Source organism: Coloeus monedula (assembly GCF_965178545.1).
Source record: "Coloeus monedula genome assembly, chromosome: 16".
Lineage (NCBI taxonomy): Eukaryota > Metazoa > Chordata > Aves > Passeriformes > Corvidae > Coloeus > Coloeus monedula.
In genome coordinates, this window is record NC_138796.1 from 9,052,291 (window position 1) to 9,191,952 (window position 139,662).

General features: G+C 53.1%; 5 protein-coding genes across 18 annotated transcripts in view; 2 read left to right on the forward strand and 3 right to left on the reverse strand.

Moving 5' to 3' along the window:
* COG7 (component of oligomeric golgi complex 7) overlaps positions 1 to 2,643 on the forward strand; it is a 14,852-nt gene extending 12,209 nt beyond the window's left edge. Inside the window, exons 14-17 of the mRNA XM_082291800.1 lie at positions 381 to 464; positions 785 to 899; positions 1,863 to 2,006; positions 2,228 to 2,643. Coding sequence (XP_082147926.1) covers positions 381 to 464; positions 785 to 899; positions 1,863 to 2,006; positions 2,228 to 2,394 — 510 coding nt within the window. The 3' untranslated portion in view covers positions 2,395 to 2,643. The remainder of the gene's footprint in view (positions 1 to 380; positions 465 to 784; positions 900 to 1,862; positions 2,007 to 2,227) is intronic.
* A 2,821-nt stretch (positions 2,644 to 5,464) lies between these two features.
* On the reverse strand, positions 5,465 to 16,027 carry SCNN1B (sodium channel epithelial 1 subunit beta; the record flags this gene model as incomplete). The annotated part of the gene is made up of 13 exons (XM_082291876.1): positions 15,937 to 16,027; positions 14,327 to 14,645; positions 12,820 to 13,201; positions 11,938 to 12,131; positions 11,009 to 11,112; positions 10,403 to 10,566; positions 9,854 to 9,961; positions 8,012 to 8,129; positions 7,382 to 7,457; positions 7,139 to 7,196; positions 6,619 to 6,680; positions 6,161 to 6,236; positions 5,465 to 5,830 (listed from the first exon to the last, which is right to left on the reverse strand). The coding sequence occupies exons 2-13, from the start codon at positions 14,635 to 14,637 to the stop codon at positions 5,465 to 5,467; spliced, it is 2,019 nt and encodes a 672-aa protein (XP_082148002.1). The 5' UTR covers positions 14,638 to 14,645; positions 15,937 to 16,027.
* Positions 16,028 to 26,800: 10,773 nt separating this feature from the next.
* SCNN1G (sodium channel epithelial 1 subunit gamma) lies at positions 26,801 to 37,879 on the reverse strand. Its single transcript, XM_082292498.1, has 13 exons — positions 37,779 to 37,879; positions 37,259 to 37,583; positions 36,192 to 36,486; positions 35,574 to 35,767; positions 35,088 to 35,191; positions 34,445 to 34,608; positions 31,617 to 31,715; positions 30,327 to 30,444; positions 29,724 to 29,802; positions 29,588 to 29,645; positions 29,181 to 29,242; positions 28,910 to 28,985; positions 26,801 to 28,502 (listed from the first exon to the last, which is right to left on the reverse strand). The coding sequence occupies exons 1-13, from the start codon at positions 37,807 to 37,809 to the stop codon at positions 28,113 to 28,115; spliced, it is 1,995 nt and encodes a 664-aa protein (XP_082148624.1). The 5' UTR covers positions 37,810 to 37,879; the 3' UTR covers positions 26,801 to 28,112.
* A 385-nt stretch (positions 37,880 to 38,264) lies between these two features.
* USP31 (ubiquitin specific peptidase 31) lies at positions 38,265 to 70,271 on the forward strand. Of its 14 annotated transcripts, none has more exons than XM_082292256.1 (20): positions 38,265 to 38,970; positions 50,308 to 50,445; positions 50,926 to 51,014; positions 51,893 to 51,985; positions 53,110 to 53,245; positions 53,750 to 53,894; positions 54,658 to 54,841; positions 55,359 to 55,470; positions 55,709 to 55,803; positions 56,339 to 56,416; positions 56,607 to 56,736; positions 58,003 to 58,122; positions 58,279 to 58,504; positions 58,879 to 59,037; positions 59,748 to 59,900; positions 60,882 to 62,937; positions 65,622 to 66,125; positions 66,876 to 67,102; positions 68,709 to 68,786; positions 69,260 to 70,271. In XM_082292256.1, the coding sequence occupies exons 1-16, from the start codon at positions 38,389 to 38,391 to the stop codon at positions 62,420 to 62,422; spliced, it is 3,981 nt and encodes a 1,326-aa protein (XP_082148382.1). In that variant the 5' UTR covers positions 38,265 to 38,388; the 3' UTR covers positions 62,423 to 62,937; positions 65,622 to 66,125; positions 66,876 to 67,102; positions 68,709 to 68,786; positions 69,260 to 70,271. The 14 variants fall into 14 exon arrangements, with proteins under 14 accessions (XP_082148382.1, XP_082148381.1, XP_082148384.1 ...); XM_082292255.1 differs by having other exon boundaries at positions 66,876 to 66,913; XM_082292258.1 differs by having other exon boundaries at positions 66,876 to 66,913; positions 69,263 to 70,271.
* Positions 70,272 to 86,704: 16,433 nt separating this feature from the next.
* On the reverse strand, positions 86,705 to 97,194 carry HS3ST2 (heparan sulfate-glucosamine 3-sulfotransferase 2; the record flags this gene model as incomplete). Its single annotated transcript, XM_082291961.1, has 2 exons — positions 86,705 to 87,770; positions 96,761 to 97,194. The coding sequence occupies 2 exons, from the start codon at positions 97,192 to 97,194 to the stop codon at positions 87,152 to 87,154; spliced, it is 1,053 nt and encodes a 350-aa protein (XP_082148087.1). The 3' UTR covers positions 86,705 to 87,151.
* Positions 97,195 to 139,662: the final 42,468 nt, after the last annotated feature.

A 139,662-nucleotide genomic window follows, 5' to 3' on the forward strand; every position in this document is an offset into this window, starting at 1 on the left:
AGTGCTGCTTACCTTTCTCCTGTTCAGAATGGTTCTCACTGGTGCCACATTTCTCCCACAAGCTGCAGACAGTGGAAGAGTTTCCCTTCCTTCACCCACAGCCTTTGCAGCACACAGGTGTTTGAAGGCTCTGGTGTTTGTCTGAGGTGTTGCTTTTCTAATCCTTGTGAGCATGTTTCCCACAGGGAGCTGGGTGGAAAGAGGGTGGGTGTTTTGGGCCTGAGGGACAACATGGGAAAGTTTTCTCACCATCTGTGTTCTGCTTTCTAGAATCCCTTGGGTAATCACAGTTCTTGTTGTTGGGTTGCCCCTTTCTAAAATACTGACAGGCTTCATGCTCTGGGAAGTCATCGATTCATCCTGCACTTTGTGCCTTACAGGGCTGGAGTTCTGGTGGCATTGGTGAGACCCTGACAGATGACCTGCCAAACTTCAGCCTGACTCCTCTGGAATATATCAGCAATGTAAGAAAACAGAACTGTCTTTCTGCTCTAGAAAACAAACTGCTGGGAACACTCCAGAGAGCAAAGATTTGCTTGGAGTAGCAGTTCTCTGTACAGGTCTTTCTTACCATGAGTGTTTCAGTGACTGCTTCTCTGACCTTGTGAAAAACTATTTCTTGTACCAAGTGTAATGATGCATGAGAGCCAATTTGTAGGTGAGTGAGTGGCTGTCAGGCTCAGCTCTCTGCTTTCAGGTGTATTTACTGCAGGTGAGTTTTTCTCTAGTAAAGGACTTGCCTCACATTTGTTCAGTGACTCAGCGTTTGGTGCTTTTATTCTAGATTGGGCAATACATTATGTCGCTTCCTCTGCACCTTGAGCCATTTGTCACTCAAGAGGATTCTGCTTTGGAACTGGCATTACATGCTGGAAAACTGCCGTACCCCCCAGAGCAAGGTAGGGTAAGACCAAAGGCTTGGAGTGTCTGGGGAAAGCTTTCCCATCCTGCATTACACAGGTGGGATGTGTTACAGTGACAAAACTGTTGGAGATCCCTTTCTTATCACCCTTTTTTTCCCAAGAATCCTTTGGTAAAACCCAGAAGGAGCCTCTAAATAATGAGTAAAACTTTTTTTGGTTTCATTCAAACTAGAAGCTTTGGGTTGATCTGTGTGAGTTTGGTGTTCATTAAAACAGTGGTTTGGGTTCTGAAGAGTTCTGTTGGGTTTTGGCTCCTGTTCATGCTCCAAGGGGCTGGTTTTACCTGCTGTGTCACTAATCCTGCTGCAGGTAACAGCAGTAGCCACCTAATGCCTTTCCCTGCAAGTTGGCAGCGTACCTGATGTGCTGGGCTTGGTCTCTTCATGGTGTTATTATTTCCACAGACAGTGAAGAAAGCGTAGGGCTTAGTATTTACAGTCTTCCTGGAACCTTCCAAAAACATGCTCTTCAGTTCAGGGTTTTGCATTACTGTTATGTCCCTTAAAGCATTTATGTGTTTTAATGGCTTGTTAATTTTCAAAACAGTGATGAACAGAGAATGCCTTTAGGGCTGGAAAAAAACTCCTGTGAATCCTTGTCACTGTCATGGTTTGCAAACTGCTCCTGGAACAGGATCCTGTAGGAGGTGCCAGGCAGTGCTTCATCCCAGCTGGTTGCCCACCAGCCGTCTGGAAGTCACTTACCTGGAGAGTAATCCAGGGGAGTGTTTTGGGTCTGGAGCTCATGTCAGTGCTGTACAGTACAGGGAGAGAACATGACTGCTTTGATTACTCCAAAACCAGCTGATGGACTTTGACTACCTCAATGTCCTGTGAAAGCAACAGTTCAAACATTATTAACCAGTTAGGATTATGTGTGGTACAAACTCAGCAAAGGTGGGGTCGGTGTGCTGGCAGCTAACGGGGATTGTCTGTGCAGGAGATGAGCTGCCTGAGCTGGACAACGTGGCTGATTACTGGCTGGGCTCCATTGCCAGAGCCACGATGCAGACGTACTGCGAGGTCATCCTGCAGATCCCGCAGCTCACGCCACACTCCACCAAGCAGCTGGCCACAGACATTGGTGAGCGTGGGCACGGGGTCCTGGGCATGGCTCACGTCACACACGGGCTGCTCTGTCACCATGTAGGGTTCCTGCCTGTGTGGTAGATTCCTGCCACACTGCTGGTGCCTGTGGGTGGGAGCTCTTGGTGACAGAATTCCCTCTGTCATCAAGAACAAGGGTATCTTTCATTTCACAGTGTCTATTGCCAGTTAAATACAAATTTTTCCTTGATTTTGCAGATTACCTCATAAACGTGATGGATGCCCTGGGCCTCCAGCCCTCGCGGATGCTGCAGAACATTGTAACTCTGCTGAAGGCCAAGCCGGAGGAGTTTCGCCAGGCTGCCAAGAGCCTGCCCCGCCGGATGGCTGCTGGCATTGCGGCCATGAGGGGCCTGGAGGGTTAGCTGTGCCCTCTCTGCCTCCAGCATCACTGCCAGGAGGGGCCTGGAGTGCCAGCTGTGCCCTCCCTGCTGCTGGCATTGTGGGGATGAGGGGCCTGGAGGGTCAGCTGTGCCCTCCATGCCACTGGCCCCTGCTCAAGGACTCACCTCCTCAGACTGGTTTTCATTTCTGCAAGGACAGTGAAAAGATCTCTGGGGACTAGGGGAATTTATTTCAGACTAACTTTTAATAAATATCTTTGTCTAGGAGAAGCTTGTTCCATTTTTCCATCTTTAGAAATAAGGAAAGATGCCTGACAGCCAAATTTACCAAAAACCCTCTGGATGACCCTGAGGAGTGCTGGAAATGTTCTGCCAGGTGCTGTAGAGTTCATGCTTTGTGGCAGCTTTTTCAAAAAATTTAATCTACTGTATGCGAGATGATGGGGTAGCCCCCACAGAGGGGGTGGCCTTTAGGCAATGGCCACTTTTTAGGGCTGTCATAAATACAGTCAAGAAGGGTCCCTTCAGTTGGCAGTTGAGGCTTGATCAAGCTCAACCCTGAGAATAAAACCAGCTCTGTAGGTTGTTCCTGGTGCAATTTCACTATTCTGCTGAAAGCCATGAAGTTTGTAAGGCATTTAAGGAAAGTGGTGCTTTCTTGTAGAATTTATTACCATTTGTTATATAGATTTTTGTGAAACAACTGGTCTAGCCTTAGTGTGGTCTCCTGAGAGACAATGGGGTGGAATACAGGGAGGTTCCTAAGTTGGAAGGCCAGCTAAGTCTCCAGCACCTGCACTGCTGCTGCAGCAGGAAACCTCTTTGCTCAGCTGGGTTTGGGTCTGCTGTGGCTCCGGCTGGGGAGACCCTGGCTGGGACAGAGCTGGAGCCAAGCACCTGAGACACTTCCCACTTTTATGAGTTCCATAAGCCAGCTGTGACTGGAATGGTGAGCTGTCCCTGTCCTGCAGAGAACACTCTGTTCCCTTCACTCTTGATGTAAGGAGGGTGAATCTCACCAGCCGTGCCTCTCCCACCCTTCCTCTGCCCCGACACTGCTGGGGAGGGTTTTGGGGCTGTTCCTTGTTTGCTGCTGTTGGCCTGGGCAGGCACCCAGCTGAGGTTGAAGGCATGACGACAGGGGGAGCAGCCTGGGACCTGCTGCCCATCCCAGGGAGGTGGTGTCTGTTGGTGAAAATGTGAGGGGAGATGCCCAGGTTCTTGCTCTCAGCATTCCTCATCATTTAAGCAATGTGCTCTGTGTGTTCCGTTTTTTCACTGTTGAATCCTTTGGAGGCCTTTGCCGAGGGTGACACTGCATACACTGAGCATTGATTCAGGAAGGGAGGGTGTCAGGTCCTTGTTTCCCACTCAGCTGTAACATGGGATCAAGTGCCATCACTTTATGAGAGCTCTCCTGTGGAAAAGGAGGCTGTGCTTGTGGGTTTGTGGTGCTCAGAGAGGGAAATGTTCCTTTAGGGAGATAGCAAGTGAGGAGACAGGAAAAGTCTAGGACAGCTTGTAAGAGCTGGTTTCCTCTGTTTCTACAAGTGTCTTTGCTGCCTGTCGTGTGCCTTGTTGCCACCCAGGTGGGTTTAGGTGCTTGCTGAGCTCAGGCTGTACCTGGGTGAGGTGGTTCTGTACAGAGCTGTGTGTTTGGGGACTGTTCATCCTTCTCCCTTCAAACAAGGACCAGCTGAGGGAGAAAGAGCTGGGGCAGAGTGAACGTGTTAAGGAGGTGCTCCCTGAATCTTGATTCAGTGAATTTTGAACACAGAATTCCCTTGTGCGGGGTAGAATCAGCCATGCTGGTGGCACCTCAGCTGTCAGATTGTCCCCCAGTTCTTCTGTCCTGCTGCTGGTGGTCATCAGCAACTGGATCCACAATTTCCACCACTGCTGAGGGGCTGGAGGGACCCTGGGTACGCTCTGCCCAACAGTTCTGCACCAGAGCACCCTGTGCTTGGGCAGCTTCCCATGCAGAAGGATCCTGGACTCCCCTCTCTGTGGCCGCCCTGCACTGGGCGCCGTGCCCAGAACATCGTGTTCCTGGGTATGTGATTTAACCACACGACTGTGCTTCCTCTTGAACTTTTGCAAATGTACTTCACTAAGGCCAGTCCTGGTGGGTTGTGATGGGCTCCTGGGAAAGCTTCTGGGGGCCAGAGCTGGCTGGGGGCCAGGTGCATGCACTGCCCCACTCAGCTCAGCCCCACACAGATCCCCAAAGGCCCCGGCTGCCCTCATGTCAGGGTGAGCACAGCATGTTCTCCTCCTTGCAAGCCACTGCCATCAACCTCTTGGCAGCACTGGACTGCCCCCGCTGCCAGCAGGGAAGATAAAGACAACTTTTAAATCAATTTTTTTATTATTGCAAGAATGATAGTTAAACAGGCTGGTGCTTCCTCCCACCCCCGAGTCTCTGTGGAGTCTTAGGCTTGGCACACACCAACACCACCTGCACCATGAGTGGTACAAACCCTGGGCAGCAGCACAACAGGGCACACAGGGGCTCCAGCAGTGAAGGGAGAGTTCAGTTTTTGCTGTTTCCACTGTAGTTTGGGAATGGAAATTCTGCAGCCTCAGAGGTCAGAAGTAGCTTTGGTCCCATCTCAAGGCTCTGATCCCTGGTATGGCACAGCTGCAGCACACGCTGTGCCCCATCTCTGCAGCCAAGAGTGCTGGAGAAGGGGATAGAATGAGAGAGTCTTTAAGGTCCCTTCCAACACAAACTCTTCTAGGGTTCTGTGGTCTACCAGGCCATGACCTTGCATCCACTGTCAGAATATCCTATCCTCTCCCTGCCACCACCTTGCTCTGCTCACTGGGAATTGCTTCCCACCCACCTGGTAATGAGACATGGTGACATGATTTTACAGCAATACTGATATACACAAGCTCTACACACTAAAGCCAAAGCCTGACTCTGTGAGGTTTATTGCAGGGTTTATTAGGCAGAGCTCCCTCCCAGCAATCAGTCATAGGAGAGGACAGCTTGGGCTTTTAATTCCCTACTAATTTTGACAGATGGTTGCCCAGCAAGTGCCACACAGCACAGCGGTGGCCAGCGGGAGCTGACAGGGCACTCTGCTCACTCGGTCTCCGTGTCGCTGTCGGGACTGAGGACGTCGAGGGGCTGCACACGCAGAGAGTCATAGTTGGGTGGGGGGGTGCCAGGCTCTGGGGGCAGCGCCTCGTCCCTGGGCAGAGCCCCCGTGGCCTCGTGCTGGAAGCCCAGGTTGGTGTGAGCCTCCACCAGCTCTGACACCGTCGGGGGAGCATCCGGGTACTGCGCCCGTGCCCGCCTCTGCTTCAGGCCTTTGCACCAGCCGATGACGTTGATGATGGTGATCCACAGCGAGTCGATGATGATCTCCCCAAACTCAATGAGGCACAGCACTGAGCCTCCCATCCAGAACCCAAACTGGCCTCCCAGGCTCGACAGCAGCCACACGATCTGCAGGAGGAGAGCGGAGTGAGCTGAGGAAGTGGAGCCCCTCAGATGTGCCCCACCCTGATCCATCATCCCCTGTGCCAGTGCTGACGTGGGTGATGCCCCTGCACCTGGGACCTGCCCACTGGGTCCCCTCCTGTGCCAGTGCTGGCCTGCAGGGCTGGAACATGGAGTGGGGGAAGGAACTGAGGGCTGTGAGCCAGTAGGCAGAGGTGGCTTCATTACAGCAAATGTTCGAAATAGCAGCCTCGAGAGATGTGACAGACTGTCCTCTCCTCCCAGCTGAGTGGCCCCTGTGCCTGCCCTGCCAGACAGGCTGGGATGGGCACTCACCGTAGTGGCAGCTGACTCCGAGATGGTGCGGTAGTTGTACTCCTGGAAGTAAATGTTCAGCTTGATGATCCCATTCCTGTAAAGAACAAAACCCACCTCAGTGAGCAGCTGGGCTGTCGATGTCCTGCACCTTTGCTCCAGCCTGACCATGGGATGGAGAGACAGCAAGATGTGAGTATGAAGTGACAAACATAATAAAGTGGGAACTGTCCTTAATGCTGATTTTACTTTAACTGCATGTTTGAGTTTGCCTGACCCAGTTTGCAGCTCTGGAGAGCAGAGGACATGCATGAAGTGCCTGTTGGATCTGCTTTCTGTACATCCCAGGCGAAGCCGCCGCAAACCTCGTCCTCCCTGCACATTCGCGCACGCTTGCGCTGGCCTGGTGCCAAGGCTCGTGTCAGGCTGATGTTAACAGGCTCAGCAGAGAAGATAAAGTGGTTGTTCCTTTCACTCACCTGTCCAGAGTCACATTTGTTGACATATCTCTTTCATAAGACAGAATATGGAAAATCCAGTCCTAGGAAAACAAAATCTGTTCAGAAAGAGTAGAGGCATCCTGTGCTCCCAAAGAGCACAAGCCTGCGGGTGCCGTGCCCCATCCCAGGCAGCCCTGGCCCCATGTGCAGGTGGAGGGGGATGCTGTGGACCTGAGCAGGGCAGCTCTGCCTCAGCAGGGCCAGTGGATGCTCCTTCCCTGTCCTGTGGGAAGCCCCCCTGCCCTTTTGGGGTGTGGAAGGTGGACTCAGCCTTGGGCTGACAGTGACACTCAGACAGAACCCCAGGAGGGAGGAGCCACTGTGGAGGGGTCCCTCCTCCTGCCTCATGCCCTGGTGCTGCTGCTGGTTTGTGTGTGGAAAACATGGACTTTAGCAAAGGTGCTTTGACCTGGACACCAGCTCTGACAATAGTGAGTGTCCGTGTGCCTGGGAACAGGGAACCATCAATGTCTGTTACACACCAAGGAATCAGGGTTACCTCAGAGGCTTCCGATGGCCAGTCTGCCATGGAGATGGTCATTTTGTACTGCGTGTCACTGGAAGGAAGAGGAAGAGCATTAGTATGGAGATTTCCCTTCCTCTGAAGTCTCTGGAACTTCAGTTCTCACACAGCAAACCAGCCCTGCATGGTTTGCTGCCCTTTTAGGTCAGGATGGCTGGGAGCCAAAATGCAGGATTCCTCTACACCTCCACAGCAACCAGATCAGGCTCAGGTACTCACTTGCATGTTTCTTTACAGGAGTCAATGCAGATCTGTCGCTGTTTTATGCTGGATCTCAGTGAGGAATAGCAATATGCTGTTTGGTGAAAACAAAATTAAAGTATCTGTTTAGATAAGGACCCACTTACTGGGTTATATCAGTTTCATTTATCAAAATAAATATTAGGTATGACCCTCCTGCATAGATCTGCTGTCTTCCCTTTCAACTTCCCCTTCCTTGAGAAACTTGGGCAAAACACTCAGACAATTTAATAATAAATTAAAAATAAACTGTAACTTTCTGAAGACAGTTTTTATAGAGCCAGCTTGCCCAGGGTGGTATTTTTGGCACAGCCCTGGCCTCTGCCAGCACAGAGCTGTCCCACCCCAGAGGAGCACTGGACCCTCCATTGCCCCTGCTAGGGGACCCAAAATTTTGGGTGCAGAGGCCTGGCGTGATACCCTGTGTTCTTTCTCTTTGGTGCCCAAGGGTTCACCCAGCCCACAGCCAAGACCAAGGTGTGGCCCCTTCTCCCCAGCACTGGCCCGAGTAGCCACGTCCTGTAGGGAACAGCTGTGCATGAGCTGCAGGGACAGGGCAGACCCCACTCCCATCCCGGCCTGGCCCCAGAGGCCGCCGCGAGCTCTTACCCCAGCCCGGGTTGTCCTCGTTATTGCAGTAGCTCACCCCTTCAGGTAAAGGGAACATGTAGTGCCCACATCCACAGATCTCAACCATGTGGTTTTGGAAACAGGAGCGCAGGCAGGCCTGGAGAGGGAAGAGGGATGCTTAGACTCGGGCTGAGGCCTCGGGCAACTCCACACTGCTGGCATGGCAGTGGCTCGCAGGAATTCCCTCCCTTTTGCACTGAACAGAAGATTTTGGGGCTGCAGATGCAGAGAGATGAAGGTGCAGGGGAAGTGGGGTCTGCCAGAGCCTGTCCCTGCCCAGAACCTCTTGCAGCCTTGCTGGGCACTGGAGTTTTTAAGGCCACTCACAGGAGCTGCCCATGGGTGAGACCTCATGGGAAATGGAGGGAGCTCAGCGCCCACTGCCACTCCCACAAGAAACTGCTCATTTCTCAATTATTTTAGGGCTTCATAGAAGTAATATCAAGCTTCCAAAAGGGAACACAAATGTTCTGTTCCACCACAGACATGGCTGTGCTCTCCAGGCTTTACACAACACTGACAAAGGGCTGGTTTTACACTTAAAGACCAGGAATTTCCAAATCCTTCAACATAAAGAGCAGACATATGGATGATCTTCTCTGTGCAGCTGCTGCTCTTCCTGGGAGGATTGTGGCTGCAGCTCCAGCTGCAGCACTGCCATTAGCTTGGTGAGGCATGAAGTTCATCATCTGAGATTGGAGTGGGATTCTGCATGAGGCAGCACAAAGCAATAGCAAAGTCTGTGAGGAGATAATTAGATTTAACAGTTGTGGGTAGAACAAGCAGAGAATTTCTGTGTGATAGGAAAGGTCCACAGAGTGCACAGAGCAGCCAGGGAGTGATGGAAGAGCCTGGTTTTGCTGAGAGGGCTCTGAAGTGGCGTTATGTGGACACACAACTCCGTCAGCGTTTGCACTTCTAGGGAATAATGCAATCCTCCCGAGTGTTTGCTTAAACCTAATACAAACATCTTCAAAAGTTGGGTAAAGTGATCCAGTTGTTATTTTTTATATAAAGGTAGAAATATAAAACCGCTGCCAGCCCAAAGCCCTCCCGATCTCTGGGTGCATCTGTGAATCACCCCAAATGGTTTGGGTGTTTCCCTTATTATTGGATCGCACCCTCAAGAGCTGCTTCTCTCTCTAGTACAGCCTGTTACAAATTAACCTGTGCTTAGTGTTTGCACTCTAATTTTCTACAGATTCAAGGTTTACAAACACTCAACTTTCTCATCCCATTTTCAGAGTGATGAAGAAGTAAAGGGCTGTTTTGCTTCCTGTACAAACCAGCTGCATTTTCAGGGTGAAAAGTTACTTAATCCCCCCAAAGAGAAAAAAGTTAAAGATCGTAGGAGTGTTAAGAGGGAGAATCTCTCCTTTGTATTCCTCTCCTGTCAGGGGTAAATATCACTTGTGTACACAAAACATGAGTTCCTGAGAAGTGTCACTTAGACATTGTCTCAGCAGAAGTTTCCCAGCACTTCAGTGACCGATCCTACAGAACCATGTGTGGCTTAGATCAGATACTAGGAAATACTTGTCATGGAAAGGGTCGTAAAGCATTTGAACAGGGCAGTGGTGGAGACAACAGCCCTGGAAGTGTTCAAAAACCACGTGGATGTGGCACTTGAGGACATGGTTTATCAGCGAGCACGGTGGTGGTGCTGTGTTGATACTTGGATTTGATGATCTTGAAGGTCTTTTCCAACAATAAGGATTTTATGATTTTATGATTCCCTCGTACCCTGCATGATGGCCAAAGATTTAACTGCTTTGATGATTTTTCCTGAAGAGTTTTGTTTGATTTAAAAGGGTGTTTTACCTGTATGGAGTAGGAGGTGTTATATTGGCTGTAGAGGTTTTTGACAGGGACATCGGAGCCGTTCATGGTGCAGTCGCTGTAGGGATAACCCATCCGCTCCAGCTCATCCTGGAAAGAAACCCAAACACCAAACTGCGGTTATCACTTCTCCACAGGTCCCTGTGCCAGTTTTCCAGAGGCTCTGTAATTCCTGTGCTCCCCACTAGCTTTGCCAAAAATGAAAGTCAGTGATGACAGAGCTGAAGAGGCTGCAGCCCCTTCCCTGGGTGGATCCATGCAGGTGAGGGTGTTCAGGGGTTGGCAAAGCAGCTTCTGAAATGCTGGAGAAAGAGGCAACCATGGCCTGAGCCAAAAATTCTGGCCTCAATAAAGCACTTTGCCAGGACAGTTACATAAAATCCTCCATAAACTGCTCCAGCCCCTGGCAGGTGTGTACCTTGTCTCCTTTGGTTTGAGCCAGTTCAGCCAAGACTTAAAGCAAACTTGGTTTTGGTCCCATCAGATAACATTATTCTCAGAGAATCTGCTCCCGAGGAATGCCACACATACCACCAGCACTCCAATGGAGGTTTCTGTCCCAGCCATGGCGTAGATGCCCTGATCCTTGAGGAAGGGGAAGCTCTTCTGTTGATGCAGCATGAGCCTGGCCCCAGCGGCAGAGGACAGGTAGGGAATGTAGTCCTGCTGGCTGATGTCCAGAATCAGCTTCAGCCCTGGGACACCAGACAAAACACTCAAACAGGAACAGTATTGGAAAGTAAGACTTTGGGAAAAAAAGGGAGTCTGTTTTCTTCTCCCTGTTCCTTGGGAAGAGCCACAGTCTGGCTGCCATGGCAGCCTGACCTATGCAGGAACACTTCTGGTGGTGAATGCCCAGAATGGCAATAACTGGGAATAGTCAGGTGCTGTCTCAGATATTTCAAATATCCAGAGGATGCCCTCATGCTACGTGTAACATCTGTAGTCACTTTTCTCCTGTGTGGCACATTTTCCTTTTGGGGGTCATCCCCTTCTGCAAAGCCTCTGTTCCATGGTGCAGTGCTCCAGTGACAGAGGAATCATAAATCTGTCCCGAGTCACAGAAATGGGCACTACGAGGCAGACCCCTCATGTCTGCCCCTCCAGCCCCCTCCTCCACCACAGAGTGATCCTTACCAAACTCGGCCCCAGGGTTGGAAGAATTCAAAGCCTCTTCATCCATGCCCCAGTTAAAGATGTAGCAGTTACCATGGTCTGGGTGGTAGATTTGGGTGAAATTCCTGGAAGAATCATACACATAAAACTGTGACTCTCGGGAGGACTAAAGGGGTGTGACATAAAGCAGATGGTGGGCCCAGCTCAGCAGCTGTGCTGGGGCTCACCTCCCATTGCTTCATTTGCTGAACACTTGTACAGGGACTACAGCTGATACCACTTCAATCCATCTGTTTTTGAAAAAAAAGTCAAGGCAAGGTACAGGTGTCTGTTGGGACATGGCCCTGGGGAAAGCACTCAGTTGGGATGGAGAGGAACACTCGTCACACAGGTGAGAGGAACAATTGCTCAGCCTGAGCTATGGTTACAGGTTTGGGCTGGCATTATAGCTCGTGCTTTGACAGCAGTTCTCTGTCATCCTTGTTGTAGAAGGGACATTGCAGAAGGACAGGGCTCCCCACACGCCGGGGTGCTGCTGTGTGCTCCCCTTTCTCAACACTGGAGATAGGAACTTGGGATTCATAGGAAACAAAGTTGGCTAAAATGCATTTCTCAGAGCCTTGTGCAGAAAGGGAGGGGAGCTGTAACTGGGGGTCTTGCTGCTGACTCAGCACGTGGTTATCCTGGGTGCTGCTACTCTTGATATGTCATGAGCAAAACAGCCCATCCAAAACCCTAACTCAGCCAGCACTGTTCCAAAATAATGCATTTCAGTCAGGATCACATCCAGAAAACCTCTGGGAAGTGTTGTTAGAGCTGAGAATCAGCAGCAATCTCATTATTAGCTGATACATACCTTAAAAAGAGAAAAAAACCTGCCCTGCCATGCCATTAGCATGCTGTTCATTCCTGCTGGGACGGAAAGGAACAGGGAGCTCATGTGCACCTACTTGTAGTTGCAGGGTTCAGCCCCATAGAGACACGCCAGGATCATGTCCTCTGCCTGGTAGCCCATCCTGATCCTCTCATGCAGCGGGACCTTGGAGAGGATGGAGGTGGACTGCAGGATGTACCACTCGGTCACTGCCTGCGCCGCGCTGGTGAAGTTCCTGTACGTGCAGTTGTCAGAGCCCTGATGGCTGCACTGGGGACACAAAGCAGGCAGGTCTGAGCCCCCAGGAGGATGGCAGGGGCTGTGGTGTGACCCCCCTCCCCACATGCTCGTCTGGATGCCAGCCCTGCCTGCAGCTCCCAGGAACAGAGAGGTTCATCCTGGCAGAGCCACGAGCCAGCTGTCACATTGAGCTGGCTGTCACACTGCATTACAGGGTCCTTCCCCAGGGACATTTCCCAGCTGGGCAGGTTATACATCAGCCCCAGGGTGACCTCCACAAGCTAACAGAAAATAACACTTTTGGGCCAATTCTTTAAGGCTGGAGTTGCCCCAACTTTTGAGGTCTGCTCATGCAGGGTCCTTGGAGCCTCCATGGGAGCAGGGATGAGGGGTTGCAAGAACACCATGTGCCTCTGCACTGTGGACTGCAGCAGGAAAGGGATGGGGGCAGCCACAGCCTCTCCCTGGCATTTTGGGAGCCTGACCCAAGGAAGGGGTGAACATGTCTGGGAGCCTTCATGGAACACCCCTGCCCTGGCTCTGCCATGGGCTCAGCCTGCAGCAGGGCCTGGGGCTGGGCACAGCCAGACCAGAGCCCCAAGGCAGAGTGGCCATGGGCAGTGGGGAAGTGGGGAAGAGACACAGATCTCCCCGCTGCATCCTTGCCAAGGCACTCATCCCTCATCCCTGCCCGCTGCCACTGTGGGACCCCTCTCACCAGCTTCACTGCCAGCTTGTACTTTTTCTCTTCTGATGTCGTGTTGGCTGGGGTGGGTGGAGCAGTGGTTTCATTGCCTGTGGTTTTGTTATCCACAGAGCTCTGGTAGCCCCAAGCAGTGTCATTGCTCACACTGGTTTCCTTGCCCATGGCAGTTTCATTGCCCCCAGCAGTCTGGTTGGTCTCAAAGATGTCCAGGATGATGGGATTGTCTTTGTCGTGCTCGTCAATGAGGACCAGGGGGATCTGGTTCCAGAGCTCCAAGTCGAGTGGCGGGGACACATTCTCGCTGCCGTTCCCTGGCGTGGGCTGCAGGATCCTCTCCAGCGCCGCCTCAATGAGCCTGTCCAGCTCTTTCAGCAGGTGCTTCACCTCTGAGTACCTGAGGGACAGGGAGCTGTGACCAGGCAGTGTCATGGTGCTGGGGATACCTGGCAGCTCACCTGCCACTGGCTTGGACCTTCCTGGGGACCTCAGACTGCTGCCTAGGATTTTCTGGAGGACAACAGGAGTTTCCATGCAAAGCACGGCCAGCTTGGACACTGGCATCCCAGCAGGCTGCAGCTGGGCAGAAGGGCAGTGGGAGGATAAACAGCGAGTGCTGCAGGGGTGAACGTGCCAGCATGGGGCCACAGTTCAGTAATTGGTTCTAGTTCAGTAATTCACTACAGTTTACACAAAACATCTCTAGCAAGTGGAGGAAAAACTACCCCTAAGCAATTGTGTTGGCTGAGAGCGTCTTGCCTTGGGCTACACTATCGCACAGATACGAATTTAAAGCAACTATAAATTTAAAGCAACTCTAATGAAAATCAGTGACTCCTTTGAAATCACACTTCAGTTCTATCTCTGTGGTTCCTGGCAGACAGGACTGTGGAACCAGATCTTAGTGACTGGAGTGTGAGCATTGAGAAGAATGCTCACAGCGAGGAAGGGTATGGGAAAGAATTGTGGAGAAAGATGGAAAGACTGATTCTGGCTGAGAAAGGTGAGCTGAATTTGGCTTTTTTATGAGCTGAGGAAAGTTTGCAGGAAGGCAAAAACCTTCATTAGATTGACTGATATGGTGCAGAAACTGTGTTAGGAAGAAACTCTTCCCTGTGAGGGCGGGGAGGCCCTGGCACAGGGTGCCCAGAGAAGCTGTGGCTGCCCCATCCCTGGAAGTGTCCAAGGCCAGGTTGGATGGGGCTTGGAGTCAACCTGGGATAGTGAAAAGTGTCCCTGACCGTGGCAGGGGGTGAAATGAGATGAACTGGAAGGTCCCTTCCCAACCCAAACTGTTCTGGGATTCCACAAAGCCCAGGAGAACTTGCAGGCAGATGAACCCTCCTTCGGCCCTGAGCCATTCATCTTCATACTGTTCTTTATTTAGTTTTTAGTACTACTTGGTGATTCCACTGATGCTCCTAACATGATGTCTGAGGCAGGAACGGGCCCTCAGTACCTCACTCTGGCAATCTTTCTGAGGGGTTAGAGCACAGATGGGGAAACTGGGAGAAGAACTTACTTGAAAGGGTTGGCGTTGCAGACGGTGACTGCAGGGAACTTCATGGTCTTAAAGCCAATGGAGAGAGATGAGGTGACATTGTAGGAGAGGTAGGTGTTGATGAGGATCCCCCACTGCCAGAACACCAGGGACGCAAAGAGCAACGTTAGGAAGAACCAGATTAATTTCTTCTTTGGCCCCTCCTTGATGATGCGCTTGGGGCCGTGGGTGTTGGTGTTGTCGCAGTACCAGACCAGCAGCTCCTTGTAGGTGTAACCAGGGCCCTTCTGCAGGCGATGCAGCGCCCGGACCAGGTACTTCTTCAGGTTCATGCTGCTGCCTGTGAGCAGGAGAAAAGACATCAAACCAGCTCTGAGGAGGAGCACGGGCTGTGCCATACCAGGTGCACCTGTACTGTCAGCACAGCAGGAGTGGGACAGTCACTGCGATGGCATGGCTGTGGTTTACAACCCAGGAAAAACTCAGCACAGACGTTCTGCAGGGTCATGCCATGGCAGCAACATGTCACCCAGCCTCCTGGGAGGACACAGGAGAAGTTTGGGATTGGCAGTTGCAAAGGCGGTGAGTGCTTTGGTCACCTTTTGGGGTTTTTTCTGGCCCCACCAGAGCTGAGCGACCGGGACCTGCAGGACGCGGCTGTGCCTGGTGTCTCCCAAGCACGGCCACGGGCCCTGCAGTGTGGCAGTGCCTGAGCAGGTGCTGCTCAGGGACTGGGAATGCTGTGTGCACACTGGTACAGCTGGAATGCCGTCCCAACCTCAGCCAACACTAGATGGACCAAGCAGTACATGCAGGAGCTGGCTTGGGTAGAGCTCAGGCTCACAGCGCTCAGGGTTCAACCTCACATGGAGCCTAATACAATCTTTCTTAGAGCTAAGAAGTATTAGAGAACATCCAGCTTTCAGAGGGACAGGAGAAGGGGAGCTGGAAGCAGTAGCACCTTTCCCAGGACCAGGAATGCTGTCCAGGGATTTGCTGCCCGCTGGAGGAAGGACAACAGATTGTTTTTTTTCCACCAAATTCCTTTGTCTGTCAGATACTATCAGTACGGCCCCCCCACTCCCCTGCTCTGCTGAGGGATGCTGCATACTTGGCATTCATTTTGTGAGTAAATAGAACATTTTGTGCTGCTATTTTAAGGTTAGAATCTGTGTTACTAAATCTTAACATCCCGAGGCAGGATTTCGAAAAGAACCTGAAGCAGCCACTCAGAACATTTTTCAGATTTAAGCTGCAGGAGAGCAGAGTTAAAGATTAATGCTGGGAATAGGCCCCATCCTGGGAGGAAGAGTGCCGGAATAATGCAGCAATAACCCACTAAGGAGCAGCACTCAGCAGGGCAGGAATGAGAGTGACACAGCATTACTTGGAGGTGAGCAAAGAAGGCAGTAAAGGTGTGCACGGCCCTGGGGAGTAGAAGCAGGTGGGTTCTTCATACTTTTCTTATACAAAAATAAAAAGGTGATACTGATTCCTTGATCTTCTGGCCAGATCTGCAAGTTCTCTTGAGTAGCACACAGAGAGTCTGATAACAGTATAAACCCAACAGATTTTGGAGTCTCGCTCCACGACGCAGAAAGAGATGATGTTTTTCACTGCATGACTATTACCTGTGATGTTAGACGTAGGTGATCCTCTCTGGGAGAGGACTTTGGAAAGAACAAACCCCAGCTGCTTCCTCTAAGATCCGAAGGCAGGCTCTACTCCTATAGAAAAAGATTTTATTCTCCAAGGAAGTCGTGTCCTGGGACTTGGACCCCCTGCACTCCCAATATCATCATCTCATCCTTCATGACCTTGTGGCACAGAGGTTCCTCCTGCCGTTGCCTGGGGGTGGTTCACTCATGGAAGGAGCTGACATTGCACCAGACCCTGGCTGGGTTTTGGGCAGAGATACAAGGAGAATGGGAGGAATGACCTCAGCCTCTGCTGAACTGCCCACAGCTGTGGGAGGACATGAGGGCCATCCTGCCCCAGCCCCACGGTGGGAGCTCAGCCCCTTCCCAAGGGCTCAGCCTTGGCTTAACAGAACTGAATCCTCAGAGCTCATTTAAATCTGGGGAGCCCAGTGAGGCAGATGAGGAAGTATTTTCTGCCTTTTAAGAAATCCAATAAAAGATTTAGATTAGATTGAAATTTCAACCCCCTGCCCAGTGCGGGGCAGGATCCTGCCTGGCTGGTGCTGGCTGGCTGCGTACCCTCGGCTGTCCCTGCTGTCACCGACCGCTGGCTCCTGCCACAGGGACACCCCACTTGTGCACAGGTCTCTGTGGGTCACTCATCAACCTGCCAGTGCTGGGAGAAATTATTTCTTTTCATATGGGATAATAGAAATGGCATGAGGCAAAAGCTGCATTTGACTATACCTGGATGACTTTTTTGCAACGTATATTCTCATTTTAACAGTTTTCTTCTTACCTTTATTTCCAGAATGTTTCCAAACAGGCTTCTTCCTTGCTGGCAGCTGGAAGCTGCCCTGGGTGAGCTGTTCAGGCCCCTGTTATGGGGGCTCTTCCCTGGCACAGCACTCAGTGCTTGGGGGCCAGAGCTGCTCAGGGCAGGGTTGGTGCCAGGTTTGGTGCCAGCCTGGAGTGGGTCCTGCTCTGCCCCATCAGTGGGCTTCACCTGAGCAGAGAAGTGATAAGTGAGGGATGTAAACACCCATTCTCCATCAGTGCACAGACAACTGTGCCCCCTTCCCAAAGCCACTCCAGAGTGAGGAAGTGGAGCAGTGATGGAGCAGGAGCCAAGCAGGGCTGGGGGCACTGGAGGTGCCACCCCCTTGATAGACATGCAGCCCTGAATCCTTTGTAGGTGGCTCCAGGAGCCAGCACTGCTTTACATCTGTGCCCTGCTCTGGGCTGCTCTGGTCACAGCTGGAGCGTCTGAACTGTGTGGAGCTGACCCCAGGGACACGAGACCCTGTGGTGCACAGGGTGCCATGGCCCCACTCCTGGCAGCACGTGCATCTCTGTGATGACCGAAGCCATCCTAAGAGAAACCTGCTCCTGGTTCCAGTGGGGTTTCTCTGTGCTGTGGACATGTCCTCCCTGTCCCCAGCAGCTGAGTCCAGCCCTGCCTCATCCCAGCATCACCCTGGGTGAAACTCCTCCACCTCGCAGTGACATCAGACTCCCACATTACGAAATGACTGTGTTGACTCTGTCGAATCTCCTCTGGGATTTTCGTAGGGCAACTGCCACTTGAAGGAAATAAAGTCATGAGCAAAACTTGGCCCACTCCTGGAAGATCCAGGGTGGGACATGGGCTGCAAAACCACCCTGACGCTACCAGCCTGGTGACACTGGGAGTGCTCAGCACTTTCTCTACTGGGACACATCAGTCACTCCTCTTTGATGAGCAGCTGCTCATCTGCCATCTCCCCGGAACCCTGAGGGAAAGGCCTCGTTTTCCTAGACAAGACATCTATACTCTCTAGTGGTATTTTTGCAAATTAGAGGAATTTCTTTTATTACCTCACAAGTTTACAGGTTGGCAGTTTGAAAAGTGGAGCAGCAACATGTCAGTGAGCAATGAAAGCCTGTCTCAAGGTGGGGTCAGGGCTCCCAGCAGATGCTCTGTGTTGCTGCTGGTGTGCAGGGAGAGTGGCCAGGGCACACAGTGCCAGCTCCAACGCCCACAGCTCCAATCCACACAGGCGCCTCCAGGTCTCCAACTCCAGCAGGCAGGGGTGCAGCACTCCAGGAGTATTTACAGTCTGGGAGCTTAGATAGCGCTTGCCTGACTCTGTGCTCTGTGTCACTCCCCACTTCCCTGCCTAACCCTGAGGTCCCCTCTGCTCTGGAGCCAGGCTGGGAGAGCTGAGGCTGTTCATCCTGGAGAAGAGAAGGCTCCAGAGAGACCTTAGAGCCCCTTCCCGTGCCTAAAGCGGCTCCAGGAGAGCTGCAGAGGGACTGGGGACGAGGGATGGAGGGACAGGACACAGGGAATGGCTTCCCATTGCCAGAGGGCAGGGATGGATGGGATACTGGGAAGGAATTGCTCCCTGTGAGGGTGGGCAGGCCCTGGCACAGGGTGCCCAGAGCAGCTGTGGCTGCCCCTGGATCCCTGGCAGTGCCCAAGGCCAGGTTGGACAGGGCTTGGGGCAGCCTGGGATAGTGGAAGGTGTCCCTGCCCATGGCAGGGGCAGAATGAGATGAACTTGAAGGTCCCTTCCAACTCAAGGCAATCCATGATTCCATGGTTCCCGAGATGTCCCTCTTGTAGGACAATCACAAGCCGTGCTCCTCACGTGCCAATACGGTCACATTACTGAGAGTTAACTGCTACTTGGGCAAGGAATGACGGGAATCCTGGATAGTAAGAGGAGCAAACCCCCAACTCCAGCATTTCCACGCCCCTGGGATGCTGCGAGCGTACTCTGCCTCATTGGGAGACACCATCCTGGGGGAGATGGCACATTTCCAATACCAAACCAAGCACTGAACTATTCCATAAAGCTGCGGTTTGCTCCCATTCTCTTTTATCAGTGAGATTAAAGGAAGCCCCTGTGTAAATACAGGTTAAATCCGAATGACTACCCCTGGCTGCACGCCGGGTACATCCCAAATACCTGCTCAGCATGAAAACCTGCCCCGCTGCTGCAAAACCAAGCAGAGATCGGGTGACTTCAGGTCTGTATCAGTGTAAAAGACACTGTGACCAGCCCCGTCGAGCCGGTCCCTTCGGCCCCGAGACGCCGCCGAGGGATGCCCGAGGGCGCTGAGAGATGCCCGCGGGCATCCCTCGGCAGCGTCTCGGGGCCGAAGGGACCGGCCAGCATCGACCCCGCACACACTTTCCCGATCCCCCCCGCCCTCCCGGTCCCCCCGTACCTGCCGCCCGTGTGGCTCCGGCAGCGCTCCCCGCTGAGACCGGGACCGGCCCCGCCGCCTCCCCTGTCCCGCCCCGTCCCGCCCCGACGGGACGGCTAAACCCGCCCTCCTGCTGGCTGGAGTCGCTCCCAGGTTGCTGCTGGGTCCTTGAAACGTTACTTTGATTTTCTCCTAACGCATCCCACGGAATGGCACCTGATTCTGCTGCTCCTACTCCCGTCACGTCAAGAGCATCTGACACAACGTGGGATCAGTAGCACAAACCTCACAGAATCACAGACTTACAGAATTATTTGGTTTGGAAGGAACCTTAGGAACATAGAATCCTGGCATGGCTTGGGTTGGAAAGGACCTTAAAGCTCATCCAGTTCTAACCCCCTGCCCTGAGCAGGGACACCTTCCACTATCCCAGGTGGCTCCAAGCCCTGTCCAGCCTGGCCTTGGACACTGCCAGGGATGGAGCAGCCACAGCTTCTCTGGGCACCCTGTGCCAGGGCCTGCCCACCCTCACAGGGAAGTGACCGTATCTGACCCTGCCCTCTGGCAGTGGGATGCCATTCCCCCTTGCCCTGTCACTCCAGGTCCTTGTCCAATTCTCTCTCCATTAGGCACTGGAAGGGGCTCTCAGGCCTGGTGGCTGTTGCCCTGCAGCAGGTCACAGTGTGTTTCTTAGGCTGGTTTGAGATGCCACAGGTGCCAGGACATCACCTTGCTGCTGTACCTTCCCTGGTGCCAACTGTCCCTGGTGCCAGCCTTTTGATATGGGTGAAATAAATGCAAGTGAAGTGCATTAGTATTCTGAAACAGTTTTATAAGTTGTTTTAGAAAGATCCTATAATCTTTTTTCTATTTTAAAAGAAGTATAAGATCTTACAACCTTGGCAAAGGCTGCCTCGGATAGTAGTGGAATCACCATCCCTGGAGGGATTTAAAAGCCATGTGGATGTGGCACCTGGGGACATGGGTTAGTGGTGGCCTTGGCAGTGCTGGGGAAATGGTTGGACTTTATGATCTTGGAGGGCATTTCCGACCTGAATGATTCTTTGATTCTTTGTTAATTGGTTTTTTTTCCATAAAAAGCCGCTCTTCGCAGCTGTTTGCTCCCTTGCCTGCTGCTGGACACACTCCTAGCAGGAGTTTGAGCACCCTGCACCTGTCAAGTGTGGACTAGACAAGATGCTGATGTTCAAAAAGAAGGGGCAGAGCTCTGCCTCAGTGGCACCAGTGGACTGATCTGGAACTTGACGATCTTTCCAGGAGAAATGAGCACTGTTTCCATAAAATGACAGTGGAACTAAATGAGAAAGCAGCTTTTCTGTTTCCTTCGGGGCTGGGAGGCAGCAGCTCAGACAGGCCGGGGCCCTCCCAGCCCAGCTGTCGGTGATTTTCACTGTGATTAGCATGTGCTTTGGGATTTCATGACTTAATCTCAATATTATGTGTCTTGCACGCTGACTCCTGTTGATCCCATAATTAATCCCTCAGGGGGGATGGAGAGACATGCCCCCCCTGTTTTCTGTATTTTCCTAGCCCAGGGTCAGCCCAATGTGTGCCATGGGCTGGGATCCCTCAGCCCAGCACTGCTGAACAAACACGTTTGGAGGTAAAATCTTGAGCACCTTGAGCGATGTGGGAGACGTCAACTCCTCACAACAGAACAGTGAACATGTACAGCCCTCCTCGGAACCATAAATCACTGCTGAGAGCAGAGCATTGTACATGGGAGTGATTGCCTCTTGCTAGGAGAGGTAATGGCAGATTCTTGTTCAATCAGGACTTGGTCAGACTTTCCCAAATGTCCCCGTGTTCTGTCATTTGGGAACAAAAAGGATTTTTATTTTTAACTGGCACAAGTGTACCTCATGTCATTATGTCAGGGGTGGAATGTGGGACTGTGTTTGAGAAGTATCTCCAAGGGAGGCTGGAATGAACAGGTTTGATGGACCAGGACCTACCGGGTTCCTCTGTCCTGTCACAGTAATTGCCCTCCTATCGCCACTGCTTTCCCAGAGAACAATGTCTGTTGCCAGTTCTGGCAGCTCTAGCACTGGAAATAGAGTGGGTGGCGTTTGTTCCAGGGTTCGGAACATCCGATGCACAGCCAGCAAAGCCAAATGACCTTGAGTTGGCTTGACTTTCCATCATCTCTCACTTGTTTATGAGAAAGTTTATTCCATAAGCAAAAACCTCCTGCTGAAAATACAGCTGAAACACCACAGGAAGCTCCCCTGCATCGCAAGCATTGTGTTCCCAGCAGTGTGTTGTGCTGGCATGATGCACTGCTGACAGCTGCTAAATACAGCTGGGACACCAGATCCATGGGGAAAATCAGCCCTGAAAGTGACTCTATCTTCCTGATCCACTGTGTTTCAAACATATCAACTGCTCCTAAATTTGTCTGATGGAAGGCAAATGTTTTGATGGAGGCTGTGGCTGCAGTGGGTACAAAGGCAGCAGGAATTTTGCTGGATGCTGTTAGGTCTGGATGTACAGATGAAGAAGAGCAGAGGTGCTTGTTCCTATCAGTTCCCACCAGTCCCCATCGGTCCCTGTCACTGTCACCCACCCAACGCTGGTGCAGTCGGCACAGGCTTACCCAGTGCGATAACTGCCAGGTTTGTCGTGTGCACTTCCAGGGACACGCTGTCACTAAATGAAATCAAGTCATTAGTTGTGACCAGTAAAATCCCAGTGAAATGACAGCGAGCATCCCAACCACCCTGTGCCGGGAGCCGCTGTGTAAAACCTGTTAACTGGCCTGTGTTTGCGTTACAAAGATCAGGCAGTAAAACCCAGACTGGTTTTGTTTTACAAGCCACAGAAGAGGGGAGGGACGGGGCCCCGCGGCCGGCTCCTGCTCGCCTGGCACAGCCGGTGGCCACGGTGAGGGGTTGCTCCATGACAGAGCCGGGTGCTGGGCTGTGACACCACCACGTTTGTGGCTCTGCCAGCCAAGCTGTGGCTACAGGGAGGGAGGGATGGGGCAAACTCCACTGGGGTCCATTCCTCAGCCTCAGCATGGTGACATTGGGCACTGAGTCCCGGTTCACCTGCGGATGACAGAACTATGCAGGTTCTCAGTGCAGCACTGTTATGGGTTGTCACTGGTGGGATTTCCCCTGACCAGCTCTGTAACTAATTGTCACAGAGAATTAGTTACACTCATCTGCCTTTTCCACTGTAGAAGTTTACGGGAAAAAATATCCCGCCTGCTGTGACTCCAGCATCCTGGGATGTGGCAGCTCAGGTGAAGTCCAGTCCCCTGGATGCCTCCCAGATGCCCTGGGGCAGGCCAGAGAGTGCCAACGTGGCTCCAGCAGGATGCAGCAATGCAAAGGTACCCTGGGCTGGTGTTTTATGGTCCTCTCCCATGTTCTGGGGCAAATGTGAACTATTTTGAGACTGATGACATTTTATAACAAGACCAGAACTGATTTATAACAAGACCAGGAGTGATTACCTGTGTGTACCCAGGGGAACAGCTTGTACCGTTCAGGACTCGTTATGTAAACTTGGGTGAGAAGGTCTTAAAACCCAGAAGGAAGGTACTGGAGTGATAGGCATTGTGACAACAGGGTGATTCACCCCGGCTCCAGCCGGCTCCCACCTCCGCTGTGTTCTGGGTGATCACATCCTGCCAGGACTGCAGTGTGCTCTGCTGCAGGTGAATAAATATAGGGAACACGTTTTAATCCATAGAAACGCATTTAGACAAAGCACATGAGTGGAAGAGAGATGTGACCCTGTATCCCATACCCCATACCTGGTGCTGGATGGGGCTGGGCTGCCCAGGTTTACGGGTTGGGTTTTTCTCACTTGGCCCCACAGAGTGTCCTCTCCTGTACTTCGTATCTCACTGCTTTGGGAACACTGTCAATGGCAAGGCTGCCAGGGTCTCAGTGCCACCATGGTCCTGGGGGGATCACATGGAGAGCTATGCAGGGCTGGCAGCCCACCTGCATGCCCAACATTGTGGGGGGCTCAGGTCCTGACAGGGTACAGCTCCCACTCAGCTCCTTCTGGAAGGGAAACTGAGGTAGAAGTGTAAGACTGGGAGGGACAAGGCAGTGTTACAGGAAAGTGCCAAGGCTTGGGTGAAGATTCCAGAGGACAGAGAGGCAGGAACACTATGTCCACAGCCCTGGGGCCAGGTGTGTTTCCCGGTTGACACCTCAGGCTGTGTTACAACCAGGCCAGGGAGCAGGTACGGCTGCAGGTCAGCATCCTGATCCCATAGCTGTCTGTGCCGGGGCCGAAGGGGAGAGCCCTGGTGCAGTGTGGCCGCAGGGACAAGGACAGGAAGAGCCCCTGCCCTTCACCACCACTGCCCCCAGTGCCTCCACTGCCAACCCCAGTTCCCCAGGGCCAGGTCATCCTGAGTCCACACTGCTCTGGAGAGCAATGGACAGCTAAGTGGGATGAGTGAAAGCCAGGCCCAGCGCTGCCCACAGCTGGAGTGGCACAGCAGGTTTCAGTCCAGTGTCTTGGATGGGAATGCCCAGGCTGGCCTGGGGTTTCTGTTCCCCCTCATCACCTTGGGCACCGGTCTCACTCAGTCTCATTCCAGTGTGTGCCGTGCCCAGCGCTGTTGCAGCGTGTGCCAGCGGCAGTGTGGGCAGCTGGCGAGGGCTCCGCATGTCCCGGCCCGTCCTGTTCGCAGGGAGACGCCGGCATCGGGATTAGTGCTGGGGCCGTGTCAGGCACGTCACTGTGCGGGCAACTGTGGGTCAGACTGTGACTCACGCTGCCTGCAACTGCTTCGGTGCTGCCACGGCTCCCCTGCCACAGCTTGGCCTTGGCAGGGGATGCTCCAGCTGCTGGAAAATGCTTCCAAAGTGCTGAGCACAGGCCAGGCTGGTGGGGATGGCTCAGACCAGCTGTCTGGTGTGAGGAACTGCTCCGGGGCTGCCCAATTCCGGTGCCGGCTCACCCTGTCCTGAAGGGGAAGGGGTAAAACTGAACCGTCCACACTGTCCAGTCACGTTTGGTCTCCCCAGAGCTGGGCTTGAGCACAAGAGGCTCAGGGCCTGGACGGATTTTCCATAGGCATGTGCTGGAGATGCCTTTCCCCAGCCCAGCCCCATTTACATTAATGAGGCATTTAACTCCCAAACCTGTTTGTGGACCACTGGATGTCACCTCTCTGGAAGGGGCCTGGGCAGTTTTTAACCCTGTCGGTGCTGCCTGGCTGCATCTACTGGGAGCAGCTTTGGGCAGCTGCCCCTTCCCTCCACTCTGAGGGAGGCTGGGGTCACCCCTCCAGGCTGACACCCCCACGCCGGCAGGTTTCTGCCATCCAGAAAATCTCTGTGCAGCGGGATTTTCCTCCTCTTCAGCCACTTTCCCCCACAGCTCCTCCATCACCTCCGGCTTTCTCCCCTCTGGCAGTGGCTGCTGCAGGAGCTGCGGAGGAGCAGAGCGAGGTTCTCCTGCTGTGCCTCCTCTCCTCGAAGGGCCGGTCCCGGTGTGCCGGCAGCCTTTCCCCTGAGTCACCAGCACCTGCTGCCTCAGGTTTGTTTCAACACCTCTCCCCAGCCTGTCCCTTGCCAAGGCAGTGCCGTGCCTGCGATGCTGCCTGCACCTTCACTGTGTTTTTGGGTACTGCAGCTGCTCCCTGCAACTGTGGGGTGCCATGAAGCTGAAGCTGTGGGTCTGTGGGTCTGGGGTCATTGTCATCCCTGCCCAAGAGCTGAGCACTGTGGCTGCAGCTGTATCCCGGGGTTGGGAGGCAAGCGAGGACTGCTGGTGGGTGAGGGGCTGCCTGACCAGGGCTGGCTGGGCTCCCACCACTTGCCACGGGCTCCTGGGAACACTGTCCCATGACAGGAGAGTGGACTTCCCACCTGACCCTGGAGCCACAGTGGTGGAAGAGGCGATGTTGCTGAACCATGATTTTACAGCCTGTTGTTCCCATAAACTCCGAGCTGAGTTTCTCAGACACTTCGGGTTTATGATGTTTAGTGTGTGCCAGTCCTGATTCTCAGACTGTCCCCAGTGGTTTTCTGTGTTTGAGGTGACTCAGGAGTTCAGCACAGTTCAGTGTTTAACTCACAATGAAGTAAAGCATTTCTGTAGCTCCGTGGCTCTCTGCCTTCTGAGGATTATTCATACACGGAGAAAAGGTGCTGCACCTGCCCCGAGAGTAACTGCAAACAGCACCTGTGGAGCACCTGTGCTTTTCCAAAGAATTTAAAGCAAGTGTTCTCCCAAAAAAGCACCTGTCAGGACACATATCCTGGGTCTTCAGTGGGAGAGCCATGACATTCCTGCTGCTGTGGTCTGCTACAGGTCAGCAGCCTTGTTCTCCATCAAAGGATATTCCCCTTATTGGAACTGCCGTTCTTGGTATAAAGTCTGCTTTTGCGCAAGGTTGGCCCCACTCTGTTTATTTTCCAAGGTTTTGTTTTGCTCTGGAGAGGCTTTAGAAACATAAATCCCTCACCCATCCCAATCTGTGTCAGCCGCCAGTGTCTTCCCTGGCCATGGAGCCAGGTGTGGGGGGTTCCCTCCTGTCAGGGGGCTGATTGCATGATTAGTGCTTGTTGATTTAACCCACTCTGAGGGCTGTAGTGGGTGGGTAGAGGTGTTTGGGCATCCTGAGGGGAGTAGGAAATCTAGTGGGCAGCTCAGCAGTGTGGAAGGAGCTGTACCAGCACTAAACTGAGATTTGGCAGCCTCTCCTTAGTACTGCCTGTGGCAGCTGTGAGCAAACCCTGTGGAGAGCTGTGGTCTCTTAGGTGCTGCTGCACACATGGGTACAGATGTGGAGTGGAAGAACTGTGGCATGACCACTTTGTGATGTTTGCTTACTTTCCCGGGGAGGTGAGCCCTCCAGTATGTTCCCTGTGGGAGCTGGAGTCATCTGACCCCTCTCTGTTGGAAGGTAGGTCCTCAGTCAGGTGTAGTGGAGCCAAACCAGCTCCTGTACCAGCACCACCAAGCTGGCAAGGAAGGGGTTTGTGGTGAGGCGCTCCTTAGCTCTGGACTTTGCTGTTACTCCTGCCCCTGCTGTAGTGGGGACAGCTGTAAGACTGAGGGGAGGTGGGGCTCCCTGGGGTGCTCTGTTCTGCTGTAGGTCTGTTCTGCCACTGCTGTCCATGGGGCAGGATTGTCATGATGAGTGTTGACGCTGTTAGAGGTGATGGGGATGAGCTGTGGCTCGTCCAGAGCACTTCTCTCACTGCTGGAGCAGGGGCTGAGCCAGATGTGGTTCTCACTTTTCCTGTGGCCTCCAAGGGACCACTCAGGTGTGCAGCTGTCTGGGGGACACCTGAAGTTCCAGTGGTTTTGGTCCCTTGCTGGTTAACATTACTTTCTGAAAGGTCTGTTCACTGTGTTTCTGCTTGCACCCCATGTTCCTCCTGCCTGCCCCTGAGCTCGGTCCCACAGCACACCTCTGCTCCATCTCTGCTGAGGGGCTTGGGGCACCTGGCTGGGGGGCTTGGCCCTGCTGAGAACCCACAGCCCCTGGGCAGGCAGGGACAAGTTCCCTCAGCTCTCAGGATACCTGCAGGGAACTAACTCATATAGAGCTGATTTAAAAATGAAAAAGGGCAAAGCAGTTACTCAAAAATATATCTTTATTTTTTCAGTTTATCATCTATTTAAATAATTCAGTTAAAATATGTTTTATTGCACATTAAAGAACCTTCCTGGATTCTTGCTGTTCTATATAAAATAAGCTCATAGAGAAAGGAAAGGAGTCTTCTACTCAGACACCCCTCACATGCTCTGAATCTCTCTGGCTCTATAGGCCGCAACAGCTGGTGTGGAGTGGGCTCTGCTCATCATCTACACTGGGTGTTGAAGGCAGCAGAGAACGGGCTGTGGCAGGAGGGAGCTGGGTGCAGGACAGGGAGCCCAGGGAAGGGCACGGCCGGGTGCCCCCACGAGCACTCACGGCTCTGTGGGCACAGGCAGCAGCCTTTGGCCCATGGTGGGGGTCAGGGCAGTGGAAGCACACAGGAGGTAAAACGTGGATGCTGACACTGCTCTGTGGATTGGAGAGGTTGGGGGCAAGCTGGATGAGGTACAGGTGGGGTGAGACATCTTCCAGGCCTTGCCAGCTCCAGGGCAGGCAGGTGGGGAACTGGGTGGCTACAGGAGGAAGTCTTTGCCTGGGGTTGAACAGGAGAAGGGCAGCCACCCAGCTCTCTGTGAGGGTTCTGGGAAGTCATTTAACAAGCTCCTTGGAAGTTATGTTTAAGGGCTGGCTGAGTGATGTGGAATGCAACAAGCTTGCAGAGGATGCACTTCATTACTGTGCTCCAAATTCGATTTCATGCCCTTTCAGATGATTCTTTGGGGATGACTTGGGCTTTCCTACCCCAGCTGTGTAGTAACTTGCTCTAGAAGCACATTTCTGGTTGTCCTGGTTTTTCATCTCACAAGAAAGAGCTCCTCAGGCCACCACTGGAATCGGGTTTCTAATGAAAATTCAAGTGAGAGCTTTCCCTTTATGCTCTTTTGTGCTTTACCCAAGCCTCTGTCATGCCCTTCCTACAAATGCCATGCTAGATTCCTGACAGCCTGGGTTTTCTCCCCCGCAAGTCCAGCCACACAGCAGAGAGTAATTAGTGTTAATGCTCAATGTGGCATCAATCTGCTGCTGTGGAGCAATTCCTGCCCACATGCAATGGGGTGTGTGCAGCTGGTGGCTAATGCGTGCCTTTGCCTGGTGAGACATCCCAGCTTAGTACCACATCCTGTTCCAGCCATCTCCTGCCATCATTAACTCGAGAATTGATGTTGCTTGAAGCTCCTAATGTCTCTGAGCCCTTGACTTTTGTGTCTGAGCTTTGCTCAGGGCAGCTTTGACTGCCAGTTCAATCCCTGAGTAAGGGTCTGACCTGACAGCCCTTCAGTGCTTGTCTGGATCTGTGCCTTTCACCCCTGGACACGTGGGTCCAGCACCCACCTCTTTGGGCACATGGGTGGGTGGGGGACAAGTGTCAGTGCTGGCCAAGCTCCAGCGTGTCAGGCAGCTGCTCCGTGAAGGCAGTCTCAAGGCGCAAAGTGCTGTAATTGGGGGGGGGAGTCCTGGGCAGGGGGCTGTCCTGGGGCAGTGGCAGGCGCAGGGCAGTGGTGAAGGTGGGCAGGTCCTCGTCGATGCACACGGGGTTGTCGTGGCCCTGCCTCTCCACGTCGCTGGCCTGCGGAGCCTTCCCCGAGCTGCCCCGCTTGCGGTCGTTCCACCACTTCTTTGCCTTTTGCCACTGGCGCCGCATGACGATGGAGAGCGAGTCGATGAAGAAGACCTCAACGATCTCAATGACACAGACGACTGAGCAGCTCATCCAGAGGCCCAGCTGGCCCCCAAAGTTGGACAGAAGAATGACAAGCTGGAAGAGCAGAGCGCACAAGGTTATGGTCTGTAATGGGCACGTGTCCATGGTGCTGTTACAGCAGGTAGGGAGACTGAGCCAGGGCACCCAGGGCTTGCTGAGCACTCCCAAATGCAGTGGGCCTATCTCTGCTGTTCTCTCTGGCTCTGCTTCAGGAGGAGCTTGGAGCTGAGCTTGCTGCGGGCAGCCTGCAGGCTGCCCCTGCACGGAGCTCGGGGCTGGACAGGCAGAGACGTGACCCCAGATAAGGGCTGGAAAGGGCAGGACCAGCCCAGAGGTGCATATCTGAGATCAGCTTCCTGCCCATGTGGGATTGCTCCCCTGGGCAGGTGAAAGCTTCCAGCCTGTGTGGGAGGAAGCGCTGCATCTCCCGGGGTTGAGCAGGGACCAGCATGCTCACTCACCGTGTTGGCAGGATTCTCCGAAATGAATCTCTCGTTCAGGTCCTTGTAAAACACCATGAGGTTGGCAAGGTCTGTCCTGGGGAAGCAGGAGGCATGCAGAGGGTTTAGTAAAACAATAACATGAAACATACTGAAAAACTATGCAAATAACCAGTTGGACCAGTAGGGCTGGGCTGCTCCAAGGGAGCTTTTTCCCCAATTGCCATCATTAGGGCTGCTGAGATCGTATCAGAGCTGAAGGTGCAGGGCAGGAACACACAGGGGGACTTACTTGTTCAGCTTCTTGTTGAGTTTTTGCCCTTTGTCCCAAGAGAGAACTCGGAGCATCCAGTCCTGGAGAAATGAGAGACAGAAAATGCTACTCTAGCTGCAGGTACTTGTGCAGAGATCCTTGGGAAGGGACTCATGCTCCACACCTCCTTGGGCTAGTATGGGTACCAGAACAGAGTGTGTGACAGGCCAGCTGATCCTAAGGGGATCTCCCAAAATAAATTTCAGTTTAATTATGAACTCCTGGAGGGGAAGCCCTGAGCTGGAAACTACAGACCGGTCTCTGGGAGCAGCATCACTGAACACCACTGACTACCCCAGGGCCTCCTGCTTTTGTGCTGAGCCTCTGGGGTTACTCAGTGCCTTGTGCTAGGCTGCTGTTCTGGTGGAGTGCAATTGGGGACTGACCTCTGACACGGTGGATGGCCACTGGGCAATGCTGGTGGTGAGCGCCCACTCCTTGAAGCTGCAGAGAGAGGCAGGATGTCACTTGTGAGCTCCGACTCCCACGCACACTTTACCTCTGGCTGTGGCAAGGACTCACCTGCAGGCGTCTTTGCAGATCTGCTGGCAGCCCAGCTGCTCCTTCACGAACTTTTCATGCAGTCTGTAGTAGCAGTACACTGCAGGGGAGGAGCAGGATGTGTGTGAGAAGCCAGAAAGAAAACCTGCTACCTGGGCTGCAGTGGGGCATCTGGGGTGTAGGTGGCCTTTGTGGCCATTGCCTACATGGTGGGGATAAAAAGATTTACCCTATAAATATTGCAAAAGACTCTTGAGAAGTGGCTGTCACTTGATATAGGCATGAAAACTGCCACACCTGGTCAAGCCCTCCACTCGACTGTTCTGTGGTGGGCACAGGCGACAAGCCATCAGGGCAAGTTTCACAAACCAGTCAGTGTGAGCAAGGGAAGCACTTTTGGCTCTGGGTGTGGGGGCTTAAGTGGGTTAGGGCAGATTTGCTTCATCCCAGCATGCTGGGGGTGCAGCAGCTGTGACAGGGACACTGGGGTTGCTGGGTACAGGGGGCTGTGTGACAGGGACACTGGGGGTGCTGGGTACAGGGGGCTGTGGGACAGGTTGGCACTGCAGGGGACAGGGCTGGCAGCTGAGGTGTGTGCAGTGCCAGAGGTGTTTCAATACTCACTCCAGTTTGGGTTCTTCTTGTAGTTGCAGTACTCGGCCCCAGCGGGCAAGGGCTGCGCGTACTGGGCGCAGCCGCATGACTGCACCATGGCCTTCTGGAAGCAGGAGTGCAGGCAGATCTAGGGAGAAAAAACAGAGCTGGGGGCTAAGAGGCAGCACCAAGGCCCAGGCTCCTGTGCACCTAAAAAAATCCTGCTTATGGCAACAGCAGTGGGATGGGAACCCTGTTTCCTTGGGCCTTCAGGCTCTGCTGTGAGTGAATACACTCACAGAAGTGTCAGAAAGTGCCGTGGAGGGTTGAGGCTCTAGTGCAAGAAATAAGAATATAATCATCTCTGAGGATTACATATATGGGGGTTCTATGAATGCCCCCACTTCCCCTACAGCCACCAAAAGCTTCAGTGTTGCAGTTGCTCTTTACAGAGTCAAGGAGAGGTTTTTAGGCCTGCCATGGCACGTGGCCCATGAATCACTAACTAGGTGTGGGAAGTGACTCACAGCAGCAAACCTTCACAGCTTCCACCAAACCCTGCTGGTGCCTACTGGGAGAGGTGAAGCTGTGAGGATTAACAAGGCAGCAGAGCTGTGGTTTGTGCTAAAATACTGGGACATGCAGGAACTGAACTCCTCTTTGAAATCCCAGTCAAGCCTCTTGGTCCCAGTCCTCCTGAGCACTGAGTTTCGGTGAAGTACTGTTATTAAAAACGTGAGATAATGTCTGGGTGATCCTACCTGGCACTACATCACAGCAGATTTCATATTCCCCATAAAATACAAATTCAGCCTAGACCTGGGTTCTGCAGCAGGCAGCAGCTGATGTAAGTACAATTCTTCAAGCAGAGAGTGCCAGAACAACTGACACTCTCCAAGAGGACCCAATTACAGAAACCATGCAAAATTAGTGGAAACTTACTCTGTAAACAAACATCCTGCTATCTGGATACTGATTAGATGGTTTCTGTTATTCTTGGAGTCCTAAAGGTCACAATTTCTGGCTTCAAGGGTTACTAAGCTGCAACCTTTACTTGGCCAATATTTTCCAGTCTCCCATTGCTTGAAAATTGCCTAATGAGCTCATGTTCTTTCTTTATCTAACAGGGTGCCTGAGGGAACTTCAAACAGCAACCACTTAGGAATAAAAGTTGGATCTTAAGAAGCGCCATGGCATTTTACATCAGCGGTTAAAGCAACAACCCTGTGCCCAGACTGTTCCCAGTCTTGGGTCCTGTTATAAAGCTTTTTATACAGGTAGTTTTCAAGCAACTGATAAACCCAAGTGTAACGGCTTTACCTGGAGTGAGTAGCTCTTATTATAGAGATTTTCCACAGGTATGTCAGCTCCTGTCTCTGTGCAGTCACTGTAGGGTTTGCTCAGCTTGCGAGACCGAGTCTGAGAACCAGAAAAGAACAAAACTTGGTTTTTCGGAGTTCACAGAAAAACCAAAGGATTCAGCGACACTTTATCCCAACTCTGAAACTGTAAGTGATAAGGCAGCTTTGAATATAATGTTTACCTTTTGCTATCTAAAATTATTTGTCAATCCCTTGTCAAAACAAGGGGTTTTTTGTGTATAATATCCATTTCCCAAAAAACTCTTCTGGTGGCATTCTTTACAGTCTTCCTTGAAACCTTCTGCAGGACTGTAAGATGGTATAATCATAGCAGTGAAGATTTTTCAAAGCAGAGTAATCCATATGCATGTTCTCTCCTGGTCTTAGAGGCTGTGCATCGTTTACCCTGAATGTTTGTGTTCTGAGGGACAGCAGTTGTTGGATGGGGTTTTAGGTTATTATCTGTGAGGATTCCCACCTGCCTGAGCTGTTGTTGCACTGCCTGCTCCTGTGCCATGGGTAAACAACACTTGAGGCTCCACTAGTGCTCAACAGCACCTTTCTGAATCCACTCTAAATCAGATGTTTGTGTCTCCCTCAAACCTTTTTTCAGGTGCTGCTTTGACCCTTCCTCTCAAATGCTAATGACTTTTCCTGTTCTGCAATCTCTGCCCAGAGCAAAGAGCTCTGACATGCCAAGTCTGTGCCTGCAAGCTCTGTGAAACCAGGGCTGGGAGCCCTCAAATTCCTGAGATCTGATTCCAGCTCCATTGCCCACTTCCTGCAGACTGCCTTACCTCCCTCAGCCCTTGCTATCTTCCCGCAGTAATTATCCACCTTACAATAGAGTAGCCTGAAACCACAAGAAACATCCATTTAAGAATCCATTCATCTGTTTTTTCTCTACAGAGTTTAAAATTAGAATAAAAAATTCTGTACAAAGGATCAATTTAGCAGGAACTTAACCTCTAAGGCACCGAATGTAGCTCCTGAGGCCACACCTGACAGGAGCATACCTCACCACTTTGTCTGCAGCAAGAGAAGGCTCTGGGCCAGCATGGTGCAAGTCAGCACTTTTAGAGATGCTCAAATCTGTCTTTGGAAGGAAAGATGGGATTTAAGTACTAGAGATGCATTACTTCTGAAAACTGACTGAAACCAGCTTTTAAATTCCACATACAATGTAGTGCCAAAACACTGCCTCAGTCTGCTCCTGGGGCTCCAACAGATGATTGATCCTTTGTATAGAATTATTTTGTTGTGCCTTATGCTCCTACAAAAGCTTACTTGTTCCTTCAGGTAGTGAAATAATTTCCAAACTAAATATTTAACTAAAGCACTGTAACTCTGACCAAGCAATGCCTTGTTTGCATTCCAAACATCTTGGAATATTTTTGGAGGTGGGGGGCAGTCCTAGTACCCAGCAGAAAGCCATAAGCAATAATCAGATATTGATGCTGTGTTCAGAGCCCATCGAGCAGCACCGTGTGGGACACACCTGCTGTGTCCTCCTCTGTGACCTTGGATGTGGGACAAGGACTGATCTGGCACCTCGGTGCTGCAGCCCTGTCCTGATCATCCTGAACCCCCACCACTCAGCAGGCTCTCTGGAGTTGTCCTTTCTCAGCAGGACAGTGACCCCCAGCTTTTGTTCTGAGACCAAAAATTGTGTCCAGCTTCTATTTTGGCTGCCTCATTAGGATGCAATTGGATCTCTTCCTCATGACAAATCTCTCAAATACAGACACTAAGATGTGCCAAATCTTGGTTTTTTATACTATAGCAACAGTCCAAACCGATTGTGCTAGAAACATATTACATTAAATATTGAGACTGCCTTCAGTGACTGTCTCTGTACGGTGTGACAGCCTTGTGAGACTCTTCATACTCACACCATCCTGGTTTCCAAAACCTCTCAGTCACGTTTGACTAAGGAGTTGTTGCCACGGTTTTCCAGACAGCTGGAAGACAGTTAACTATTTGCATTTTGTAAAGCATCAGCCCTCTTTTAATGTCTTTTCTAATGCAGGGCCTATCACAAGGCCGGCACACCCAGATAAGCAGGATGGCTGATGCTCTGACCAGACCACCAGGAAGAAAGGCAGAGCTGAAGTGCTCACTTAACAGCCCATCCAGATGAAAGGGGACCTGGCACAGCTTTCGCTGCTGTGACGAACCCCCTTGGGCCATACACTAAATGGGGAAATCGGGAGCTGCAGCTCTCCTTGCCCTTGCTCACAGCTGGCAAAAGCAAACCCGCTGCCCACGAGGGTGTTTTTACTGCTGGGATAGAGAGAACACCAGCAAACTGAGGCTTACATTCACACAACAGTTCAAAGGGTTGTGCTACTGCCTTGCCTAAGGACCCGACCCCAAACACGGGGACCCACAGCTCCAGCTCTGGCTCCTCTGCCCCAGGGACCCTCATGGGATGAAACTCACTGCTCACTGCTAAAGCCAAACGAGGCACTTGACAATGCATTTCTGTGGTTGTGGATTTTGCTGTGAAAACAAAACCAAAAATCCCCTGGAAAGCCAAGGGGTGGAAGAAAAGGGAGAACAAACAAGATCCCAGGCCAGTTGGATTTATAAAGACCTGATTTTCCCACAGCCTCTTTTGTTCAGAAAAGTGCTATCACAGGATTTCCCTCAGGGCACTTCAGCTGCTAAGTGGGGGGTATTTAAAGGCCTTCCAGCTGCTGGCTCTCTGAAACCACCACATCAAGTTCCTATTTACAGATGTACCAAGGCAAAAGTGCACCTGAAAAGCAGATTGTTGCCACTCACAAAGTGCATTCCTATGGAGGTGGCCGCTGCAGTCTCAATTTCCGTGCCGATGTCTTCAATGAAGGGATATTCGTTTTGATCGTGGACGATGATCTTGGCTCCTGTGGACGTCACCAGGAAGGGGTTGTAGTCTGCTTCGTCGATGTACAGAACCACCTGCAATCCTGAACCACAGAGACAAGGCAGGAAGTTACACCAGGAGCCAGAACCACATTTTCTGGTCAGGGAGGGCAGCACGGTTTATTTAATGTTATCTGGACTTAAGCAGAACTGTAACAGCTGAGCATAGCCTCTGCCCAGCCAGAGCAAGACACCTGCAGCCAGTAACATCCCTTGGCGGTACTGAGTACAGCAAACAAATAATATCTGCTGAGAACGTGGCTGGAACTCATTTTAAAAAGTTATATAACTGGGCAGCAGTAATTTCAGCTGGAAAACATTAGTGATGCAATGATACTATCTGTATTCTCAGGCAAGAGTTTGTACTAGTTCAAACAGGCATTTCCCCAATCAGCCTGTACATCTACAGCCAACACATTGCTCACGCTCCAGCAGGATCCAGTTTGCTGAACCACTTGTTATCAAACAGTTCCTCTGCAAATCGCCCCGGAACACCACACGTGTGCAAACCACCCCCACTCACCGTACTCGCTGCCACCCGTGGAGGTGCTCAGGACGGTCCCGTTCTCGCCGCTGTTGAAGGTGTAGCAGTTGCCATGGAGGGGGTGATGGAAACGACTGAAGTGCCTGGAAGAAATCGAGTATCGTGACATTGTTCCCTGTGGTTCTGTCTGTGGGAGAAAGGCGGCACATTTGGGCTTTGGTTTTGACAGAGACAGACCAGGACTGCATGGGGGGTTTATTACTTCTTTTCAAGAAGTTTATTTTGCTGAAAAGTGTGGGTCTCTGAGTAACTTCAAACTACGTGGCAGTATGATCTAGTTTAATATATCAGGAGATGGAAACTTGAGGAAGTTTTAATGTGGGAATGGGAGTTGACAGCGTGGGGAAGGCAGATTCACTAGCAGTGGCTCCTGCTGGAATTCAGCAAATACCAAATACTCCATTCCTACATACTATGGACTTGGAAACAAGCTGTTAAGATGGCAGGAATTTTCTGTGCACTGACCTTTTGTCACAAGATAGGCCATCAAAGAAACATGTCAGTAGAAGGTCATCAGCAGAATAACTCAATTTTTCTTTAGTCTCCAGGGGAATTTGTGCCATGATGTTCATGTAATGCAGCTTGTACCACTCCTGGATAGCGTTAACACCCGAACTGAATGTGTACAGGGCACAGTCACTGCTGTTGTTTGCGTCACACTGACAAGCACAAAGGGGAAAAAACATTTCAGATGGACTGATATCATGGATTCTACAAGGTATATCTGACAGTGTTTCTCTTCCACAGAAATAACCATGTATGAAGTTACAGTGGGCATCTAAGACCTTTTATTCAGGCCTAAGTGATATGACCACATATTTCAGGATCAAAAAAAAAAAAGGTCATGGATGACACTGACTCTATTTGGGACCACTTCAGGAAGGTACTTCTCTTCCAGAGAGCTGGAGATGAATCTGCAGCAGCCATGGAGGCTTGGGCAGAAGAGCAAACGGGGTGCTATTCCCTGCTGTGCACCACAAAGCCACCTGAGTGGGCAATAAAACCTGCTGGAGGGACACTGACCCCATACAGCCCTTTGCTGCCCCACAGGAAACTTCCTAGCCAGGGCACAGTGACACTCACCAGCTGAAAACCAATGATGTCATTGGAATCGCCTGAGTTCACGATGGACGAGTCCTTGTGAAAGACACTTCCCTCTATTTTCCTCTTCTGCCCACTGTGCAGGTCAGTCGCCATCCTTGGGAAGTCCTCGACCTTCAACAGAGGAATCTGTTGGAAGAACTCACTCCCTGTGCTGTTCCACTCGTCCACCGACCGGCGCACCTTGGACTTGCCCTCAGAAAATCCATAGAAAGTTTCCAAAGCTTTTTTTGTCTCTTTGTCCAATTCAGATAAATATTCTTTCATGGCACTGTACCTGCATGGGAGACAACGTGACAGTGACATCCCATCCCACCTCACTGCCCAGCTGCATTGCTCTGCCTGCTGCACTGTGGATCCCATGGCTTGGGACAGAACTCCCAGTGGAGGTCTCACACCAATTTCTCATATCGATGAGGGGAGACACAGCTATGACCGTGGAGAGATCTTGGAGCAAAGCAGAGCACACTGAACTACAGAGAAAGTTCTTCCAAGACTCTCAAGCTCCTCATGTTAGGAAGTCTGAAGAGACAGAGTATGTGGAAATAAGAGTTCTGTATCTGTGAAGAGGTATCAAAGAGCTGTATCCCTGCGGGGAGTGGGGTGGGAATCTGGCAGCAGAACAGAGAGCAATGTAAAGCATGATTTGACAGGAGAAAAAGTATTGTTGATGGATCACGTCAAAATCTCCCATAAGGAAAGAAAGAAGCGAGAGGAGTAACAGATGTCCCGTTTCCATTCTTCAGGAGATGACGCTGTTTGTAGTCCTGGAACTCTGGTGCTGGGAAGAAGGGAATTTGAAGAGAGTCAAAGAGCTGACAGGGACTGTCTGGAGCAGAAAACAGCATGAACCGAGCTGAAGTCAGCAGGCAGTAATGAGGGGGGGAGAGTGTAACCCACACAACGCACGGGTAGATGTGGCACGCCAGGCGCCATACAGGGAAAACACATGTTAGAGAAAATGCTGACAAGCAGCACCGGGACGAGCTCGGGAAGGAGTCTGGTGCTGTGTTGACCTCCCATCCTCCCCCCAGACCCCCGGGTCTTACTTGTAGGGGTTGATGTTGCAGATGGTGACAGCGGGGAACGGCAGCTTCTGGAACTGGACGGTGACGGAGACCGAGGCGCTGTAGTAGTTCATGAGGAGCTCAGCACACTGCCAGAGGATGAGCCCCACGGCGCTGAGGGTCAGCAGGATCCAGAGCAGGCGGCGCAGGCGGCCGCGGGACACCACGATGCGGCGGCAGCCGTGGGTGTTGGTGTTGAGGCAGTACCAGCGCATCAGCTCGCTCAGCGTCGGCGCCTGCGGGCCGCGCACCGGCAGCGTCCGCTTCAGCCGCGCCGTGATCTTCTTACCGGGAGCCGTGGCGGCCGCTACGGGCGAACCGGGCACTGAGGGGGAGGCTGGGGGACGGGCGTCCGCCCACCGCCCTGTACCCCGCAACACCGCGACCGCAGGGTCCTGTCCCGCCCGGCCCCGTGGAGCCGGCACCCGGCATCCCACCCTTTTCCCGGCGTCTGATCCCCGGAACGGCCGTCTTGGGGGGGATCGCGCTTTCCGTGCCTCACCTCGACCGCCCTCCGGGCCCGGCGGCGCCATGCTGCGCTCCCAGCCCCGGCGCCACTGCCGATGGGGCGGCGGGCGGCCGCCCCGGTACCTACTCCGCCACCGCCCCGCCCCGGACCGCCCCGCCCCACCCCGCTCCACGGCCACGCAGCGCCGCCCCACGGCAGCCGCCGGGGCTGCGCGGGGCTGGCCGGAGTAACGGGCCCGATCGGGGCGGGCACGGCCGGGCGGGGCCCTCGGGAAGCGGCGGCGGCGCCCCCGGTGCCCCGCGCGGGGCCCGCGGAGGGGCGGGGCCGGGGGTGGACCCAGCGCGTGGGCCCGGCAAGGCGCGGCCTCGGGGCGGGGTCCGGCCCCGCCCTCCCGTGCCCGCGCCGCGCCAGCACCAAAGATGGCGGCGCTGCGGCAGTGCCCGCCCGTCGCTAAGGTGGTGGCGCGGTCACGTGGCGGCGCGCCCCGCCCCGCCCGCTGCATGGCGGCGCCGTGAGCCGGCGGAGCCCCGGCCCGACCCGGCCCGGCGGGATGCGGCGGCCGCCGGGCTGAGCTCCGGGCCGAGCGCCGGGCGGGCTGAACGGGCCGAGCGCCGGGCGGGGATGCGCGCTGCGCCGCGCCGCCATGTCGCGGGTGAGCGGCCCCGGGCCGGCCGGCAGCGCCAAGGAGAAGCGCTCCTTCAGCAAGCGGCTTTTCCGCGGGCGGGCGGCGGGCGGCGGCGCGGGCTCGGCCCCGACCGCCACCCCGGCCCCAGCGCCGTCCGGGCGGTCGCTCGGCGGGTTCATGAGCCGCGTGCTGAAGACCCTCTCCACGCTCTCGCACTACAGCAGCGAGCCCGAGCCCCGCGGCGCGCTCGCCCCGCGCCTGCCCCCGCCGCAGGCGACAGGCGGCCTGGGCAGCTGCTTCCCGCCGGGCCCGCCGCGCAGCCCCGAGCCCCCGCCGCGCCCCGCCGGCAGCTCCGAGGCCGTGCCCGGCGTGGCGGGGCTACGCAACCACGGCAACACCTGCTTCATGAACGCCATCCTGCAGTGCCTCAGCAACACCGAGCTCTTCGCCGAGTTCCTGGCGCTGGAGCAGTTCCGCGGCGGGCCGCCCCCCGCCGACGGGCCGCCGCCCGCGCCCGGCGAGGTCACGGAGCAGCTGGCGCAGCTGGTGCGGGCGCTCTGGACGCTCGAGTACACCCCGCAGCACAGCCGCGACTTCAAGGTGAGCAGGGGCCTCGTCCCGTCGAGGCGGGAGGAGCGAGCGTAAGGCTGCCGGGAGCAGCCTGGAGGGCTGGTGCCCGCGTCGCGGGGGTGGCGGGGCTCGGGGCCGGGCTCACCTGGTGGTGCCGTGGCTCACAACAGGTCCAGGTGTGACACAACGTGTCCCCATCGCACGGGCACCGCAGGTTGCTCCGGTTAGCAGCTATGCTGCGTGCCTTGCCGCTGGTCCGAGCACCCACGCGGTGGGAAGAACCATCTGGCCTTGCCAGCTGCGTGCCAGTAACTGTGGAGTGCTGTTCCTGCTCCCAGCATCTCCTAGAGCATCAGACCCTGGTCAGGTGACAGCGCTGGGCACCCACGGCAGCGCCCTGGGAATGGGACAGGTGCTGCCACTGTGCTCTTTGCTCACGGTGTTTGACGCTGGCTGATGGCTCTGGATGGTGTTTATGGGTGAAAATATCCATTTTACTGTTTCATTCTTCTACCGTGCTGCCATTAGGGAAGTTGCAACTAATTGTTGTTTGGGAGTTGTGAGCGTACATGGAAGAAAGCTGTTGAGAGCTGTGCCTTGTAGTCTAACCAGGAACTTGTGAGTCCGGGCTGATTTGGGGAGTGTGTTTCAGGAGTACCTGCTTGTCCTCTCTTGCTTGGACTCGCTCGTGTTTAGCACCGTGATGTTCTCCTGCCGCAGCCCTTGGGCTGCGGTTCCGTCCGACGGCGCCGTGCCCTGCCCGGGCCTCGCACCTGCCCCAGGAGCTGTTGTAGCAGAGGGTTGGTCCTTGCGCTGTGGCTTAAAGACACCCTGCCATGGCTTTGGATGAGATCGGACACAACTGTTTTAAAAGTGCTCTAGGCCAACCTTGCCTCTTGGAACAGGGAGAAGTATTATTCCTGGCACATAAGACTCTCTGGCTGTGTGAGAGAATGAGAGGGTGGGTGGTAGCTTCCACATCATGAACTTAGAGGCACTTAAGGGAAATTTTAGGGGAATTTTTCTTGCAGAGTGAGTTGCAGAGATGTTTAAATGCATGAAAACACAGCAAGAACATAATTGACACAGTCTTGGGCTCTCTGCCTGCAGTTCAGCTGGGGTACATAGCAGGTAGAGACTGGGTCCCAGAGTCGGCTCTCCCTTGGTGTCTGCTGGATGGTGGGGTGTCCTAGAGGGTCCTCTGAGGTGGCAGTGGCCTTTGGCACCCTCAGTCGTTTGGATGGATGCATGGCCAGCACCTCTTCCCTTTGCCTCTCCTATGCCTTTTGAGGCAGCTGCACCCACCTGTCCCACAGCCATGCTGGGGCATTCCCTGCAGACCCTGACTGTTTGCCTTTGAGTGAAGGCACTTGCCTTCTCTCAGGATGCCTGCCACGAGGACCACATGTGGCTCTGGTGTTTTTGAGAGAGGTTTTTATGGGGGAGTGCTTGGAAAGCCGATCTCTCGGTGAGTCTGGTCTTGGTGGCACCATGGGGCACTCACCTGGACCTGTCACTGCTCCTGAGGTGGTGTGGCAGGAGAAGAAATTGTGGATTTCTCCTGAGTAATAGCAGGAAAAAAGGTTGTAAAAGCAGAATTGTCTTCTGCCAGTGGAACTGATAGAATGGAGAGCAGCCCTCTTTCTAGGCCAGGCTCCGCTGTTCACACAGGCTGTGGGAGTAGGGCTGGGATATGAGTGACGGCAGGAGGAAGAGCATCAGGGCCAGGGATTGAAGTAAGGCCATGTTCCGCGGGTGTTGATAGCAGAACTTTGCTGTTTGCAGGTAAGAGAGTGCTGTTCTGCTTGTGGATGGAGCTGGAGCCCATCCATCTCCTACCTGCCAGGTCCCTGGGGGTTGTAAAACCCTCTTGCTGGAGGGAATCTGGTCCCAGTTGATCCAGTTTAGCACTGCACGGTGCCAGCAGCCTGGGCCCTGCTGCAGGACTGTGTCATTATGTCAAGTGCTGCTCCCTTATAGGGGTCAATTACTTCTAATATGAAATTAATGTTTCTAAAGACAGTTAAGTCTCCTGAACCAGCTATTAAATTCAGTTCTTAATTAAACTTTTTCTCAGCAGCAGATTTGCACAGTTCATTTGCAAATGTAAACAACAGGCTTAGATTGGAGAAAGGCAAAGATCTGCATTTTCATTCTGGAAACTGCTGCTTCTCTCCGAAACAAGGAAAACATCCCCCCAGCTTGTTCTGCTTAGAGGGTGGAACATTCCCAATTTGCCTTGATGTAATTGTTTGTAAGGGTGTACAGTGTTTTCACAGAGTAATTTTGGGCTTTCCCTCCAGCAGTAGTAGCCACTGACAGTAATATTTATTTGATAGGCAAATGGCTCTTTATCCAGCATGCTTTGAAATCCATGTGTTGGGTTTTTTTGCTATTTTTCCTCTTTTGGCACCAAATACAACTGGGCAAAGGCACTTCCTAATTCCTAAATACTTTTCTGTAGGTGCTAAATGTATTTTAGGATAAAGGATAATACTTATTTTCTTGCTCAGTCTTATATCTGTAGGTTTCTGTCTTGGAAGAGAGGAAATTATTTTCAAGGGAGTGTGTCTTGGAGTCCTTGTGGACAGGGGCCTTTGAAGGGGTGATTTTTGGAATGCTCTTTACCCTCAGCTGGTTTTCCTTGGTAGTGCTTTCTCCCTTTTTAAGTTGGTCTTCAGGAAATAACCCATCTCATGGGTCTCTGAATCATGTAGATGCTGAAGCCAAGGAAAATGCAGTTCAAACAACTGGTTTGTGTTAAATGGTTCATTTTGTAGTTGCAGGATGAGGGGGAGAGCCTTGTGCACAGAGAGGGGAGGTTGGGAGTGCTGGCAGAGCAGGGGAAAGCGGGGGTGTAAAAGGATGAGGTAGTAGGAAAAGGTCCCTAAGGACTGGACTGAGAGGTGGAAGCAGAAAGGTTTGGTTTCTGGGTTGAGAGCCTGGGCAGCCCTTCCTGGGAATGGAACAGGAGCACCATGGCAGAGCTGGTAGTTCCTGGATTTCTCTGCTGTGGATGACTTTCCCATTGGTCCTGTGCTCCTTTGCTGTTTGCTTTAACAATCCTTCTCTTCCGATTGCTCAGTGGGTTTTGTTTTCCTGCCCAAACAAAGCTGTTGCTTTCATAACAGGGGGCCAATATTTCAGCTTGTGCTTCCTCTTTCCCCTTTGTGATGGTGTGACAATGGTGACAAACATCTATTGTATAAGCAGGGCTTTGGGCTTGTTTTTTTCCAGGGAGCTGTCCCGTGCTGCCTGCAAAGTTCCTGGGAGTGTCAGACAGGGAGGACAGAGTGCCCTTTGTATTGGGAATCGGTCTGCAACACTCGGAGGTGATGGTGGGGGTCGTCAGCAAGAAGGATTTTGATTTAAACTAATTTGGCTTGAAAAATTACATTCTTATGCAAATCCTCTGCCTTTGCCTTCTGTGGAGTTTGGGTCTTCTATGAATGATGAGGCTCTTTCTGTTTTGAGACTTTCTTTGGGGCTCTAAGGCAGTTGTACACTGAAGCGTGTCAATGTTTAACAAGACCCTTTGCATGCCAGAGCTGGGATTGCATTTTTTGTCCTACAAGAAGATGGCCTTGGCTGTGACCTGCAGCATGTTCAGCAAATACAGCACAGTCACCATAACTCAGTTGGGTTGGATTGTCAGAATTGGATCTGAACTCAGAATGAATCCTTGTTGGCAGAGCAGAGATTATTGTGCCAGGTTAAAAGTGCTGCTTCCTTTCTTATTTATTTTTAAACTTATGTTTGGTGTAAGATTTGTTTCAAGGTGTTTTGGGAATGCATTTGGTGCAAATACCTCACTTTGGGACAAGCAATCTGCCAGCTGTGTTGGGCACTTCTTTGGGAGTTAATCACTAACTCCTGAGTTATGAAGGAGCTCCTGGAAAGTGTTGACATGCTCAGATCTTTGCCTCCTGTTGAAGCTGCAGTGAGAGCAGTTCTCAGCGGGGGCTGCTGGGGCAGCGTGGGTGTCAGGAGCCTTTGGTCCTGCTCACAGAAATGTCAGCCCCGGGCCCTTCTGCCCACCAGAGCCCTTGTGCATTGCTAATGGGGCCAGTGATGTGTGAAATGTGATCTCCTGGATTGTATTTAATTATCTTGCTCTCTGCCTAGCACAGGATAAGTTATTTTATTCTGGATATGGTCCACTGCTTATTCCTAAAATATTTCCACAGAGAGCAAACTGTCCTCCCTCTGAACAGAGGGATGGAAGAAAGGGACATGAAAGAAGTGTGGGACTCTTCACCCTTCCCTTCTGGTCCCTTGGCTTTTGGTTCCTGGTGCTTCAGCTTCTGTGTTGATCTAAAGAGGCTTTGAGTGGGTTAGGTGATAGGGGATCTTGAAGTGCTTGTTGCAGTTCAGTCCAGGTGCTTCCAGTGGTGGCATCATACTGAGGAAGCTTGTCCTAGGGCTGCTCTGGGAATTGGAGTTGACACACTTTCCTTGAAACAAAAAGCAAGTTACAAATTTTCTACATAATTTTGATGATGGTTCTTGACATTATGGAAATGTGGTTCACTGGGATCACAAAGGTCTAGCAGTCTTGCCACGTTACACCCTTTTTTTTTAATGTTAATTATCAATGAGATGTAAGTCCATTACTGTATGTGTGGTTTGTTTTGTTTTGCTTATTTTCTTGCATATTTTTCCTTACAATTGCTTTACTCGCTTTCTACACACATCTCTAAACCCCCTGGGAAGGGTTTCCTGCAGCAGATCTGGCTGCCTTAAGGCAGTGGTCTGACTTACCTATGAAATCCAAATGCTTTTCTGGGGATTTCTGTGTTATGCTTCAAACTTTGATCTGAGTGGGTGCAGCACAAGGCTGGGGAGCCAAGGCTGAGAGGCAGAGTCTGGAGGTCGGATGTGCTTTGCTGAGGGGGTTCTGTTGGAAGGGGCAGCAGAAGTGTGGTGTGGGTGCTCCCCTCTGGAGCAGAGGGTTGGGCGAGGCAGGAGAAGAGATCCCAGTGTGGAACAGCACTGCCAGGTGGCCCTGGAGGTTGGCAGGACCCTCTGTGAGGCTGGAAGGGCATTGTACATCATTGCCAAAATGTGCTTTCTGTCTTCTGAGCTTCCAGGTTCTTATTTCCATGCTGCCTGTGCAAAATGACACATGGTGAAAGTATGAGAACTGTGTCGTGCCTGGCAGCCCATGGAAGCGGTGAGGGGGATGTGTGTTCCCAGGCAGCTTAATTGGATCTGTGTTGCTCTGTGCTTTGTACATGGCCACACTTGATTGGAGTGAGCCCATTCTTGCTGCCATTTGAGCAAAGCACTGCTTAATGAACTTGTTTGCATATGATTGTCAGTGAAGTGAATGTTTGTTGTAAAGTGCAAGGGGAGGCTTCTCAGAGTGGTAATGATGGGATCTCCTCATCTCAGTTTCTGTGTCCAACTTGGGACCTGAAGCAAAGCCTGGAGAGAGCAGGAGAGGCATAGGTGTGCAGCTGGAGCACTCCTTGGGCTGCTGAGCCCAGCCTTCACATCCATCCTCTGTGTCAGCATTTACTGATAGTTCTTTACCGAACTGCTTCACATTCGTGGTGTTCTCCTGCTCCTCAATCCCTTATTCCTTTGAATCCCACCAGTTGCTCTACCAGTGTAGCAGGAAAACAAGTTCCTGCTGAATAATACGGGATTTCTGCTCTTTCTAAGGGTGAATTCTCCCAGCAGCCAGCAACCGACTCCTGGCAGTGCCTTTAGCAGGCAAGACCTGCGCCCCTGGGAAAGGCCTGGAAAGGAGTGTGCCAGCTGGGGAATGCAGCACCCACAGCCCACCTTCATGTCCGTGCGCACACACAGCAGCCCTGGACAGCATCATCTGGACAAACTTCACTCTCTCCTTATGCATTGAAGGAAGGTGGTTAATGAGGATTAACAGGCTCCAGCCAGGAAGGGTGAGAGTAGCTGCTGGCATGAGACAGGTGTTAGGCAGGGGCTGGTGGGATGATGCTTCTTGTTTGGGCTTGTTAAATGTGGTGGAGAATCCTTCTGGTGCTGGTGTGCTGCTCCGTGTAGTGCTCCTCTTGGCTTTGCTTCCTGAAGTATTCTCATAAGTGGCTGTGCTTATTCCCCTCTGCATTGCAGAGGGCAGGACTGTGTGGGGGCACGGGCTGCCCACAGAGCTGCCATGTCCCATGGGGTGCTGCCTCCTGAGCCCTGGTGCCTCTGGATGCCCACAGGGCAAGGGAGGAGTATTTTGTCCTGCCCTGGCTGCTGTGGTAGACCTCCTGCCATCGAAGCTCACTTCCCTGTTTGGTGCCTGTGGTAAGGCTGAGTCCACAGCGATCTCTTCTGCCCCTGGACTGGAGGAGCTCCCTTCCTGAGCCCTGGGGTCTGAATCACGCTGCTGGCTGGGTACTGGTCTCCCCAGAAAAGAACATCTCCAGAGGGGAGGAAAGTGCTCTCTATGTGTGAGCAGAGTGATTCAGGTAAGTGGTTGTCTGCTGTAGAACTTACCCAAATGCAAACCTGTGGTTGTGGTTTAAAAAAGAGGAATAGTGTGGTTGAGCATAACTCACTGTTCAACAGAAGATAAAGAATAGCCTTTCTCTCCTGTGCACGTGTGTCATTGGGTCAGGTCTCTAATGAGCTGACTTTGTCTGTTCATGTGCAAAATCCTTCCACAGCTGCTTCCTACCAGGGCCACACTGGAAAATAGCAGACTGGCATTTTTCCTGTAGTTGTCTTTGTGATCTGGAACAATAATAGCAGCAAAGAAGAGGCCAGTAGTTCAGCCCTTTTTGATCTATTTATTGCATCCCTTTAGAGCAGTAGATGAATTATTATTAAACTTTCAGTGGCCTGATAAAAGTGATAATGTATCTTTGCTGTAAATCTGCTTTATGGACAGGCAGGCACTGCAGGGTGCTTGCAATAGGGGTACGTGAGTGGGATTGATAGGAAATTTTGATTTTCCCCCCTACGTCTTTGGATGGAGCCATTTCATTCAGGGTGTCTGTGTACCACTGCAGGCACATCTGGTGGAATGGAGGATCCATCCACCTCGTGCCAAGCTTGCAAGGGTTGAGCTGAGGAAAGGGCTGGATGTGCTGTGCATTGTGGAAGGTGCTGGGAGGCAGCGTCAGAGTCCATTCCCACTCCTGGTGCCTCACAGCTCAAACAGCTGCACTGGAATCGTTCTGGAGTCTTTCTTAATACCCTGCAATGCTGGACAGAGGCTGGTCAGATGTGCCAACTATACTTACAGGAGAACCAGATTAGGGGCAGAGGATTAACAGCTCTTGGGGGTTGGTAAATGTGGTGTTTTTCATGCGTTTTTAAAGCATTTGCTTCATAACTCTGTATCTGCATCCAGTTACAGTTGCTGTTGCATTACTGCAGGACCAGCAAAATGAGGTGTTGTCTTCTCTTAAGTGATGAGCAAAGAGGAGTGAAAGTTTAGGGCTATGGCAAAGGCAAGAAACCCTCTGGTGGGCTGGAAGGGCAGACTTGGAAAGTAAATGTGGAGAGGTGCTGGGTGGCCAGTGCTCAGTGATGAGGTTCTTGCTCATTTGTCTACTTTGCCTGTCAAATGTTCCTGGAGCTGTTCAGGAATGGCCAGTCTGGCTGCTGAGAGGCTGCAGTCCCCCATCCACAGCACAGGGTTGTGGGGACCTCCAGCTTCTGTACAGCCCTGTCTATGGCTGAGGGCTGTGGGGATCCCCCCATGCTGTTCTGCCCACTGCCCTGAGCCCAGCAGGGACTTGGCATGGGGATAGGGAGGTGTGTGGGGCTGTGTTTGGTGCTGACCCACATCAGGCTGGGGGGCTGCACTTTAGGAGTTCCTGGTATTTGTCTCAGTTGTTAAATTGTTTATTTGAGTCGGCACCTCTATCTCTTTCAGATTTAATCTTGTCCCTCAGCACTGCCTGTTCTGTGTGTCCATTGTTCCCCTCCACACCCGGCACGTCTGGGGTTGCTGCTGCAGCCCCCTGGAGCGGGTTGGGAGGAGGGCACACAGCATTCCCGGGAGGAGCAGCCGCAGAGGTTTAAGCAGTAATGGACCCACTTGTAGCAGCGCTGGCAGGAAGCGTGCGTGATGCTGGGAACACGCTGCTGTTGCTGGAGTGTTTGTTTAGCGGAGTCTCTTGTGAGGAAGTTGCATCTGATATTTTGTAGTGCTTCCTGAATCACTTCCAACATCTTGTGATGTGTCTCCACAGGCAGCTCTTTATCCTTAGTCCACTCAGGCTGCAAGAGTGTTGAGAAAACCAGAGCAATTATGGAGATGCTTCTGAGACAAGCAGTGACAAAGATACAGAGCAAGGCACATGACTGCTGTGCATCCATGGGTTCGCTGTGCTTGGGATTGGTACAGACAATTGGCTGCTGCCTGTGGGACACTGCATCTCCTGGGACACACATCAGTAAAAGCTGGGGAGGATCTGGACTGGAGTGATGTGCTGGGGAAGAGGCAATAAGAAATACTAGCCTGGATTCCCAAAGTCCTTATGTTTCTATCCCCTTTTCACTTGAAATACTGGATATGCTTCCTTGCAGCAATGCCAAGAGCCTTTTATCATCAGCTCTGTCTAGACGGGCCCTTGAAGTGCAGTGACAGTGCCTGTTGGTTGAGCTCACTGGGACAAAGGACACCAGATAAGGCTGCTGGCTCTGGCTGATGGGAGTGCGGGCCTGCTCCCATCACACCTGTTGGTATCTTGATGCAGAGGGACCACACACTGCTGGGGACGTGGCGGGTGTTTCAGCAGTTCTTTCCCTTGGCTCTCTGTGGTCAACTCACTGAGAAGAATGAGCTTGGCTTTGTTGTGACCTGCAGTGCTGTTGGAGCCTTCCTCCCTCAGTGAGAGTAAGGGACATCATCGCCTTGGTGCTGAGCTGGGCACAGTGGGTTGGGAAGGATGGGTACAGCTGTTAAAACTCAAGTGTGTTACTATAGGAGCATGGGTAACAGTTCTGGAGAGATGTAGTGAGGTAGCCACCTAAGACTGGACTACAATCTCTGCTTCATGTGTTAATGATTGATTTTCAGTTTGAAACTTGACACAGTAATTTAAGGGCTAAATTTAATTTTCAGTGTAGGTTTTTTTGAACTAAGTTAATGTTTGCAAAGCAAGTCTTCACATGTATGTCTTACATTGTTCCCTGCATCATTGTCTGGGTGCATTCAGCTGAGCTTTCTTCTGAAGAAGGGCAAGAGGTATCAGGCTGGTACCTGAAGAGACTTTTTTGGATTCATTATTTTGATTATGTTTTATCATTTTATTTCTGCCCGTGGATCTTGCTTTGCTTAATGGAAACTAGGAGCAGAGAAGGCTGTTTGGTCTCCATTAATCTTCAAGTGCTTCAGATTTCTCTCCCCCATAAAAAGGTTTGCAGCAGCATCCCAAGCTGAGGTTACACTGTGCACCAAGCAGAGGTGCTGGGGTCACACCAGTGTGGCACAGAGAGTGTTGGCTGGGGACCACTCCCATGGTTCAGGCTGTGTGCACATACTTTATGTGGGAGGCTGCTGGTTCCTGCACAGCAAGGGCAGTAAATCTGCTGTCAGAAGGGCTGCACATATGTAATGAGAGCAGATTATTTCTGTTTTCCATCATTTTGCTGCCTTGAGACAGGTGGACAGATTATAGAGCATAGAGAGTATATGTTTATCAGTCCTTTCCTGCCTCTTTCATCACCAGCCCCCTCCCCGGTGACCCCATTTTCAGAGGGATAAAGCGAGCAACCCAACCTCATTTCTCAAATCTGTTGCAAAGTCTGATTAGGGGAGTGGAGGAGCTCTGGCATGAGGCGCATGTGCAGCCTGCTGGGCCTGGGCTCCGCAGCCTTCCCAGCCATTCCTGCCTGCAGGTACTGTCTGGCCTCTGCTCGTGCCACTGTCCCTCTTGGGGATCCTGCTCAATAGGTCTGAGTCCTGTGTGAACAGTTTTTCTCTCCACAGGTGTGCCAGGGGATGTAGGTGCCGCACTGTAGCGGGGCACATGCTGGGCAGGATTCCCTTCCTGGGAGCCTGAAGCACAGGAAGGCTGGGGAGATGCTGAGTGACTGATGTGAGCTTTGCTGTGAGCCTAGTTCTTAGAGAGAAGCTTGGTATTGACTTTGGGGACAGAATTACTGGAGTGGGTGTGTGGGAGCGGCTGTCCCATGTTTGGTAGGAGCAGGCTGGCTCTCCTGGCTGCAGCTGGTGCCTCCTTGGAGCAGCAGAATGTGCTGGCTTTTCCGTAGCAGTGGTGTTGTCTGCTTTCAGGAAGGAACCCTGGCTCAGCTGCTGAGGTCAGCCCACCCTGGCATGCTACTCCAGAGGCAATTCCAGCCGAATGCAGGTGCTGGTGCCTGGCTACCATTCTTCAGAACCTGTGCTGTGTTGCCCAGCGAGCAGTAAGGAGAACTGGCTGGCCATTTGGGATGGGTTTTGGAGGTAAAAGTGGAATCAGAGTGCTGGAGCAGAGAAAGTGTTTTCTGATGTTGGTGGGTAATGGCATTCCTTACTAAATCCTGTGTGGGCTTGTGGCGGCTTTTCAAGGAGGAGATGTCCTGAGGAAAGGGTGCGTGTGGCCTGATTGGAGGGGTCAGAGCAAACTTCTGCATTATGAAAGGTGTCTCCAAAGCTGCAGGGCAAGGATAAATCTGCAAAGACTAGATTTTGGCTGCTGATGAGCTTCAAGCTCTTCCTGTTCGTGTCTAGAAGAAAAACAGGTCTGAACTAATCCCTTGGTTGTGCTGGTGTCCTGAGACGGTGTTTCCAGAAATTCAAGAGTAAATTAGGTGGTTCTTCAGGCTCTCAGTGTGTATCCACAGCAGTGCCAGCTGTCCCTGTTGCAGCTGTGGCCAAGTCCCCCTGGTTCGTAATCCATCAGTCCAGCAGCCCCCATCCCATGCTGTGCTGCTCCAGCATTGGTTACTCTGGGACAGTGTGGTTCCTTGTGTGCAGGGAAAGCTGCATCTCCCTGGCTGATGATAGAAGATAGTGTTTGGGATGAGCCAGTTCTGCATAGTGGATTCTTGATACCCAGTGGAAAAAAATTCCATGGTGGCCTGTACTTGAGAGGGTGCTGATGGGAAGTAATTTTGCTCTACCTGCATGGTGATCACAGACTCTAAAGGCATCGGTGATTTAGGTGTCCTGATCCTGGCTGAGTCCTGGAATTGTAGACCTCGATTATCATTGAGCACCTGCATCAATGTTTTGGGAAATGTGTGACCTCACCAAAGCTGCAATGAACTAGACAGAGTGTGTGGGCATTAGGAGACAAAATTCTTGTTTTGCTTCAGCTTGAACAGAAGATTTCATGCGGGCAGCAGTGTCAGATGCTGTGGGGCAGGGGTAGGTGTGATGGCACGGCTTTGGGTCTGTATCAGCTGTTGCTGCACTGCCTCTCCTCTCTGCAGAACATCGTGTCCAAGAACGCGATGCAGTACCGCGGGAACGCCCAGCACGATGCCCAGGAGTTCCTGCTTTGGCTCCTCGACAGAGTCCACGAGGATCTGAACAACGTGGTGAATTCCAGCGGCGTGCCTCCGCTCAAGGTAAGGGATTCTGCTAGGACACAATGTGGGAGTCTAACTTTGCACACAGGCTTTCCTTTTAAAGTAGTTCTCCCCATTGGCTTCTCAACTTCAGTAGTTCAGATGGAACAAAAACTTGGGTTAAAATACTGTTTGTTTCTGCCCTGGAAATGTAACCAGCTGTTCCACTAATCCCTGGCAAGTGCTCCCTGACACAGTTGTGTTTGAGTGGCCCTGCAATACCCAGGAGATGTTACCAGGGGGCTGCTGGGCCTTGTCAGGTGTGAGGCCCATGCCCTTCCCTGGGTTGCCATGCCCACCTTGCCTTCCCGCATGCCCACCCCTTGGAGCAGAGTGTGCTTGGTAGTTAAAAATGCTTGTGGCATTTTTCTGGTGGTTTTGGCTAAGGAGGGTGCAAATTCAACTGGCATTCTGGAGCCACCTGCTTGGTGCATCCCCCCACACCTCAGTGTGCCTCAAGGGTTTGTTCCTCTCTTTCAGCCGCCGCTGGAGGATGATGTGCTGCTTGAGGGCCCAGCCTTTCCCATCAGTAGCACTTTTGTGCAGGAACTCTTTCAAGCCCAGTACAGGTATTTTGTACATTTGTTGAATGTATGGGTGACCCCAGTATAACTCTAAATTGACGCTAGCTCCCAGTACAGTTGGGACTGGTGTCACTGTGTTAACAGCTGTTTCTGAATTCCTGCTGAAGGGAATCTGAACTAAGACCTTGCTCTAGAGGAAAGAGAGAATTTCACTGCTTCAAATTTGTTATATTCTGTGTAAATCTGCAGTATGTACCACTGCACCTGTTCTTGTGCATCCTGAAAGTGAGTCAGTGCTTCATGAGCAAAGGTTCAAGAAAGCCCAGTGCTATGGGGCTCACCCTGACTGTCAGAGGGAAGAGCCCTTGGCAGGATCTGGAGGTGCCTGGGAGTTAGGGATCCTCAGTGTGTGCAGAGTGCTTGTCATCTGGCACTTGGGAATTCCGAGCTGAAGTTATCACTGTCCCTTCAGGGCTTTCCCTTGTGTTTCCCTACATTCTGGGAAGAGAACTTTCTAATTTCAGAGCTATTGGAAGAGAACAGCTGAATCACCAGTGTTACTTGATGGCTTGTGCCTGTACTGCTGTAAGAATTATAATTGCAGGGCTTTCTCCCCAGTATTTGCCAGCTTTTCCTTTGCAAAGGAGAAACTTAAGCCTGGTCTAAGACACAAAGCCATTGTAAGGTGCAGGTTGATTCTGAATGAGAGAGAATTCTTGTCTGGAGTTTATCCTGAGTAAGAGCTGTGTGCACCCTAGTGCTGGCTGTCTCTGTCCCTGTCCTGTCACTTCACCTCTCTCCAAAGACAAAACCCTTCCAGGGCTTCCCGTTGGATCTGCTGTTGGTGAATGTGGGATGTGATGGTTGATACGTTCCCGATGAAGTGGGGTGTAACTCTGCCCTGTTATCCACGTTTGTCCCAGGTCCTCCCTGACGTGCCCTCATTGCCAGAAGCAGAGCAACACCTTCGACCCTTTTCTCTGCATCTCGCTGCCGATCCCTCTGCCCCACACTCGGTATGGAACTGTCCTGAATGTAATGTTGGCTCTTTCCCATGCATGTGGTGGTGTTTAATTTACTACAGCAGGAAGACAGATATCAGCAAAATTTCTGATAAGTCTTTTATAAAGATAGATAGGACCATATGGGGATTTTATGTTTTGCTTTGCAGGTAAAATGGAAAATTGAGCCTTTTACTTTTTTCAGAAAGGCCTATCCTTCCTATAGAATTAATTTTGGGGGAAAAAGTCTTTGATTCACATAACCAAAATATTTTTCTTTTCACTTAATTTATAGCATTTTACAATTAAAAAAGGGAAAAGGATGAAATGCACTTTTTTTTTTTAGAACAGCCTCACTGGTCACTTCAACTTCAAAAAGTAAAGTTAAAATCTTTCCTGCAAAATGTTTTGCTTTTTTGAAAGACAGCTGATGCAAATGAAGCAAAATGCTTCAGGGGAGGAAAAAAATCCAGATAAAGTATTCAAAGTGAAGATAGAGATGCACAGCAAAACTACTTGTGGTATAAACAAACTCCTTCACCTGGTGTTTGGATCCAGAAGACTTGTGTAGGTTCCAGAAGCAATGGAACAGAGTGATGATAGGGCAGATTAAACATTGCTCTGTCACACTTGCTTTGGAAATCCCTGCTTCACCACCGGATGGAGGCTGAGTGGGCTCTCCAGGGAAGGTGTCCCTGCCCTGTTCTCTCCCCAGGCAATGCGGCTGGCTGCTGTTGGAAGCAGGACTGAGGACTGAGAGGCAGCCTGTTCCCAGTAGCAGCTCTCCAAGTACTTCAAGGTGCTCTCTTACACTGTCCCAAACTTTCTTACAGGATCCTTATTGGAAAACTGATTGCCTTCTCATACACCATTTGGTTTTAACTCTGTGGGCCTTTTCTGAGATGTTTTACTTGTGGGAGCAAGTAACACCAGGCCATGTAGTAAGAAAGGAGTCTGTAAATCAAACACGCTTGTCTGGCTGCAGCTGAGCGCAGCTCCAGTGTCAGGTGGATCCAGACAGTCAGGAGGGCCCTGTACCTGGTGGGCAGCCTGGATGTGCCCAGGTTGGGCTGAGGCTGCTCCAGGCAGTGCCCAGAGGTGCTCAGCCCAGCCTAGCAGTGCTCCCATGCTCTCCACAGGCCACTCTACGTCACCGTGGTGTACCAGGGCAAATGCTCACACTGCATGCGCATTGGGGTGGCCGTGCCCATCTCTGGAACAGTGGCCAGGCTGCGGGAGGCTGTCTCCTCGGAAACCAAGATACCCACGGAGCAGGTAATGGGCTGGGCTGCTCACCTGTTTGCCCTCCCTGGAGTGGGAGGGAGAGGGGAGGCTTTTGTCCCTTGTTGGATACGTAGGAATCGAATTCAGTATCCATGGTTGAACAGGGAAGCAAGGCAGTGGTGGAAATCTGGATCATGCTTTTCCCTGTGCATTGGCTGTTTGAATCCTAGTGATGTTGGAATAGCCCTCAGTGGAGTGTGTGGACCTGCCTGACCCTATGGTGACCTGCGCATGCTGGCAGTGAGGGAACCACTGGGCTCTGTAGGAAGAGCTTCTGGAAAGCTGTTGAATTCCACCAAAACCTCTCCATATGTTGCTTTTACCCCAGCTTCTCGTTCATGGCTGTTTTTTCCCTGTTCCTTGCTCCTGGCTGATGCCAGGATGTTTTGAGGAGTGCCATCCCTTAGCAGGAAAATCCCAGCTGAAGGACGGGGCACTGAGCTGAGCCAGGCGTGGGTGGTTTGATGGGTTCTGGTTTGCTTCTGCTGCCTGCAGATCGTGCTGACAGAGATGTACTACGATGGGTTCCATCGCTCCTTCTGCGACACCGACGACTTGGACACCATCCATGAGAGTGACTGCATTTTTGCCTTTGAGACCCCAGAGATCTTCAGGCCTGAGGGCATCCTCAGTCAGAGAGGTGAGTCAATAACTCTGCTTAATGCCCACCTCAGGTGACTAGCAAGGGAGGTTTGTGTGGGAAAAGAATGAGTCCCACAAGCTGTTGATGTTCTCGTGTATTGATTTCAGCTCTGACTTTGTCCAGGCTCACTCCAGAAGATTTAATAGTGTTGTCAGCTGGGAGGTTATCAAGCAGTGTTGTACACTCCTTTCTGCCTCTTCTCGGGGCTGATGCTGCAGGCCAGGCTAGCTTAATGTGAAATCTCTTGTCAGGCTTAATTTAAAGACCTGCTAGGGACCAGATGAAGCCACTGAAATTGTGTTATTTAAAATCAGATTGCTAGTGATGAATAAACAGTCTCAGGAATGAACAAACACTTTCTCTTTCCAAGCTCAAACCACTTGGCCTCTGCATGTCCCCTCACTGAAAGGGAGCTGTGATGTCCTGGGCAAATGAAGTGTGATCAAAGGCAAATTTTATTATTGAAAGTAACAAGTTGGGTTCCTGGCACTTTAGTTTTTCTTGTGGGCAGTAAAAGCTGAGAGTGCTTGTACAACCCACTGTGAAAAATCAGAGGAGGAGCACTTGCATATTATGTCCTCTAAAGAAACAGTCACTGCAAAAGGTAATTGCTCTTTGAAGCCTTCGTACAAGTGATGAAAATGCTCCTGATTCCATACTGACCCACTCCTCTGCAGCCCAAGGAGGGTTTCTTGAGGGAGCATCAGGGCACTAAAGGCAAATGACATAATAAAATCTTTCCTTTCTCCTAATTTTTCAGGAATACATGTGAACAATAACCTGAATAACTTGAAATGTGGCACTGAGCACTCCCGAACAATAGCTTACTCTCAAGGAACAGTGAAGTCTGGAAAACTGGAACAGTCCTGTCCTAAACTAGCAGCAAATGACAAGATTGTCTTGCTGGTGTGTAACAGAGCATGCACTGGACAGCAGAGCAAAAGGTGACTGGCAGCAGTATGGTTGGAGTTACTCTTCTGGCTGCTTCCTAAACTGACCTGGATTTTACTCTCCTGTAGTATAGGCTCCAGGTGAAGGAACAGCAGCTTGCATCTCTAGCTCACATCAGGTGCTAAAGAACATGTTGATCAAAAAGCATTAATGGGTGCAGCAAAATATTCCTAATTTTGGTGAACTTCAAGTATTGCATTACTGTAAAGGAGCTAATGCAGCCAAGTTGGGAGGATACACCACCTCTGTAGAGCTGTCTGGTTTGAGAGCAGCACATTTGACCAGATCCTGTTATGGGTGGGAATTTTAAATTAGAGTGAAAATGGGAGGAGGGGGAGAAGTGAGAAACAACCATGGCAAAAGCATTTGTATCAGCTGGAGCCTGAGAACTGCCTCAGCCTCTGAAGCTTCACAAAACTTCACGTGAAGTTCTCCCAGGTAGTTTGGGGTTCCGATTGCTGAACGGGATAATCTTTTAATTGTTCCCTCAAATGCTTCTCCTTCCCATAGGTTTGGCTTGCCCTTTGTGTTGCACTTGGAAAAAACAATTGCTTGGGATATTCTGCAGAAGGAAATTCTGGAGAAGATGCAGTATTTCCTGCGGCCTGCAGCCTGCTTGCAGGTGAGACAAATGTCCTCTGTGGTCACCACAGAGGAGCTACTGGATGCGCAGGCTCCATTGCTGTACCTCGGCCCTCTGTCAGCTCATTGGTGCAGGCATATTTGAGACCTTGTACATTTGCTTTCTCATGTCAAACATGTTCTAGGGTAAAGTCTTTGTCAGCCAGCGCTGAGAGCAATTTGCATGTGGGCAGGTTGGGTTGGAGCCCCTGAGGTGGTCTCTGCTTTCCCTATTGCAGGTTTGCCCGTTCAGCTTGCGAGTGGTCAGTGTTGTGGGCATAACATACTTGCTACCTCAGGAGGAGCGACCCCTCTGCCACCCAACAGTGGAAAGGTGAGCTGGCCCTTGGGTGCTGAGACCTCCCCAGGAGTGGAGAGAGGTGTGTTAGCTGGGAACTCCGTGTTAACCATGCAGTCCAGAACAGTCCTGGTGTGGATGTGTGGAATGGATTGCAGAGGCCTGAGGAGCAGGGAAATGATGGAGCATCCTCAGGAAGCTGTGTGAGAATACCTCAGTTGTGTGTCATGCCGTCTGGAGTCTGTCCTCCCTGGAAATGGAGAACAGAATGAAAATATTACTCCCACTATTTTTCATTTTTTTCTTGCGCCTGTTATTCTTCAGCCATGTTGGTAGATGCCTGTTCTGTAGCAGGTGTATGTTGCCTTGCAGAACTTGCATACTTGGATGAAGGCATTAGCCAGCTTTGCCAAGTTTTTTGCTGTATGAATTCCATTTACTCCATTGCAAACTTGAGCTGTGGGAGTGGAGGAAGGATGAAGGGCTTGTGGAGAGAAATTATGTGCATGTAGAAGATAATGTAGACTTTGGATTGAAAGATGATCTGACTTCTGTCTGCTCCTCTCTGCAGGGCATTGAAGTCATGCGGACAGGGGGGAACTGCTCATGTGAAATTAGTGGTAGAATGGGACAAAGAAACTAAAGATTAGTAAGTATGAAGTAAAAAACCTCAAAGTGTGTTCACCTCACAATTGCTGCTTGCAGCTTGCTTGTGTGAACTGTGCATCCTTCAGCAAACGTGAGACCACTCAAATTCCACCTGTGCCCAGCCCCTGTCTGCAGGGACAGCCTGGGGAGCAAGGGGATGTGCTGGTAAATGTGGTGTCTCCCTGATGCAGCTTGTTTGTGAATACAGAAGAGGAGTATATTCCAGACTCTGAAAGCGTCCGCCAGCAGAGAGAGCTTCATCATCAACCTCAGATCTGCACTTTATCTCAGTGTTTCCAACTGTACACCAAAGAGGAACAGGTAGATACAGACTGTGTACTCTGGCTTGTTCACATGCTGCAGGAACTCCCTCACTCCAGAGCAGGTCATTTTTGCAAACATTGATTCCTTGTGACAAGAGAATAGATTTGTAACACAAGACTGTGCTGCTGACGGAGCTCCTCTGTAGTGAGAAGCTTGTGGGAGGTCCTGCTGCTGGGTTCTTTGCTGCCCAGATGTTGATACAAGAACTTGGTCCTCTCTTTGGCAATTTCCTCCCTGTGAAATATTATAAATATTATAAAGGATTAGAACAATGTGGCTTCATGGGAATGTCCTGGAGCAATTGTGTGTTCCCAAGCTTGAGCAGGGCTGGGGTGGGCTCTGGCAGCCCCCTCTGAGTGGGGCCCTCCCCAAACAGTAGCCCAGTGACCACTGAGCTCAGTTCTGCAGGAATATGGCTGCTCCCCTGCTCTGGCTCTGCTTGTGGTGTATGAGGCTGAAGAGGGTGACTGATGGTGTGCCACAGGCAGGCTAGAGAGGGCTCTGACCTTGCCCCTGCCTGGCACATGGAAGCCATCTGAATTCCTTTGGCAGTCTCTAATCTGCTGTACAAAGGGCTGGTCTGGAGGTAGCCTTTGCACCCAGGACTGAGCTGTAATAATTTCGGAGCCTCTCTTGGTTGCTTCTTTCAGAGGTGAGGGAAGAATTGTTTGACAGCTTAAATCTCTGCGGCTGCTGAGTTATCTTAGCACTGGGCTGTGGAGGGAGGCTTGGGGGACAGGGAGAGCCTTCAGTGTGTAACTCTGTGCTGTTGGGACTACAGAGGAAGACGATTCCCAGAGGGCAGTGAGGTGTCAGAGGTGACATCCAAAGTACACCTTTCTTCTTTCTGTTCTGATGTTTTTCTGCTTTTTTTTTCCTGCTTTTTTTTTTTTCTACTGCTGGTTTTCTTGTGAGAATACTTTTCAGGCTGCCAAGCCTGCCTGCTTTTTGCCTTGGTTTTTCCTTCTCCCCTTCCAAGGCATTGGCATTTATAAGGTGCAAAAAAGCCCTCTGCACAGCACTGGCTGGATTCTGCCTTGCAGTAGGAAGTGCCTCCTGAATGAGGCACCAATGTCTCTGCTTGTCACTTTGAAAAGCATTATTGGGAACGCTGCATTTCCAGCGAGCTTGATAAATGCTGGAGGGAGATGAGGCAGAGAGATCATTGTCTGCACTGGGCTTGGGGCAGCAGAGGATCAGTGGTGTGGTGCAAGCTGCCTTGGAATTTGAAAACCAATACCCACTCCTGCCCATTCCTTGTAGCTTGCCCCAGATGATGCATGGCGATGCCCACACTGTAAGCAGCTGCAGCAGGGTAGCATCACACTGAGCCTCTGGACCTTACCTGATGTTCTCATCATACATCTGAAAAGGTTTAGACAGGTAAGGATGCCTGTAGTGTTCCTGGAGGACTGCTGAGTGATGTGAGTAGACCCCCCTCATTAGAAGCAGCCATTCTGCCCTATGTGTTTCTCAGCTGGGATTTTCCAGGCATCGTGGCCTTGGGCCTCTGCAGCTTGTGCTATTCTCTGTACACAGGAAGGAGACCGAAGGATGAAACTTCAGAACATGGTTAAATTTCCCTTGAGTGGCTTGGACATGACTCCTCACGTTGTGAAACGCAGCCAGAGCAGCTGGAGCCTGCCATCGCACTGGTCACCTTGGAGGAAACCTTATGGCCTCGGCAGAGATCCTGAGGACTATATCTATGACCTGTATGCTGTCTGCAACCACCATGGCACCATGCAAGGGGGACACTACACAGGCAAGTGTCCTGCTATGCTATCTATGGTGGAGCCATTCACAGAGAAACTGGTTATATTTCTATGGAGTCAGACTGATGGAAGCAGAGCGCCATAAGTTACGGAAGGTGAAGTGAATGGAGTCACCCCAAATGATGTTCTGTTCTGAGCGGTAATGTTGGACAAAGAAAAGTCCTGAAATGTAAGCTGTTTATTATGTTCTGTCAGCCTCAAGCTTCCATCTTGCCAGTCAGACTGGAAGATGATGCAAGAATAAATCTGTTCCTCGTATTCTCCTCTGAGTCCATTATAGCAGATAAGGTTATGTTAAATATCATAGAGCAAACCTGAGAGTAGTAGGAGTGAGGGAGTCTTACAGTAATGTATTATTTCGTAGCATATTGCAAGAATTCTGTTGATGGCCAGTGGTACTGCTTCGATGACAGTGAAGTTCAGCAACTTTCTGAAAGCGAAGTCTGCAAACAGACAGCTTACATCTTGTTCTACCAGCGACGCACAGCGATCCCCTCATGGTCTGCCAACAGCTCAGTGGCAGGTAAGCCCTGCTGGCACTGTCTAGGGGTGGCTATAAGTTGTCTTTCATGGATAGTTTGTCCTTCTGAAGAATTTTCTACCCAGCTCTGCTTAAGCCCCCACTCTGTGTCCCAGAACTCGGCAAGGCTTGTCCGAGTCTGTGGGTGTGTGTCAGGGGCCATGGGAACCTTCCACCTCTTCTGCTAAGGCAGTTTTGGCAGGGAGGCTATGGAGATGGGGGTAGCCCCTATGCCCCTACAGGTGATTGCTCAGAGCTGCCGTTGTCAAAACCAGGACATCAAATCGTGGCTCGCTCCTTCCCTGTGGCAGCACTCTGAGTCCCAAGGAGGCACTGGTAGCGCACGTGTTGGTGGAATCCAGGATGAGCTGTGGGCAGGTGCAAGGCTTGGTGACCTGCCTTCGGGGAAAAAAGAGATTTTCGTGGTGCTAGGGTGGCAGCTGAAACGCCGCCACTGCCTGCATGCTGGTATTCACAGCACACTGGGACAAGTGCAGTTCTGTCTTCCTATTCTGACCATAACTGCTCCCTGAGAGGAAAGCCCCATTCCCTTGGCAGTGTCTGGATGCTGGGGCCATGAGGGCCGGCTCCAGGTGTTTGCCAAAGCCAGAGCAGTGCAGTGTGTGCCCAATGTACCTGACTCCCTGGCCTGCCAGGGTTCTGTGTGTGTGCAGCTGTGCGCTGCTGACCTGTCCCGTGCCCGGTCCTTGCAGGCTCCACGAGCTCGTCGCTGTGCGAGCACTGGGTCAGCCGGCTCCCGGGCAGCAAGCAGCCCAGCATCGCCTCCGCCGCCTCCTCGCGCCGCACCTCCCTCGCCTCGCTCTCTGAGTCGGTGGAGCTGACTGGGGAACGGAGTGAAGATGATGGTGTGTATCATTATTGGGGGGAAAACGGGGCCACTTGTCTTCGTGTTGCAAGATCCTTACTAAAATAGCTGCAAAATCTGTGGTTGCACGGGACAGTTATTCCAGCAACTGAGACAGGCAGACGCTGTCTCGGTAAGAGCACAGGTGGGCTTTTGTCTCATATGAAAAGTTGAGGAGGACAGGGCAGGAATCTTAAGGAGCCTTTCAAAGAAAGCGAGTGCCATCAGCAAAACCTCTCAGTCAGGAACTTCTGTACTTGTGTTCTCTCTGGGTCTCGCTGCATCACCTTTGCAGAGTGGTTGACACAGTGCTGACAGATTTAGCATAGGCACTAATTGCCTGTTGCTGTGCTGCTGGATGGTCCCAGGGAGTGGGGGGAGATGCAAATTCACTCATGCACACTCCACACACTGCCTTGTAACTTCTGACAGTGTGGAGCTTCATGGGTCAGTCAGAGCATTTGGAAGCTGGTGGGGAGATGTCCCTGCAGCAGTGCTGTGACATCTGTCAGGTCTGGCCGTGGAAGTTGCACTTCTAAAATACTTATATTTTGTGTTTCTAAATACAATTACATCACTTGATCTAGAGGTGGGAATCCTACTTTGCCTTTCACAAATTGCTCTGGGAAATATTCTTTAATACAGAATCATAATCCTAGCTGGTGATCTCCTTGCCAGTTTCAAGGACTTTAGAGGTACAAACCCTGTGTTTTATCTCCTGCTGCTCAGGCATGAGAGAAGAATCTGGGTTATCAGTTTTAGAGGCTTCAGAGAGTTACTCCTGGGTGACCACTAGAAAATAACAGTTGTTGGATTCCTCATTCAGCTTTTGAGCAAGAAACTGTGCCTGCAGCCTGCATGGAGAGACACATAGTGTGGTGTGGGGAGGCTGCTTGGCCCTTGTGGGGAAATGCAGATGGGTGAGGTAAACCATCTGCAGCCTTGGCTTTCCCACTGAGTCTGTCACTTGCTTTCTCTGCAGGAGGATTTTCAACTCGACCATTTGTAAGGAGTGTCCAACGTCAGAGCTTGTCATCCAGATCCTCTGTCACCAGCCCACTGGCAGTGAGTGAAAATGGTGTCAGGCCATCGTGGTCACTCTCCGCAAAACTGCAGTTCCGCTCCAACTCCCCGTCACGCTTCTCTGGAGATTCCCCAGTACATACCTCTGCTTCCACCCTGGAGAAGATCGGGGAAGCTGCTGATGATAAAGTCTCCACCTCATGCTTTGGCAGCCTGAGGAATCTCTCTAGCAGCTACTTGGAGCCCTGTGACAGCAGTCGGCGAGAGCACAGGACGGCTCGCAGAGCCCCTTTGGCTGTCATGGAAGGGGCGTTCAGGGAAGAGTCCGTTGTAAGGACATCTAGCTCAGACCTTTCAGATGGGTATGGTAAAAGCTCCGTGCAGCCGGATAGGAATCACCCTGCTCTGGACCCTTTTGATAACAACAATCAAATCGCCTTTGTTGACCAGAGTGATTCTGTGGACAGCTCCCCAGTGAAGGAGGTGAAAGCCCCAAGTGGGACAGGGTTGGCTGCAGAGAAGGCACATGACACCCCTAAGAAGGGTCACAGCTCCAAAGGAGCTTCTGAGCCAGACAAAAGTTTGAGGAAGGGAAGGACAGTCTTAGCTACCCAAGAGACCAAAGTCTCTCACTCTTCCCCTCCACTGAAGAGTTCTCAGAAAGCTTCCCGGTCTAGAAGTAAGACTGACTCTTCTAGGGTCAGTGGGCGACACGGGTCTCCTGCTCCCACTCAGGCTAGGAAGGATCACAGCACGAAGCCGTTGGAGGCATCTGTCCCATCAGCTCAACAGAAGCAGAAGTCAGGTTCTTCTCCATCCTCCACAGCTGCCAAGAAAACCCCATCAGGCTCATTGACTAAGGGCTCTTCGTCTGGGAAGAGCCGGACTTCCGACCGCAGCCTCAGCAGGGAGGGCTCCAAGATCAGCCTGGGGTCGGATAAAACGAGCATTACCAGCAGCTCAAGAACGAGCTCCCCACGGATCAGCCACTCCAGGAGTGACAGCAGGGCAGTGGACAGCAAGCACGTGCGCAGCTCCTCCATGGCCAACCTGCGGTCTCCAAATGTTGGCGTGCGTTCTGGGTTGAAGAGGGACAGCAAGTCGGAAGAGAAGGGTTTGTCTTTCTTTAAATCAGCCTTAAGGCAGAAGGAGACACGGAGGTCAGCAGACCTGGGGAAGACGACAATGCTTTCAAAAAAGACAGGGAGTGTCAGTTCCAAGTCAGGCAGTAAAAATGTGCTGGAGGACAAACCAGAGAAAGGTGGTGTTCCACCAGCCTCTCAAACCAATGCCAACATTACTACAAAAGAAAAACTTGTCTCAAAAGATGCCACATCTAACAAACATTCTCTGCTATCCAGTCGCAAGTCCAAGTCTTCCCAGCTAGATCCCGGAGTCCAGTCTCCTCCTTCCAGTGGCAAGCAGTCAGCTGACAAGCCACTGAAAAAATTACCTTCCAGCATGCAGGTGTCCGTACGGCCTTCTCTGGAACCTCAGTGAAATGCTGCAATCCAGGTGTCTTTTCTTCTGCTGAGAAGCTAATTTATTCTGAGCTCTTGTTTTTTGTTCATGTGCCTAATGTATGTTTTGAGGAGAAGTTAACTGCAAGTTGTTAAAGCGCCTTTGATTCTGCCATCAAACCAAATAGCCACAGGCAGCCAGCACTGGTGCAAGTAGCCTAGCTGGAGTCATTGTTGAACATGAATGCAGCTGTCCCATAGCACTTGTACAGGAGTCTCTGTTGAAAGTGCAACAACTTTCTCCAGATTGGAGGGTTGGAATCTGACCCCCAGTTGTACTGACACTGGTGTGCTTTGTAGAGCTGTGAACTGATATTCCTTTGGTCTTGTTCCGAGTGGGCTGTGTCCACACTGGTGTATGGCCTTGAGCTGTGGAGGATGCAAAGGAAACTGGAGAGACTGTCGCTTCTTTCTGCTCTCAACTCTCTCTCCCTGCTCCCCTCCATTTCCAAGCTTTCTAAAGGGCAATATTTCAACACTAATGTTGTTTCTCAGGTATATACTCAGCCAGTATAGGAGGGACTAGCATTAGTGACGGACAGAAAGTGTCTCTGCGCACGTCTGTGTAATAGATTTAATTTTTGCATTCCAACAGCAGGAGGTTTGAAATGTAACCTGCAGTTTTTGTTGCTATGTGTATGAAGAGTTTTGCTTTGTCCATACCTAAGGCAACCTCTACCCTGTCCTGTTTAACTACTTTCTTCTGAAATGCTCTGCTAAACAACAGAAGAAATCCCTGGGCAGCAGCTGGTGGCTGACTCGTCCTGTGAAAGCAGTGCCATAGGAGAGTTGTGTCCACGTATACCTGGATGGCCGTGATGCTGTCAGGATGCCCCTATTCAAACTCCTGGGAAGCATTTCCTAATGTGCTCAGACCCTTATCATAGTGGTATAACTAAGCCTCCATTATCTCTAGGGGTGATGTTTAGATCAAGTGTCATCCTGCCCTCTCTGAGCATGTTTTGGCAGGCCCCTTTGTGTGGGTTGGCAGGGCTGTATTCAAAACCCCCAGAGCAGTTTTCCTGTTCTCCAGAGTGCTGTATCCCTCTGGCATGCTCGTCCCCTTCCCATGGGTCTGGCTGCCACGTGTCCCTCAGTGGAAGGTTCCCCTTCTTGTTTGGATGACAGCCTCCATCAGGGTCAAAACACTACATCTACTGATGTCTTTGTTTACATGCGCTTCTTACAGGGGAGATTCCTCAAGTTCTGTAAGGTTCCTCTTAAGGTAGATTTCTTAAGTCCTTTTACATATATGTGGTGTAATTTTTTTTTAAATTCCACGAGTTTTTATTGATGTGCTGCTTATCCTTTATGTCCGCAGCCTGTCGTGTAGGTTGTGACAAGGTGGGCAATGTGCTGGACACGCTCTCTGCTGAGCGAGGTCTGTGCCTGTCCAGTCCAGTGGCAGAGCTTCTCTGGGCATAGCTTTGGGCCAGGCACATGTATGCTCTGTACCATCAGCATAACAAACTGGCTTGTGCCACCTCCCTTGCTGAGGTGCTGCTCACTGTGCAGGCAGTCTTGCCCCCAGGTCTGCTGGGCACCTTGCTGCTCTGTGATCTCTTTTCTGCTCACCACACCTGCAGCAAGCTTGGGAGGGAAGGGCTGGGGGTAACTGGCTCCTCAGAGTGTCTGTGGGGCTGAGCTGGGAGTGCCATCAAGTTGGGGTCAGTGTGTGAGGGGTGATGTTTCTGCAATGTAACCCTTGCAGCATCCCGGTTATGTCCTGCTGCATCCCCTTCACATGCCCCAGCAGTCCCCACAGCCTGCACATGTAATGCCCTGACTGTTCCAACCCGAACGTGACCATCCCCTCAGTGCAGTCCTTCACCCGGGCATTGTTTCAGTCTCATTTATTGCAGCAACAAGAAGCAAAGATTGCATTGCTTGCTTCTGAAATGTATGACTTGGATTATTCTTGGATTATTTTCTGTTACATCCAGCAGAGCAGATAAGACTTGCTTGACATTGCAGTACTTAAATTACTCCCTGAAATGTTGATGTTGAAGTATTTGTTTAAGGTTTTATCTGTATTAAGGTCTTACACTGTCTTGGCTCTTCTCTTGTAACAACTCTTCTAGCAAGAATGTAAATCCAGTGGCTCATGCTGGCTTGGCTTGGGATCTTTAATAGACAGAACTACTCTCTGTGCATTTTACCATGGACATTTGTGAAAGGTTATTTTTATCAAATGACATTTTCTTTTCATGCCATCACTCACTGAAGGAGTTTAAACTGGAAGCTGGTGTGTGGGTTTTGAGGTGGTTTTGCTCCTGTGCTGCATGCCTGAAGGGAATTTGAAGCCATGTCCAAATCTGTGTTTTAGCTGAACATCAGTTCAATGTTTTTATCTGGAGCAAGTGAATGGTCCTTGGAGTTCCCATCTGGGCAGAAGGGAGATGGAGGTCATGGTATTCCAGCAGCTGATAAAAGTAGTTGAACCTCTGCAATCCCATGAGATGCAATCTCACTCTTTCTGCACATTTTCTGTAATTCCTGATGCTAATTGCTGCCAGCTCCAGCACTATCTGCTCTCTTTATGCTGCCAGACTGGATTTCTCTGTCCCTCTGGAACAGCAGCTCTGGTACACAGGCTCCTTGCTCTGCAGGGGAGTGTGGTAGGCAGAAGGGGCTGCACTGACAGTACCCTCTTCTCTGAGCGGGTGGGATGCTGCTCCTCTCTGGTGGGTTTTCTGCTTGGGAGGGCTTTGCTTAGGATGTCCTCAGGCAAACCCCATGGTTTGACTTACAAGGGCGCACCAGAGTTCATGTGGAACATAAGACACACACCAGGCAAAATGTCGAAGTGCAGTCTCTGGGAAGCGCGGTCCCTGCTCGGTGTCTGTGTCCGCTCTGTGTCAGGGCGCCTGGGAACACAGCCACTCGCGTCACTCCACACCTCTGCTCGTTGGTGTCCACATCTTTTGTAGTAAATGAGCTTCCTTGCGCAGGAGAGGGTTGAAGGGTGTGGGTCCAGGAAGCACTGTTCACTGGGAGTGTTAATCAAAGCCTTGTTGTTGTTACAGTTATGACTCCATCAATGAAGTAGGAGAAATGTTTCTGAAACTGAATGTAGGTTATTACAGGCCCTACTTAAAGGGATTTGGGGAAAAAACATCAGTCTTCTGCAAGTCTCCTTGCTTTAAAGCAGACTTATCTCTTGTCCCTTTCATGTGTAGGAACTCCTGTCCATGGTATTGTGTTGTCCAGCTGCCAGGATGTGGCATGGTACCAGGGAACACTGGAGAGAGGGATCTGCCAAGTCCTAGATGCCAACACCACCGTGGCTTTGCATATGGATCCTTCAAGCGGCAGTGGCTTGAGGCTATTCTGGAGCAGCTGCATGTACATGGTCATCTTGTAAAGTTCCTTTTAGCCATCAGAAGCACTCGTGGCTGTGGGGGAGGTGGGCTCTGCCATCTCCCAGAGGCTGCTGCTGCCCAGGGACCTCCACCTCCCCTGGGTGGTGACGTGTGGGGCCTGTAGGTCTCACGGGCATCTGAGTGGGATGGGAGCAGCTGCTGCCAGGTCTGCCCTGCCAGTCCTGCCCAGCCTGTCTGGGGATGGCGGGGTCTGGGATCCTCCTGCCAAGGACTTGGAAACAAAGATGTACAGGGTGGCCTCACGGTGATGGGAAATGCCTGGCAAGGGGGAGGCCCAGCAGTGTCCCTGCTCCCAAACAGGTGAGATCCAAGGCAAAGCAGGCTTTCAGGGAGTGTGTTTCCAATCGGCTTTGGGTTGGAGTCACCTGTGCCAGCATGTGACTTGTGTTTCACCCCACCTCCGTAGTCTGCCACTTACTCCTGCTCCTGGAATTGGCCCTCTGGGTGCAGGAGAGCAGCGCCTTCATTCCAGTGCTCGATTCCTACAGGAGTCACCTAGAGACTTCTTTTTTTTACCCTTTTTGGGCTGTGTCTTTTGGATAGTGTTTAGTAGTATTCAAGTTATAAGCACATTTTCAATGACATGTATTGAAGAGGCACCTTTTATTTGTATTAATCACATTTGATAGACAATTTGGTGCCTACGGTTCTCTGTAACTTGTGTCTCACTTTGCGTGTGTAAATTGTTAACCCTTTCAGACTTATCAAATATGGATTAATAAACACAAGATGCTTAGGATAGAAAGCTAGCAGCTTAATTGCACTTCTCCCACTGCAAGTGCCCTCATCCGCTGTCGCTGCAGGGGTTTTGCTTTCTGAAGCTGAAACTTGAGCATGATCAACCATTTTTCTCGGTGCGAGGCAGCTTGCATGGCCGTGCTGTCCCCGATGCATGTCCCTACTAACTATGCAAGCCTCTAGCCCAGCCATGGCTCCGGAGCACTGCCTGGAGTCTGTGCTGCTGCCTCGTGGTGCAGCTGCTGCTGGCACACAGGAGCATGTCCCTGGGTTCCTGCTTCCTTTGCACATCTTTGACTCTTTCCTTTGCAGGATTCTGCGTTACTGACAAGGCTGGAGCGTAACGTAAGGTTAGAGGGATCGGAGCAGGGAAATGAGAACAAACTGATTTCTATTTTGTGTTGTTTTTCCTTTTGTTAGCAGGGTGACCTGCTCAGGGTTCTGTGTGTAGCCTGCCATTCTGTGTCATGTAAGGGCATGCCTGTGCTGTGAGGAGGGGCAGGCAGGCGCCCGGAGCCGTGCGGGCACTCAGAGCTGCTGTGAGTGTCCGTGTGAGGGGAGCGGTTCCCAGTTGTCCTTGTGCTGCCCATGCTGGTCTTGGGCCTTTGCCTGCCTTTCTGGGGGAGCCCTGGCTGCCCATGGGGGTAGCTGGTCTGCCTGTCCATGCTCCAGAACCCTGTGGTGTCGGGGTTTGAGCCATGTCCTGCTGGACAGCAGGTCCCCTGGGGCACCCGTGTGTGCCACATGGCCAGGGCAGCTGGTGAGGGCTGGCCTGGGCTTTGTGCAGGTTCCAGGACTCCTCCTGGTTCTTGGCCCTGCAGCTTCAGTGCCCTCCCCTTGGTCAGCCAGCATGGAGAGCATTTGGAAACAACATTCCAAATAATTTTACTGTTGGGTGTTGTTTTTTTTATTTTGGTTTGGTTTGGGTTTTTTTGGATCTTTGTTATTTGCCTACTAATCCAAAAGAATTTGGCAGTATCTAATGATACCTGTGGAGGGAACTGAAATTTAGTTTTAATCTGTGGTGAGATGAAAGTTCTACGTGGTTTTCTCAACAAAAGCACCGTAAAGCAGTTACTATTAAGAGCTTTATTTTTAAAAGCAAAGCACCTGAAGACTTGTACAATGTCTGTGTTAGGTCTAAAGGCTTAGGGACTCTTCTATTTTTTTAAAGGTGATAGCACTCAATTTATCTGCAAATAATGTTTTTTAAAAGACACAGATTAAAACTAAGTGTGACCACCAGTCCTGGCTCACTCAGCCCTGCAGCGCACACGCGCCGGCCTCAGGCTATTGTGGCATTTGTGAGTGCAATAAACCCCTTTGGAGGTGCTACATTGCCTTGGGTAGGGTAACACAAGGGAATCCAGGCCACAAGTGGCTCCATTATTGTCCTGTGGCCTTCCAAGTATGAATTTGTACAGATTTGCTCACCACCTGTGCCTCACCATTGGTTAAAATTGAATTTTAAGTCCTGTTGCAAATGCAGTTTCTCTTCTGGACACAATGTCAGATTTTACACTGGAATATCTACAGTTCTCAAACTGCATGTCACATCACTGTACCTGGTACAGGGACGTGGGGCTTTCCCACACCTTTGATATTCTCCTCTGTATTTTAATGTTTTTGACCTGTACAGTAATTGGAAAGCAGGCTGTCTTTACTTGGGGTTGAACATTGTACCATAAATTTTAAATTATTTGAGGACAACTGCATGAGACTGTGTCAATGCCTTTTATTATTTATTTGTATGTTTTATTATTCGAGGTGTATGCACTTTTAATATGCAGAATTTATATTTTTATGTTACAAATCATTTTCTTTCAGAAAGAAGAGTTTGAATATGAGGAATTGGAATTAAGTGCAAAAAGGGGAATATGTAATGAAATACAATAAATTTATTACTAGGCATCCTGCCTGAGTGAGCGTTTTTCCAGGCTGCAGGCTTCAGCTTGCTGTGTTCCTGCCCTGCCTGCTCTGGGCCCGGGATGGGGGCACGGGCTTGGGAACTTCCCGTGTGCCCCAGGGCTCCTTTGGGGAAACCAAACCCAGAGGCCTGGGTTTGGGCACAGACCTGTGTGCTGGGGAGGGGAGACACAGGCTCCTGCTTCCCCTGTGTTGTTCCTGATGCTTCTCTCTCCACAGACCATCAGTCCAGGTCCTGCAGTGCTCGGCCACGGTCCCGAGAGTGGGTGTGGGACCTGCACCAGAGTCCTTGTGCTGGTGAGTCTGGTCTGTGAGCCCCAGAGCAGGGGGGTGTGATCTGGTTCCTCTTTGGAGTTCAAGGGCTCATACCTGCTCAGGCAGAGGTGGGAGTCTTCCCTGTCCACCCATCCATGCCTCGTGTTGGGACTCAGCCCCCCACGTGAAGGAGCTTGTGGGCTTCTCAGCACAAGAGCAGTCCCCTGCCACCCCCAGCCCCATCTATGCCCGCTGCCACACAGGAGTGAGACCAAACTCCGAACAGGAGGGACACATGGACCCAGGTCCTATGGCATTTGGGGCCAGGAGACCCCCAGCCAGATCCCCACACCTCCAGGAGACCCTCAGGCCACCCCTGCCTACAACATGGCCAAAGGTATTGAGGGCAGGGGTGGCCTGAGGGGCTTCTGCCTGTTCCCTTCTTACCATCACCAGAAGCTGGAGGCTGGAAGCTCCTCCAGCTCTGTCCTAATTAAAGACTGTTTTTCCTTTAGCAGGGTGTGCAACGGTGACTCCAGACTTGGAGGAGAGTGTGGCTGCCAGATGGGAATGTGGATGGGCTGCTCCTGCTGCCACCCACCTCAGCCCAGCGAGGATGAGGATGGAGCAAGGCAGAAGGAGGACAGGCTGCTGCTCCTGGGTGCTGAACGGAAAACCTCTGACCTTGGTGGATTGTTTCCAAGTGCGCCAGCCCCTGGGCTGAGAGAGCTGCTCCAGCTGCCACGCTGCAGGCACCAGCCCCTGCTGGGCTGCCCAGTCTCAGGGCAAACAGGCACAAAAGGCTTTAGCGATGCCATGTGTCCTCGGGGCGGAAGAATGGAAAGTGGCGTGCCCTCCCTGTGCCTGGGGGCCTTTCCACTGCGGACTATGATCCTCCTGCTCCAGTGAGCCCTCGGATCAGTGCATCAGGGGCTGGGTTGGGCTTCACAAACTCACTTTTCAACACAATTTTTGATACTCATGGGTTCTTTTTCTCTTTCCTCCTCCATGCATATTTTTGCAGGAGGGGACTCTTGCAACAGGTGAGCAGCACTGTCAGTGTATGCCCCATGCCCCTTTGGTGCTCACCAAAGTGGAAGCTGTCAGTGAATCCCTCTTGTTCCCCAAATCTCCAGATTGGTTGTCCTGATCTCCCCTTGCCTGGCAGTGGTTACAGAAATGGTGATGTTGGTGGGTTTATCAACAGCTGTGCTGTATCGCCCCTTGCCTGCATGGGTCCCTGGGCATTGGGGGACACATGGCCCCTGCCAGGCCCTGCCATGCAGCCTTGGTCTGTGTTTCCATCCATCCTGCTGGGAATGGTGAGCTGGAGCTGAGCCCCTGGGTGCTGGGCCAAGGAGCTGGTTGCTGCCGTGGCCAGTCACGTACATGAGTCCCACCCCTACCATGTACCAGAGCACTGCTTCACATCTTGTGTAGAAATGGGGATGGCAGATGTTGTATTAAATCATGGGGTCATCATTTATTTATAGGTGATTACATTAAAGAGAGATTAATATAGCCAAAGGCTTTGCAGAATTAGAGTTAATGTACTTGTGTTTATTATATTTGCCAACATTTCTCCAATCCAGCTGGGGTTTTCTGGTCACAGGATTTAACAGAGAGCCCACTGCCATCCTCCAGCCTACCTGGGAGGGAGGTGAGAGGTCCATGGAAAACACTTGAGAACTTTGATCTTCGAGTGATCAATTCTGTTGCCTCCCATTTTCTGAGGGTCCGTGGCAGACGCTTGGTGCGTGGGCAGGGCAGGACTTGGCAATGCTTAGAGTGGGGTTGGGAGGGGAGCCTGGGGTTGGGGCTCCCAGATGTCTCTCCTGGGGTGGGATTATGCTGTGCTTAACTGGGATTAGATTACTGCAGAGCTGGGCACGGATTTCTGACACCCTGGGGAGGTGGGTGTGTCCCTGAGGAGCACCGGCGGGGTGGGGGGTGTGTGTGCCTGGTGTTCCCTTGGTCCCTGTGCCCCCGGAACCTGGTGTGGGGCTGGCAGTCCCCTGTGCCATGGGCTGTAGGTTGCCTGCTGCCAGCTCAGGGGGCACCAGTGGAGCTCCCCTGCTGATGGATGAACCAAAGGAGCCAAGAACACCCTGTGTTTGGCTGGAGGAGCCAAACCACATGGGCTTGGGAAAACCACCATGGGAATGGTTACTGGTTATGCTAGTCAGGACTGAGGGTGCACAGGGTGGATGTGCGAATCCCTGCTGTTGCCTGGCGGAACACCTGCCTGCCTCTGAGAGCCTGAAAAAACCCAAGCTTTGGGAGGCCATCAATAAATTGTAACACATTAGGCACTGTCACCCCTACCCCTGGACTCTTAAATTTTGCTCTAATTGGAGTATTGCTTTTCCTTCCTCAGCACTTTTTCCCCTCGGCCAGGTATCGATCCTGGCTCTGTGGGGATCTGGCTAACAGTTGGCAATTTATGGGAACATAAAACTAGTCCATCGTAGAGCAAAAACCCAACTTTTGATAAGAAATTGTGACATCAGCCTCTGGCTGATTCCAAGATGGATTTACCATTTTACAGTGGGTCCCCAGGGTGGGGGTGCAGGGGCTATTAGAAAAGGGAAAGGGACCCATTTGGGGAAAGGGACCATTAGAAGCCTCTTGGGCTGGGCCACCTTGTGGGCAGGGGTGGCCTGAAGGGCTTTTGAAGATGTGGGGGTCTCTTTTCTGGTCTCCTGTGCCCCTTCTCATGGTGGTTGAGGATCTGGCTGGGGTCCCCTGATCCCACAGGACCTGGGTCCATAATATGTCCCATCCTGCCTGGAGCTTGGTCTCACTGCTGTGGGTGACAGGAGCTGGTGGGCAGCAGGCTGGGCTGGGGCAGGGGGTGGCAGGAGACTGCTGGCAGTGGAGGGGTCTGGTGCTGGGCAGCCTCCCCAATTCTTTGACGTGTCTTTGCTCCAGCTCCCCCAGCCCCTTTGCTGCTCTCCTCTGGTGATGGATGCTGGTGGCTTTGCGGATTGAGGCTGGTTGTGGATTCCTGGACCTGTGGGTCCTTATCCCGCTGGTGTGCTCCTGCAGGTTTGAGGGAGTGGGACCCCTGGGGAGCAGGTCGCTGGGATTAGGAGGCAGCTGGCACTCTCAGCCCAGCTCCAGCCCCAGGAGGAGCTCCTGAGCATCCCATTACTCCCAGCCCAGCCACCCCTCTCTCGCAGCCTGCAGACGGACACACTGTGTCACGCAGCGCCAGGGCGTGTTGTGTTGGGTGTCCCGGTGCTGTAACAGCTGTTCTCCCCGCCATTTGCTGCCGTCTAATTGTGGTTTTATTTAAATGAGTCTAAATTATCTGGGAATACATTAGCTCACTGTCTCCCTGTGGCTCACACTCTATGGATGTGAGTGCTCTGCAGTCGGGAGCACTCGCGCTCCCCTTTTTAATCTTGCGGAACCGGCTCCCTGGAGAGCGGGTGCATTTCCTAACAGCCTTAACGAGTTGCCAGAGCTGGGGTCAGATTGTCCTGGCCGTGGTAATGGGGGCCGGGGGAGCTCGCCCAGCGTCGCTCCACAGCTCTGTGCTCCAGACTGTAAATAAAGCCGTGTCCGCTGGTGCTACCGTGAATCCCTTTGCTCCTTTAGCAGGCAGAGTGTGCGCATTGCAAAGCAATTCCTGGAGCCCCTATGACAGTCTTTAAGCATTTTAATGTTTTGTGAATGATTTATTGAGGGTAACGAGTAGATGATAGACTGCATTTCAAGGTGTGGATTATCTATTAGAGCTCATGTTGAAGGCGCCTGCACTGACGGGCTGCTGCCGAGCAAGGCAAGTGCAACCGATCTGCTGCGTTACAGGAGGGGTCAGCACCCCCTGCCACAGCTTGGAGATAACCCAGTGCCCCGCTCGCTGCTCTGGTGACATCGGTAAATACCTGCCCCTGGCCGGGTGGTGCCGATCCTGCCCATGGAATCAGAGCTCCTGTCATGCCTGGTTAGGAGGAACTTGGTGGTGGATCCCCCCAGTGCTGGATGGGTTCATGGGCTGTGCCATCACCTCTGCAGAGCCCCTGGTCTCAGGGCGGGAGATGGGCAGGTGCTTCACTGATTTATGAAGTGATTTGTATTGTGGGGCCAGTCGTGCCACCAGGTGCTTCCCCACTCCATGCATCCCCGTGGGCTCCACAGTCCCAAGGTGGCTGTGGGGCACGAAGCTCTTTGCACTCCACGGTGCTGGCTTTGATTCTCTTTCACACCTTTTGCAGTTGGTGCTGCCCATCCCACTGTGGTACAGCCAAGCTCGGGTCAAGAGGGAGCCGGCCCTGTGGGCTCAGGGTGATGGTGACTGGGACATTGTCCCCTGGGTACCCCTTGCTCTGCTGGGGGGGCGGCCGCCACTGCAGGGAGGGCAGGAGCTGTGCTGGCTTCATTACAGTGAGATTAATGCTGGTTATTGGGAGTTTTTATCACCTCAATGTTTCCTCTCAGCTCCTGAAACCAGCTTCAGCCCGGATTTATTACCTGGCAAATAAATACAAGTGCAGGTTTATTTTGCTTCCTTGTTCATCAGAAAGGAATGAAAATGTAAGCAAAATATTAAAAATAAAATAGACTCCGTTTTTCTTTAATTGACCTTTGATTTTTAACGTAATACCTTCCCCATGTTGCTGCTTCAGCCTTTAATTTCTCTTGGTGAAGTGGCTGTGTTCAATGATTCATTCTGTCCTGAGGCAAAGCACACACTGTAATTGGTTTTTAACTTCCTGGAATGTCAAAGCTAGGATTGAAATTTTACGTATCACACCACCAATTCAATACTGGCTTTAATAATAATGTTGCAGAAAGGAAAGCAGATTTACAGCTGTAGAAAAATGTAATCAAATTTTGAGCCTGAATGCAGTAAGTCCAAATGCTAGTTTTCATTTGGAAACTTGTTAGATAAATGTGACATCACCTGAGTGGTTCCCAGCTCATTTCTGCTTCTCCGTGCCACAGCCGGCGGAGCTTGGAGGGCTGGGAAAACGGGGGGAGCTGCGGGTCCGCTGCTGCTGGCGCTGCCCCGGGGAGGGGCTGCCGGCTGCCCCGGGGTACAGGTGCCCCTCGTCAGTCCCTGGGACCGGCTAGGGGGAAGCAGGCGGCCGGAGCCCCTCGCGATGGCATCGGCCCGAGGGAGCCGCGCTGCCGCCGGGGTGCTGCTGGGGGAAACACCCCCACGGCACTGCAGACACAAACACGCAATCGATTTTGGCCAGTTAATGTCTGATAAAAACTAATAGCCCTCCTCTCCCTTTCTTATTACCGAATGACCTCCAGCGATCCATTAGTTTAACAAATGATATGCGAACGTTCAGCATGGCTAATGGCTCTGGATTAAACCCACTGACACCTAATTCATCAGCGTGCCCGCGCCACTGTGCCTATTGTGCCGCACTCTCCATCACCACCGCGTTCCCACAGCACCCGTCAGCGTGTCCCTGGCACCCCGCGTGGAGCTGGGCACTGTGGCCCCGTGTCTCCTCCGTGCTGTGTCCAGAGCCGCCGGTGCTGGGCTGGACCCGCGGCCCCGTGGTGCTTGGTGCCTCCGTGCATCGCCCCGCTCCAGCGCCCGCCCTGCTGCCCGCAGCGCTGCGCTCCCTGCTCTCTGCTAGGATGCCCTAAAAAGCTAACTAAGCTGAAATTATTTTCTTTCCTTGGAAAAGCCTTTAAATAATGTATTGCCCTCACTTGCTGTTACTGAGTGTTTTAAAAATCCAGGGAACTTTTCCTTCTCACTTGTGTGTTGCATCTGTTTGTTGTAGGGTGTGAATCACCCTTGGGAGGATCATTTGAAATTCCATCTCAAGGCCAGTGCCCTGGCCGAGGGTGTGGCTGTACCTGTGCCCCCAGGTGCATCCCTTGTGGGGAGTAGGAGCTCAGGCTGAAATCCAGCCCAGGGCACTTCAGAGGAGTTGTTTCCCACCCACCCGGGTGCCCTCGGTCCTGGCTGGCCCCACAGCTCCTGTCTTGCTTTTAGATGGCAGCAAATTGCAATGAAATTGGAACCAGTGCAAACAGGCCATGGAAACACCAAGAGCAGCGAGGGAAGCATTTCCATTCCTGCACCAATGTTGGATGGATCATGATGTACTCTGTGAGATTTGAAATATTATAACCAAAATATGCCCTCTATTTCCCAGTCTATCAGGGCTCCAGCGCTCGTGTCTTGTTACACGGTGCTCCTTCAGGCTGGTGCTCCTGGTCCATTGGATGGAACTCATAGATTTGAACCTCTTTCCCTGTCTGGCTGAGCAGCCAAACTCATTTGCTACCTGAATTTCACAAGAAAGTAAGCTCTCCAAAGGGTTAAGGAAGGTGTGGAACTAGGTAAATGCTGGACCTGTTAGAAACTCTTCCATAAAGTTCCTGCCAGACTTCCTCTTTTCCCTGAAGTGACAGTATTTTTGAATCGTGTTTCCATGTGTCCATCCCAGCAGCACCGCTCCCCTGGCCCACCCAGTGCAGAGTGACGACTTCAGGAGGCCCCAGCAAGGTGATGGAACTTTCTGGGGGCTTGTGGTCCCCTAGACTGGAGGGCAGGAGTGTCTTGCTACTTGCAGGGGTAGGGCTGGCTGGGTATGTGCTGTCTCCAACCTGCTGCCACTGCTGTTCACCCCATGTGCAGGAATGCAATAGGGAGAGCGTAGCACATCCCCGGCTGCTTTGCGTGGTTGGCCTCTGTTAAGCTGCTGCTGTGCACATGCTGGCACAGCCCCAGGGTCTGTGTGCTCCCCAGAGCAGGAGTCTCCATGCTGGCTGCTCTGGAGCACGTCTCTCCTTGGAGCTGCTCTCATGATCATCCTCTTGTACTTCCTCCCCAATGCATTCCTACTTTGAGAATTCAGCCTCAAGCCTCTCACTTTAAGGGACTGCTTAATTTTTAAACCCTTGTTACCAGAGCTGGTAGGAGGCAGGGTCTGAATGGGATTTGGGGAGCCATAGGAAAGAGATGGAAGGTGATAAAAGGGGGGAGCTGCTCACTGGTGGACTCTGTCCCCTGACACAGCGGGTTCTGCTCTCACTGACTTAGGACAACACAGCAAAGGAGCCTACTTTGCAGAAATTGAGGAAAACCCCATTGGGTATATATTTTTTCACAAGGCTTGCAACATTCTGTCTTGATTTGATGCATTTCACCCAACTCAGCCCAAGATCAAGCCACTGAAAATAAACCTAATGTCTTTGGGAGGAGATGGAAAACAGCAGGGATGACAGAGCTCGCACCCTTAGGCCAGTGCTGGCAGGGCAGGCAGGGCACTGGTGATACCCTGATGGAGTCACCCTCTGCCATGCTGCTGCCAGGTCCTGCTGCCACAGCCCCATGGTCCCCGAGCTCCCAACCTGGTTCCTGGAGCAGAGGGCTCGAAAGTGGCCTCCAGGGTCTGAGGGGAAAAGCTCCCAGTCCTGTTTGCAGTGAAAAAAGCTGAACAGCCCCAGAGACAGTGGGGAGAAGGATGAGAAGGGCCCCGCAGTCTTGCTCCCACCTGACAGTGCTCCATCACCCTTGGCATGTGCCTGGTGGCTCTGGATGGCTGCTGGGGAGACTTCCCTGGGCTCATGGATTGTTCCTCCCAGTCAGCTGCCAGTGCTGGCAGCAGGATGGCACCAACTCCAGCTTGGGCCCAGCTCCTTCCTGCAGAGCTCGTGCAGGAGCCCCAGCCTCACTGGTGCTCTCGGCAGTGCCGGCTGAGCCAGGTGCTGCAGCACCGGGGCCAGTCCCTATTGATTTCCATGGTTGCTAATGGTCTTTTTCATACAATAAGAGGCTTTTGTGGGAAGAACTTAATCCACTCCTATCACTGGGTGAAATTGTACTGCTCACTACTCAGATTTCCAGGACGTGAGCTACTCTAATAGCAGAGGGAGTTTTATCTAATACATTTAATGCTCCAATATTTTTATGGCATGACAGGTACTAATTGCACTGCTGCAGTACCAGGAGTGTGAGAGGCCATGGGTCTGCTGGGTGTGAGGGAGCTGTTCTGGCACATGGTGGCTTGTGGGTACCTTGGCAGTGTGACTGTCACTGTCACCAGTTGCTGTGCTGAGCCCCAGTGTAGCCACCAATGCAGGTTATTGAGGTGATGACGAGGCTGGTGCTGGAGATGATGGAAATGCAGGGAACAGGAACTTGGTGTTCCCCAGGGGCATTTTTTTTGTCTTGCCTCTCTGCAGCAGTGCTGCTCTTGCTGCTGGACAGTTGGGTTGGGGCCAGGGGCAAAGCCTCATGTCAGGCGGGGGTGACAGAGGTGACACCTCTTGGAACAAGGGATGCCAGGGCAGGGTCAGGTCCCATGCACTTCAGGATGTGCTCTCCTGCAGGGCAGGCAAGGCATGCTCAGGGCAGGCAGGGCGTGCTGACAGGGCGATGCAGATGTGCCTGTGTTGCAGGACACGCTCACCTTGCCATGCATGTTGGCACGTGCCAGCCCAGACCTCTGCCAGCTGTGCTCGAAGCAGCCGGGCCCAGCTCTCTCCTTGTGGCCGGGAGCAGAGCTCAGGGTTGGCTTGTGCAGGGGTGGAGATGTGTTCTGCCTTTGAACTAAGTGTGCAGAGATGTCTAATGGACTGTGATGGCCAGGATCAAAGGTTAGGAAATTTCTCAGTGTAACTTATGTAAATGAGGACTAATGAGGTTTTCATGATTACCTTTAATTAGCTTTTCCACAAGTGGCAGTGGTTTATACGGCGTGAGCCGGGACAGGTAGCACACACAGGTATGTGCACAACCAAGCACCTTCGTTAAAAACATTTTTAAAAAATGAATATGCAAGATGCAAATTATCTATTAAATGCTCAAGAAGATGATTTCAAGGGGGAAAAAAAGGCACAAGGAAAGCAGCAGCTCTGCAAGCCCTCCAGGGACTGTGGTGCGCAGAGCAGCAGGGTGGGCTGTGCCACATGTGCCAGTTATGCCGCAGGAGACACGTCTGTCCTCAAGGCTGTGGGGGGCATGGCTGTCCCCGTGGCTGTCCCACACGGGCGAGGCTGGGGTGACCCCAAGCAGGCAGCCATGCTCAGTGTCTGGTGGGGACATCCCTGCAGCTGGGATCCTGTGGTCACAGGGGATTTCCAGAGAATGCTCCATCAGTGTGGCCGCAGTACTTGGTGTCCCCTCTTTCCCTGCTGCATCTAACCCTGGCAGCGTCGCCTTCTGCTCTCCTCATGCTGTGCAGAGCATGGTGAGGATGAAGGGACACGTGCCAGCTCTGAGCTGTGCCGGGTTGAGGGGGTGAGCTGTGGTGGGTGCTGGGCATGTGGCAAGTACAGTGCTGGTACTGGGTGCTGCTGCAGGGCCCTGGGCAGCCTGACCCTAAGAGAGGGGTTTAAACCAGAGTCAGAAGCGGCTCCCCTTGGAGCTTCCCTCTTGATCCTGAAGAGCTGGAGCATGGTGTTGGGTGGGAGGAGAACATATACGAAGAGACAGCAGAGTGAGTGAGTGAGATGACTTGGACAACTGCATCCAATTAGCTTGACATTAATCCTGGGCAAACATGTGGAAAAATCACTGCAAAATTCAATTAATGGGAGATTTAGAGCCTGGGAATATAAATTCATGCCTGTCAGCATGGTTGAACAGAAGTAGGTCTTGTCAAACCGACCTGATTTCATTCTTTGATGAGGTTCTGAGTTTGGTGGTGGCACAGAAATGGCCTGTGCTTCCCTCAGTGCCACAATGCCCTGGGGAAAAAGTGATGAAAATGGATTAGAATGCAGGACTGAAGAAATGGAAGGGAAAGTCTTGTTCTGCAGCTGGGTGGTGATGGCAATGTCTCCCTGGGGAGCTCTGGCCTGGTCCAGGTGTGAGACCAGTGGTGCCGTGGGGCTCGGTGCTTGGGCAGTGTGAATGGAGGAGGGACACAAGCACTGCTCCTGCTCTCTGGGCAGGGAATCACCCGCTGGCATGGGAGCAAGCACTCCCCTCCCCACAGCACTCACTCTCTGGGGAAAATGTGCATGAGCAGAAAATGTCAAGTTTGCTTTATTTATCCGAACTATTATGTCAAAATGATTCTGAGTGTCACGAAAGCAGCAGAAACTCTGCCCAAATCTCTGGTGCCCTGCCAGGAGCTCCCATGGTGCAGGTGGCAGGTCATGGCCAGAGCACTCGCCACCCCATGCCTGGGCACCCACTGGTGCTGCCTGGATGGAGGATGCTGCCTGTCCCATGCTGCCTGGGAGGATGACAGGCAGCTGGGCTGCAGGGACCGCTTGGCTCCAGCACCGCCACTAACTTTTCCAATTTCCCTCTGGAAATTGTTTCTGTCAATATTTTAATTTCATTTGGGCTGAGCAGGTGGAGCGAAGGCAACGCATCCTGAGCAGATCATTTGTCTCCTGCTCTGAATCTCGGTGGGGACCCATCATATGACAGGAAGCCTGCAGCTCCTCATGGATGCAACCAGGAAACTGCTGGGAGGATGGCCAGAGCAGGAGGGGACCAAGCCCCACTGCCCCCTGCCCCCAACACCCTGCTGCAGGGCTGGGCTCTGGGGCAGACACACAGGAAGGGACCCACTGGTCCTTCCAATGGGGCCACCACACTCCCCCAGTGTCACCATGGGAGCCCCATCAAGGCTGGAGCCTGGCTCAGCAAAGCCCCACATGGCAGAAAGTGCCAGTGGTGGCTGGAGCACTGAGGCCACGGAGAGTGGGAAGCCCCTTGTGTCTCCTCTGCACTCCCAGGTGCCTCCAGGTGCTATTCCTGCAGTGAGGTTTGTCTGGGGAGAGAAACAAGGTCTAACCAGATGGTGGGGCTAATAAATTGCCCAGGAAAAGCAAACTGGTACATGCAGCTCGCGTTTTCTCCGTGTCTCCATTGCAAAGTGCCAAAAGAAATCTGTCTCAGGAATTATTTCAGAGAGGGTAATTTCTGTTTCCCAGTTGCTGTCATACATTAGAAATATCTGAAATGCCTCCGGTTGGTTTCCAGTGGTGAGGAGCAGCCAGGGGCTGCCATGGATGAGAAGCACTAAAAGAAAATAAATTAGCCTCTTGCACTCAGCCCTTCTCACCACTGAACCACGAGTGACGAGCAGCTGCTGCTTAAGTAACGACCAGAATAATGAGCAGAATAAGATCCACAAGGGAATATCAACTCTGAGAAATAACATTTTCTCCCCCTTTTGAAGTTTGCCCTGGCAGCCCTTGTCCTGGCGTGGAGGTGAGCCATGGCCTGTTGGAGCTGGGGAGGGGTGTGGTGCATCCTCTGCCCCACACCACCAGTGCCAATACTCTTCCCTTCCTTTCCCCTCATGCCAGTCTGTCTCTTCCTGGCCTAGCCAGGTGCAAACCCCCTGGGCTTCCCATAACCACCCCTGCAGCCAGGGGAACCGGCAGCACTGACACTGGTCACTGCACTGCAACAGTGCTCACTCCCACACACTCACCCCAGCTCTGCAGCCAGGGAAGAGCCTGAGCAGATGGGACAAGGTCACACTGGACTCTGAACTAAGCTGTGTGTTTGCAGCCAGGCTGGCCCAAGTTAATTTAAGAAGGTAGCTGGAGCAGCCAGAGCTTGTTAGTGGCCGTGAGTGAGTCCCTGCGGCCCAGCACAGGGGTGAGGGGAGGCCCTGGCACCAAGATCCCCTCTGGCAGCTCCTTGGGCACCATGAGCCCATCTGTCCCTTGGGCTTGTCCTGCTGCTGTTCTGTATTTCCCAAAGCCAAGTGGGTGTGTTTGTCTAGCTTGTAACAGGAACGACCCAGTTCTGAGCCCTGCTGTGTTGGAATGAGTGTTTTGAGGAAGCTCATCCCTCTGAAGATGTAAACCAGCCGCACTCCTGAATTTCAATTCCTTTATCTCCTCTGGTTGGCTGAGTCATCCAGGGATCATTCCCCTGACATATAGCTTCATGTGTATACAATCACCACTGTACAGGGCTGCAGTTTGGAGACAGTGCCTCGTTTCCCAGTGGTGATTAATGACGATAATCTTCCCTCCCACTGAGCCTCTCAGGTACCTGTTGCAGTCACCATTCCCACAGGCTACGTGTGCACTTAATGTGCCACCGTCGGGAAAACTACACATCCTTCTGCTGAAAAAGACATAGAACAAACCTAAATGGGGCTGTAAGTCTTTGTCTTGTTTCCCTGCAACACCCATTTCCACCTGTCCCACACGGGTGAGCAACAGGGAAGCAGCCGTTTTGATGTGCTCTCCCTAAGGGAAATACTGCTCTATCTTCACCTTAAACTTTCCTGTGGGTGTGATGAATCCACAGAGTGGCTGGTGCTGATGGGGCTGTGCTCCCACCCGTGCAGTCCTGGCAGTGCTGTGGGCTGGGTGGCAGTCACTGCCTCAACCGGCAGGTGCAGAGCATCCTGCCCTGGATGGTGACAATCACTGCAGAGGCCTTGGGGACAGGTGCCACCGTGCTTAGCTGGTCTGAGGGAAAGAGGCACCCCAGCAGCTCCACTGGCACCACGTGCCACCAGCTGTTCGTGCAGGGCTGTGAGGCTGCGGGTGGGACAATCCCTTGGCTGATCCCATGGAGCTGTGAGGCTGCAGGTGGGATGATCCCTCACCTGCTCTCCCGGACAAGATGCCGTTAGTATTATTGCACTAATAATTTGGACTTGCACTTTAGCCAGGGCTGCTTGTCCCAGAGAGGCAGCCCTTTGGTAGAGGCAGCCCTTGGCAGAGTCTCTGCCTTGACAAGCTGCAAGCGCAGGAGTGGGGGCATTAAAATGCTTGTGTTGATCTGTCAGGGACAGCGCTGGGACAATGACAGGCAATGATTTGCTGGGAAAAAGGGAAATGACAATATTCTCCATCAACATTATTGCAGGGCTGTGCCTCTGGGTGGACAACCCAAGAGCTGCAAGGAAGACTTTCATTTCCTTTTTCTCCTCAAGGAGAGCTAATGGCATTCAGTGCAGCTCTGGCCACCAGCCACCCAGGCACTGAGCCACTGGGGCACCAAGCACCCTGTGTGCCACACCAAGCACATGGCAGTGCTGAGGTGATTGTCCCTGGCTGGGACTGGGCTGGCGGTGGGTGAGGTGCCCCCCTGCTCCACTCAGTTCTGCAGAGACACAGCACATCTGAATGAGCTTGTCAAATGAAATTTTCTGTCTGGTTAGAAATGGATTTTCAAGCTCCTCGCTCACATGTAAACATTTTTAGTGGTCCCCAGCCAAATCAGAGCCAGCAAGAGCAAACATCAGCCTGAGCAGACCCAGTCCCTGCAGGAAAATCACCGGCCACAGAAGGAAACCAAATGCATGATGGCTTCGAAAGGCATCCATTAAAGTTGTGTTGAAGTGATTCATGGTGCTGGTAGTTAGACTTTAATTAGATCTTAATCACGTAATTTTATCTTTGTTTTAGAGATTAGAGCTTAATGACTGGATTGGTCTCCTAACAGTGCTGTGACTAAACACAGCGCTGTCACATGGCAGTTCTGTGGCAGGCAGAGATGGGGCTGAGAGCATTAGCCTCTTTGGGTGTTTTAAATAAAATTAGTGTATTTTAAATAAATAAAGAAATTTATTTAAAACACACTTATCCATTAGGACCTGCCAGCACTCAGGGAAGGTGGAGAGGGAAGGAGCAAAGAGGAGGGACCACAGAGCCTGGTGTGAGCCCGGGCACTGGCTGCCCGGCTGCCACCATTGCTGTGCCCGGCCAGAGGTCCATGGTGTGTGACAAGGAGAGATGGATTGTTTCAGCTGTCAGGTTGGGTTCTTCACAGGATTAGCAGCAGAGTAACTCATCTCAGTCCCTCCTGGACACTTTCCCTCCTGTGTTGCTGTTTTGGGCATCCACTCACTTGTGGCACGGGGCTGCTGTGCCCTGCAGTGTATGCGGATGGACACAGGGATGAACATGCCCTGAATGGAGATGGCAGTGGGGACCATCCCTCTACTAACATGCATGAACCCTGGACATGTGTCCCAGGAGGGGATTTTCCTCCCTTGCAGCTGTGGGATCTGTCAATATCAGTCAATAGCTGCCCTGCCTTGCATCCTGCTCTTCAGTTACTTTATTTTAGTTGAGTCACACAGAATTGGTGCAGGTTTGCAGAATTAGTCCCTATGGGTGGCAGGTCTGGGACAATGCTGCCGAGCCACAGTCCAGCTCTCTGGGGCACAAAGCCCACCACCAGGGCTGCCCCTGGAGCTGGGATTCAGCCATGCCTGGCACAGGGGCCATGTCCTGCAGCACATCCCTGGCAGCCACATGTGGTTGGGGATGCAGCAGTTCCATTCCAGTCTCAGCTTTTGCCTCTCTGAGCTCTCTGAGCTCTGCCTGGACCTCAGCTCTGCCTAGGGCTTGCCCCTGAGCTGCTGCAGGGGGGTGAAGTGGCAGCTCTGTGTCCCATGGTCTTGGTGCCACAGTGTCAGCTGCCCAAAGCTGAGCCAGCTCCATTGTCCTTGAGCCCTGCCCTGCCCTTGCTGCAATGGCAGCAGCCCCTTCCCACCTTCCCTTTCCTGCTTGATATGCCACAGGAGCCACTTGAACTCATTACTGTGGGAGATTATAGGTCCCCAGGTAATAACGAGTCTTCAGATAATTACAAACAGATTCTCTAATAGGAATGAACTCAGTTGAATCCATTCAGTCACTGGGTAAATATTTATCCCTAAGCTGTCCTTATCTCCAGCCACTGGAGCGTGCCGGAGACAGTTTGCTGTGCTCACACCGTGCTCGCTGCAGGAGCCAGCTGCGGGGAGCAGGGATGTCGTGAATGAGCATGTTAAGGTCCTTCAAAATCTTAAAACACTTACTCACAACAGGGGACCTGCACTGAACTGGCCTCATGCTGTGGCTCAGGGCTGGCTGGGACTCAGCATCACATGGTGTGAGCCCCACCAGCTCCCCTTTCCCTCTGGGAATGGGCAGCAGCGATCCCATGGCCAGCCTGTGGTACCACTGTGGGGTCAGTGTTCCCACAGCGCTATGGGGAGCCCCCGCCAAGGTTAAAGTACCTTTGACAGGCACTGTTGCAGCATCCTGGGGTGCGACACCCACCACCATCAGTTGGCAGAAGGTCACTTGGAAGCTGACACCCCACGGGCCCCACAAGCTGCCGGCACGGCCATTGTCAAGGGCCAGCCCCCACGGCCACCGGCAAGTGTCAGCCCCCTCAGCCGCCCGCCTGCTGTGAGTGCCAGTCCCCTGCTGCCGGCACCCACAGCCCTGGCTGTACAGGAGTCACTAATTGGACCAGCCGGCTAATTAGTTGTCAAGTAATGAATTATGCAGCGATGCAGTATTGATGCCATCAGGTCCTCTCGTTGCTGCGCGCACCTGCTCGTGGAACACTGGGCAGGGCTTGGAGAGGAACTTGGAAAACTTTCAAAGCAAATGCAATGAGTCAATCCATTGTGAGCAGAGGCACATCACCGGGGAGCGGGCGCCGGGCTGGGCTGGCAGCCGCAGGCACAGCCGGCTCCTCCTCTGCACAGCTCTCGTTCTCCTGCGGACTTGTGCCCGCGGGCAGCTCCTGTGCCCTCTGAGTGCCAATGGGCAGGACAGCGGGGCTGGCGGGAAGGGAAGCACACTGGGGTCAGAGGCTGATGGTATCTGGGAGTTCCATGGGGATGACTTTTCCAGGAGAGGTTGAAGGGTTCCTGTGGAGAAGGGGAGGGCTGGCAGTGGGGCGCAGCCCCCAGAGCCTGTTGGTGAGCTGTGTTGTGGAGGGGAGCCTGCAGTGCCGGGGTCACCATGGGCACAGAGCTGGTACCAGGGACAGCCCCTCTGTGTCTCTGTGCTGCCCAGGCAGGCGGGTCCTGGCATCACTGGGTGACATCCAGCTGTACCCATCGAGCTGTACCCATCGAGCTGTACAGGGCAACAGTGACAGAGCCCTGAGTCCAACCGGCCCCGTGTACCTGTTCCTTGCTGCAGCCTGATGAAATAACAGGAAGAAACTTGACCTACTTGAACGTATCTGAATCCCAGCTGCTCCTGAGCATCCATCATCTCCGAGGGGTTGGAGGTTTCTGTTAATGATCGCATTTATTTGCTGCCTGCTCTGTGTGTGCGGAAGGAGGTGTGTTAGGAGCACACTGCTGAGCATCGCAGTGGGGGGACAGGGCTGGGAGTCCCCCACAGTCACTCCCAGGGCTCTGCCTGCTGCCAGTAAACATGAAGCCAGCAGTGAAATTGAATCAGATTAACGTAATAAGAAGTTAATCAAATTTTCTCGATGCTCACAGCACTGTGATCCTGCCTTGGTCAGAGGGATAAACAATACTACTTGTGCACCTGGAAATACGCATGGGGAGACACCGGAGTCATGGTGCTCCCAGGGCAGCTCCCACCTGGGTCAGGGTCTCCTCATCAAGAGACGGGCAGGGTGAATAACTAATGGGGGCACTATGTCAAAGATAAGGTCCTTGACTGGGAGGTCCTGGGATGGTCCCAGTGGGGAGGGGGCCATTTTGGGAGGAGAGGCTGCTGCTAAGCAGGAGTGGTGCTGTGAGTCCCGTGGATGTTCCAGCGGCTCTGCTCTTCCTGGGCAGGGCACTTGCCGGTGATGTGAACGGGCCAGTGAAGGATTCCCTTGGCCCTGCCCATCTCAAGAGCTCTTCAGCGCGAGTGGGATCAGGGACCACTTAAATCACATTCATTACGTTTAACTATTTATGAGATGATAAATATTAAACAGCTGCTCTCTGGGGTTCAGGCCTGAGTGAACCCATCAAAACACGGTGCACACAACGGCAGTGGCCATGCTGTGGGGGCAGCCAGGGCTGCGGGATGTGCTGCGCCAGGGATGGCTGGGAACAGTTGCGTGACAGCCCTGAGAGCACAGGCTCTGTCCCCTGTCCCCTGGGTGGGGAGAACCCAGGCTGGACGAGCAGGGGGCTCCCTCTGGCAGCCCCTCTACTCAGCACCAGGTTACCAAACCAGCAGCACTCCATGTCCTCACCAAACCCTTCCATCCTCATCAAACCCCTCCCCTGCCTCCTCGGCATGCAGATTGCCTGCTTGGGGCTTTTAAAGCCATTTTTCAGAGCTCCTAATGTGCTCTGCATTTTCAGTGCAGCCCTTCCTGAGCCCTCATTTGCTCACCCTTTGGAAAGCTAATACTTGATTTAAGCACATTTCTGCTCCCTCCATTTGTAAGGACAAATGTAAAGTAATTGTTTGATATCGCAGCAGTTTCCTCAGGCTCCAGCTCTAATTTCCCACTAATACAGTATTGTCAGGAGGATCAATCTAACCTGGCACCTTCTGCCTCCTTGGAGTGGATTGGAAATAGCTTTTCTACTGCGAGGCTGGGATTTGTGAGTCTCACTGTGAGTGTTTTTCTCCTTTAAAGGAAAAATCATACAAGCAAATATCCCATTTTCCTGTCAATGGCTGTTAATTCCTGTCTCTCCCTCTACCTGCCCATAACTGCCTTTGGGTCCCCGCACTGCTGTGGCTGGCAGTGGCAAAGGTGCAGATATGGCTCTCTTAGGTGTCCACTAATTAACTACAATTTTTCCCTATTAGAGCTCACTGGTTACTAATCATTCACAGTAAGGCCTTGCAAACTGGTCCATGGTGTGTAGCATCCCCACACAGCCACTGTGCATCATTCCAAGACATCCCCAGTCCCGTGCCAGAGTATGAGCCTGAGGAGCCCCAGGCAGGGCTGTGCCACATGTCCCCTTGGTCATGTCCAGCTGACCCCCTGTCCTGCCCAAGCCCCTGCCCGCTCCCTCGCCTGCCCACGGGTGTGGGGGCTCCCCATGGCCCCCCAGCTCTGCCTGGGGCTGCCCAGCCCTGTCCTAAGAACAGCCCATGCATACGGACTGGTGGAAGCCACTTTATTTACATGAAGGGATCACATGCTGAACAAGGAAACAAGTGCCACTAAAGTACCCGTAACAGCAGGATTCTGTGCTTTATTCACAGGACAAAATATCAGTACAACATTTTCCATAGACTTCTTTGTCAAGCAGATACATCTCACTGTCCTTATCGGTACACATGGTGAGCAAGTGACAAAGTGGAGTGGCTGGAGCTCTGCCTGCCCAGGACATGGCTTGGCAGGGACAGTCCCACTGCCACTGTCCAGGAGCACCCATCTGCTTTGGGACACAGAGGGATGTGCTTCAGAGCAACCTGAACACAGGCTGCAGGACAGGGCCATCACTGTGGCCCTGGGGACCATGTGGTGCTAAAAGCAAACAGGACCCCACAGAGGAAGCCACGTCACTGCTGACCTGCTGGGATAGGCAGTGCTGCTGAGCACTCATCCCTTAGCTTGGTGGCTGCAGCAGGACTCTGAGTCTTCCTTATCTTGGTTCACTCTGGAGCACTGCAGACTCCTAAGGAACAGGGAAACTCCTTGCCTGCCTCTGCTTGCAATTCTGGACAGGATGGGCTGAGGGGAGTCCTGGCTCCAGCCCCTTGGGCCCCCCTCACAGAAGACTGCAGCTTCATGTCACTGCACCTCCTCTCCCGGACACTTATTCCCACCTGAAGTCCTGCCCAACTGTTTCATAGAATTTGATATTATAAGGTCTATAAAAGTCCCGAAGCTGCTCGATCACCTCGGGGTCTATCTGCACATGAGTCCTGCCCTTAGACTTGCCAAGGCAGCGAGGCAAGCCGCTGCTCTCTGACTTCTTCAGGCATGGAAAGCCTTTTGTCTTGTTGAAGTAGAAGTGCTTGTCTGTGATAACCCGTTTGATGCCCAGGAAGTCCTGGACTTTGCCCATCTCCCCTGCTGGGTCCGTGATCAGCTTCTCCCCACTGACAAAGTGAATCTGTGAGAGAGGGAAGTACTGGAGCCAGCTCTCCAGGTGAACAGCGTACATCCCGATGCGGATGGCGTTCCAGGAGGTGTCCACCAGCCCCAGGCTGCGGTTGCGAAAGGTCAGCCCCTCGAAGGTGGGGATGTCCGGCTTCTTGGAGAGGGTCTGCGTGTAGTCCGAGATGGCGCGGGTGACGGGGTTGCGCACCACCACGATCAGCTTCGTGTCCCGGGACATGTTGAAGATCCGCCGCGGGGCCTCCTTGGTGACAAAGTAGCTGGGGGTCTTCTCCACTGTGATCTGGCTGTCAAGTGTTCGTGGCATCAGGCTCCTGCAAGCAAAGCAGAAGGTGATGGTAAGGAAGGAGCCGGGACAGGTACCAGGAGGTAGTGACTGCACCATGGGGCTGGTGACATGTCCCCTCCAGTGGAACAAAGCAGGCACAGACCTCTCCAGCAGCACAGTGGAGGACCCTGGCCACAGATGACTTCCAGGTCCATCCCAGTCCCAGGGGACAGCCTGGGCAGAGGACAGGGGTACCGGAAGCCCCACACACAGAGTAGCAAGTGTGTGTCCAGTGCCAGGATGTAGGAATGTGATGGCTGTGCCACATCACCATCACAAAGAGCCATGGGGAGTAATGAACAGGGTCCAGGGGGCTGTGCCACTCTGCCAGTGGGAGCTAGGGCAAGGGGCTGCCCAGGGATGTGGTGCTCATGCCCACCAGGCTATCACCCACCCCACCAGGGCTTGAGCAGGCCCAAGAGCTCCAAATGCGCTCCTGGGTACACCCATCTGTTTCTGGCACTGGGAGCTGGGCTGCGGGCCAGGCAAGGAGCACCAGACTGGGGGAAATACAGCATCCCTGCAGCCCAGCTTAACACTAATTAAATCATTTGCTTTGACATCTGAACATCCAAATCAAATAAAAACTAATGGGATGGAAAGATTTATAAATTGGTCTTGTATTACTAGAGTAAACTATCAAATCCACTGCAGTCAGATTCATGGCACTGTAGGTCCCCTGGCTGGAGCAGGCAGGGAGCAGGTGGGGAGCAGGCAGGGAGCAGGTAGGGAATGCCTGGCTGGAGCGGGCAGGGAGTGCTGGCAGCCAGGATGAGGCCAGCACATTTCTGCTGCACCCACACCTCAGCAGCACCCTGTGGCACCAGCACCTGTGGCACTAGCAGCTGCTGCAGTGTGAGCAGGCACAGCCCAAATTCAGCTGGTGGAGCTCCCTGTGAGCCCCCCACAATGCACATCCCCAGGCTCTGTCTGCCTGGCTGGGCCCCGCAGTGGGTGCTCGCCCTGCACAGGGGCTGGCACTGGTACTGCAGTCATTTCACCAGCCTTGGAGCCCTGGGTACTCCAGCGAGTTTCAGGCCAGCAGCAGTGACAGAAAGCAAACACACCATCCCTCTCTGCAGCCATTCCTGACGGCATCCCTGTTATCCATGTGATAAACCTGGCACAGCCACCACGGCCGTGCCGGCACCACAACGCGGGGGCTTCCGAGGCTGCGTCAGTGCAGTGACTGAGACCTGGCACCTCCAGCATCCCTAAAACATGGCCCATGGCCAGCAGCTCTGGGCTGATGAAAGACCTAACTGGGAGGAGATCCAACGGCAGCCCACAACACCCTGTGTGACAGGAGGACAGAGATGGAAGACCCAGGACATGGCAGGGAGTGGCAGCACATACCGAGGGCACCAGCCCACGCACCCTCATGTGCTCTTGACCAGCTCCCAAATTTGAGAGAAAACAAACTAATTAGTCAGCATAAATTAGCAGGCCTGGTTCACTGAGGTACCTGAGCATGGATGGCGCTTAATTGGCCTTTCCCACTGCTCTGCTTCAAACCCCATAAATCCCGATTACGATTCTCATTGTTTAATGACTGTCAGGAGGTGCTAATTCAGTGCAGGCACATGGCTCTATCTCCACATCACAAACAAGTTTCATCATAAATCAGCACTGGACAGCTCTGTAAGTGATGCACTATTACAATATATTGTGGAGAATCATAAAACTGCTGTTTCATTAATGGCGCATCCTCAAGCCTGTTAGACTTTCATTACGTGAGTTATTAGGTCCATGCATTCAAAATACAAAATTACAGGTTCTAATCCATTATGAAAAACACAAAACCTCTGCATAGTAAATTACTGAAATGAGACAAGAGTTGTTTTTTTTAAATGGACTCCCAGTGTTTGCTGCTTCTGAGCAACAGAGACTGCTGAGACAACAAAACACAGCACAAGCAGATAAATAAATCACCAGTGAAGCCATGCAAGGGGGAGAGATGTCATCTAGGCATTCATTTTCCCACTAACAGCAGGATCCCCAGGGCTGCAGGAGCAGGGAAATGCATGGCAAACCTAATTACACCCGACTTTAAAATAATATTTTTGGACTTCTGCATTCACAGGGTTATTTGCATACAAATAGTATGTCACACAGCTTTAAGGCCCAGGCTTGCATGTGTAGGTGTGAAGGCTCTTGGTGCTGGCCCACAGTGCCATGCAGCTGCGTGGCCAGGACTCAACCAGGAGCTGCTCCTGCTGCTCCATGGACATGTCCTGTGGCTCTGCTGATGTCCCCAGCTGGCCTTGGCACTGGCTCCTGGTATGCGCTGAGCCAGCTGCTGCCAGCATGGGGACAGTGATGTACGAGTGACAGTGGTGGGGGGAGGATGGCTGGGGCACTCACTCAGCACATTGCTCTGGCTGCAGGTACAGCATTAATATTCCTTCTGAACTAGAGATTACTTGCACTAGAGTTGCCCAGTTCTTAAAGCCCTTTCATATCATTTGATATGGGCGTTAACACTCCCTTCAGCCCAGATTAGAGGTTGCATTTGCCCATGTTAGTGACACGGGGACATGTGTGGGTACAGCCTGATGTGGCCCAGCTGTGCCCTGCGGTCCCTGGGAGCCAGCACAGCCCCCACAACCCCAGAGGTCTTGGGCGGCAGCAAGGCAGAGCCTGACCTGGCTGTGGCAGCATGAAGGCAGCGACCTGCCCTGAAGGAGTTAACTCCTCACCAGCACCTTTCCAAGCCCTGAATTATTAATTTTGTTATAATCTGCCTTTGGGCACCCTGCAGCCCCTACAACACTCCCACATTAAAGAAACATGCGCTCCCTCACTGGCTGTGGTGCTTTGATGTCGAACATGCGTGAAACACTCTCCCAGGGAGGAATTTGTACAAAATCTCATCAAACAATTGAGATATTGCAGGTAAGAGTGGGGAGAGCAGCACCCACTGATAATCCCATCACAGCCCCGGGTCAGTCCCTGCCTGCTGCAGCCCGTTGTGTGCACAGGTTGGCGTGTGCAATCCTGGGCTCCATCTGCTCAGCAGCACAAAAACAAACTGTTTAATTTGGCAAAAAAATCCCAAGTGCCAGCTCCTGTGGTGAGGGCTCTGCGCTTTCCCTCTCCCAGCTGATGTCACCAGCAGGGAAGGGTGGGCTGTGAGCGTGTCTCCAGCTGCAGCTTGACGTGTTGGGAGATGAGCACAGGAAGCACAGGGGTCAGCACTGGCCTCAGCTCCCAGCAGGACTGTGCCATGCCGTGCCATGCTATGCTGTGCCACGGGTGCACACACAACTGACAGCACCATCAGCTCTTGCCTGGCACCCTCTGCTCAGCAGGACAGTGGGTGGCAGTGGTGGATGAAAGCTCCAGCAAAGCTACTTCTGGTAGCTTCGGGAAGTTTAAGCAAAACTGGGTTAAACACGTGAGAAACCGAGGTGTGACAAAGATAAAAAGCTCTGGCTGAGAGATATCACAGGGGTCATTGAGGACACAGCGATGCCCTGGCTGAGGGCTGCACCATCCTGCCAAGGACTGCAAGGGGCTGAGGGGAGGGAGGGGATTCCCCAGCACTGCTCTACAGCCCGTCACTGTCAGGGTGCTGCCATGCCAAGCAGGACAGACCGGCTGCATCCCCCAGCCTGCAGGGACAGCACCATGCCCACAGCTACAACCGCACCCAAGGGCCCAAGGCCCTGGCAGCAGCTGGCTGGGCCCCATGGCCCCGCTGCCACCACCCTGCACTACAGCAGCCAGGATTTAATGATGGAGCAGCTCCCTTTAATAAATGTTTATGTTCAAAGAATTTACACCAGTGCTTGCAGACGGCTAATGAGGGACATTTCCATGCATAAAAGCAGAGCGAACACAGTAATTAACTTTGTTGCTGATTCATTTTTAATCACTTAAATGCTCCAGAGATTTGCAGTGTCCTTTAAGTCAAGAGATTCTTTTTCAAAGGGCACACTGCCATTGCCCTTCACAGACACACACCTATGTGTGACCCTCACCTTCCTTAATAACCACTCGGCACTGATGGAGGGTCTGGCAAAGGCCAAGGTCTGCTCTGAGAGCAGTGGAGCTGGGAAGAAGCAGGAGATGAGGGCTTCCTGCACAGCTTGCACAGAGCCCAGCTCTCAGCCCTGCTGGGTACTGCTCTCTGCTAATGGAGACAGGCTGGAGTCTTCCCCCTTTCCCATTTCCAAGGCAACTCCTTCCAAAGGTGAAACTTCAAAACTGAATACTTGTTTTTAAAACCACCACATGTGCCCCAGCTGCTGCAGCAATTCCCAAGTTAACAGCCTGTGTCAGAGTCGCGGTGGCCACTTGGTGACCCCCCTGTGCCAGGTGAATGAAAATGGACAGTGCAACCAAGCAAAAACCTCACCGACATGCTAATAGGTCCTGGAGACTCAGTGTCACTCAGAGGCCCTCTGAGACAGCTCTGGCTCTTGCTCCTGGCCCCAGCCATCTCTGGGCACACACTGCAGGCAGGGCCTGGCCCCACCATGGACACCCAGCGTCACCAGGGCCTGGTGTCCTTTTCTCGCCAGCCTCATAGGGCAGCCAAGCCCGTGGTGTGCCATGTCACCAGCTGGATTTGGTGCTTCCCAAGCAAAGGTGAGAATAAACTGCAGCACTTACAAACAAGGTGAAGGAAACAGAGCTAGAATACACATCTTTAGTGCCGAAGGCTAGGCAACCCACATGAGCCTATCTCCAGCGTCTCTCCCAGCTCCTCAGAGAGGGAAGCTCTCCTGGCCTGAGTGAGGGTCGTGGCAGCACCTGGCCCACCCTGGGGACAGGACAGGCAGGACTGCTGTCCACAGGCAGCGCGGGCATGGCAGTGCCCAGGGAACTCTGCCCGGGCAGTGCCTCATGCAACAGTCTCTGCCACGGGTTCCATGCCCATTCCCCAGAGCCAGGGCACTCTCTGAAGTCAAGGAAATTTCAAAGCATCCTTGAAGCTGCTGCTTTCCTCTCTTCTCACTAATTAACTTTACCCAAATGCACTGTCAGTAAAGCCCACAAACATGTCGCCGGGCAAAGCCTAATGGGCTCCCATTTGTGTGTGCGCCAGCCTGGCCATTAGCCGGGAGCACTTAGCCGGGGGCGGCAGCGGCTCTGCCGGCTCCTCTCTTGCCCTCCCACAGGCCCAGGAATGCGGGGACACAGCGATGCTCCCACTGGCAGGGCTGCTCCCCTGGGCTGCGGCCTTCCTTGTGCTGCCGCAGTGCCTGAAGCACCCCAAAGCCAACCCCAAAACCAGAGGCAAGGCACGGATGAGGGGCAGGGGGCAGAACTCCAGCAGTGCTGGTGCTCCAGGGACCTGTCGCAGCAGTACGTGGGGAAGCCAAACTTGGCCCAGGTGCTACCCCTGGGATCAGGGGATTCAGGTGAGGCCGTGCAGAACCAGATGGGCTCTGCCCTGTGCCAACGCCTCCGCTGGGCTCAGCTATGGCAGCCAGCAGGATGGGTGGGAGCCAGGCTCAGCCTGCTGCTGCAGCCACAAGGAAAAGCCCCTCTCTGTGAAAATAACACTGGAGCATCTGACAGGATCACTCAGGAATCCTAAGGAGGAAAACTGCACCCCGAGATGCTGCAATTAGAATCACTACTCAAAGTTAACGGCAATTTAAATGACACCATCTTCCCTGTGTTCTGGAAAATATTGAAGGTTATTGGCCCACACTACTTGCAGCAGGAAAAAGCTCAATATTGAACATTTAGTGCAGGATTGGTAATGAATCAATATTTCCCAGTAGCTGCTGTTTGGTTTCAGTTGTCTTAAAACGGACCTTGCTAAAAATATCTTTCCTGTAGTGTGTCTGTAGCCAATGAGGTGGATTAGAGACTGATGGGAACTGTAAACAGCACGGGGGCTCTGGGTCTGGAGCCAGCAAGTGGGCAGCTCCTGGATAGTGGTCCCACATGGGGGGAGCCCAGGGGTCTGGCTCTGCCCAGTGTGTCATCCCCCCACACACAGGGCAGCTGGGGCTGCCACAGGCCATGGCAGGAGCTGAGATAGGAGGCACCATGAGAGCAGCTGTGAGCAAGCATGACATTTGGAGAGGCAAGGACAGGCAGATCAGGAGGTCTCCCCTCCCACTAGGTCTGCCATCTCTGCGTCAGACAAATGCCAAGGCAGGGGAAAACATGAGAAAACAGTAACCAATGTTTCTGGAGCATCACAGGGGCTCAGTTCTCACGCTACTTGCCACTGCACTGAAGTCCAACTTGGTGTCTCCACTTGGCTCCCCACTGGGGCACAAGTAAAGGACAGAGCTGACTTGGCACTCAGCAGCCAGGGGCTCCTGCAGGCAGAGTCTCTACTCACATCAGGGAATGCCTTTACCTTCGCCTTTCCAAGGGGTCTGTGCTCCGGGCTGCCTGCAGACACCACCCTCCACCACAGCATTCTGCAAGCACGGCAGCACCTGCTCTCCCCAGCCAGCAGCTGGAAGAGAGCCTCAGCCAGGCCAGGTGCAGCCCCCCAATCTGAGGTCCTGGCAAGCCCCTTGCAATCCCTCACAGCCCCCACATCTGCTGCCCCTAGCCTCACCTCTGTCCTTCCTGGGCTGTAGCCACTGGCACGACCCTGCTCTCCTGCTCCCCGGGCTCTTGGCAGAGCGACAGGAGCTTATCGTGCTGTGGGTTAGACCTGCTCCACATTTAATTGCTCCACTTGCAAGGAAGAAAATCAATTCCACGTTTTATACTTTAGCAGCCTCTGCGCTTAAGTTTTGGCACATTTGTCAAGCTAAAAAAAAAAAAGGCAATAAACCCAAGGAAGTGTCATTTAATTGTTTTAGCTGAACTAATTTGGAGGCTCTGCTGCTCCAGCATGATCTCTCTATCGATCCAGACACAGAGCCCCGGGGCAGCACACTGCTCACCTGGCCATGCTCCCACTGCTGCCCCCACCTTGCTCCACAGCTGCTCTCTCCACTGCCACAGGCTGCACCCCTCCTGGTCACAGCTGAGTCCCTTCACATGGAGAATCCCAGGCTAAACTATGGCTCAGGGTGGGAGGTTGTCTGCTTGGCTGGAACTGCTGCAGCCCCTCAGTGCCACAGTGTGAGGAGAGGGGACACAGCTCCTGCCTCCTGGACCAGCACCACTCCTGGTGTCCACAGGTGCCCTTACATGCCCCAGGCGGGGTCTGTTCCTTCATTCAGGGCAGGCTCTGTGTCCCAAACCTTGTTTGGGAGTAGTGTCACAGGTTTGGTCCTGCAATGCCCATGAGGCTCCCACCCCACATTTCCCACACTGACAGCACGCAGGGGAAACAAACAGCACAGATCAGTCGCAGACACAAGGATGCAGGGAAGGACCCCAGCTCAGGATTTGGGGGGGTTGCTTTCCAGCTAGGTGTTGAGCCCATGCAGCTCCCCTCTGAGTGAGGGGCTCAGCCAGAACCCATATTCTGCTCCATCACCTATCCTGCCACTCTGGGTGTCCTTCAGAGAAAGCACTGTCCTCACACGCCTGTGCTGCAGGGCTGCTCACAGCTGCTGGCTTTTAGGGATGCAGGATGGGTGACAGTGCCTGATACTGGGGGGAGGGTGCGGGAATGTCACAGACCTCCCAAGAGGCAAGAGCAGGCAAAGGATATTGCTATAGCTACTCTCTGAAGAGCAGGAGGAATTGGACATGCTGCAGGACAGCCTCACGAGAAGGAAATGGCTTCAGTGAGCTTCACCTGTACCTGTTTTGGCTCTTCTGTCACCTGCCACCAGTACTGGCAGAAAAGGATCTGAACATTCCTGGCTGCAGGGTCCACTGTGACCCCAGTAGGACACAGGGCAGCAGTGCTGCAGTTCTCTCCATGCAGTGCCTGAGCTGCCTCCCAAGGCACAAGCCCCATGTCACGCTGACTTCCCACCTGCTTGCCACTGAGCACTGACCTGCTTTGGAACCGGGGACATCTCTGCTAGGAAATCGCTGTCAAGATGGAGGGCAAGTGAGCTCAGTGTGGCCCCACGGGCTGCCCCCACCACCCGCCATGATGCTCTGACACACTGGCAATGACAGAGTCCTTTCCCCTGCCGTGAGCTACAGGCACCCGGGGTCAGGCCAAGCCCTCCTCTGCTTCCCGATGCTGATGCCCAGCAGAAGCCCCACGGCCTTGCCCGAATGCACCCAGCACTCTACAACAGCACAGCAAACACCCGTGGGTACACTGGGTGGGAACCGCAGGGAGTAGGGGGTGAACCGCTGGCAGCACCACTGAGCCCATGGGCGCTGTCACCCGCTTAACAGCAGAACTTGCTGCCTCTCTCAGAGCACCTCACAAAAGCCCTCACGGAAATTAAAATCCCACCATCTCCTGCTGGAGACACACTCGCTGACCTCTACAAATTATTAGAGATTCCATATAGATCCACAGTTACTGGAGTTCAGAGAGGTGGGATGGCAGAGGACAGGGACTGTTCTGCTCACGGAGCCAGCGATCAAGCCCGGTAGGAGAATCGTGCCGGGGTGCACCGAGCAGGGGTGCGGGAGGACAGCCGTGCATCCCGTGCACGGGCACTCACACGTTTTGGAGAACCCTTCACCCAGGCAAATGTTTCCTCAGACGGGATGGAAAACCTGGCATCGTCCCGGCTCCTGGCTGCCTAGCGGCAGGGCTGGGGCTCGGGGGGCTGCAGCCGAGGGCTCCGGTGAACGGGAAGGACCGAGCCGCGACCCGCTCAGCACTACAGCAAGAGGAGATTAAGGAAAACTCCCTGAGTGCGCCGGGCGACAGCCTCCGCCGCCCGCCCGCCCGCCGTACCGCTCCGGCCGCTCCCGCCCCGCCGGCTCCATCGATTGACCGAGGAACGCGGACCCGAGTCCGCACTGAGAGCGAGAGCGCCGGGAGAGGAGAGGGGACAGAGGCGAGCAGCGGGTGCCCGCGGTGTGTAGGGACGGGGATGTTCTGGGACGGGGGGGTGGCCGGCGGCCGGGGACGAGGGGTGCCCGGGGCGGGCGGGGGCCGGTCCCGCAGCCCCCCGCCCTCACCTGTACCACTCCAGCCCGCGGTGGTAGTTCCTGTCGAAGAAGTGGGGCTCGGTGCCCAGCGCGCGCACCTCGGGGTGCACCCGGATGAACTCCAGCACGGCGCGGGTGCCGCCCTTCTTGACGCCCACCACGATGGCCCGCGGCAGGCGCTTGGTTCCCGGGCGGGCCGGCCCCGGGGCGCTGCCGGCCGGCGGGGCGGGGGGCGGCCGCCCGCACGGCCGCGACTGCTGCAGAAGTTTCTTGGCGGCGGCGGCGCGGGCGGGCGGGCAACGGGCGCGGGGCACGGCGGGGCTGCCGCAGCAGCACAGGAGGCTGTAGCAGAGGTACGAGCAGGACAGCGACAGCGTGAAGAGGACGAGGACCCTCCCTGCCAGCCGCCGGGACGGAGCCGGAGCCACGGCCGGGGCCCACCCGCTCGGCGCCCTACGCGCCATGGCTCCATGGGGCCGCGCCGCCGGGCACGGCGGGCCCCGGCCCGGCGCCCCGGCCCCGGCGCGGCCGCTCCGGCATCTCCCGCGGCTACGCGGCGGCGCGGCCGGGCCGCCCGAGGGGGCTGCGCCCGCCCCGGCCCCCCTGCGCCCGCCGCCCCGCCGCGGCCATCCCCGCGATCGGGCGGCGGCGGCTCCGCGCTGCCTCCGCGGGAAGTGCCGGGGCAGCGGCGGCTGCGTCGCTATTTAAGGGGCCGCCTGACGTCAGCGCCTCCTGGAGCCCCCGCGGCCGCTCGGCGGCCGGTGCCTCCCCCGGGCCGGGCCGGAGGTACCGCCGCGCAGAGCCCTTCCTCCCTGGACCGGGCTGCCACGGGGCTGGGGCGGTCCCGCTGCCCGCCGAGTCCTGCCCTGCCCGGCCCCGGTGCCGGTGCGATCGTCCCGTCCCCGGTCCCGCTGTCCTGCCTGGCCCTGCCCCGCTCTGCCCCGCAGCTAGCCCTGGACCGCTCGAAGCAGCGGTGTGGAGCCGGGGGCACCTCCCTGGGTCGGAAGCGGCGCCTCCCGCAGCCGCGCAACCTCCGCCCGGGACCGGGAACCAGCACCAGAATGGTGTGAGCAGCCCTCGCCCGGGAGCGGCAGCCGGGGCTCGGGGCTGCGAGGGTCACGGCCGGTTCCCGGGATGCCCCAGCCCGGTGCCAGAACGGCGCTGCCCGAACCATCAGCCCACGGGGGGAGCGCGGCGGGGCCGCCCCACGGTAGCAGTCGCTTCTGTCCTCGGCAAGGGCAGGAGGAGCAGCCATCGGCCGCCGCGGTGCCGCCGGTAAGTAGGAGGGAAAAGCTTTAAAGTGACGCATGAATTAAATTTCACTGCCGGGCTGGGGCTGCTCAGCCCCGCCTGTCCCGGGTGTGATGCCCCACATGCAGTCTGAGCCGGGAAGCGCACCGGCTGTGGCAGAGTATGACTGCTCCATCCCCATCCCCGGCTCCCCTTTTCTTTTCTCTTGCACCCCGACATCCCAGGCTTCCGCTTGGCTGCTCCTGCCGAGCCGAAGGGCTGCGTGCGGCACCGCTTAGACATTAGCAGCCATCGCTCCTGCTTTCTCAGCACTAGAAGCTTGATCGGCTGCAGAAAACTACTTGTCTTGTTCCTTGGGAAGAAGGATGATGATAGGGAGAGACAGGCAAGAAGTGTCAGCCCGACACAAACGAGGATGCCGCAGGCTCCCGGCAGCCAGTCCAGGGCGGGGACCAGGTTCCGTCCTGTGCAACATCCAGAACTCGGTGCAGACATAAGAAACAATGGAGAAAAAATGAAAAGCAGTGCTGCCTGCAGCCTCTCACCTGGGTTGGTGTGGGAGCAGCGGCACTGCTCCTCGCTGGGAGCAGGAATGGAGTTTCCAGGAAGAAGTATCCTGCTGCCTCGGGAGAGCTCTGGATCTAGAGGATGAGCTGAGTCCTTGTGGAGACAAACATCATCCTCAGTGACCCACGGGTTTTTCCTTTGGGGACATTGGGTACTGTGTCCACTGCTCTGTGTGGCAGCAGGTTCTGCCAGGCAGGGCTGAGCCCTGGCCCCTCTGTGTGGGTCAAAGCAGGGGGATGGAGCCACGTGCACAGCACCAGCTCAGAGGAGCTGGACAGCACTGGGCAATCCCTGACTGGTGTGAATGCACCCAAGGCTGGTTCTCCCACCACTCGTATGTGCTGCACCAGAGCCAGTGCAGTGCCAGGCAGGGCCCTGGCACTGACAGAGCCCATGGGGCTCCAGCCCCCCATCTGAGGGCCACTGCCCTGCCTGGGCAACGACAGCAAGGGTGGAGGTACCTGAGGGGCCAGGCATTGGCAGGTTCCCCTTTCTGCGGTGGAAGGTATCCATCACTTAGTTCCTGTCCATGACAAACTGCCAAATTTGTGGAAAAGTTGCTTTTTCCATTTTAGATCACCACCTCCATGTGGTGATCCAGCCTCGGCAGCAGACACATTGCCTAAGCATGAACATTAGAGGCGTCTGGATAAATAAAGCTGCTGCGGATGCCTCAACACCTCCAGGTTTCTCTACTTGCAAGGGAGGAATGTTTTGTAAAGCCGACAATTTTGCTTCCAGTCTTTGTATCCGTGTAGGGCATGTCTTTCCCATGACATGTTTGCTGTTTACACCCCACTCCACATAAACAACAGCTTTCTGGTGCCATCAGCATGCTCCCGGCCCTGACACCTGTGCTAAAAGAGCCCTGGGAGCCAGCCCCCCGTGGGATCCCTGGAGCGGGAAGCCAGGCACTGGCATTGCAGGACGAAAGAGCCCACTGGATCACCGCAGAAGATTCCCTCTCCTCAGCCAGTGCCTTGCAGCATGGTGGCTGGAGGAAGAACTGCGAGCTCTGGGAAACATCCTGCTTCCTTCTGCCCCCCTCACCCATTCCTTTGTGGAATTGGTGCTGCATTCTGCACCCAGCCTTACACCATCCTCTCCTTCATCTTCTCTTCCCCACATCCCTTAGCCACTTTTCAGGGTCCCATCAGTGCTCCCTCTCCTTCTCATCTCTCTCGGGTCCCTGGCTCTGTTCCCAAGCAGATCTTTCCCATCTTACCTCCTTCACCACTCCCAAACTATCCAATCTCCTGTACTGGGATTTACCAAAGCAGCTAGATGCCACTGCCTTGTCTGACATTAACCCTGAAGGACCCCCAACATCCTGTCTCTCCCAGGCCGCTTGCAGCTCCTTGATGCTCATTTGCCCAGGGTAGTGTCTCCAGTATGGCCCCAGCAGCCTCTCCTGCTCCTCCCTGCTCAGAGCAGCGCTTGGCTCATGGGGCTGTGGGGCTGTGGCCGAACAGTGCTCATGACACAAAAACCATGCAAGGGATTTGGAGCCTGTCTTCAGGCCTCAGGCCAGCCCTATGGCCTTATTTCCCCTCCAAGAAACTGATCTCACCATACCATGAACTGACAGCAGCAGGAACCACTGCTGGGGGCTCCCGGCTCTGTGTGTTTTCCAGGGGGAACCTGGCCCAGGGCTCATCCCAAGCACAGACAGCTGCCAAGCAGGCAGAGAGAAAAGCTGTCCCAGTGTTGGGATCAGAAGATTATTACAGAAATACACAAAGTTTGTGCCAAGAGAATGAAACCTGAAAGAATAGGGAAGCAATAAAGTACACACTAGAAACAGCAAATAAGATTAAAAGTGGTGTCCTGCCCACTATGGCTCCATGTTGAAGGCAGAAGAGAACAAGTTTAGAATTTATTTCCAGAGCCAAAGAAAGTGCTCAGGGCCAAATCGTCACTGTTAGTCCAGTTTTCTGTCTAATATTTATGTCATTAACAACCTTTTGGTTCTGGGCTGACAAACTGCCACCTCCCCTTGTGTTGGGAATCAGAGGCTGAGCAGTATGTGTATGTGGACAGGGATCCTCAGTGCTGCGGGGCAGCCAGGGCTGAATTGCTCCAGCCTCATGGCCCCAGTGAGGTCCTGAAACAGACACCAGGCCTGTTGCTCAAGTGCCTCCCTGTTCTCATTGTCCTGGCAGGAAACCTGGAGCTGGTAAAAGGACATTTTGTCATTTTGGAGTTGGGCAATGGAGGAGAAGGATGCAGTTGAGCCAGATCCATGGGCAGCAGTGAGGGGCCAGGAGGGTGCAAGGATGGGGATCAGAGCTGATGGTGCTCAGAGACCTGCTGCAGGCCCTCAGGATACTGTGAACACTGTGGGGGGGAACAGGCCAGCAGGACTCAGCCGTTCCCAAGCACTGTTAGTATGCTGGGACTGCATCCTCACTCCCAAAGTCTCCAGGAGCACTGCAGCAGCAGTCAGCATTTGAGTGGTTTCCTGCCCTTTGGTGCAGCCCTCGCACCATCCTGGACCAGTGATAGCCACAGGCTCGGTGCTGCAGAGGATGGAGGTGGTGCTCAGTCCTGTCAACTGATGGCACTTCAGCTGCCCTGGCCCCAGAGCTGCTTCTGAGGGCTGATCCTGGCTCGCACAGCCCCTCAGCTCATTGACACCCAACCCAACACTGGCTGGCAGATCTCCCAGCTCCGCACTTTGGGGTCTCCTAAGGGCAGGGGAGTCTCAAAGTGCCTGTCAGACAGCAGGATGGAAGTGCAGGCTTTGGAGCTGCCTTGAATTGGGTCTGAACTCATGTTAAGCCTCATTAATCAGTTGTAAATGCACTGTATTCCCAATAAGGTCAGAAACAATAAATTTAATTTTGACTCTGACTCAAGCTACTTTGGTCCTAATTCTGAGCCTCCTGCCCAGCCAGAGCAGCCAGCCCTGGCTGTGCTGCACAAACTCATTTGATTCTGAAATGCATTTTTAAGCAGGATGGAGTGGTGCTTAAAAGCTAAATGGCTTCCCCCGGCTGTAATCACTGCTCAAGAGTCCTGGAATGAAAGGGATAAAGTCTGGGGGCGGGGGGAGGTTTTAATCTCACTGAGTAGATTACAGAGATTACTGCAATTTAATCCTTACGTATCTGTCACTGACGCTGCAAAGACCATAACCGAGGTGGGCAGGGGTGTGCCGGCCCCCTCTGAGCTCCTGCCCCTCGTAGCAGGGCCCTGTTACAGCTCTGCTGCCCACCATGCTGGAGGCCACTGCTGCTCCTGCTGCGATGAGGTCCAGCAGGCACTGACCTCGGTGCTGCCTTCTGACAATGAGGATGCCAGGTCAGGCAGACCCTCTGTCCCAGCCATGACCACCTGGGCAGGGTGCTGTGGCACTGTGGGCTGAATCTTGTCCATGGGACTGGGCACCTGCTGGCTGGGCTGGGCTGGAAATGCACCAGAATCTGAAGAAAAGAAGGGAAGGGCCCTGGGATGAGGCAGTGCAGGCAGGGCAAGGGTGACCCACAGGTTCCCTATGTCCTGGTTCCCCAGGGCAGCTGCATCCTCCCTCTCCCCCACAAGCAGTCTTCCTGCTCCGAAAGGAGCCAGAGCCACCTCCCCAGTGTTGGAGGGCTCCAGGTGGCTATTCTGGGTCTATCAGCGTCAGGCACAGTGTGAACAGCACAGAAAATGATGCAGTTGCAGGGTTCATCTGTGTGCTGCGGCAGGCGGGGACCCTGAACCATCTCTGCTCTCATCATACACTATCATCGCACAGAGCTCTCCCAGGCTCTCCGCAGGGCCTGCTTAGGGTAAATCTCATTATCATTCCTCGGGAATCACAGGGCCAGGAGCTAGTTCTCCAATAACTCGAAATATCTCTCTGGCTCACAGACCTTCACAATTATATTTAACTGCAAATGAGGAATCTGTACTCAAACACAAGCTGGTAATTTTTTTTTTGAAGCTTGTTTTCAGTGTCACCTCATGTTCAGCCCAGCTCTTCCACAGCTCTGTAACCCCGTCCTTGCCTTACGTAAACTTGAAGGCAGAAAATCAGAAGCGAGCTGCCCTGTTTCCACTGGAGGGACAAGACTGGGTAACTCACTCTTGTTCCCAACACTGCTGCCTCCTCTGGCACCATCGCTGGGTGGAGGAAGGCCTGCCCTCTTCTTACCCACTTCACTGAGGGTCCCCCTCCACGTGCCAGGAGGTGTCACTGCCCATGTTGAAAGCCATGGGCTGGTAAAAAGCCACAAAAGACCGGGAGAGCGGGAAGTGCTGGCAAAGGTCTTGGGCTGCAGGAAAGCTATGGAGGGTAGCAGCGCCTCACTCAGGAGAGGTCCCTGCAGCCACTCCAAAACCAACACCGATCTACCTGTACCATCTTCGGGGACTGCTGGGCATCTGGGAGTGGTTCCCTCCTCTCGTCCCCTCTGGGTGAGCAGCCACGTGGCTCTGGCACAGGGGGGAACTGGGCACAGCACAAGGGACCCCCCTGAACCCCACAGAGCCAGCACATGCAGAAAGTCTAGGCAACGCCAGCCCCTGTATCTATAGCTCTGCACGCTGGAGGCTTTTAAAGTCTCCCCGACAGCCAACTGAAGTGTCCTGAGTGACCTCACTTGGGGCTGGGAGGCCCAGAGGGGACCTGGGTTCACCGTGGGGATGCTGGGCAGGAGCATGACTGCAGGCTCGTGGGGCAGCCCAGGGAGGGAGAGGTACATGGCTGTACCAGACACAAGAGGTTGTGACAGGCAGAACAGCAGAAGCTTTGGTGGCAGCTTTGCACTAAAATTAACTCATTTGACAGCAGTTTCTGGTGCATTTCCATGGGCTCCCGAGCTGTGAGTAAGTGAAGGGCACAGGTGGGAGTGAAGAAGTGACGTGCTCCCAGTCTTGGTGACCTGCAGTCAGGGCCGTGTGGTGCGTGCAGGCAGCTGCCGGGCAGGGATGGTGCGAGCACAGAGCCACGGGTCGCTGCCAGCCCCGGTGGGCAGAGGGGCTGCCGGCTGGGTCCATCCTGACCGCTGTGACGGTCTCCCAGCAGCCTGCCCTGCGTCTGCCCTCTGCTCCCTGCAGCCTGCCGGCATTGACACCGCTCTGCACCTGCTGGAAACAGCCTAGAACAGCCACTCTTGGCAGTGCAGCAGCCTCTGTCTTTGCCGAAGGTGGCAGCCAGCAGAGGGGCGGCGGGAAGAGAGCCCCTACTGTGAGAGGGCTCCCAGCTTGGCGTGCTCATCGTTGTCCCATTCCCAGTGCCCTCCTGCAGCTCTGTGGCACTGTGGGCAGCAGCTCCTCCAGCCACCCTCCCCTGTTCACAGTCTACGGGGCTGTGTGGATACAGTGAGGCTCTGGTTGTGCCCGTATCAGTTGATTATGCAACCCCCCGGAGCGTCCTGGGGACACAGGCTGCCCTGCACCTCCCCGTGTCAGGTGTCTGTATTGGCCAGAATGGGCACTGATTGCCCCGGCGGGGCTGCCGGTGCCCCAGCTGCGAAGGGATTCTCATCCAGCAGCACAGCGGTGAGGCTGCCCCGGCCGGCCCGGCCCGTCGCGGCTCGGCTCGGCGCAGCGATGCCGCTCATGCAGGCGCGGACGGAGCCGCGGGGCCACGGGCGGGTGCTCTCCCTGCCGAAGGCACGTTCCCCATGAGCTCGCATCCTTCAGATCAGAAGCTCTCTCCAGCAGGAGCACTTTGAACACCCCGCCTGCTATTTTTAATGGGATTGAAAAGAGAACAAAACCATTTAAGAACTTGAGGAATCAAAGCAAGTGTCCCCACGTCACGCCCAGCGCTTGCAGCTATATCCTGATTAATGACAAGAAAGAGTGGGGAAACAATATTTAATCACACCCTGTTTATACTAGAGCCAAAAATCAAAGAGCTGCATTCCTCTTTCATGAGAAAAACGAGGTGGGCATTTCCCCTCTGGTGATTAAGTTTCCCACTACAAGCACATCAATTTCCTTGATTTGGCACAGGGTCCTCGATCACGCCACAAATGAGGGCTTCCTTAACAGCAAAATATTGCAAACCCCCAGCCAGATCCATACACAAGACACCGATGTCCATCTATCATTTTGCCTGGATTATCTCAATACACATCTCCTCGGGGAGATGGAGATTAGGCACTTGCAGCCAAACCACTGCTAACGATTGGCACAGCTGCAGCAGCCCTCAGCCGAGGGCACCGCAGGGCTCTGGCCACTGGCCCTGTGTCCTCTGGGCACGCAGCCCTGCCTGCATGGGCCCTGCTGCCCGTGTGAGCACGGTGAGGATGGGTGGAGCAGGGCATGAAGACTCTCGTGGGCTGAACCCAGCAGGCTGGATGCAGGACCCTGCAGGACTAGATCCTCACAGCGCCAATGGCAATGCCGTGGTTCTGTCACTGACCAGACCTGCAGAAGGACCCAAGTCCCGTGTCATTGTGGCCACACCGACTCCCATGCTGAGAAGGGAGCAGAGCGGGATCCAGCTCTGGCAGGGGGCAGGGGGTGACACAGATAGAGATACTATTGGGGCTGCTGTGGGGGACCCCAACTCTGCTCCCAGCCCAGAAAAGTGGGTCAGGGAGCACATCACCTCTGCAACATCCACTCCCTCCGTCCCCTGATTCCCCCCTGCCTATATCGATTTGCTTGGAATTCCTTGATTAATTAATGTCAGAGAAATGCAAGGTCTGTTAATTACCTCTGATTAATTAGGGTGAACTTTTAATTGTGTCCTTAAGCTGAGATATGCTGTTCAATAGGCTCTGTAATTAGTGACCCAGCAATCTCTGTTAAACCAATTAGCCCAGTGTAACAAGTGTAAGGAGCTGGGGACTGCCCAGCAGGCAAGGGCGCTCCAGCAGCCTTGCACAGGGCCCTGCTGGTCAGTGCCATCTGTGCAGAGTTGCCCACATACTTTGTGTCCCACATCCACGGGACATGATTGTTGGTCATGGTGGGCTGGCCCTCAGGTACAGTGATGCCGGGGGCTGAAGTGACCTGCACTGACTGAGACTGCTCCTTGCTCTCCCCAGGGACCTCAGAGGGTCCCAGACCCCTGGGAAGCTCCTCTGTAGGCTGTGAGGTAACTGGTTAAAAACAACACAGTCTCCATGCAGAGGTCAGCCCGTTACCTGGCTCACTCTTCTCCATGATGTCCTTCTGTCCTTTCATCCTTCTGGCCTTCCTTCCTTCTATCCTTCCATCCCTCTGCCTGGCCCTTGCTCACTTGAGCAAAAGGCTCTGGCAGGCAGAGGAAAACTTTCTTCCCATTGACATATTTCATCCTCTACTGCAGTTTAATATCCAGGTCAGGAAGCAGATGGCAACTAGCCTGACTGTCTTGGCAAGCTGTGACAGGAGCGGCTGTTTCCCGGCGTTTATTTCCCCACCCCATTAACTGTGCCAGCAGCACCAGCAGCTCACCTACTCCCACCCCTGCTCCCCTCTCCAGCAGCACCCAGCAGGTTGGGCCACAAGGCCATGCCACAGAGACAGACACTGACAGATCAGACTTGCTGGGTCACATGCTACCCCAGGAGCAAAATCACCCAGGGAAATGGGTGCAGTGCCCACTCATCCCAGGGCTAGCGGGTCCAGCCACGGCGAGCTCCCTGACTCAAACTCCTTCTGGACTGGGGGGCACATCTCAATATGGATGTGCAAACACTCCAGCCTGTGCTAAGCAGGAGCTGGAGTTGGGGGCCTGCACTGTTCCCCAACCCCAGCTCTTGCAGCAGCACGACCGTGTGGCACCCAGCCCCCAGTGGGGACCAGGTTGTGTCCTCTGGCTCCGCACACTTGTCCCACTGCCTGCTGGTGAATGGTCCCCCTGTGCCTGCCTGGCGCCACCAGCGCTGCTGCTGCCTGGAGTCTCCTAAGAGCCACCCAGGCCCCGGGAAGTCATTAGTAATTAATTTGGTTTCTAATCTTCTAATCCAGCTGCTCCTTGATTTGATAAGCGAAAAATCTGCTCTGGCCACATGGTCGCTGTTCCATGTGCTGTGTCCCCACAGAGACACCGGCAAGGACAGTGCCACCCTGAGTCCGAGGGCCAGACCCTGCACTGTCCTTTCCTGTGGCAGAGAATTCTGGGTCCTGCCCAGCTGTGCCACACCGTGCCATGCTGTGCTGTGCTGTGCAGTGCAGTGCCACTCCGGTGCCATGCCATGCCATGCCCAGTTGTTGGAGCAGATGAAGGGGAATGCATTAGTCTCATCCTGATGGGTATAGGCACAGGACTAATGGGATCAAACCCTGGTCCCAGCCCTGAATGAAGGAGCTAAGGGTCCACGTGCCCCACCTTGTTCTTTATGGACCTGGAGCTGAGACAGGACAATTTCCACTTCTGTTTGAGGCTGGGAGCCATCACATACCTCAGGGTGCCAGGAGAGAAGCCTTCCCTGTCCTCGGTTCTGCTGTCCATGATCTCACTGCAGGGTGAGCAGGGTCACTGATTGCCCATGCTTCAGTGACAGTGGCTGTGAACCACCCCTGCCCAATGGGCTGTGGGCTCTGTCCTGCAGTGGGCTCTGTCCTGCAGTGTGCTCAGTGTCGTGGTCCCTGGCTCTCCCCTGAAGCAGCACAGTGACCCAGGGCATGTATGCCTGGTTGGGAACTGCTGGCCCCACCGGTGCTGTGGGCATGGGGCCACATGCTGCCCACGGGGTCACCAGCTATAAGCCATGTGGCAAAGCAGTCAGCAGCGGGTCTGTGGCACACGACAGGATGAGGGAACATCACAGATGAGAGCCCAAATCCTTCATTAAATCCCACATTAATCTCTAAGAACAGCAATGTCAAAAATCTTAGCAGCAAAATTAAATTGTGTAGCTATATTTCAGCTGCACAAAATCAATATTAATTACAGTGGGACAGACATTGCTGAGAGGGGGTCTGACCCAGTATTTACCACTGCAGTCCAACTCCAGCTTGGCAACTTGTTTCTATAAAAAAACAGCACATGTTTTTGTGGCAAACAGTCTCAATCCAGTGGGTGTTGGGGCTGAATACAGATGTGATGGGACAACGACCCCTCCGTAGAGAGAACACAGGAGGGAAACACAGGGAAAGCTGTGTACAGCTGGGCAGGGAGGGGGTAAGGTGGCCATGGTCCCTGAAAAGGGGTCTGCAGGTGGGCTCTGGCCTGGCAGCACCACATCCTGCTGGCATCACCACCCCTGGTTCCCCCCAGCTCCCCCCAGCTTCTGCACCGGGGCTGCATGCCCTCTGCCCTGGGCTGTGCTTCCTGGGGATTTACTCTCAGCTAGAATGAAGCTCATGTCAGAGGGTTAAATCCCATGTTTAAGCATATTTTTCTCTTAGTTACATTAAAACTGAGTCTGAGCAGGCCAAGAGAACCCATGTGGGACCTGTCGAGCTCGTTAGCCCTGGAAGGACTACTGCCTTCCTTCAGAAAGCCTGTTTTACCCTGTTTTACTCACCCTGCTTCGGTGAACTCTAACTGGAGACAAGCTGGAGTGTGGTCTGCAGCTGAGCCTGCCTGCCCACACTGTTTGCCCTGCCTGCAGGGAGGCGGGATGGTTTTAAGAGAAGGGATTTGGTTGGAATGGCTCCTATCCAGTGTGGGATTTGCGGACAGAGGCAAATTGTTGCAACTTAGTCATTGAAATGTAACTTCTTGGTGCAGGGGAAGCTGCGCAGGAATACTCCTGGTCAGACCATTGCAAAGTGATGCCTGCCAAAAATCCAGACCTTGGGCTCACAAGGAGCAGGCTGTGGGCTCAGTGTCCCCATGGGCACAGCTTGACAACAGTCAGGGGCAGAGTGGGACACTGCCTTTTGCTGGAGCTGGGGCCCATCTGGTTGGGCTGGGCCACAGCTGGCCAGGGCAGAGACCCTGCTGACTGGATTGCAGGCAGTCTGTGTGGGAACAGGGGTGTCAGGGGTGTCCCCGCATGCCCCGAGCCTGTGGTGCTAGGCTGGGCTGCTGTGCACTGTGCTCGATGGCACCAGAGCTGGCCAGCTGGGTGTGGGGCATCCCTGGTGCCTGTCTCAGGCAGTTAGTGTCACATTATGAGATGAGCCAGAACAGGGAGTTTGGGGCAAAGGAATTAAAATGGGAGGGAGAGTTTTAATTAGAGAAAGAAGTCAGAGTCCGTAATCAGCTGTGTGAGTGACTGCCTGCTGTGGGGAATTCTCCATATGTCAAATGGCATCAATCAAAATGCCACTTCTTATACAATGGCCTCTGTGCAGGAGGAGGGGCTGCTGTACCCTGTGCTCAGGGCAGTGCTGTGCCTCAGGCAGAGCATTCCCCCACTGCAGTCCCTGGGTTCCCGAGCACCCAACGGCACAGGGGAGCAGGGCCAGGACCAGCCTGTCCCATGCCCCAGACTCCCTGCACTGGGTTTGGTGGTGGTATCATGGGGGGTCTGTCTGTGCCCTTCCCCAGCCCCCAGGCCTACTCCAGGCACGAGGAACAGAATGGCTTCTTGGGGACCATAACCAGCCCCTGTGCCTCTCTCCAGACTCATCACAGGTGACATGACTTGCTGCAATCCTTTGTAATTGTCGGCAGTACAAGGGGAGCGTGTGTCCTGGTGTGCTGAGGCAGGAGAGGGTGTCCAGTCAGCAGGAGGCTGGTATGCAGGTCCCTTTGGTCCTGTGCCCATCCACAGCTTCAGAGACCCCTGGTGATGCCTGTCAGCAGTGGGGCCCAGCTGAGCCCCGTCTGATGGTTGGAGCCCAGTGGCAGCACTGAGGCACAGGAGAAGATTCCTGACACCAGCAGGGCCCAAGGGCTGGCCTTGTCCTTGTCCTTCTTGCAATGGCCTTCCAGCCATACCTCACACTCCTGGCAGGCTCAGTGACTCCCCCATTCATGCTGGGCTGTGTCCAGCGAACATCTGTGGGTGTTCCTTTAGAAACATGTTTCATGCACCAATAGTTTAACAGTGCAGAAGTGAAAAGGTTCCGGATCCACATTTCTCCAGGAGGAGAGTGGCTTTCCTGGAGATGGAGAAGTTGGAGTGGGAAGAGGAGCACTGCCATGCTAGGACTGAGCTGTACAGGATGTGCAGCGGGAGTGACAGGAGGCCAGGGCAGCCCCATGGGGATGTGTCCCCCTGTGGCACAGGACGCTTTGGCCACTGAGGTGCCACATCTCCCAGGGTCTCCCCTCCATGCTGCCTGAGGATGTGTTCCCAATATGTCATGAGGGGCTGCCCCCCAGAGCTTCCTGTCCTCTGCCCCCGCTCAGGGTGTCTCACTGTGCCAGCAGCTGAGCTCAACACTTTTGACTCTATTTATTACTAAAAAATTATGCAACTGGGTCGCATTCCTGCTATTTTTTATGCATGAGCCAAGCAGCAAATTCCATTATTTAAAAAAAACTGTTTTAGCTAGTGATGCACTAGACCACGCAAGTAAATGCCCAAAATAATTCCAGCTGACACCTTTATGAAGGCAGAGTGAAGTTTGAAGTCTACACAAGCCTTTCATTTGCAATCTCCCATCCCTCCTAACCAGCACCTGGGAACTGTGCTGCCATCTGGCTCATGGATCCCCTTTTCTGGCTGTGCTTCTGCCCGTGGAGGGTGCAGCCCCCTGATCTTGGTGCCTGCCACACACTCAGGGCAGGCCTTCAGCCTGGAGACTCTGCTGAGACAGCAAACAACATCTGCAAACATCTGCAAACAGGGTGCAGGACAAGGGACAGAACAGGAAGATCTTTAAGGGCAAAAATAATGCAAAGAGGTGAGGAGAGGCTGATGTCCCCAGGCAGGGGGATCCTGGAGGAAGCTCCTGGGGTTTCCCTGCAGCACCCTGGGTGCCCTCTCACCCCTGCAGGGCACACAGGGGACCCTGGGACCCACCCCAGGCAGGAGCGGGACCCACCCCACGCAGGGGCAGCACCCAGTGAGGGAAAGAGGCAGGGTAGGAAATGCAGGTACTCCCTCTCCATGCTGTACATCGCTTCCTCTGCCTATCAATGGGTTGTTTCTGGAGTTGCCTTTGCCTGTGGTTGGTGGCTGATGCTTTGTCCCCTGAAGGCTGGCCGTGCTGGAGGCTCATTCTGAATGGCAGTGAGGTTGGAGTTAATCACACCAACCTGATTATTTCCAGCTCAATTCCACCCTTCGGCCTGACCTTGCTACTTTAATGAACAGGACGCTGAGGTTTTTCTTACCATAAAAAATTTTGGTTGACCCCAAAAGTAAAAGACAACAAACAAACTGTGATATAAATAACCTGGCCTCTGGGGGAAGCAGCAAAGGTAACTTACCAATTAGCCCTTCTCTCACCGATAAATCATCACACTGTGGCACCTGACCCTGGCATGGCTGACATTTCTATAACCCATTTGCCACTGTTCATGTATCAAATGGCTTCCAGTCAGCCTAAATTTGGAGATTCTAATCTCCTATATTAAGTCAGTGGTTGTTAGTAATTCTTAGTGATTTTATTTTTATTGGCTTTGTAAATCAGAGTTATCCATGTCAGTGCCCATGGTCAGGGAGAGAAGCGTTTGTCTGTGAAATTGGGTTGACACAGCCCATTGAGTGTGATGATAAGAGGTGATTTGCAGGGCTGGCTGGACAAGCCATTTACACCCAGCAGATTATCATATCACAATACAGAAGTTTTGTTACTGAAAGAACAGTGGAAGCTGCAGAACATGTGGAGTTTGGAAGGGGCACCCCTGCTTCTCCACGCTGGTGCTGAGCCCCTGGGTGGGGACAGGACTCATCAGAGACACAGCATAGGAAAGGAGGAATAACACCTCTGACATCAGTCTGCCAGGACACCAGGCTGTGCTAATGCCCAGAGACATGACTGTGTACAGATCCTGCTGATGACTGACCTGTGTCCCCCAGCCACTGGGAACACCTTCACCTGGAAGAAGAGGGACTCCCAGACACTGAACACACACTGTTTTTAAGAGCTATTGTGATATTTAATTGGCTTCAGGATAAACACTGATTCATGCAGAGAACTCAGCATCCCTAGGGAAAACACCTGCAATTAAAATGATCACAGCCCGAGCTGGTGCTGCCATTGAAATGCTCCAGCCTCAGCACCAGCTGATGGTGCGTGTGAGCCCAGTGCGTGGGCACAGCTGTGTGTCAGCCTCTGCCCAGCGAGGAGCTCCTGAGCTGCACCAGGCTCCCCGCAAGGGCAGGGCTGAGACATGCCTGTCCCCACAGCACACCTGTGCCCCCATCCCCACAGAGGGGATGGAGGCTGTGGGGCACCCCAGAACAGTGTGCGCTGTGAGTGCAAGCCTGGGGCAAGGAGTGGCACTGAGGCACAATTCCAGTGGCACTGTGCTTCCCAGCGGCACTGTGCTTCCTGCTGGTAGGGCCCGTAAATCTGTGGCTGAGTGGTAGCTGGAGAGGTGGTAGAGAGCAGTGATTAACAGAGCGTATGAAGGGATGTCAGGAGCCTCGGCCAGCTCTGCTGGGAGCTGTCAGCAAGGGCTGTTGAGGCTGAGATTTACACATGGGGCTGGTGATAACTGCCTCATCTCCTCATGCTTTTGGGATGTGTTCCACAGGGTGCTTTGGCATGTGCTCCAGAGGGTGCTCCATGGATCAGGAGGCATAGGACCAGGAGATGGAAGCAATTCAGCTTGGGTTGGGAGGAGCAGCACTGGGATGAGTCTGACTGGCCTAGGGGAATCCCAGCTGGGCTGGGCTGTGCAGGGCTGAGATCCCAAACCATTCAGTGCCAGGGAATTGAGCCACTGAGCCCCACAGGCAGCCGCAGCCAGGGACCAGGCAGGTATGGACCTGGGGGACAGTTACTGGATCTGTGTAATGTGTGCAGTGTATGTAATATATATAACATATATATATGATGTACCACACATCTGCCTGTGATGGGAAGCACAGAGACAGTTGGTTATATAACAGCCCTTCCCAAGAAGTGTAAGGAGGGTGGTGAGGGTGACTGTGCCACCTCATCCTGCAGACTCAGGTAACAAGCCTTGTCTGGAGCCATTACTCATCCCTGTGGAGGTGCTTAGGATGCCTGGTGCAGCTGGAGGGATGCTGCAGGACTCTCACAGCTGCTGGTGAAGTACATTGGCAGGTGCATGGGAGCAGCAATTCCCTGGCAGAGCTGAATAATGTCATCAGCTGTTGAACACGTGTCGGATGACCTTTCCCTGCACTCTTCACAAAATCCCATTAATCAAAAGAGCAGAGCAGAGCTAAGAACCCTTTAACAAAATTATTGTAATCTCTGGGTTTCTCATTCATCACGCAGCAGCTCAGCAGCCTCCATGCTCCCTGGAGGGGTCAGAGGATCCCCCCCATCTCTGCTGTACAACACCTTCCCCTCCTGCTCTGTCCTTCAGCTCTGCAGGCTCAGGGCTCCTTTCCTACCAGAGCTTTGTAGATTCCTGCTTTCCAGGCTTATAGGTCCTCTCACTTCTCTTTCTAGGCAAAGAACTTTCTTGACTGTTGGTCATCACAAACCAGGACAAAGTCAAATTCTTGTGTATCTTGTGGATGGGGCAGTTGAGGAGAAGGTAAGTTCAGAGGCTGAGAAAGGAATGTTTCAGTGATAATGTGAGTGTGATCTTGTCTCATAGAAGAGAAAACGCTAAAGGGAAGCTGGAACAAAACAGCCAGGAGAGCTGTGATGAAAGTTGGCATTTATACCTCAAATCATTGCCAGTATTTTCCACTGAGAGTTTCATCAGTGCTGACACTTTCCCTCAAAACATCTCAGCATCAGCATGGGTGGTGGGAGTTGTTTGGCCAAGAGGGTCTCACCCATCTCCAGGGCAGCTGCACTCCAAGGGGAGGGGGTTGCCTCCTGCCCACTCCCACCACAGGACCTGGCAGCTCCTGTCCCTGGTTTTGGGGATCTGAGCCCCCTGAGCAGGGCTCCAGGGATGGGACTACACTTTGTCTGCCGAGCTCCAGTCTTGTGTGTAGGTTATCATGGGCACTGACACCCATGGTGGAGACCTGACCACAGCGTCCTCAGCATCCCCAGCATACCTGCTTGCGCTCTGGCCAGAGCAGAGGTCCTTTCCAGGCTGGTCTCCACCCTGGAGTAGCTGCTCCATTAGCTGGGACTGCCTGATCCCAGAGCTGCTAATTACCAGTTCCAGCCTGGCTCTGCCTTTTAATCCACACAACATCTCAAAGAATTAATTTTCAGCTCTAGAGCAGCATTCAGAAATATCCCCCTGGCATCTCCCTGTTCAGGAAGTCCCCACATGCAAGGTCTGTGCTTAATTAGTCAGTTAAACGCTCCCCAGTTCAGCCTGGCTCTTGTAACTCAAACCCTCTTGTGCTGTGGGTCCAGGCAAGGGGATGTGCTGTGCTTGCTGCAGACTTGAGCCAAAGGCTCGGGCAGCTGATGGGATGGATGCACCTCGCCCAGACCCCCACTGCAGGGTGGCCCCTGACACCAGCTCTGCGGCACAGGGAGACCTTTCGAATACTGAAATTTGGACACAGGGAACAGAAGCAGCTTTTTAGTGGGAATTTCTCTCCCCTGCAGAGAGTGGCAAAGATGGACTGAGTGGTCTCACTTGCCCCTTCCCACCTCTTACCTTTCTGGTCCCAGAGCAGGAGGAGCATACACCAGTGGCACTGGAGCACTCGGTGATGCCAGGGTCCAGTGCAACAAAGCAGTTGCAGTGACAGAGGCCACTGCTTCAGCATCAAACCAAGTCCCTGCAAGGTGCCACAGTCACTGTGGAAGGCTGAAGCCTGAGGCTGGGCTCCATCCCCGTGCTGACTCACAACAACCCACACCGACCTGCACTGACTCACCCAACAGAGCTGCTGAGCCCTTGGTTCCCTTGGTGACAGTGTGAGAACCAGAGCCCCATGGGCAGAAAGGGGTGACTGGAGGCCAGATGGGGACTTTCCTGGGACACAACTTTGCTCTAAGGGAAATGGAACATGAAAGCAGCAGCAGTGGTGTGGCTCTGCCCACTGGATTTGCCAAGCCAAGGCAGTGGAAAAGTGGGAAGCAAAGGACAGGTAACCCACAGGACCCATTGGAATGAAACACTGACAACTCAAATCCAGCAATTTCAAAAGGCATCCATCATGGCAGAGCAGTCTGACCTCTGGCACCAGCCAAGGCCACTTATTCATGAGCCATCACCAGGTATAAGCACAGCCCGTTAATAACGCACCTATCGATTGGCTCCTGTGCTGCTCCGGCTGGGCTCAGATCGATGGTCCTGCCTAAGTACACGCACCACAAAACTTCCAAGAAATACCACCCCAACACTTTAACACAGCACTGGGCTGTCACTTCCTCAATTTATTAATTGACAAGACTCCCATCACACCCACTTCCAGCCTGGCTCTTCCCTCTCCAGCAGAGACCCCCTGTCTCCTGTGGGAGCAGGATGCTGCCCCCAAGCCCAGCCTTGGCTTAACTCAGGGGACAGGAGCCCACTGACCACTGACACTGAGCCTGGGGTCGTGGAGTGGAGCAGGACTGGGGAGCAGGGACGCATCAGTGGGCGCAGCACACGTGACACACTCAAAAATGCATGCACCCGGCTGTGGCGCGGGGTGTGGATGACATTAGCTCTATGGGCCACATTGCTCAACAGTTTATTTCAGGGCTGTTAAACACTGTTTTGCATATTTATTAAATTGAAGACAGTTTATGCTTGCAATTGCTCCGCCTGACAAGCAGCCGCCAGCAGCTGGAAGCAGCGTCTGACTCACAGCACTTGGGTATTACCCTGAGATGATGCTGCTCCGGCCGCTCGGCAGCAGCCAGGAGCACTCAGCCCTTCAGTACAATGGCTGAAGGGAAGATTTAGGAGAAAACGATCATGATGCTCCCGGCCCCAGGGCTCTGCATTCCACATACCCAACATGGCACCTCTGATGGATGAGTCCCGCACTTCACTCCAATCTGCTCAGAGTTAGGCAGTGGCAATCATTTTTTTCAAGCCCTGTCATATATAAAAGCAATTGAGTCAGCAGGCACCAGTTGTCTGGCACAAGGAGAGATTATATTTTTACAAGGTTTTGCAGAAGGTCTATAAAAGTTTGTTCTTTCTTTAAAAAATAAATATATATTTGACAACGCCTCTCTGGAAAAAAATGGAAAAAATTAAACTTGCAAATTGAAACATTATGTCTGCAAGACATGTGCTTAAAGACCCTCTTTATGGCTGATAGGAAATGACAAAGATTTTGTGTATAAACTGTGCTTCAGACCAATGCCTTTGGAAAACTGGGAATTTCCCTGACAGTTCTGGCCTCAGACTGTGGAAATGCTGCAGTTGCTGTGAACTTCCTCCCACAGAGGAAAGCAGCCATGCCCTGCCCCTATCCTGGGCTCCAGGGCTCTGTTGGGGTCACCCCCAAGCAACAGAACTAGTGATGCTTACTCCAGCGGGGCTGGAGAGGCTGCAAAACTACTGGTGTCCCCTGCATCATGTCAATGCCAGCACTGTGGGGACAGCCAGCCAGAGGCAAAGCTGTCACTGGCACCATAGTGGGTCCTGCAATGCCCTGGATCCATATGGAATCCCCTCAGCCCCTCACAAGGGATCAGCTGGGATTCCCACCAGGGATGGAAGTGAGAGCCAGGACAGAGAGCACTGCTGCTTGGCTTGCACAGCACCCAGCAGCAACTCACAGCCCCTGAAGCGCCCCACACCACCTCACTCCTGCCCAAGGAGGCCTTGGGGAGATTCTGCTGTGCCGGTCCTGCCACGCCCAACAGCTGCCAGTGTGGGCTCATTCTCACTGGTCGCTTCGCAGTTGTTGGAGCTGTAGGAAACGCTGACATGAATCTGCAGCTATGGATTTTTTTTGACAGAAGCTGAGCCCTCGGGATTGCTGCTCATTCTGTGCTTGAGAAGGAGCTACTTAGTTATAACCAATCTTTTTATAATGATTTTTCATTGTAGAGATAGAGTATTAATTATTAGAGGGTATTAAAAAAAGCATTAGCCCTCTGACCTCTGGAGATGCTCTGGGCTTGTCGAGTGTCTCTTGCAGATCTATCAGGGCCAGGGGCTGTTCATCAGGACAGGGGTGATGCCTTAAGGCATCAGGGGCATGTGCTGGGCACTGGGAACCTCTGGCAGTAGGCACTGGCACCACTTCCTTGCTGACCCTCTGTGCTGAGGGCCATCCCTGCTGGCAGGTCCTTTCCCTCTGTGGAGCAGCAGGACATCCTGCTGCTGGCAGCCCCTTGGAGCAGGCTCTGCTCAGCACCCTTTGGTGTCACCCCATTCCCCTGCCCCACCACATCCAAAATCGACTTGGGGCAGAGACCCTCTCAGCCCATCTGCCCCAGGGAGGACGTGAGTGGCACTGTGGGGCTGGGGCTGCTGTGGCCATGGGCACACCTCGCTTCCACTGCCTGTAGCACATGGCTGGGTGCTGCTGGAGCACTGCTGGCACCTGACCACCACTGGCAGCCCCACACACCTCTCACCTGGACACACCTGTGCATAAAATGCATATTAAAGATTTGTCTTCACCTTCATTAATACCAGAATTTATTGCAGAAGAGAGGTTTTCTTTATTTTACAAAACCTATAGATGGAACACAAGCAAATTGCTGGCTTTTACTAGCATATAAACTGGGAAAAACCTCTGAGATATGTCTACATTACACTAAACTGCATCCATAATTCATACCTAAAGGAGAAATTTTTAGCTCCCTCAGAGGTTTGTGAATCTATTATTGATGGGACCATGTTAGGCAACAATAGGTTCCCTCATATTCACACGCCATTTACTGGCTGAGTAAGGCTGCGGCTCCTCCACCCAGAAGTGCCAGCTGTCCGTTAGATTTTTGCAAGGATTTGGAAGGGATTTAGTTAAGAAGCTGAAGTGATGTAGACTGAGTGAGTTGGGAGAGTGTTTCTAGATAGATTCCCACTCCCAGGTTAATCAATAGACCAGGAATGTGGAAGATACTCGGAACAATCTGTTCCTATTCAGATCTCAGAGAGCAGCATTTGCTCAGCAAAACACTGTGGATACACATCTTCTGAACTGGGAACGTTGGATCCATTACTGGTGGTGACTGGAGTGCAGGGGAGTGGGCAGAACAACCAAGCCTTTCACTGCACATAATACAGTGGGCCTGGCAAGGGGACACCACTGGATCACACCGTGTGCAGGCCTTTTGGTCTTCTTCTTCAAAAATATTTGAGATTTTTTTTGAGCCAATCAAAGCTAAAACCCCAACAGATATTGAACTGAGCCCCACCACAAGGGGCAGCGCAGGTCCCTGTGAACCATGGCAGAAGGGTGGGGGGACAGTGCCCCATGCAGTTCCATGGTCAGGGCTGAGCCATGCTTGGGGACACTGACATCCTTGCTCCAGTGGCTGGATGGAAGGGAATTTTGGGAGAGAGCAGAGGAAGTGACAGAGGTTCACAGCACCATTATAAATTAAGGAAATGTGCCTGGCACATGCAGGTATTTACAGAGCACGTAGAAGTTAGCTTAAATCTAAACTAAAGGCGGCTGTTAACAGAAGAATCCCATCCTTCCCATCCCATCGATACAGAGCTGAATTAGATCCAGGAACCACAATGCAAACCTCAGTGCTACAAATCTCGCTGACAATATGTTTTGTTCCACAAATAGATGCAAAGCCAAGTAAAAACATACACAACAACCCTTATCTGACATATTTGCCTTTGATTAGCTTCTAATTGCTCATTAAGATTTGGGTGGTTTATGACTTTTCTGCATGGTAGAGGAGCAGCATCCCTGCAGGGCCACAACAACGGCCAGCCAAAACCCTACTTCAGTGAACCCCATTCCTCCTAGGAGCAGCACTACTGCTGCTGGCAGTGCCCGACCACTGAGCCTGCCTCGGGTGCTGCCCTCCCATTTGGGTGCTGCTCCCTGGTTCTGGTGCTGTTCTCTGTACTTCCCCCTCTTCGCTGTATTTAGGGTTGGCTGGGGATAGTCAGCGAGGATGGAAACAAATTATTGCTGTAGAAGCTGCACAACAAAATCTTTCTGGAAGAAAAAACATCACTGGTGGCTCAGAGCCAAGGTGGTTATTGCAGAATTTTGCTGGCATTACCTAGATCCAAGGGATTATGATTTGCCTCTGTTTGCTGGCTCAGGTGGAGCAGGATGCCCAGCGCTGGGAGCTGGCACCGCTCTGTGCTGTGCCACCCAGGCAGGGCTCTCTGGCTGTGCTCTCACATCTGCCCTGCCTGGGTGAGCCCGGCTCTCTGGGCGCTGTGCCATGGGTGCTATGTTGCAGGTGCTGGCTGAGGTGGGCAGGATGTGGACACTGGGTAAGCAGCCACAGGCCCCTCAGTGCACCGCTACCAGCAGTGCCCACCCTCGTGGCTGCACAGAGGTGGGTGCTTGGTTTCTCCTTGCTTCTGGAACAAGCCCCTGGATTGGCAGAGACTAAGCATGTCAGGGGCCTTGTGTTTTTTTTATGAGAGGTTTGTGTGAAATTTTAGGATTTACAAAGTAGGCATATCATTTAATCCTCTTTAATGAGGTTTGGGGATTTATGAGCAAGATATTTTCATTTGCAGCTCGCACAATTAACCTCGGTTAACCTATAAAGGAAACTTCAGGATAAGTTTGACTTCTTCAGTTATTAAAGCTGGGTTTGCAGAGTGGCAGCAGGCACAGTGCCCTGCTCACTCTGCACAGAGGAGCCAGCAGCATCCTGCACATTCAAAGCAGCCCCAGTGTGTACGTGCTTGTGTACACTCCTTCTCTTACAGTTTATTTAGGGATTAAGCCTTTGCACTCCTGCCAAGCCCCTTGCTGCTTCCCACAGGGCCCCAGCTCCATGGCTCCCCATGACCCTGCAGCTCCCTGTGCCCCCCCAACCCTCCTGCGATCATGGGGTTGCTGCCCCCATTGGGGCCAGGAAGAGAGCTGACTGGAAGTAAATCCATCTGGGAACCCCAGCAGACATTGCTGCTGTGGCTGGAAGTGCTTCATGGAGGAGGCAGCAGTGTGGGAAGGCAGTGAGGCCTCCTCTCCTGGAGAACACCAGCAACACAGGGGACAGACAGATGAAGAACATCAAAGACATAAGGCTCAGCTAAGGAACATCAGAGATACAGGGTATAGACAGCTGAAGAGCATCAAGGACACAGGGCACAGTGAGGAAGATGCCCAGGGTGATAGAAGAAAAGCTTTGTTCTGGCCTTCAGCTTTGCTGTGACACAGGTGGCCCTGGGCATCACCCAGAGCTCCTGAGTGCCCAGGAGTCCCTGTGCCCCAGCCATGGAGTACCAGCTCCACCACCTCCAGCCACAGCAATGCCCATACTGGCAGCAGCAGTTTGGGCATCACAGATGACCTCTTGGCTGTCACACAATGCTGTGGGAGGGCAAAGTGATCCCACAGCACGGCACAGGAGGGGAGACTCCCCAGCATGAGAAAGAACACCTGCGCAGTGTCCCCAGCCGGCAGTGACAGCAGGGCAGTGCTGCCAGCCTTTTAAAGTTCCCATAATTCCACAATAAATCAGTATGATAATTTCTCTCTGCAATAAAGCCCCTATTCCCGTCGTGAACTCTCATAACCGGCACCTCGATCTTTCTGTGCTCTTTGCTCTTTATTACCTTCCAATGACTTAAGCCCCTGAACTGAATAACTTCATCAAGGTGTCAACCTAAACAGATTTTTCCCTATAATGGCCCAACTCTCACAGGTTCTTAATGAAAAATATCGATTCCAAAGGATTAGTTGCAGATTTATGTGGTGGATGCTGATCCCTCTGTCACCTGATACCTTATCAGTGGATGAAAGAACTGATCCTCCCCACATGGTTTTAAAAAAGCAATCACAGACTGTGTCAAGCAGAGCTTATTCACAGAGAAATGCATATAATGCTGTGTCTGGATCAGATACGATGCTTAACAGAGAGCTAATAGTGGGCAACGAGGCACGGGCGGTGTGGCCAGGCCAGCCTGCAGCTCCCTGTAGCTGGACAGAGCCAGTGCTGGTTCCTGGGGCTTATGGCTGTGCCTTGGCCACAGGGAAGCCAGGGTCCCACAGCAGCTGCCTCTGCCAGTCCTCTGCCAGGTGGATCATTGGCTCTAAAGACCATCATGAGTGTCGATCTACGAGCTGGCAGGTTGTATGACACACCAGAGATAAGCGCTAAGGAGTGGAATCTCTGTCACAAACCTACACTGTTCTGTGCTGCACTGATGCCCTGGTGGGTCCTGCCTGCTCCCTCAGGGGTCCCAGCACAGGAGCATCCACCACCGGAGCAGCGCCTGGCAACAGCTGGGGCCAAGCGGGGCATCCCAGCTGGCAGCAGTTTGCCCTGGACCCTCCCAGCACCCGTGGGACTCACTGTGGCCACCCCAATGGCAGATGCCAGGGCAGGGACTGGCCCCTGCTTCCCCGGGAGCCACAGTCAGGTCTGCAGGGTTTGGGGGATGTACAGTGGAGGAGACACCAGCAGTCATGGATTTTAGTGGCAGCCACACATCCGATTATTCATCTTTTTTTCCCCTCCCTCCAGAAACTTGCAGCTGAAATTAATTCATAAATTACAACCCAGAGTGAAGCATTATAAATAACAGCAGAAGGGCTTTGATTATTTACATTTTTATGGAATCTGAACTGATCAAATACACAGGAGTCACCAGGCACATGGGAGAATTATAATGTGTTCAGACATGATTTAAGGCTGTACAGGAGGTACCCTTCCAGAAGAAGTGATCAGGCAGGGCCAGTCACTCTGCATCATATGAGTGATGTACAGACACCACTAAATAAACCTCAGCCCATTGGAACTTCAGGGAGAGAAGAGAAGAGAAAGCCAGGACTGCCTATGGCATCAGCCCTACAGACACCCCTGTGTCTCCTGGTCTCCCGCTGTTTACTGGGTGCAGTAATGAATGTTTTGGCAGCAGCCTTGCTCAAAATCTAATAAAATTATTCAGGATTCTGCGAGGAGCCTTGGAAATGGAGGCTGTCCTACAGCAGCCCCGCGTGGCTCTGGCAGCAGAGCTCTGCGTTTGGGCTTGATTTAAAACCTCATTCGTTTTTCATTAGCTCAGAATTGCTGCAGACGAAGGTTCATTTTTACTACGTGCGTGGAACACGAACGAAAATTGGGATTTTGTTTCTTCCATTTACCTCGTGTATGAAGTCATCCGGTTTTAGGATGAAAGGAGTTATTTACTTCCAATTACCTAAACATGACTGAGAGCAGGAATATCCCTTCCTTGCTATCAAATGACTTCCATATTACTCATCCCAGCAGGCTGTTCTCCCCTGCCGCAGCTGGAGTTCACCCCATCAGCCCTCTGCCTGCACCCTGGCTCTGGGCACAGACACTCCCAGCCTCTGCTTCCCCCCTCCCAGCTGGGACCCTGTGGGATGGCTCAGCACTGCCTGGGAAAGGCAGGGGCTCTACCCCAGAGGGATGTGATCCACCTGCTTCAGGGGGATGCAATCCACCTGTCCCAGAAGGGATGTGATCCGCCTGCCCCAGGGGGCATGTCATCCACTGTTGTCCAGCCAGTGTCCACCCAGGGCACCCATGTGGCAGCTCAGAGATAACTGGGGCCTGCAGTGCATTGTGCCCATTGCACAGCTCCTGCAGTGAGGAATGGGCGCAGTGCCCTGCAGCCCTGCCAGCACTCACCACCCATGGGAGAGGTGCACGTGCCACCAAGCCTCCAAGGACAGCAACAGGCAGAGATGCCTATGCCAAGTGGCAGAGCTGGAAGACCTCCCTGAAAAGGAGGTGGGGGCCCAATGCCCACCTGTCACCCCAGCAACTGGCCAGCACTAGTGCACTGTCCCCATTGCACCCCCAGCCTCCTCCTCTCTCCTGCACCCCCTTCCCTCCCTAGAGCCCAGAGCATCTTAGGTCTGGGCTGCTCCTCTCCCCACTTTGTAATTCACACCACAAGCAAACTCTGTTCTCATTTCCAATTACTTCACCATTCAGGGTATAAAAAAACTATTCCACTGATTAAAACTGCAATAATTAAAATTGAGGCTTTGTGTTGCTTCTGCCTTTTAAACACTTTACAAACTCTCCCTAAACTCCCGATTTCAAAGCTCCCATCACGTTCCAATTTCATGGCTAATTTGTAGAGCCACTGTGAGTGCTGGGTGGGCAGGGGCCGGCAGCCCCTTGGCCTGGCATTCCCACTCTTTACCTCTGCCCAGTATATATATTTATTTCTTCACTTTTACATTATTATTCTGCAAGCTCTGGGTGTTTGTCTACATGTTATGTGGGAAGGGGGAGTTAAGAGCCCTGGTCATCCTCAATCCACCTGCTCCCAGACAGCCAAGCCTCCCGTTCGTCCTGCCCCACGGTCACAGCCCTGCCTGTCCCCTACCAGGCATCCTGCATGGTCTTCTTTTTCTCCCCTCACCTCTGGCTGAGCCCGTCCCTGCCTGGCAGACACCTGGAGCTGCTCTTAATTCCTGATCTGTTACAAATCCGTTGAGTTGTGACCACAGAAGGCTCTTTTCCATCTCTCTCCCGAAGGCAGCTTTATTCTGATTTTCCTTCCCAGTCTGGCATTGCTCACCTATTTCTCCCCCGAAAGCTGGGTGCACCCTTGGCCTGAACATGCTGTTGGCTTCTCATGGGAAGAGAGGAGTAGAAAGGCAGTAGATATTTTGTATGCAGGAATAAACGAGAATGGATTTTAATTCCTTCTAATTGAGTCTCCAGAATTCAGACAACTTCCCAATTAACGCCAATTAACATAGTATACTTGACATCCCATAACATCCCATTAAATCTCCTAAAATAAGATGTGTAAAGCTTCTCTCTTCACAGAGATCCCATCAAATGCTGCACCTCAAAAGTATTTAAATAAACCCTTGCACCAGCTGCAGTGTCGAAGCTCTCTGTGGGGAGATGCACCTGCCCAGCAGAGGTATCTGCAGGTGCCACTAGTACTAAACTGGGCCAGTGGCTCAGCACATGGTCAAGGTTGCCAGCTGATCCCAGGCATGATGTGAGCTCCCTGTGTGGGAGCCCAGGCCCTGATGCATATCCCCTCCGGCTACTCATTTATTCTATGACATGGCTTGAATGCTTTCTGTCCTCATGCCATGAGCTGATTATGCAAGACCAACAAACAAGATACAGCTTTGGAAGTAAACATCTGGTTGGGAGTCAGATGAATAACTCCTAAAAATTGGTATTTTTCTGCTTGTTGCCATCATGGATCACAGCCCTTATAATTTGCTACCCACAGCTCTCTGCTGGATGTGCATTTCTTGTCCCTAACCTGCATCTAAGACAGAATCCAGCTGTGCAAAATCATATTTCACTTTATTTAGTGTCATGGAAACCTTTGCCTAGACAACAGAGGCACAATGCCAGCTGGTGCAAGGAACTCAGCTCTGGAGCAGACTCGAGCTGGGGAAAGGGTGAGGTGAGTCACTGCCCATGGCCCCCGCATCGCCCTCAGCGCCTTGCTAAGCCCCTGGCCACAGCACGATCCCCACTCAGCCCCTGGCCACACCATGATCCCACTACCCAGTGGCCGTGCTTGTGGGGCTGCTGGCTGAGACCCGGGTGCCTCCAGCTGCAGGCATGACTCCCCCTGGGTACTAAGTTGTCACCTGGGGATTCCTAAAGTGTCCTCTGGGTCTCCCCTCTCCTCCTCGCCTCAGCATCTGTTTGCGAGGTTTGTGGGGTCCCAGCCCCCTGAGGTGGGTTCCATCAGCAAGCCTGCCAAAGCCCAGGGTATAAGGGGAGGGAAAGACAAGGCTATAAATAATAGGTAAGGGAAGCAGCCAAGAGTTCTGGGAAAGGCCTGGTGACGCATCCATAACAAATAAATCATAAAAACCTGATGAACTAATACACAGCCTCCTCCCCACTGCTGACCTCCAGCTCTCAACTGCGGCAAAGTGCCAGGAGACCAAAATAGCAAAAAACACCAATTAAATATTAAAACTCACAAATGTAACACAGAGCAGGAGAGGGAGGGGGCCTGTGTCAGCCCCAAAGGCCCTGTGGGATCAGGTTCCTATCTTCTGCAAGCAAAAAGGACAATTTGTATTGGAGACTAGACTTTCCAAGCTCATTTCTACAGAAAACATCCAATGCTGACGACACCGTTAGGAGTGTGATGGAAGCCCGTCCACTGCTGGGACTTCTGGCACACTTATCCCTGACATGTGGCTGAATTTGCTCCTTGCTGGGCTCTGCCTGCCTGGTACTGCTCTGGAGCCCTGGCAGGAGCATTTCTGGGTGTCTGGGTCTGGAGCTGTGACTGTGGCTAGGGCCCATCGCCTCCTGTCCAGCCCCCACAGTGGCCAGGGATTTCAGGAAGGGCAGACAGGGAAAAGAGAGGTTTTCCATGCTAAAAGGTGGGCACATGCAATGCAAACCACAGGCAGATCAGTTTTGCACAGCCTTTAAAGTGCTATCACACCTCAGGAATAGGCATAAAGGTCAAAATCATTAGTGTTTGAGTTCTGAATTAAATCCCCTGCAATTAGCCCTGAGAAGCCAACTGGAGATGCTGTTGAGATAACAGACCAGGTATCTCTGTAATTGATAATTACGAGGTGTAAAGACATGTGCTTGCTTTGAAAAGCATAATTGTTTCTCATCTGAAAAGATTACTTTATTGTAATGGTCTGCAATTATTTTTATTTTAGACAGACTGGTGCCAACATCTGTAGCCTCAAAACAGCTCGTTTCACAGAAAATTGCTGCAATTTGCCAGTTTCCCCCATACAGGAGGATGTTTGTTGTTGTTGTTCAAAGGGACAGAACTGGGGCCATTTTCTAAATCTCACAAGGAATTCTATAATTCTGTGAAATTACACACCTCAAGCACCTCTCGGGGCATTTTTATCTTGCTCCAGTTCTACATAAGCTCCAGGCATGCCCAAGGTATTTGCTGCTCCTGCCTTTGCTGATGCCAGTGGAGAACCAGGAGGGCATGAGGGAGCAGGGCTGGTGCCCAGGGAGGGGGAGAGGCAGTGCCAGGTCCTGCCCCGCGTGTGGACAGCGCTGGGCTCAGCTGCCCCTTGATCTTCTCTCAGGAGGCAGGCCCTGGGGATGCCAGCTGCGCAAAGTCATCCCAAAGATCTGCACTAGAGCCTGACCTGCCTCATGTATCTGAGGGTGGGTGACAAAATGAGGTGTCAAAGCAGAGAATCCCCACGTACTTCAGAGCAGAAGATGTTCCTTTTGAAGTGATCTCCCAAATGACTCCTGCTCCTCTGCACATCCCTGGCCAGGAGGGAGAGCGGCCCCACTCACCCAGAAGCCATGGGGTGCAGCACCACATGGCAAAGCCCGAATGGTCCCTTCATCAGTGCTGAACAGGTGACTTCTGTTATCTCTGCTTCACACTGTGGCTGCCAGACTGCCCCTTTGCCAATAGTGTCCTGATATTATGGCCTTGAACAGTGAGTGCATATGGACCAGGTCATTAGAGAACAGCCTGACCAGGGAGCAGGCTGCACCTGCCACACCCCTGCATTTCCCACAGCCAAGAGATTCCCCCCTCCATGAGGGCAGAGCACAGGCAATGAACACTGTCCCTGCATCAGGGTCTGTAGACCTGCCCTGTGAGCCCTGGCAGGAAAAGAAACAGGAGCAAGGAGAGTTTAGATCAGCCTCTGGCTTGTGCCCTTTATACCAAGTCCCGTGGGGCAGGAGCTCCAGCTGGCAGTGGTGGGAGGACAGCCCCACATGGGCCCCTGGGCAGCTCCCTGGAAAGAAGCTGAAATCCTGTTAAATGGGAAAATGGCAATTTGCCAAAAGTGGACACGCTTCATCAGTGGTAAGAGGAGCCAAGTATAATTTCATAACGTTTCACGCTGCCTGATGACAGCACATACATCTGTGTTCATTACTGCAGGAATACCAGGCATGTGTGCCTGGTGTGCTGCCCTCAGAGAGCAGGGCAAAATGGGGCAAAGGGGCTCAAACTGGTGGCCAGTCCCTACTGGTCCCCTGAGCACCAGTGGCTGCTGGACTGTGCTGTCATCTGTGGGAGGGTGATCACAGGGTGGGGGCTGCCTCAATCCCCAGCCCAGGTCCAGGCTGGGCAGAGGGACTCCCCTCCAGCCAGGTGCCACCCACACGGCTGAACCAACCCCCTTGACAGCAGGGCACAGGAGGGCAGCTGTGGGGGCAGGCTCACGTGCTGTGCACACCACAGCAGCTCGTGGGGCTCCCAGAAATGCCAGTGCACAGACAGGCTTTGCCAGAGGTGCCATCGTGTGCAGAGCTGCCCTGTCTGTTTGCAATGCACAGCAGTCAGGTTTGATTTAAATATTTGCTCTGCTTATGCCAAATAGTTGTTCAAAATCTTCAGGGACATTAATATTTATGCATGAGTTTTGAATAAATCTGTTATGATCAAAAGGTCTTGCATAATTGTGGCTCATTGCTGCTGCCCAGGACCCTTCAGAGCCCACACAAAGTGGCAGGATGGAGCAGTGCCATCACCAGCCCAAGTGCTGACCTTTATGAGAGTATGTGATGGCTGTCCTCATGTGCTGCTCTCTGTCCGGCTGTTCTCCTATCCTCATGCATCTTTGAAAGCTCTGTCACCATACCACTGCTGCCGGGTTCTCCTTGCCAGTGCCCTGCACGCAGCCCTGCTGCTCTATTCCACACTGTCCCTGCCTTGTGGGGTGACATACCACCACAGGCAGTGGGGTGACACACCACTCATGAGCAGCAGCTCTCAAACTGGGCAGGCCCAGCATCTGATGGTCTCTGCTCTACACGGCAGATGGGAGCCCATCACCCATCCATTGGCCAGCAGCAGGTCCCATGTGCCAGGCACTGCCATAGCAGCCTGCACACCTGACCCTGCCACCTTGTCCCAGCAGCCTCTCCTCCATCCGGGAACCCTATGGTGCAGGGGCTCTGGCATCCTGGCCAGGGTGGTGCTTGGGGGCTGCCAAGGGACAATGGCAGGATGCAGGTGTCCCTCCAACTCACCGCTGCAGCACCAAAATCACTCAGGCTCCTCGCCTGGTGGAACCTTGGCTCTGCGCTCTTTAGCCCAGGGAGGCTAAAAGAGGTGATTAAAGAGTGATTCATGTCCGGCATAGAGGATCCTTCCAGCAATCCATCTCCCAGACAAGTTCCTCTGAGCAGAAGCAGGTAAATCAGAGCAGCTGGCAGTGGGCCCGGCTGGACAGTGTCACCTGGGGGCTGCCCTGCCATGATGGAGGGCTGTGATTGCCACTGCAGGAGGCTGCTGCCACTGCCAGGGATTTATCACCCCTGTGCTGCCAACACAAACTCAGTGTGGGGAAGCAGTGCCACTGTAATTATTCTGCAAATATAATTAGGTACAAATGTAGTGAATAAGTAATACTAAAATATATTTATTTCCCACTATTCTCCCAACTCTTGCAGCCCATTAAAATGTGTTATTACAATAATTTGTCATGAAAATGACAACATTTATTAATGCATTAAACTAAATTCCTAGTAAATTAGTAATTGGCTAAACAATGCCACTGAGATCACTGCACGGGGGCCTTTAGCAAAAGAGAGAAAAGCAGGAGGAGAACCATTTGTTTTTTTAGTTTCTCCCACCCTCCTCAACGGCAGCTTGGGGTTAGCCAGTGGGAGAGCGTGGCCAGCGAAGCCAGGGCCACCTGGCCCTGCAGGGAGGCAAGCCTGCTGCTGGGCACCTGCCAGGGCTTGGGGTCGGTGCCTTGGAAGGATGGGAGCCCCAGCATGCAGGAGAGGGATGAGATGGGAGCTCTCTACAGCTCCCCAACAGGAGGCTGTAGCAACCTGTAGGGGATCAGGCTCTGCTTGCAGGCAACCCGTGACAGGATGAGTGGAAATGGCCTCAGACTGTGCCAGGGGAAGCTGTGGTTGGACATCAGGAAGAACTTCATGGAAAGGGTGGTCATGCACTGGAAGGGGCTGCCCAGGGAGGGGGTGGAGTCCCTATCCCTGGAGGTGTCCAAGAAATGACCAGATGTGGAACTCAGTGCTCTGGTCTGGTTGACAAAGTGATGATCAGTGAAAGGTTGGACTCAATAGTCTTGGAGGTCTTTTCCAAACGAAATTATTCTGGGATTCTGGGACTTGGATCGCACTGGGGCGTCTGTGCCTGAACCTTCAGGGACATGTTTTATAACTCCCTCTGAGTGTGTAGCACCTCTGGGGAAGCTGGAGCCAGAGTCAGTTGCAGTCTGGCAGCAGCTGCCATTGCTCCTTGGGATCAGTTGTTGTTGGGGATGTATCCTATCCGACCATCCTGCTTCTCCACTAAACACCAGAAACAAGCCCATCCAGCTCCTCCAACCTCTACTACCCATCTTGTTTATTACACAGAAAACAACAGAGTGATGTATGAATCATCTTGGAATTTGAAGCACCTCCACGCCTCCAGAACCCTTTCTGCCCGTCCACCTCCTTCCCGCCCCCTCAGGCCGCCATTTTGTCTGCCGGGGGAGGCAGCGCTGCCCGGCGCCTCACGGCTCTGCGGGCCGACAGCAACCTCTGGCGGGCGCGGAGCGCCAAGGCGGCGGGGAACGAGGATAACGGGGATAGCAACGGGGACAACAAGGGAGACAACGGGGATAACAACGGGGATAACGAGAATAGCAACGGGGATAACGAGGATAGCAACGGGGTAACAACGGGGATAACAACGGGGATAGGAACAGGGATAGCAACGGCGATGGCTGCGGGGCGGGCTGGGGGCTGTGGTGGTCGTGGGTCAGAGCTCCTCGCCCGTTGCGTTCCCGCGGTGCCTCAGCAGAGGGCGCTGTCTCCCCGGGCTAAGCTGCTCCTGCCTCAGGCGGGAACGCCCCTTACCACCCTCGGAAGGAATTTCCTCAAATATCCCATCTAACGCCGCCCCCATCCCCCCCGGCGCAAGTTCAGGCTGTTTCTTTTTGTCCTATTGTTACCGGTGAGAAGAGACTGACGCCCCTGAACGTGCAAACGCATGCTGCGACCACCTGAGGCCAGGTGTGAACAGGTGCTACCTCGTGCCCCCCGATGCCACCCGCTGCCACATCTGCAGCACTCATCCAGCCTGCTTCAGCACCAGCTCTGCAAATTTCTGAGCCATTCTGGGCCTAAGGGGGCCCCAGAGACCCCAGAGGTGCTGCCCATTGTTGTGGCTCTGTACCCTGTGGTCCTGTCCTGGCCCCTGTGCTGTCCTGCCGAATGGCCTCCAGCTGGAGGCTTGGTGGGATGGGGGAGCCTGGACCAGCCACGGCAGTGTCACAGCCTCTCCCCAGCAGCCAGGAGCTGCCTGTCCCTGAGGAAAGTAACATGCTGCATAGTTCCCTGTGAGCAGAAACTACCTTGACACACTTGCTGGGTGGAAGCTGGACCCATTCCCTCATCTGGCTATGCGCTGCTGGTGTGATCGAGCATGGCGCAGTCCAACTTGCCTGTCACACTGCCTGGTGTATGGGCACAACGTGTTTGTGTGGAGCAAGGCTGGGTTACAACAACTTCTCCTTTTACCTCTTCTGCCCAAATGAACACAAAGAAAGGCAACTCTCTATTCTGAGCTCTTTAATATTGTGTGGCACTTTACTGCCAAGGGGAAGGCAGTAAAGCCCCAGGCTGTAAAGCTCCTGCTCTAAGAGCCCCAGGCAGGGTGGCAGCAGTGGCAAACAATGGGAGGGAGCTGCTGTGCAGCTGAGCACCCTGGCCCAGCTGCGATTCGGGTCCGCACCATGGCTGTTCAGAGCAGCAGCAGGAGTACTGCAGCTGGATCTGCTTGCTCAGGAGAGGCTTTGCCTGGGCAATGCTTCTGTCCAAAGGCCCGACTACCTCCAGGGCTGACTGAGCTTTCTGTCTGCTGGGGCTGTGGCAGGCTCCTGCCCTGTCTGGTGTCCAAGGGGGGAGAAACAAAGGCTGGTCCTGAGCCAGAGGCAGCTCCTCCTCTCCCGGATGCCCCAGCTGGCTGCTAGGGAGCAGCTGCCTGTGTTTAGGATCAGCCACTTGCCTGCTTGATTCCTGAGCAGCAGGCAACACTGCACCTGCTGTGAGAGTTCAAGTAAGTTGTGTTTGTTTCTGCATTTCTTCCAGCTGAGAAATTCGCTCTGTGAACTTTTTATCCTGTTTTCTTGGGGCAGGAGAGGCCACTGTGGGTGAGGTGGGTTGTGGTGAGTAGCTGTGTTTGCTGCCTGCTCATGAAGAGCTTTCCCAGCTGAATTAACCTGCAAACTCCAGTGGTGTGCAGGCAGCCCACATCTGTCACACACAGGTGTGCAGTGCAGTGATTTTGGGGATCCACTCTGCTCTTAATGGTGCTGGAGGCTCCTCAGACTTGTTTCAGACTGCACAGTCACCCTGGGAATGGCAGTGGAGGGAACCTGGGGAGCTTGAAAGAGGAGGATTTGCTGCATTCCGTGTGGGGTAGCCAGGCTGCCTCTGTGTGGAAGACCCTCGTGTGGGCACAAACAAGACCAGACCAGGATAAGGAGATGTGTCCAGCCAGCCCTCCCTGGTGCCTGGTTTTGTTCAGGTGGCTGGAGAAGTTTAAGACAGGAGGGGAGTGGGTGCCATGTGGCCTGCTCAGCAGGTTGGAGCACCTGCACGAGCCCGTGGGAAGCCAGGCCTGGGCACTGACCTGGAGAGCTGCAGCCCACAGCACAGTGGGGAGCAGGGCAGGAGGATCAGCATTCACCTGCCCTCCTCGCTATAGATGGGACTCCAAAAGCAGTGCCTGCCACTTCATTCCACTCTGTTAAGCACCTGTAACTGTGACCCGACAGCATGGCCTCAGGCAGCTGCCGCTCTCTGCAGTTCCGCTGTATTTTTGCTGTGCTGGCAGCACAGAGCCAAGCAAAGGACGAGTGTAGCTGTGTAGAGACACTCAGGTTCCTGAGGTGATGTTGAGGGAGCTGCAGCAAGGAAAACAGCAGCTTTGTAGGGAAATCCGGAGGCGGGGAAAACAGCTGTGAGAAAGCCATTGTGGCACAGCTTTCTGAGCACCTAATGAAAGCTGGAACTAGGCTTGGGCACCTGGCCCTGCTGATGGGCTCTTGCCCACTTCATGTCCTACCTGCCAAGCTGACCTTCTGGCCTGGTGCCTTCCCTACACCAATCACCAGATGCATCTCCATGGATGCACTGCTCCTCCCTGTAACAGCCAGGACCATGCCTTGCCTCAGGTATGCTGTGAAGACAGCTCTTTCTACCACAGTGCATCCATGCTGTCCCCTGCCTGGGGAACAAGGACCTTGGAAACATTCCTATCCATCCCCAAAGTGCCAGAGCAAGTCCTGGTGCCATCAGCTGGCACAGAGGGGAGCCCCTGGAGTGGCAGTGAATCCCTGGGGCAGAGAGCTGCACTTGTGCATTTAAACATGCTGAATGTGGGTAGAACTACCATTGACACCTGATTAAATGGGGATGGATGGCTGGTGTCTTGTGGACAGTCATTAAATGGACAGACTGTAAAGGATGTATTGCCCTGATTGTCTTGGGGACTTTTCTGTCTCAGTGAAGACAGACAGAGCAGCACCTGGTAACTCTTTGCATGCCAAGACTTGTGGGACAAGAGGAAACAGATGGCGCTTTGTATTCACAGAAGATGGGAACAGAGAAGTCTGTTCTGGCACTTCAAGTGTGAGCTAGGCAAAGAGAAGAATTCTCTATCTTCAGATAAAATCTTTCCCTGAATATGCTCATGTCCTGGCAAAAAATTTTAAAAAATCAAAGCTTCCTGTCCTTACTGCTGCATCAGCCGTTGCCCCCATAAAACAGAGATGCAACTGGGAAGAAAGAGCATTTGATGTCATGGAGTAGTTAAATGTTTTGCAGCCCCCTCCAGGCACCCCATGGGTATGGCCTCCCCAAGGGTATCCCCACCCCAGCAGAGCCCCCAGGGTAAGAGTGTGCGAATGCTCGCTCAGTCCCTGCTTCCCCTGAGCCTGAACGTGCTGGGTGTGCATCCCAAAGGGCTGTTTCCCAGCAGCATTGGGGATGGATGTGACCAGGCCAGTGGCTGTGTGCCAATGGTTGCCAGCAGGTGCCAGGGCAGAAGTGACTCCCTGGCCATGCAGGGTTCAGTGGCTTCTGCAGTGTCAAAGGGAACTTTGGAGCACGTGGCTGTTTCATTTGCTCAGGAGCAACCTGGAGCTCCAGGATGAGATCAGGAACCTGTGAGAATTTTCAAGCCCTCCCTTTGCAATAAATCAACATCTCATTGCATGTGTTATTTATCAGCTTAATGCAATCCTTATCCAAAAAGCACTAATCCAATTCCTCTAGAGAGATGCGTCTGATTAGATTAATTAATCTGTTTGCACTGGAGATTTCCCTAATGGTTGAACATCCTTGGGGCAACTTCCTCTCTGAACCCTAAGTGTATTGTCTGAGTGGGGGAAGAAATGGGAGAAGGGCAAAGGCATTGTGGAGGTGGAAAAAAGGCCCAGATGCTGTGGCTGCTCCAGTCAGATCAGAAGGGGCTTTGGAAAGCAGGGTGCTTCCCAGGGATGCTGTAAGCCCTGCAGCTGGGTGCCAGCTCTGTGCCCCACATTCCCAAACCCCATGCTGGACACCAGCAGCATCAGCCTCCTTTCAGTGTGGCACATCTGATCAGGTAGCTCTGCAGGGGTTGCTTCTGGCATTTTTCTGAGTTTCCTCACGTTTTATACATATTTTGGATAGTAAGTTTGCCATATCAAGCTAATCTAACTCCCAGTTGAGCTCTCTGTGGACAAAACTAGGATGGAATCAAAATTATGATTCTCTAATTGTCGCTTGGTGCGGGCCCACATATTTGTAGCCATTGTCTTCATAGCTGCCAAGATAAAAGCTTTGGAAAGTTAGTTGGTTTTGCTCAGGAATTTGCTTAATTGCACCAAGATTATTGTGTTGGTCAACAGTGTGTAGGTGAGGAGCTGGGGGGTGGGAAGGGCAGCAAGGGCCCCTCCTAGGCAGCGCGGGGCAGAGTTGGCAGACCTGGGGCTGGCAGCTGTGCTCTGGAGCCCTGCTGTGGCAGGAGGGTCCAGAGCTGGGGACACAGCACTGGACACCATCCCTACCACTATTCTCACTCTCTGGCAAGGTCTAAAAAATATCATTAACATTTGTATTCAGATGTGCTCTCCCTGCCCCTTCTCGCATACAGCAAAAGAGGTGATTTAAAATTTATCAGCAAGTGTCAAGATAACCTGTGCAATTCAGCATCAAAGTGCAAAGACCAGTGCGAGATGACAGCTGCAGCATCCATGGAGTCACATGTTTTATCCCAGTAAGTACATGAAAATTGCAATGTGCTTTTCTGCTATTCAGGCTGAAGGGCTCCTTTAGCACCGACCAGCTCCTGATATCAAAGTGAATGATTTCTTTCATTATTCCTGGTTATGAAGCCTATTTTCTTGTTATTTGTCATTTGTGAAGCAATTTGGTTTAAAGATGGCTCGAAGCTTTTGTATTGAGCAATCAGGAAGAAAGTAGGGAAGGAATAACTAAGGGGAAGATTGGGATTCTTCATCTCATCCTGCACAATGAAATGCAGGAGCTGTCACATGTGGGGCAAGACCCATTCCTAGCAGCCAGATTGCATGAGCTGTGTGAGGGTCAGGCGATTTCCAGGCTGGTGGGGGTGCAGGAGAGGGGTTCAGCTCAATGATTTCAGCTACTTGAGAACTAACAGCCCCTCTGGGACATGCCGGGAATTTAAGTGACTTTGGAGCCAGCAACTTTCTGCAACTCACAAATTTGGGCTTAAGAGCCAATCAATTGTGCAGTTGTTTTTGCACCACCAGAAATGGAGTATGGATCTGTTGGAGGGATTTTAGAGGGGCTTTTTATCCTCCCATCTGCAGCTGGGCTGCTATTCCTCATGCTGAAAAGCCAGCCATAAGAGTGTCCTGAAAACCAGCCCTGTGCTGCTGCAGGGCTTATATATCGCTCGCCGAGGAGCAATACTGTGGCAGCAGCTAGGAGGGAAACAAGAGGCAGAATCAATTCTCCAGCAAGTGTTGTTTGATTTTGTCATAAACCCCTAATATTCCATATTTAAAAATGTAGCTACTCAGCCTGGAGATGAAAAGCTGTGTCATTCAAATGCCACGGAGGGCAGCTGCAGGTGGTGAGTGCCTGCTGATTCCCACTCCAGGAGATTGGCATGTGGCTGTCTGCTGCTGCTGGGCTGAGCCAGCCCCAGCCCCCTCTCACCGTGACCCACACCCCGTCTGCAACTCTGCTTCTCTTCCGATCCATGCGGAACCGTGTCCCTCAGTGCTCCCGCAGCCGGAGCTAGCAGGACTCACTGTCCCAGGGCTGCAGCATGAGAAAAAGCTGCCCCTCCCCGCTGATGTCCCTCCCCGCCGGGGCTTTGGGGCTGCCGGGCCTCTCTCCTGGTTAGTGCGCTTGGCTGGAGCCCTTCGCCCCGGGGTTGAAGGGTGTCCCCATGGGGGCTGCGGGGAGCGCAGCCACAGGGGAGCAGGGACCGCACACAGTGAGCCACACACAGTGAGGCTGGGCAGCTTCTGTGGGAGTGCCACGAATGTCCTCAGTACCAGGGGCTTCTCCTGCGGCTGTAGGGGATGCTGCTTGCCACGAAGAGCTGCTGGCGCTTTGCACTCCAGATGAGCAGCTTCGCTCCAAGCACAGAGGAATACCAGTGCTTTCTACAGGATATTTTTATTGGCTGCTTGTGGAGAAGTGGCACTGCAAGTCTAAAATAGCTAGTGATGTAAAAGCAAATATAGGGAATGTGCCTGCAGAGGCCCCTCCTGGAGGAGACAGATTCCATCTGCTCTGATACCAAGCACATTTCAAAAGAGTTTTAGTCCAGTTTCGGGAATTTGGTTCTCTCTCTGCACTCTGTATTTTAAGACTGAAGTGAAACAGTGTGACGTGAATCTGTTTTAGCATGCACATGGCATCCCCTCTCTCTCAGAGCCTGTCACAGGGCAGCCTGGAGCAGCCCCAGCTGTGTCTGCAGGGGTCCCTCTGGGTGGTCAAGGACGTTCTTGGGGCTTCCTGCCTTTGGGACTCTTAAGTAAGACCTACATGTTCCTAATTTGATTAAAATTCATGTTTTTCAGAGATTTTTAAAAAATAAGATACTTCTTTTCACCTCTGAACACCTGCCCCTGGAATGCTGTTTCCAGCCAGAACAGCTCCATGGCTTCCCTCATGGTGGAGTCAGGTTCCTGAGACTGTGCCCAGGCTGTCACCCCTTGGTGCTGGCTCTGCTCAGAAGGGAACATGGAGGAGCTGGGAGGGTCCACAGCAGCTGGGTTAGGGGCTGGGGCCAGCCTCCACCTCTCCCCTCCTTGCCTACACCCAAGGCACAGCTTGAACGGTCCTTTTGCTCCGTCTTTTGTTTCCCCATGTTGCCATCCCATCTCCCTGCGCTGTCATATCTCTCTTGGTCCCTACATGAAACGTCTGCTGAGAGGAACATAAATACAGTGATCCCCTTAGAAATGTGCTTTATCAAGCTTGCCTTTCTCCCAGGAAACCTGCAATTAGCTTTGTGCTGATTAGAAGTCCCTACTAATGGAGGGAGCTGATGAAGGTGGGCTGGGGTGCAGCAGGTAATAGTCATGCTGGAGCACTGAAAATTAATTGTAAAGGTGGCAAAAATGTAAAAAAATCCATGGTAAGTGTAATGCATTATCAAAGCAAAGTGCCAGCTCCTGTGCTGCCCTCCAGCCTTGTCGTGCGTCCCAGCCCACTCAGTTCGTCAGGGCTCACTACTGGGCACTGAGCGCCCCAGACAAGGGAGGATGTTACACCCAGCTCAGCAAAGGGCTCTGCTTCCTGTCGGCTCTGGGCATGGCAGCCCGGTTTCAGCCCAGTGTCCCCGCCCATGGGGACACGCTGCTCCGTCACTGGCCATTGGATGGGATCACCTCACAGAGTGGGCAGAGCAGCCTCTGCCCACCCAGGACTGCAGCAGGGCTGGCAGCCAGCAGCAGTCAGCACACTGGATACCCCGGGAGCCCTCCCTTGCCTGGGGCTGACAGAGGGACACCCAGGCTGTACAGCTTCTCCTGCAACACACATACATGTAGTGGTTCTGTTCAAGTCTGCATTCTTAAAATTACAACAGTCTGGAGGCAGAAATAAAGCCTCTTCTATGACTGAAAATTAAAGATACTTTTTCCTGATCATTGTAAAATTGACTTCTAAAATAAGATACTTAATTAAATGTATCCATTCTTCTGATACTACTCAAAAGAGTTAAGTCCAGAAATGATGCAGAGATACTGAGGGATAATGTATTCATGGGGATGGTTATCTGCCTCATAAAGGCATTATGAAAGTAGCAAAAGTAATTGCATTATATTTATGTCGATTCTCTTAGTTAACTTGGCTGCAAATGAAGTATTCTGTATTGAACTGCAACCCATTTTAATTTACAAAACCAGCCCTGCTTTGCTCAGTAGTATTGCAACTAATGAAAAATGACTCAAAGGAGTAGATCTTTTCCATATGAATGCTCGTATAGACCTCAAGCAGGCACTCAATGGATGGAGCAGCTGCTGGGGTTGAGGAGCTGTGGGCTGGGGGTGAGAATGAGCTCTAGCTTGCTCTGAAACTTGCAGGAGTGGAGGGCTCATCTCTGCAGGCCCCTCTCCTGGGAGATGCAGCTGGAGGAGCTCCTTATCTCCCTGGGGCCTTTTGGGAGCACTGCCTTCAGCCTTGTCCCTGCGAGCTGGTCTTGCTGCAGCCATCTCTGCTCCTCAAGGCCCAACTCTGCTCCCTTGAGCTGGGACATTCCTGACCTGAGCTGGTGTCTGTCTTGGACACATTAGGGAAGAGCGGAGCTGTGTGGTGCTGTCCATCAGGTGCCAGTGACACCTCAGCCACAGCAGAGCTGCTGGAGTGCCGGGATGTGCCCTTCACTGTGGGCAGAAAGGCAGCGGTGGCAGCACCCTCCTGTCCCCATGTCACTGCTATGCGCTAATCCAGCCTGATGTTTCTGCACGCAGAGGCATTCCTGAGTGTGCTCAAACATGGTAATTTATTATTATTTATTTACAAGTGACAGAATGTCTTCTGACCTTTCTGTCCTGCTGGGCTGACTCTAAAGCTCCAGCTCTAAGTGTCTTGTACATCTAAAGAATGCCAAAAGCAATGCTGTCCTGGCCTGAATCCTGGCAGCATGAGGTTGGTGTGGCCACGGGAGGCCGTGTTAGCTCCAGCTGAGAGGAGCAGTCAGAGGCAGCAGTGCTGGCACTGTGGGCTGGGGCAGCTGGCTCTCTGTACCGGTGGACAGGGAGGGCTCCAGGCCAGGCAGCCTCCTTGATGGTCAGCTCCTCCTCTCTGCCATGCTCCAAAGTGCTTTATCTCCCTCTCCATCCTCTGAGCCCAGGCTCATCCACCTCCATCAGCAGGTCCCTGCATGTCCCATCAATCTCACAGCTCAACACTTTGCATAATATCTGAGGGAAAGCAGAGGCCCTGCTGCTCTGGGGCCTCTCCTGCACTCTCTGCTCCAACTCCAGCTGGCGATGCCTCAGCACTGTGGCCCTCAGCCCAGTTCTTCTCACTGGAGCCAGGAGACTCATGTGCAAGTCCCGGTCAGTCTGTGCAGCCATTGTGCCCTCTCCTCCTCCTCCTGGCTCTGCTGCTCTGCAGATTCTGGACATCTTGAGGATGCACTGCCCTGGTTTGAATTTTGGCTGAGCAAAACCCTCCCTGTGTTGTAGGCAGGGCTGGGAGCCCAGACCAGAGCTGGGGCTGGAGGATATGTCGTGGGTATAAAAGGCTTCTGCCCTTCCAGATTTGTCAGAGAAAGTTTTGTTTGCATAAAGCTCATCCTCCAAGTCTCCGATAGTGCAGGGTGAGCACTGCTGGGTGGGCTCCCTAAACCTTGCCCAGCTCCAAGGCCGGGACTGGCCCTGGCACACCCTGTGTGCACCCTACACAACCCTGACATGCTGCTCGAATTCAGCTGCCTGGCAAAGGCACTGTGGCCCCAGCGTGCTCTGTGTCCCTCATGCACCCTCTGTTGTGGATGCAGGAGCGTGGGTGCTTATGAAGCACATCTGAAGGCCACCGCTGGCGGGCAGACATGGCAATACAGAGATTTTCATTGTCAGTGACAATATTAATGTTGCGTGATTTACAGTCTCTGGCACGCTTGCTCTGCTGGCAGCACAGCAGATGCTTCAGGCCCATTTGGGTGGTTTAGATCTGTCCTTGAGGGTGTAATAGAGTTATTGAGAGGGCGCAAACATTGATTGATTTGTATTGACTTGCTTGGCAGACAGCCTTGTGTGGTTGTGTGGGAACAAAGGTTTGGGACAGGGGACCATCGAATAAGGGACAGGGACTCACTGGGTACTTACCGGGCACCCCAGAGCCAACCCCACTGACCCCTCCTGGAAGTGCAGCTGCAATGTGCTGAGCCACATCCCTGCCACTGGCATTTGGTTCCTGGCTCTGAGCAGCAGCAGATCCCAGTCTGGTCCTGTCCTGGTGGAACTAGCAGCTACTCATTGCTGGGTCCCTGTGTGGGCCCTACCTGGTACCATTTGTACTCACTGATCCCCAAGGCAGATGTGTGTGCCTGCTGCAGCTAACCTATACCTGATGGTGGCCTGCTCTCCTCATTCCAGCCATCCAAGGCAATTACAGGGCTGCTGCCAGTGTGTGGGCTAAAGGGGCAGTGCTGGAGGGAAAGTTGTGAACGTATTTCTTGCCAGCATGACTGATGGCAGGACTGATGCCCTGCACATCCCTGCTCCCACCACAAAGCAATAATGAGATGGATGCAGAACTGGGGTCACTGTCAGCAGGGCCAGAGGGCAGGAGCTGTGGGAGCAGCCAGCCCAGCTGCTGCAGCAGTGAGGGAAATGCCTCCTCAACTGGCATCTTAGGGCACAGGGCACTGGTACAGGCTGGGCTCCAGCAGCCCACTGGCACATCCTCCCCCAGCAAGGGCCAGTCAAGAGCCCGTGAGAGAGGGTGAGGAGCTGAATGGGCTCAGGGAACCCTGCCCACCACACCTGGCTGCACAGGGCCATGCGGAGCTGCAGCTCTGCCTTGCCCTGTCCACAGCATGAAGGGGCCAGCCTCATGCCAGCCCCTGCAGTACTAGCCTGCTTGGACAGGGACAGCCCCCCAAGGGCAGTGGGAACCCCCTGGGCTGGCAGGTCGGCTGCCCCTGCTCCTCTGGTGCTCCAGGCATGTGCTGTGGCAGCTCTGGCTGAGTGGTGTCCCAAGACATAATTGAATTCACACTTGGGTTTAACTCATTATCCTGTCAAGATTTTGGCATTTCAAATGATTCACAGTTGCTT

Excerpts from the sequence above, each read along its gene's own strand:
- SCNN1G (XM_082292498.1), bottom strand. The coding sequence starts at position 37,809 with ATGGCGCCGCCGGGCCCGGAGGGCGGTCGAG. Across the intron at positions 35,768-36,191 it reads ACATCATTGGTTTTCAGCTG|TGTGACGCAAACAACAGCAG; the intron begins GTGAGTGTCACT and ends TGTGCTTGTCAG. Across the intron at positions 28,503-28,909 it reads CGGAGAATCCTGCCAACACG|CTTGTCATTCTTCTGTCCAA; the intron begins GTGAGTGAGCAT and ends CTGCTCTTCCAG.
- USP31 (XM_082292256.1), top strand. The coding sequence starts at position 38,389 with ATGTCGCGGGTGAGCGGCCCCGGGCCGGCCGGCAGCGCCAAGGAGAAG. Across the intron at positions 50,446-50,925 it reads GCGGCGTGCCTCCGCTCAAG|CCGCCGCTGGAGGATGATGT; the intron begins GTAAGGGATTCT and ends CCTCTCTTTCAG. Across the intron at positions 59,901-60,881 it reads GGAACGGAGTGAAGATGATG|GAGGATTTTCAACTCGACCA; the intron begins GTGTGTATCATT and ends CTTTCTCTGCAG.